The 142566-nt window shown below is 44.3% G+C and overlaps 1 protein-coding gene and 1 long non-coding RNA gene across 8 annotated transcripts, besides 12 other annotated features; one reads left to right on the top strand and one right to left on the bottom strand.

Annotated features, from left to right (window-relative positions):
• Positions 1476 to 1525: an enhancer, noted in NCBI's record as "active region_3200". NCBI's record gives its function as "activates an Ori minimal core promoter by ATAC-STARR-seq in GM12878 lymphoblastoid cells {active_cell/tissue: GM12878}" and the evidence as "EXISTENCE:reporter gene assay evidence [ECO:0000049][PMID:35858748]".
• LOC101929256 (uncharacterized) lies at positions 32465 to 94708 on the bottom strand. Of its 4 annotated transcripts, XR_001747405.2 has the most exons (4): positions 94520 to 94708; positions 44644 to 44759; positions 42715 to 42898; positions 32465 to 32503 (listed from the first exon to the last, which is right to left on the bottom strand). It is a non-coding gene; the product is annotated as an uncharacterized LOC101929256 (long non-coding RNA). The 4 variants fall into 4 exon arrangements; XR_001747404.3 differs by lacking the exon at positions 32465 to 32503 and having other exon boundaries at positions 41660 to 42898; XR_001747407.1 differs by lacking the exons at positions 32465 to 32503; positions 94520 to 94708 and adding an exon at positions 82104 to 82334 and having other exon boundaries at positions 41660 to 42898.
• On the top strand, positions 38052 to 140743 carry JCAD (junctional cadherin 5 associated). 4 transcript variants are annotated; one of them, NM_001350021.2, is made up of 5 exons: positions 38052 to 38179; positions 105675 to 106014; positions 108723 to 108762; positions 123680 to 127443; positions 135629 to 140743. In NM_001350021.2, exons 4-5 carry the CDS (start codon positions 123813 to 123815, stop codon positions 135661 to 135663), a joined length of 3666 nt encoding a protein of 1221 aa, NP_001336950.1. In that variant the 5' UTR covers positions 38052 to 38179; positions 105675 to 106014; positions 108723 to 108762; positions 123680 to 123812; the 3' UTR covers positions 135664 to 140743. The 4 variants fall into 4 exon arrangements, with proteins under 4 accessions (NP_001336950.1, NP_001336951.1, NP_001336930.1 ...); NM_001350022.2 differs by lacking the exon at positions 108723 to 108762 and adding an exon at positions 83725 to 83846; NM_001350001.2 differs by lacking the exon at positions 38052 to 38179 and adding an exon at positions 93960 to 94064.
• Positions 90112 to 90406: a silencer, noted in NCBI's record as "tiled region #14462; HepG2 Repressive non-DNase unmatched - State 22:ReprW". NCBI's record gives its function as "represses a minimal TATA promoter and a strong SV40 promoter by Sharpr-MPRA in HepG2 cells {active_cell/tissue: HepG2}" and the evidence as "EXISTENCE:reporter gene assay evidence [ECO:0000049][PMID:27701403]".
• Positions 93848 to 94017: a silencer, noted in NCBI's record as "silent region_2263". NCBI's record gives its function as "represses an Ori minimal core promoter by ATAC-STARR-seq in GM12878 lymphoblastoid cells {active_cell/tissue: GM12878}" and the evidence as "EXISTENCE:reporter gene assay evidence [ECO:0000049][PMID:35858748]".
• Positions 96302 to 96839: an enhancer, noted in NCBI's record as "NANOG hESC enhancer chr10:30345636-30346173 (GRCh37/hg19 assembly coordinates)". NCBI's record gives its function as "activates a minimal SCP1, AML or CMV promoter by ChIP-STARR-seq in naive H9 embryonic stem cells {active_cell/tissue: H9 hESC(naive)}" and the evidence as "EXISTENCE:reporter gene assay evidence [ECO:0000049][PMID:30033119]".
• Positions 105921 to 106030: an enhancer, noted in NCBI's record as "active region_3199". NCBI's record gives its function as "activates an Ori minimal core promoter by ATAC-STARR-seq in GM12878 lymphoblastoid cells {active_cell/tissue: GM12878}" and the evidence as "EXISTENCE:reporter gene assay evidence [ECO:0000049][PMID:35858748]".
• Positions 106041 to 106100: an enhancer, noted in NCBI's record as "active region_3198". NCBI's record gives its function as "activates an Ori minimal core promoter by ATAC-STARR-seq in GM12878 lymphoblastoid cells {active_cell/tissue: GM12878}" and the evidence as "EXISTENCE:reporter gene assay evidence [ECO:0000049][PMID:35858748]".
• Positions 109363 to 109635: a silencer, noted in NCBI's record as "fragment chr10:30332840-30333112 (GRCh37/hg19 assembly coordinates)". NCBI's record gives its function as "represses an EF-1alpha promoter that drives an FKBP-Casp9 reporter gene in an ReSE screen in K562 erythroleukemia cells {active_cell/tissue: K562}" and the evidence as "EXISTENCE:reporter gene assay evidence [ECO:0000049][PMID:32094911]".
• Positions 118357 to 118953: an enhancer, noted in NCBI's record as "OCT4-NANOG hESC enhancer chr10:30323522-30324118 (GRCh37/hg19 assembly coordinates)". NCBI's record gives its function as "activates a minimal SCP1, AML or CMV promoter by ChIP-STARR-seq in primed H9 embryonic stem cells {active_cell/tissue: H9 hESC(primed)}" and the evidence as "EXISTENCE:reporter gene assay evidence [ECO:0000049][PMID:30033119]".
• Positions 123721 to 124449: an enhancer, noted in NCBI's record as "H3K27ac-H3K4me1 hESC enhancer chr10:30318026-30318754 (GRCh37/hg19 assembly coordinates)". NCBI's record gives its function as "activates a minimal SCP1, AML or CMV promoter by ChIP-STARR-seq in naive H9 embryonic stem cells {active_cell/tissue: H9 hESC(naive)}" and the evidence as "EXISTENCE:reporter gene assay evidence [ECO:0000049][PMID:30033119]".
• Positions 124450 to 125179: an enhancer, noted in NCBI's record as "H3K27ac-H3K4me1 hESC enhancer chr10:30317296-30318025 (GRCh37/hg19 assembly coordinates)". NCBI's record gives its function as "activates a minimal SCP1, AML or CMV promoter by ChIP-STARR-seq in naive H9 embryonic stem cells {active_cell/tissue: H9 hESC(naive)}" and the evidence as "EXISTENCE:reporter gene assay evidence [ECO:0000049][PMID:30033119]".
• Positions 125898 to 125967: an enhancer, noted in NCBI's record as "active region_3197". NCBI's record gives its function as "activates an Ori minimal core promoter by ATAC-STARR-seq in GM12878 lymphoblastoid cells {active_cell/tissue: GM12878}" and the evidence as "EXISTENCE:reporter gene assay evidence [ECO:0000049][PMID:35858748]".
• Positions 126148 to 126207: an enhancer, noted in NCBI's record as "active region_3196". NCBI's record gives its function as "activates an Ori minimal core promoter by ATAC-STARR-seq in GM12878 lymphoblastoid cells {active_cell/tissue: GM12878}" and the evidence as "EXISTENCE:reporter gene assay evidence [ECO:0000049][PMID:35858748]".

The following is a 142566-nucleotide window of genomic DNA, read 5'->3' as shown; positions in this document are numbered from 1 at the left end:
CAGCACAATATACATACACACGCCAACTGCTCAGTCCTGGGTGACAACAGCTGTTACAAGGCCACATTAATAACTCCTCATTTAGCTGTGTTTCTAAGTTTAAAGAGCACCTTCATATCTCATTTTTAAATTAATTCTAAAATTATATATTTTTAGATGTTTCAATGCTTCTGAAATTTATAGATGTCTTACATTCAGTGTTTTATAGTCACTGTTGGCTAGACATCAGCAATTATGTAGCTGTCATTGCCTAAGCTTAAAAAAAAACAACAAAAAAAACCATCATCAAAGTCTGAAGGGCAGGTGGCAGTCACCTGGAAAGGTCATGGAACAATCAGGGAGCACTCTTATCATCCGTAGGGACTGTTATTTGGTGAGGGAGAAAAGAAGCAAAAAGTGAATCAGATGAGTATAGCAATTCCTAAAGTAGAAGTCAAAGAAGTCAAACTCTTCAATAATTACAGGGCCATCTTAAGAACTTAGCACCATTGGCTTTAGCTCTTTCATGGGTTCTTTCAAGAAATGCTGTATCGGCCGGGCACGGTCACGCCTGTAATCCCAGCACTTTGGGAGGCAGAGGCAGGCGGATCATGAGGTCAGGAGATGGAGACCATCCTGGCGAACACGGTGAAACCCCAGCTCTACTAAAAATACAAAAAATTAGCCTAGTGTGATGGCGGGCACCTGTAGTCCCAGCTACTTGGGAGGTTGAGGCGGGAGAATGGCGTGAACCCAGGAGGCAGAGCTTGCAGTGAGCCGAGATCACGCCACTGCACGACAGCCTGAGCGACAGAGCAAGACTCCGTCTCAAAAAAAAAAAAAAAAAAAAAAAAGAAAGAAATGCTGTATCATTAAAACTCTTCATGGCACAGAGGACAGCTTATGTAGAAAAACACAGCTATTGGCGACTCTGTATCAAAAAAGCGATTCAGATTAAGATGGCAGATAGGAGGCAGGACTAGCTTGCAGCTCCCGCTCGGATGGACAGAGCAGCATGTGGAGACTCACATCGTGAACTTTTGCTCCAAGAACTACCACTGGAACATACCAGGAAAGCCAAGAGAATCCAAATACCATTTGAAGGAACTGGATCACCAGTGAAGTCTCCCTGAGACGCCAAAAAACTGTGAGTCTGCTTGCTTTCTCAATGGGGAGGCTCATGGTCTGGGGAAAGTTCTCAGCCCTGGTCACTGGCTGCCTGGAAATAGACTCGGTGCTGTTGCCGGGCGGGGCACAGTAGAAGTGAGACTGACTTTTAGGACTGTTGGCTGTATGGGAGCAGGGTGAGGCCTGTGACTGCTGGCTTTCCCCCGCTTAGCTGGCCACTTGTATGACTCAGCAGAGGCAGCTGTTATCCCCCTGGCAACATAACTCCATTAGACTGGGAACCACACTCCTATCGCCCACAACAGCCACAGCAAGCCACGCTCAAGGAGAGACTGAACTCAGACCTGCCTATCCCTGCCACCACCTGGTGGCCTTTCTCTACCCACCCTGGTAGCCAAAGACAAAGATCATAATCTCTTGGGAGCTCTGTGGTCCTGCCCACCTCCTGAGAAACCTGAATACTTAGCAAGGTGTCCTTAGGGCAAGTTTGCATTCCCCCCATAGGACTGCAGCTGATGTGCTTTTGAAAGCAACACCTCCTGGCTGGAGGGCAACCAACACAAAACCAGCACACTAAACAAAAACATAACAAAGGACGCTCAGAGTCTACTTCACTCCCCTGCTACCTCTACTGGAGCAGGTGCTGGGATCCATAGCTGCAAGACCTGAAGACAGGACTTTTTGCAGACACTCCCCCGTACAAGCCCAGAGCCCTGTAGCTCCACTGGGTGGCTAGACCTAGAAGGGCAAAATCAATCACTAGGGTTCAGCTCTCAGGAAACCCCATTCCTAGGGGAAGGGGGAGAAAACCACATCAAGGGAGCACCTCATGGGACAAAAGAATCTGAACAGCAACCTTTGAATCCCGGATCTTCCCTCTGACTTAGTCTACCCAAATGAGAAGGAACCAGAAAAACAATTCTGGTAAAATGATTAAAAAAAAAAAAGGTTATTTAACGCCCCCAAAAGATCATACCAGCTCACCAGCAATGGATCCAAACCAAGACAAAAATCTCTGAATTGCCAGAAAAGAATTCAGAAGGTCAATGATTAAGCTAATCAAGGAGGCATCAGAGAATGGTGAAGTCCAACTTAAATCAAAAACATGATACAAGATATGAAAGGAAAATTCTTCAGTGAAATAAATAGCATAAATAAAAAACAATCACAACTTCTTGAAATCAAGGATGCACTTAGAGAAATGAAAAAGGCATTGGAAAGTCTCAGCAATAGAACTGAACAAGAAAGATTCTTGAAATTCTTTCCTTCTTCTTGACTTTGGATAACCTGATGACTACGTGCAACTCTGAAGAAAGAACTTAAGAGCTCAAAGACAAGGCTTTTGAATTAACCCAATCCATAACAGACAAAGAAAAAATAATTTAAAAATGAACTAAAGCCTCCAAGAAGTTTGGGACTATGTCAAATGTCCAAACCTAAAAATAATTGGTGTTCCAAGGAAGAAGAGGAATCTAAAAGTTTGGAAAACATATTTGAGGGAATAATGGAGGAAAATTTCCTCAGCCTTGCTAGAGATCTAGACATCTAAATATAAGAAGATTAAAGAACACCTGGGGAATTCATTGCAAAAAGATCATTGCCTAGGCACGTAGCCATCATGTTATCTAAAGTCAAAATGAAGGAAATAATCTTAAGAGCTGTAAGGCAAAAACATCAAGTAGCCTATAAAGGAAAACCTGTCAAATTAACAGGAGATTTCTCAGAAGAAACCCTACAGACTAAAACAGATTGGGGTCTTATTTTTAGCCTCCTTAAACAAAACAATTATCAGCCAAGAAGTTTGTATCCAGCTCAACTAAGCTTCATAAATGAAGGAAAAATACAATCTTTTCCAGACAGACAATTGCTGAGAAATTTGCCACCATCAAGCCAGCACTATAAGAACTGCTAAAAGGAGCTCTAAATCTTGAAACAAATCCTCAAAATACACCAAAATAGAACCTCTTTAAAGCATTAATCTCACATGACTTATATAACAATAACAAAATTTAAAAAATAAGGTATTAAGGCAACAAATAACCCAATGAATATAATAGTACCTCATATCTCAATACTAACATTAAATGTAAATGGCCTAAATGCCCCACTTAAAAGATACCAAATGACAGAATGGATAAGAATTCAGCAACCAAGTTTTTCCTGTCTTCAGGAGACTCACCTAACACACAAGTACTCACATAAACTTAAGGTAGGGGGGTGGAAAAAGATATTCCATGCAAATGGACACTGAAAGTGAGCAGGAGTAGTTATTCTCATATGAGACAAAACAAACTTTAAAGCAACAGCAGTTAAAAAAGACAAAGAGACATTACATAATGATAAAAGGATGAGTCCAACAGGAAAATGTCACAATTCTAAATATATATGCATTTAACACTGGAGCTCCCAAATTCGTTAAACAGTAACTACTAGACCTAAGAAATGAGATAGATGGCAACACAATAATAGTGGGGGACTTTAATACTCCACTGATAGCACTAGACAGGTCATCAAGACAGAAAGTCAACAAAGAAACAATGAACTTAAACTATTCCCTACAAGAAATGGACTTAACAGATATTTATAGAACATCCTACCCAATAACTGCAGAATATACCTTCTATTCATCAGCACATGGAACATTCTCCAAGGTAGACCATATGACAGGCCACAAAACAAGTCTCAGTCAATTTAAGAAAATCTAAATTATGTCGAGTACTCTCTCAGACCATAGTGGAAAAAAGTTGGAAATCAACTCCAAAAGGAACCCTAAAATCTTGCAAATACATGAAAATTAAATAACCTTCTCCTGAATGATATTGGATCAACAATGAAATCAAGATGGAAATTTGAAAATTATTTGAACTGAACAATAATAGGAACACAATCTATCAAAACCTCTGTGATACAGCAAAAGTGATGCTAAGAGGAAAGTTCATAGCATTAAATGCCTACATCAAAAAGTCTGAAAGACCACAAATAGACAATCTAAGGTCACACGCCACAGAACTTGGGAAAGAAGAACAATCCAAAATCAAACCCAGCAGAATAAAAGAAATAACAAAGATCAGAGCAGAACTAAATGAAACTGAAACAAAAAAACAAACAAACAAACAAATACAAAAGATAAGTGGAACAAAAAGCTAGTTCTTTGAAAAGATAAACAAAATTGATAGACCATTAGCAAGATTAACCAAGAAAAGAAGAGAAAATATTCAAACAAGCTCAATTCGAAGAAAAATGGGAGATATTGCAACTCATACTACAGAAATACAAAAGATTTTTCAAGGCCTCTATGAGCACCTTTACGTGCATGAACTAGAAAACCTAGAGGAGATGGATAAATTCTTGGAAATATACAATCCTCCTAGATTAAACCAGGAAGATATAAAATCTCTGAACATACCAGTAACAAGCAGCGAGACTGAAATGGTAATTAAAAAATTGCCAACAAAAAAAGTTCAGGACCAGACAGATTCACAGCTGAATTTTATTAGACATTCAAAGAAGCATTGGTACCAATCCTATTCACACTATTCCACAAGGTAAAAAGGGAATCCTCCCTAAATCGTTATATGAAGCCACTATCACCCTAATACCCAAACCAGCAAAGGACATAACAAAGAAAACCACAGACCAATATCCCTGATGAACATAGATACAAAAATCCTCAACAAAATACTAGCAAACTGAATCCAACAGCATATCAAAAAGATAATCTACCATGATCAAATGGGTTTCATGCCAGGGATGCAGGTATGACCTACATACGTAGGTCAATAAATGTAATATACCACGTAAATGGAATTAAAAACAAAAATCACATGATCATCTCAATAGACACAGAAAAAGCATTTGACAAAATTCAGCATCCCTTTGATTAAAACCCTCAGCAAAATCAGCATACCAGGGACATACCTTAAGGTAATAAAAGCCGTCTACAACAAACCCACAGCCAACATTATACTGAATGGGAAAAAGGTGAAAGCATTCTCGCTGAGAACTGGAACAAGACAAGGATGCCCACTTTCACCACCTCTATTCAACATAGTATTGGAAGTCCTAGACAGAGCAGTCAGACAAGAGAAAGAAATCAAGGGCATCCAAATCAGTAAAGAGGAAGTCAAACTGTCACTGTTTGTTGATGATATGATCGTATACCTAGAAAACCCTAAAGACTCATCCAGAAAGATCCTATAACTGGTAAATGAATTCAGCAAAGTTTCAGGATACAAAATTAATGTACACAAATCAGTAGCTCTGCTATAGACCAACAGCAACTAAGCTGAGAATCAAATTAAGAATTCAACCCTTTTCCTAATAGCTGAAAAAAAAAAAAAAAACTTAGAAATATACCTAACCCCAAGGACCTGAAAGACCTCTACAAGGAAAACTACAAAATACTGCTGAAAGAAATCATAGATGGTACAAACAAATGGAAACATATCCCATGCTCATGGATGGGTAGAATCAATATTGTGAAAATGACCATACTGCCAAAAGCAATCTACAAATTCGATGCAATTCCCATCAAAATACCATCAGCATTCTTCACAGAACTAGAAGAAACAACCCTAAAATTCATATAGAACCAAAAAAAAAAAAAAAAAAAAAAAAAAAAGAGCCTGCATAGCCAAAGCAAGACTAAGCAAAAAGAACAAATCTGGAAGCATCTCATTACCTGACTTCAAAGTGTACTATAAGGCTATAGTCACCAAAACAGCATGGTACTGTTTTAAAAATAGGCACATAGACTGCTGGAACAGAATAGAGAACCCAGAAATAAAGCCAAATATTCATAGCCAACTGGTCATCAACAAAACAAACAAAAACATAAAGTAAAGAAAGGACATCCTATTCAACAAATGGTGCTGGGATAATTGGTAAGCCACATGTAGAAGAATGAAACCGGATCCTCACCTGTCATACAAAAATCAACTCAAGAGGGATCAAAGACTTAAATCTAAGACATGAAACCATAAAGATTCTAGAAGATAATGTCAGAAAAACCCTTCTAAACATTGGCTTAGGCAAGACTTTATGACCAAGAACCCAAAAGCAAATGCAACAAAAACAAAGATAAATAGATGGGACTTAATTAAACTACAAAGCTTCTGCACAGCAAAGAAATAATCAGCAGAGTAAATAGACAACCCACAGAGTGGGAGAAAATCTTTACAATGTATACATCTGACAAAGGACTAATATCCAGAATCTACAACAAACTCAAACAAATTAGCAAGAAAAAAAAGACAATCCCATCAAAAAGTGGGCTAAGGACATGAATTGACAATTCTCAAAAAAAAAGATGTACAAATGGCCAATGAGCATATGGAAATATGCTCAACATCACTAATTATCAGAGAAATGCAAATCAAAACCACAATGCGATACCACCTTACTCCAGCAAGAACAGCCCTAATCAAAAAATCAAAAAGAAAGTAAATGTTGGCGTGAATGCCGTGAAAAGGGAACACTTTTACACTGTTATCGGGAATGTAAGCTAGTACAACCACTATGGAAAGCAGCGTGGAGATTCCCTAAAGAACTAAAAGTAGATCTACCATTTGATCCAGTAATCCCACTATTAGTTATCTACCAAGAGGAAAAGAAGTTATTATATGAAAAAGATACTTGCACACGCATGTTTACAGCAGCAAAATTTGCAACTGCAAAAATATGGAACCAGCCCAAATGCCCATCAATCAGAGTGAATAAAGAAACTGTTCTATGTATCTACCATGGAATACTACTCAGCCATAGAAAGGAGTGAAATAATGGGATTCACAGCAACCTGGATGGAATTGGAGGCTATCCTAAGTGAAGTAACTCAGGAATGGAAAACCAAACATCGTATGCTCTCATTCATATGTGGCAGCTAAGTTATGAGGACGCAAAGGCATAAGAATGATACATTGGACTTTGGGGACTTAGGGGAAAGGGTGGGAGGGGTTGAGGAATAAAAGACTATACACTGGGTACAGTGTACACTGCTTGGGGGATGGGTGCTCCAAAATCTCAGAAATCACCACTAAAGAACTTATTCAAATAACCAACCACCACCTGTTCCCCAAAAACCTATTGAAATTTAAAAAAAAATTTTTTAAGTGATTCAGCAGAGTCACGGTGTGAATCCAAAGTTGTCTGCAATTTTTCTTATGTTTCCCTTTTAGTATGTGCGTAAAAGCAATCTATTATAAAACCTATGTCGAAATAAGACCAAAACATCTTTTTCAATATGCATAAGAGAAAATTCCTGCATAATACAAAAATATTGTCTCATAGCTTGGCAGTGTTTTTTCTTTCTTACTAATGGTGCATCTCATAGACATTGGCTCTCAGATCGTGTGTCCTTTGGTCATTGAGAAGTGGAAGACACTTTGCCCTCTAGTGTGGCTCACTTGTTCTCCTTTTGATGTGACATGGATTCTACTTGGAACAGATGGATCCATTTTTTCTGTTCTGATAGATTTATCTGTGACTGCAGAACATCCCTTACTTCTCTGGGACATTCACAGTGGCCACCGACATTAAGATCTAGGTTAATAAATGCTTGTAAAATCATCATGACTTGTAAGAAGCCAAGCTTGAAGATGGGATAGAAAGAAAACTGCCAAAGTACAACACAACTGCCAATGCTGCCAGTTGAATGGCGAACAGGAGGGATGCCAAGCAATTCACTGCTCGGCCAGCAGCCTTGAGTAGGAAAAGTGTGGACAAGGAAAAGTTGCAATCCAAGCTCATGGAAATCAAGCTTAGTGGGACCACAATTACCCTTCATGGGTTGTATATGGGTGCTCGCAAAAGTTCTTATGCCACATTGCACATGCCAGGATTTGATTGCAACTACATATTCAATGACTACCTTCCTTTTGGGGAAAGACACGTATGTTATTGCTGTGGGTGACAGTATATCCATTTTCCTTCCCAATAGCTACCTAATTTCCTTACTGGGAATTACATTTCTGTTGAGCATTGTCTTGGCCCAAAGGCATCCTGGTTCCTGCCTCCCACTGCCTCTTCCCTCTCCATCTGCCTCAAGCTCTGGTCAGGTTGAGTGGCTCGGTGACCCAAGCTTGGCCACTCAGTTTCTTGCTCTTGGGAACTTTGGATTTGGTGCATGTGAAACAGGGAAGGAGAGGAATTTCAGAGGTTAGACTCCTCACAGTAGTGCCAGGCATCGTCACAATGCTTATTGCAAAGCTGTTGCTCTGTTTCACTTAGCATGACCCTCCTCTGCAGGTCTCCCATGGTTTTTGCTGTGCCAAACCTGTTCTTTCAGCTTCCCAGCAATTCTGAGAGCCCCAGATGATGTCCCCTTAAATCTCTTATTGCTTCAAGTCAGAGCCAGTTTTTGTTACTTGCTACCAAGAACCCTGGTTGATTCAATTGCATTTCATATGGAATTGGTTTTCTTAGTCTGCTAGGGCTAAAATCCCATAGACTGCATGGCTTAAACAACAGAAATATATTTTCTCACAATTCTGGAGACTGGGAAGTCCAAGATCAGGCTCCAGCAGTGTTTCGTTTCTGGTGAGGGCTGTTTCTGACTGACAGACAGCAGCCATCTCACTGTGTGCTCACAGGGCCTCTTCGTGCATGTACAGAGGGAGTGTGTGTGTGTGTGTGTGTGTGTGTGTGTGTGTGAGAGAGAGAGAGAGAGAGATAGAGACAGAGCACCCTGGTGTCTCTTCTAAAAAGGACACTAATGTTGTTGGATTAAGGCCCCACCCTTATGACTACATTTAACCTTAATTACTTCTTCATAGGCTGCATATCCAAATACAGTCACACTGAGGATCAAGGCTTCGGTGTATGAATTTTGGAGAGACACAGTCAGTGTGTTAATAACAGTGGTACCACAAAGGAAAATAGAGGCTGCAGAATTTTCCCCAGAGTGTCCTCTTTTGTGCCATTAGAGAGAAGAGATGAAGGAATGAAATCTTTCTCTGGAGATCTTTAAGAACACAATGATGTTACTTTTGACATAGGGTGGTCCTGACAAAAGGCAGAGTGGCATAATAGATGTGACTGTTGCAAACTTCTCCTCCTCAGGACTTGGTGAACTGTTTGCTGCGAAAGTTCAAGAGGATAATATAGGCTAAGAACACAGAACTCCCCTCCAACCGTCCTCCTTCCTACTCTGTCTCTTTGAGCCACCAAAGGGGAGACATCCAGATTACTTTCATATCTTATTCATTTGTTTGTTTGTTTACTTTAGAGACAGGGTCTCACTATATGGCCTAGGCTGGCCTGGAACTCCTGGGCTCAAGTGATCCTCTCATCGTGGCCTCCTGAGTAGCTGGAGCTACTCATGTGCACCACAGAATCTGGCTTTAATATTTTAATGTTAAATTTTCTTTCATGGCTCCATACTTATTTTAGGCTTGTCAAATCAATATCCCCCCAACAAACCCTGTTAATACATATCAATATTTTTATCTTGGAAACAATTTTGCTAACAGGCAGACATGCCACCTGGAAGAAGGTGATGAGGTATGTATGTGCATTTATTTGGCATTCAAAATGAGTGCTTCCATTGATAAAATTATCTCAGACATTTCTTTACATATTTATTTATTTAGAGACAGGGTCTTGCTCTGTTGCCTAGGCTGGAGTGCAGTGGTGCAATCATGGCTCACTGCAGCCTTGAACTCCTAGTCTCAAGTGATCTCCCACCTCAGCCTCTTGAGTAGTTGGGATCACAGGTGTACACCACTGTGCCTGTCTAATTTTTTAATTTTTTTTAATAGAGACAAGGTCTCACTATGTTGCCCAGGCTGGTCATGAACTCCTGAGCTCAAGTAATCCTCCTGTCTCAGCCTCTCAAAGTCCTGGGATTACAAGCATAAGCCACTGAGTCTGGCTCATTACCCAATTAATAGAAACAGACAAAATTGAAGTGGCAAGCAATGTCACATTTTAGGAGAAATATATGCTAGTCTCTGAAGGTGAGTCTTTCTTGGTGCTCTTGGTTGCCTCTACTAATAACATTCACCAATGCAGGAAGACTCAGAATTGCCCATATGTGCAGGTGGTTTTGGAGGCTTTCCGTGGTACTGCCCTGGCTATTCTCTGTGGTGCAGTGGGGTAGGGATGGGGTACATTTGTTCTGGTTTCCTGAGCCCTGATCCACTGGATTCTCTAAGTAGGCACTATGCTTCCTGTGAGAATTAGACTTCTGAGTCCTCAGTGGAAGAACCCATAATATGAATTACACTGCAAGTAGAGGTAATAAATTTAACTGTCTGAATATATTTTTCATGCAGCTGGCTAGGCTTAGCAGTTCTAGTTAGGATGCTGAATTAGCCCTCGAAGCACCCAGCAGGTGTTCATGTGGTGTCAGCAGTGGGAGTCCAACATACCAGTCTTTAAGTTCCTCCTACTTTTCCTGGGTGTTATAAGAAATGGCTGTCGGGGGATCTGTCTAGTAAATCTTGGTCTAAAATTCGGCAGGAAAAAGGAAGGCAAAGGGGCAGTGCTCACATACCCAGTCATGAAAGTTTCTATCAGCTTTGCACAAGCTAATGTGAGATTAAATGTAAATACTTTCAAAAAGAGATGAAACTATAAAAGAAATGAACTTAATGGTAAGCATCATGGGTTAAGAGAAAAGCTAAGGTATTCAGTCTCTGGGCAGCACCTCTGAGTTCCACACTTAAGGATTTCTTCTGAAATAAAACTTGATACCCGAAGCCTTATTTGCTCACATTTCATTTGGGAAAGGGTTGGCAGCAAGATATAAAAATGAGGTCCTGTCTCCTGTGAAGTAGGAGAGATGGCTGGGAGCTGAAGAACCCATTGGGAAACGAAGAAGATACCTTGCAATAGTACATGGGAAGGTGACAGACAAAACCTCTTGCCCCTTTTCATCTAGAGTAGTGGTTCTCTAACTTGAGTCGGCATCAGAGTTAACTGGGGCCTTGTTAAAACAATCTGGCCAGGCGTGGTGGCTCACGCCTGTAATCCCAACACTTTGGGAGGCTGAGGTGGGCAGATCACTTGAGATCAGGAATTCAAGACCAACCTGGCCAACATGGTGAAACCCTGTCTCTACTAAAAATACAAAAAAAGTAGCCAGGTGTGGTGGCAGGCAGCTGTAATCCCAGCTACTCGGGAGGCTGAGGCAAGAGAATCTCTTGAACCTCGGAGGCAGAGGTTGCAGTGAGCTGAGATCGCACCGCTACACTCCAGCCTAGGCAACAGAGTGAGACTCTGTCTCAAAAAAAAAAAAAACAAAACCCACAATCTGCTGTCCCCCCACTATGAGTTTCTGATCCAGTAGGTCTAGGGTGGAGCGATAGCATTTGCATTTCTAGCAAGTTCCCAGGTAAGGCTGAGGCTGCTGGTTTAATAAACACACTGTGAGAACTGTCAATCCAGAATACTCTATTGGTAAATGCAGTGTGTGAGGTAGAATTCAGAGCCTCATGCCACCTCCCAGGTGCTAACACCGCTGGCTCTCTTAGTGCCTGATTTGCAAACCTATTTAGCTCGTTGCTTGGGTCCAACTTTTATAGACTCTGTTTAAAATATCTGCAGGTAAATCTTGAAAGAAAGGAAGTCAAGTATCTATCTTGACTCTCTAGAATTTATTCCCTGCTTCCATCAGACAATATTTCTGCATATAGGAGATATTAGTGGAAGCTTTCTCTTGGAGACTAAAGAATAAACACATCAGGAGAAAGTCCAGGCATGGATGTCCTTGGCATTAAACATAAAAATTAGGAAATTTGGCTCCAAGAACAGATAGTACAGAACAGCTCCTGTAATTCAGAGCAGTCTTGATAGTGTCAAGGTCCCAGCAGTGTCCATGATTTGAGCCTCAAATCTCTTTTCTTTGGCAGGCTCCTCCAGGCTGCCCCAGCAAGCTGCTAGTGCCATTGTGGCGATGTGGGCCTCACTCTGGTTCTCACTGGTCTAGATAAATTCTTTTTGTTACAAACAGTTCAAGGACTTCTGCTCCTCAGTGAGTCAGGCAAGGTTTTGGGGCTAGTAAGTCAGCGAGTTTTCAACTATTCTGTTCTGAGAACCCCTTTACACTCTTAAACATCATTAGGGACCCTAAAGGGCTTTGTTTATGTGAATTGTACCTATCAACATTTACCATATAAGAAATGACAAGTGAGAAATGTATAAAATATGTATTAATTCATTTAAAGATAACTACAAAACAATACATGTTACCTTTCAAACATTTTAACATATTTTATAATTTAAAAAACCCGTATTTTTCAAAACAAAGAAAATTAGAAGGGTAGTCTTGTTTTATGTGTTTGCAAACCTCTTTAATGTCTAGCATAATAAAAGACTACTGGATTCTCATATCCGCTAAAGTCACGGAAAAGGAAGGAGCATTTTATTAGTCTTTTCAGATAATTATGGATATTTTTCCTGGTTATTACATCAAAACTCAACAAGTGGTAGTTTCTTGGCTGGCACGGTGGCTAACACCTGTAATCCCAGCACTTTTGGAGGAAGAGACGGGCGGTTCACTTGAGGTCAGGAGTTCGAGACCAGCCTGGCCAACATGGCCAAACCCCCATCTCTACAAAAAAAAAAAAAAAAAGTAAATACAAAAAGTAGCCAGACATGGTGGCACGTGCCTGTAATCCCAGCTACTCGGTATTACAGTAGATGGGTAGGGGAATCTTTTGAACGTGGGAGGTGGAGGTTGCGGTGAGCTGAGACCACGCCACTGCACTCCAGCCTGGGTGACAGAGCAAGACTCCATCTCAAAAACAAACAAACAAACAAACAAACAAACAAAAACAAGAGGTAGTTTCTTTAAGGTTTGTTGCAATGTGGAATCCAAGACCATATCAAGGAACTATTCATACTTTTGTTTCATAAAGTCCATGGGTCTTTCTTGCACCTTGAATGAATCTTTTCCCATACTCAATGTTTAAGATGTAATAAAATTTATAATATTTACTGCTCATCTAAGGTGTCCTTTTTTTTTTTTTTCTCTTTAGAGACAGGGTTTCACTCTGTTGCCCAGGCTGGAGTGCAGTGGCACAATCATAGCTCACTGCAGCCTCGAATTCCTGGCTCAAACGATCCTCCCATGTCAGCCTCCCATATGTTGGGATTACAGGTGTGAGCCACCACACTCAACCCTAGGGGGTCCTTAAGTGAGACGTTTTCCCCCTCTGAATGTGTGGTGGCAAAAACATAGTGACTACTAGTAAAGTTTGGTGCCACTGCCTTGGTTTATGCTAAGATGCCAGCAGTTTTACCCATAGTTTCTGTGTGAATGTCAACACAGTGGAAAGGTAAATAATATTTACTATCATTGAAAATAGTTTTGGTGCCATGGAATCCCTGGAAAGGTTTCAGCAACTCTCAAAGTGTCATGGACCACAACCTGAAAACAACTATGTTAGGAGAATGAGGTAAGAATTGCATCCTACAGTTTTTTCTTTTGTTTTTTTCTGAGACAGGATGTCACTTTGTCACCCAGGCCAGAGTGCACTGGCATAATCTCGGCTGACTACAACATTTGCCCCCTGGGTTCAAATGATCTTCCCACCTTATCCCCCTAATAGCTGGGACTACAAGCGAGTGCCACCACACCTGGCTAATTTTTGTATCTTTAGTAGAGACAGGGTTCCACCGTGTTGGCCAGGCTGGTCTTGAACTCCTAACCTCAGGTGATCCACCTGCCTTGGCCTCCCAAAGTGCTGGGATTACAGGTGTGAGCCACTATGCCCAGCCCCATCCTGCATTTTTATCTTGCTGCCTTTTTTATCCTTTTATCTTTCAGTGGGATTGCTAAAGACAATCCCAAGATCACTTTACGACTCTTCTAGGTCTGGCAAGGTGGCTAAGACCGTAATCCCAACATTCTGGGAGGCTGAGGCAGGAGGATTGCTTGAGGCCAGGAGTTTGACACCAGCCTGGGCAATATAGCAAGACCCCATCTCTAAAAAAAAAAAAACCAAAAAAACCCCCCACTCTTTTTGTTTTATTCACAGCATCTAATTACAAGGCAAAACAAATCACTTAAAAGAAAATTGCAAAGTCTTTTAAATATAATAAAAATAGTAATAAGTAACCCAATGAGGAGTTGCTCTCCTGGTAGTCAGATCATGAAAGACAGTGCACTTTAGAATACACAGAAAAATATAGGCTTTACTTGCTGTAAATGTATAGAAACTTTTATGAGAAACTTAAAGGAAGAGAATTCAGTGATGTCCATCAATTGACGTCCATTCTCCAGAAACAACAGCTGCAGTTGTTTCTATTTGGTGGAAGCAGTGGGCAGAGCTGGGAATTCTGGGAACCTGGTGGTGCTGAGGAGCCGAGGTGCAGGGAATGAGCACAGAACTGGGACTTAGGGGAGCATCCTAGAGCAGGGGCGGGTGCCAGGGAAGCTCAGATGGAAGGAGCCCCGGCCGCTCTCCCTCCTGCTTAGCCAACCCCTGTGCCGTCTGTCCCTCCCCAGCCACATGACACACCAACTGAACTGGGTCAGTCACTCCAGAGTCCTGAAAGATCTGAGAGCCCCAGAGCCTTGCTCCCTGGCCTCAGACTTGAATTGAGACCCAGCACTTCCTTGAACTTGGCTTTTTTGACCAGGTTTCCTGGACCGTGTGATATTTTGTTGTGGATATTCCATCAACTTCATAGGGTAGAGTATGTCCAGCAACCAATTCCTGGGGCCAGAGGGATTCCTATGGAGACTTAAGATCCCCAGAGAACATGTTTGTGGTACAGGCATGGCCTGGATGCCTTATTCATTGCAGTCAGGGATCCCAAAACATGCTTTATTAAAAAGTCTCTGCTCAGACAGCGTATTGGCACCATCGGTGCTTTTGATGCTTAGAACTGAGGAAACTTGGCTGGGTGTGATGGCTCACACCTGTAATCCCAGCACTTTGGGAGACCCAGGCAGGAGGATCCCCTGAGGTCAGGAGTTCAAGACCAGCCTGGCCAACATGGTGAAGCACCACCTCTACTAAAAATACAAAAATTAGCCAGGCATGGTGGTGCCCACCTGTAATCCCAGCTACTTGGTGGGGCTGAGGCATGAGAATTGCTTGAACCTGGGAGGCAGAGATTGCAGTGAGCCGAGATCGCACTACTGCACTCCAGCCTGGGTGACAGAGCGAGACTTTGTCTCAAAAAAATATATAAATAAATAAAGAACTAAGGAAACTCAGGCCGTCCAGTGCAGCTGCCCATCATCCCCATCCCAGTAAAAATGGAAGCAGCCGTCGGAGTCTTTTCTTAGGGTTAAACTCAGTGTTTGACACTTGGGGCAGAGACCAAAGCGAGTGGAAGAGAAACTTTTGTAAAAACATCAGAATAAGTTATGATAGAAGCAAGACTCTCTGGTGACTTGTGAAGGAACCCCAGAGACCACCAAACAAAGCTACTTCCCATGCAGTGGGAGGCAGAGATGTTGTTCCATCCCTTCATCTTCAGCCCCCACCCAAGTATCCAGCACATAGTAAGTACTCAGTAAATATCAGGTGAGTAAAGGAATGGATTGCTGGGTCATCGGAAGCAGAGCAAGGGGATCTTGGCTGTGAGGGAGAGGGCACACTCCTCTCTGCATCTCCTGTCCCTGAGTTTGGAGTCTGAGGTGTCTAGACCTGACTGATGATGTTTCCAGGCATTGCCAGACATTGCCAGGCATTGCAGATGGACTTGGCCCCTTCCAGGCAGGGAGCAGGATAAAGAATCAGGCATCCCAGAAAGGAGAGGATGGCATTTTGATGCCAGACTCTCTGATGGCATGTTGAGTTTCTTTGTTTCTTTCTCTTCCATGATTCATAAACATTTAATGTTCCAGTGCTATCAGAATTGTCTTGTGGAAAATAGACAGGAGTTTATCTCCACACTGGGGCCAGAAGTTTAAAGAAGAGTAGATCCTTAGAGGCTGGCCTGAAAAAGCCCTAAAAGGAAGATTTTTCAGGAAGCCAGCTGTCAGGATTACAAGGGCCCAGTTGTCCCTCTTCAGAGGTTATTACTTATTTGATTCACCTTTTTTTTTTTAAGAAGAAAGTCAAAATTTTGTCTGAGTGCAGTGGCTCATGCCTGTAGTCCCAGTGCTTTAGGATATGGGAGGATCACTTGAGCCCAGGAGTTAGAGACCAGCCTGGGCAACATAGCAAGGCCTCCATCTCTACAAAATAAAAATTAAAAAATTATCCAGGTGTGGTGGTCTGTGCCTATAGTCCCAGCTATTTGGGAGGCTGAGGCAGGAGGATTGCTTGACCCCACTAGTTCAAGGCTTCAGTGAGCTATGATTGTACCACTGTACTCCAGTACTCCAGCCTGGGTGACAGAGCAAGACCCTGTTTCTTAAAAAAAAAAAAAAAAAAAAAAAAAATAGCCAGGTGGAGTGGCTCATGCCTATAATGCCAGCACTTTGGGAGGCCGAGGTGGGTGGATCATTTGAGGTCAGGAGTTCAAGACCAGCCTGACCAACATGGTGCAACCCCGTCTCATCTCTACTAAAAATACAAAAAATTAGCCAGGCATGGTGGCAGGCGCCTGTAATCCCAGCTACTAGGGAGGCTGAGACAGGAGAATCACTTGAACCTAGGAGGCAGAGCTTGCAGTGAGCCAAGATCACGCCATTGCACTCCAGCCTGGGCGACAGAGCGAGACTCAAGTCTCAAAAAAAAAAAAAAGAAAAAGATAAAAAGTCAAAGTTTTGCCTTGCCATGTTCTCCTTGACCAACTTGATCGTTACTTCCTGTAGCTTAGCATGAACTGAAGTCCTGCAGGAAGCAGCATCTGTCAAACACGCATTTAACATTGACCCAAGCCTCTACCTGTAACATCTGATTGCAGCACATCAGAGCATTGTCCCTACTGGGTCATCAGCCTCAAGACAGGCTGGAGGAGATGGAGCCACCCATGTGGCAGGAGCCGATGGTCTAGCTGCTTTGAGAACATGTCACATAAGTGTGTGCTGCTGACGTCAATATCACACTAATAACACAGGGTATCAGTTAAGTGCAAAATATTTTCACAGGCAGCTTTCTGAGGGCCACTAGTTTCTATTTATTTATTTGTTTGAGACAGGGTCTCGCTCTGTCACCCAGGCTGGAGTGCAGTGGCGCAATCTTGGCTCACTGCAGCTTCAATCTCCTGGGCCCAAACGCTCCTCCCATTTCAGCTTCCCAGGTAGCTGAGACCACAGGTGCACACCACCACGCCCAGGTATTTATTTTTATTTTTTGTAGAGATGGGGTCTCACTATGTTGCCCAGGCTGGTCTCACACTCCTGGGCTCAAGTGGTCCTCCTGCCTCAGTCTCCCAAAGTGCTGAGATTACAGGCATGTGCCACCACACCCTAACTACCCACTGGTTTTAAGTCAACTTAAAAACCCTTCAGTTGATCCTCCTGTCAACAGATATTTTTCAGTAAGGGGCCTCCACAAGAAGAGAGTAGGTGAGCTCTCCTGGTTACTGACTGCAGCAGCCATGGGGAGTTCCAGGGCTAATTCAGCTCCGTAGGTGGGTTTCTACATTTAGATATCTACAAAGGCAGTCTGTATTTTTATAATTCTCTGATTAATTGGTGGTTGTGGCTGGCATTTGGATTTTTTTTTGGGGGGGGGGTTTGCAACTCTGTATATAATAATGTTTTAAAAGTTTGTGTCAGATTTAATTAGAAACAAATTTCACAGCACATTCATCTGCTTGGTCTCACTCCCCTGGACTCCCACTAGTAATTTTGTCGTAGATCCTTTTCTCAATGGCAGCCAAAATCTCCCAACACAATAGACGTATAGTTTCCAGGCAGAGAACTTGAGCTCTGGAGTTCGATGGACCCACTCAAGCCCTGTTTGAACTCTGTAGCCACGCCTTTGGCCGGCTACTTAATTATGCCGGCCCTCATTTTCTGATCTATAAAATGGGCATGGTACTACCATGGCTCTAAGAGCAGCTGTGAGGACTATTGGGTGGTCATCTATGCAGGGCATCTAGCAAAGTGCCCAGCCCAAAGTAGGGGCTCAACAAATAATAAAAACTACTTTTAAAAATAATTTTAACCGCCGGGCACGGTGGCTCACGCCTGTAATCCCAGCACTTTGGGAGGCCGAGGCTGGTGATCACCTGAGGTCAGGAGTTCGAGACCAGCCTGGCCAACATGGTGAAACCCCGCCTCTACTAAAAATACAAAAATTAGCTGGGCGTGGTGGCACCTGCCTGTAATACCAGCTACTTGGGAGGCTGAGGAAGGAGAATTGCTTGAACCCAGGAAGCAAAGGTTGCAGTGAGCGGAGATTGTGCCACTGTACTCCAGCCTGGGTGACACAGTAAGACTCCGTGTCAAAAAAAACCATAATAATAATATTAACTATTTTATTTAATGGTATATGTGTGTCTGAGGTATGGGATGTATATGTGTCAGTGGTGTGTGCATCTGATATGTGTGTGTGTTTGTGGGAAAAGAAAAAATGATGTGTGTGTGTGCATGCGTGTGTGTGTGTGTGTGCACACATGCATGTGTGAAGTTCTTGGCTTTGTAAAGAAGGGGTCTTTCCTGACTTTCTCACCGTGGGCCTGCATACAGCCATCTGTCCAACCCAGGTTGGCGTCCAGCTAGCCTTGTTTAAGTACTTCAGCCCCTCATACCTGTGCTTCCTGGACCTTAGATCCACATCTCGGGGAGAAGGAAGACCAGCTGCATTCCTTGCTTCAAAGCAAACCAGCACTTCCTGAGCTCCACAATGACAGGCCCACCCTTTTCCTGGCCCGAGTGTTTATTACTCCTTTTTCTGGTGTCCAGGGACTTCGACTGAGCTCTCCCCACCTAACTCTCTCCAGCAGCAGCCTGGGTGGCACCATTATCCCCTGTCCTCACTGCACCCAGGGACCAGTGGGCCCTGCCATTCTTGCCTGCTACCTTGCAGTCTCTAGAGTAAACTTCCCTGGGTCTGTGTGGGATCAACTGAGCCTTTTGTGAATAACTCATTCACAATGTCATTTGCAGTGTGCAGGGCCTTACAGAGCACCTGCTAGAATATTCAGCGTCAAATATTCTCTAGTTGGGTGCTCAGCGTGACAATGCTGCATTGGCAAATGAACTGTCAACACTGGGACAGACGTCTGTAATTAGACAAACTCAGCAGGGAGCTGCCTTTCGTCTCCTGCCCTTGGTGGGTTTGGATCCATGCCTTTTAAATCTCATGTAGCAGATTTAGAATGAGGACTCCAGAACGAAATGCATGTGTCCCATGAATTATAGCCCTACCGCCCCACTAATTCCAAGCCATACATTTTATAATTTTATACTTCTACCTAAGTGTGGCCAGCGTGTGTATATGCCACCAGCTGGAGACACCGTCTGAAGCAAGTTTGGCACCGAATGGAGTTTGGCCTCATCCCACCCAGATGACAACAGAGAGTAATGATTTGATCACTATCAGATACATTAATTTGGCTCCAGGCTGAAATTCTTTTATAGGTACTTATAGTTTGAGGATAGCACTGCTGAGTCTGGAACTAGAAAACCACAGGCACAAAATCATAAGAACCCCTAAACCTAGTGAAAGAACATTCTAGACCAAGACTGCGAGGTAGGAGGGGTGCCTTTCCTCTGTCTCCCTCCTCACCTCTCAGGTCTCAATACCTCGGCCTGTGACTGTCTTAGAAACAAAGAGAGCATGGGAGACGTGCAGCCTGTGTTGATAGCACTATCAAGGACTTATTTTAAAATGGAATATGTTGGGTTGTGCCTATGGAAAAGGCCGTAACAGCATGAACTACAGTTTCCTTGGTTCCTGAGGTTTTGTGACGATCCCTTTGGAGCCGTGGCAGTGTGGGATTCAGGGCACCCTCAGGGGGATGCAGTCACCAAAATGCTGCAAAGAATCTCATTACAGCACATTTTCCCTTTTAATTTGCTCTCCTGGCAGATTGCAAACTGGAACTGCAATGTTGGTTCTTAGGTGTTTCTACCACGTCAGTGTATGTTACTTTGACATGTAACTAAAAATTTTTTTGCTTTGATCTTTCTTTCTCTTTCTTTCCTTCCTTTCCTTCCTTCCTTCCTTTCTCTCTTTCTTTCTTTTTCTTCCTTCTTTCTGTTTTTTCCTTCCTTCCTTCTTTCCTTCTTTCTTTCTCTCTTCTTTCTTTCTTTCTACAGGGTCTTGCTCTTTGCCCAAGCTGGAGTGCCAGCCATAGCATGATCATAACTCACTGAAACTTCTGCTTCCCAGACTCAAGTGATTCTCCTGCCTCAGCCTCCTGAGTAACTGGAATTACAGGTGCCCACCACCATGCCTGGCCAACTTTCGTATTTTTAGTAGAGATGGGGTTTCACCATGTTGGACAGGGTAGTCTCGAACTCCTGACCTCAAGTGATCTGCCCACCTCAGCCTCCCAAAGTGCTGGGATTACAGGCATGAGCCACTGCGCCTGGTGCTCTCATTGTTCAGTTGTGTAAAATTGCCCCAGAATTTGAGGTTTCCCTACACATTCCGTCTCATCAGAGGGTGGGTGCTTGTGGCTCACAAAAGCACCCACTCTTGTCATGCACAGAGGCTATGATTGACAAGGAAACCTGTCCTGAGAGTGAGATGACAGGGTTCCTGTCATCTTTGGGGTCTACCAATGGCAGTGTCTCTCAATCTCAAGCCCTGACCATTGAACATCACTGTGTGGAGGGCGTGACTTATGCCTGGACCTGGAGCAGACAGGGCTGGCCCCAGCCCTCTGTCTGCCTCCACTGGGATGACATGTCTGACCATATTGGGCAGCGATTATTTGCTGGTGCTTTTGCCACATCCACAGCCAGGCTTCAGGTTGCCAGCAAAACCCCCCTGTGACTGTGTACAAGATGTTGTAAGTATGTGTTGTGAGGTTTTTTCACGATGTGATCATGTCATTCGGGCATTCTTAAATGGTTAAAAACGATGTTTGTTTATTTATTTTAATAGAGACAGGGTCTTGCTCTGTTGCCCAGGCTGATTTCAGACTCCTAGACTCAAGCTCCTAGACTCAAGCTATCCACCTACCTCAGCCTCCTGAGTAACTGGGACTACAGGTGAGCACCAGCACACCCAGCTAATTAAAAAAAAAATTGGAGAAACAGGATCTCCTTATGTTAGCCATGCTGGTCTCAAACTCCTAGGATAAAGCGACTCTCCCTCCTCAACCTCTCAAAGTGCTGGAATTACAGGCGTGAGCCACCACACCCAGATGATAACATTAAGAACTTCTGACATTGTGACTTTAGGTTGTGTCCATTTACATCCCTGCCCTTCTTCTAGATTTTCTCTGGATGTCACTTCCCCCGTCAATTCTGTCCACTCATTTTGTTAAATTCTTAGGATCCCGATCCTGGGCCTATTGGGTGGTCACATGAGGTGAATAGACCTCTGAGGCGTCCACCCATGACTGTCCCAGGGCACGTGTGTCTGGCGGCCACGTTCCTTATGACATGTGCGGAAGTTCAGGGGGTGCTGGACCATCCCTGAGTGGAGAGTGGAGACACTGGGCTCTGAGCCTGAAGAGGTTCCTTGCAGTTCATTAAGAGATGGTTGACAGTAGGGCATGAGGATCCGGTTTTACTAGTGGGCTCATGCGTCAGCTAAGTCAGGGGTCCCAGCTGCTCTCTGCTGGTCTCTCACTGGTAGCTTCATTTTCAGTCACGGTGTGTGTGCGGGTCGGGGGGTGGGGGGCAGGGTTTGCCCACCCTTCAGGCAGAGCCTTGGAGTTCAGAGGCCTTCCAACAACAGGGCTAGCGTTGCCCTGTTCAGCAGACAAAGTGGAAGAGGGCAGGAGTGAGACTGGGCCTTGGTTTTTCTAACCCATTTTTCTGAAATGAGAGCCAAAAGAGGCCAGGCGCGGTGGCTCACGCCTGTAATCCCAGCACCTTGGAAGGCCGAGCTGGGCAGATCACAAGGTCAAGAGATCGAGATCATCCTGGCCAACATGTTGAAAGCCTGTTTCTACTAAAAACGCAAGAATTAGCTGGGCGTGGTGGCGCACGCCTATAGTCCCAACTATTCATTCAGGAGGCTGAGGCAAGAGAATCGCTTGAACCTGGGAGACAGAGGTTGCAGTGAGCCAAGATCGTGCCATTGCACTCTAGCCCGGCAACAGAGCGAGCCTCTGTCTTAAAAAAAAAAAAAAAAAAAAAAAAAAAAAAAAAAAAAAGAGCCAAAAGTTGAATTCTCACATGGAGCTAACCTAAGCAGCAACACTTCAGGCAGACAAAGGGGTGCAGAGATGAAAACCCCCAACACCCAAATTTCCCAAGTTGTAAATAGTTTTCTTCTGAATACACTTTATGTCAGAAATAAAATCCTCTGGATTGTAGACGGTCACAAGCACCCTGGAACCAAGTTATTGTGGTCCAACTTAAGAGGAGCCTAGACTAAAACCTGGACATTCACTTCCCAAGATCTCTTTTCCAGAACTGTCCAGAAAGCTATGAAACCTACCATCAATTTTTCCATCAATCTTTGGTTGAGGAAAACTGGCCTAGTAAGTTAAGGAGAAAGTTCTTTTTTCTTTTTTATTTATTTATTTATTTTTGAGACGGAGTCTCGCTCTGTCGCCCAGGCTGGACTGCAGTGGTGCGATCTCGCCTCACTGCAAGCTCCGCCTCCTGGGTTCACGCCATTCTCCTGCCTCAGCCTCCCGAGTAGCTGGGACTACAGGCGCCCGCCACCACGCCTGGCTAATTTTTTTGTATTTTTAGTAGAGACAGCTTTTCACCGTGTTAGCCAGGACGGTATTGATCTCCTGACCTCGTGATCCGCCCGCCTCCGCCTCCCAAAGTGCTGGGATTACAGGCGTGAGCCACCGCGCCCGGCTGAGAAAGCTCTTTTTAATCATTTCTTGTTCTCCCATCCCCACTCCGACCTGAAAATAGCCTTCCCTTTAGTAGATCAAAGACACCTCTTGACAATTACCAAGATGAGGGTATATTATTCTTTTGCTTAACTTGTTTGGTTGTACCCAAAACTGGAAGAGGGCTGTGTTTTCTGCAGCATCTGATTAACAATGAGTACATATATCCAAGGTCCTCTGGGGACTCAGAGTAGCAGAGGTATTGAAACTAAGAAGGGATTTTAGCCTTGAGCTGCCTTAAATCCTTGTCAGAACAGGGCAGTTGGGGAGGAAAATTAATAAAGGATTTGAAACCCGTTCACAACCAGAAGTGGACCCTGAGCCGGGGCCAGGAAGAGAATCTGAGAACCCCAGCCTTACTTAGTGGCCCTACTCCCACCAAGCCGTGCATCCTGGGGCACGCCACAGTTGCGTGTTTACTGCTTGGCTAGAAGCTGAAAAAGATGCTGAAAAATGTTCTGGTCTTAAAAGAATTCCTTCCTTCGATCCCAAGTTTTAAAATTTATGAAGAACAGAATATAGTGATTTGTGACAATGTGGGTGAACCTGGAGGACATTATGCTTAGCGAAATAAGCCAAGCACAGAGAGACAGAAGCTGCATGCTCTTTTTTATTTGTGGAATCTAAAACACTTGAGTTCATAGAAGCAGAGATTAGAATGGTGGTTACCAGGGGCTCAGGGTGTGGATGGGGAGGGGAGGACTGGGAAGATGTGGTCAAAGGATACAAAATTTCTTTCATACAGGAGGAATAAGTTCAAGAGATCTACTGTACAATGTGGTGACTATAGTTCGTCACAGTGTATTGAATACTTGAAAATGGCTAAGAGAATAGATTTAAATGTTTTCAATATAAAAAATAACTGGCTGGGAGCAGTGGCTCACACCTATAATCCCTGCACTTTGGGAGGCCAAGGCAGGTGGATCCCTTGAGGTCAGAAATTCCAGACCAGCCTGGCCAACATGGTGAAACCCTGTCTCTACTAAAAATGCAAAGATTAGCTGGGCATGGTGGCAGGCGCCTGTAGTCCCAGCTACTCCAGAAGCTGAGGCAGGAGAATTACTTGAGCCCAAGAGGTGGAGGTTACAGTGAGCCGAGATTGCGCCACCGCACTCCAGCCTGGGTGACACAGCGAGACTTCGTCTCAAAAAAAAAAAAAAAAAAAGAGAGAAACGATGTATGTTAATTAGCTTGATGCAATCATTTCACAGTGCATGTATGTATCAGAACATCACATTGTGCACCGTCAATATACACAATTTCTATTTGTCAATTAAACCTTAATAAAGCTGAAAAAAATATAGTTCAAATAAAGCACTTCAACTTCTCTTGCACAGTAAGTTAGATATAGGAAAGGAGATTGCCTGTTTAAAGCCAAAATGCAGGTACCAGTTCTCATGGCAAGTTCAGAGACCCACTCTGGGCCCCAAACCTGGTTAAGCCCTCATTGATGTGACTTTGAACAGATGACTTAACCTCTGTGTGCCTCAATTTCCTCACCTGCACTCTGTAGATAGTAACTTGCCTCAGGGGGTTGTCATGAGGATTAAAGGGGTTAATATATAGAATGGCTAGAGTACTAATTGGCTCACAGTAAGCACTAGATAGGGGCTAGCTATGATTGCAGAAATCCCTTTCTTCATCTTATAGGATACCAGAGTTGGAATTGCTAGACCTTTAAGGGTGCAATCCACCCCACCTCTTCGTTTCCCTGCCAGAATTCTATTCCAGACAAAAGTCTGTTTCTCTGCATCTTAAAAGTCTCTAAGAAAAGAGAGTCCACAAATTCCTCAGTTATCTGATCAGTAATAATCCTTCCTTCCACTCAGAACGTTTTCCTTATAAGTAAATTAACCTCTCTTCTGGAAATTAACGCCATTTCCTCTCATGTAAGCCATGCTAAGATAGAGAAGTGCTTTTCTCCTTAAAACAACTCTCCTATATTTAAGTGCTCTATTAAACCCCATTTTCTGGTTTTTCTTCCCCTGGAAAGAATAGGAATCAGTTACCTTTTCTCTGGGGCACATTCGTATTACCTACTTGACATGCCCTTGTTTCTTGCTTTCTTGTATTCTATAACATCACTCTTAAAAACCAAAGCCACAACTGAAATGAGTCAATTCTGACAATTTTTGTTGATGCCCCAGGTGAGGGAGAGATGCCTGCATAATTCTGGCCCATTTCACTGCTGCTTAATTTTGGTGTTATATATACTGTTTTCACGCCCATGGTCAAAGATACCAATAAATGGCTCCCACATCCCAACTACAGGGTGAGTTCTTGACCTTTTCCCATGTTTTACTGTTTTATTCTACTTGTCACTCTCCATTTCTGGATCTTAGGATACATTTGAGTCTGTCTGATATGCTAGAATCACATCTAAATTTGGACTCATTCTTTTTTTTTTTTTTTTTGAGATGGAGTCTCGCTCTGCCGCCCAGGCTGGAGTGCAGTGGCGCGATCTCGGCTCACTGCAACCTCCGCCTCCCAGGTTCAAGCGATTCTCCTGCCTCAGCCTCCAGAGTAGCTGGGACTACAGGCATGCGCCACCACGCCGGGCTAATTTTTGTGTTTTTAGTACAGACGGGGTTTCACCGTGTTGGGCAGGCTGGTCTTGAACTCCTGACCTCATGATCCACCTGCCTCAGCCTCCCAAAGTGGTGGGATTACAGGCGTGAGCCACCGCTCCTGGCTTGGACTCATTCTTAAATCTGAAGGGCAAGACGGTAAGTTTCTTGAGGCAGAACATTTTATTATTTATCTCATACTCCTCATGGTGCCTGGCTCAGAGAAGAGCCTGTGAATACACCATTAGAGACATTTTCTAAGTCACCTCTAACAATTTTCAGTGTTAGGGATTATTAAGACTAGACCAGAATAGGCCCCATAGTAAGAGTCTTTGGTAGGCTTCCCCTCTGCCATCTCTCCAAATGGACATGGCTGTGGAGTGTGTCTGAACGGGAACTCAGGTGGTGCGTGCCCACAGGGAAACATGGTGCTTAGATTTTCAGCCCAAGTATTATTTTATCTTAGAGTTGGAAATTCTCAAGAAGCCTTTGCAAAGCCCCACAAAGGGAAAACTTGATGTGTTCAGGACTCAGATGCCATTCTGATGAGCTCTTTGGAGAGATACGGAGGGGGAAAGTGGAACGTTGTGAAATCAAACCAACAATTACAATGTCTCGGAACATCAACGTGGTTGGAAATTATTGATTCAAGTCACGCTCTCCACCAGGCCACTGTCTGTGAGCAGTGTTCTTTAAAAAGAATTATACAGCCACTTACTAAGTATCTATAAGTCAGATTTATTTCCAGCTACTCCCATATGTGTCCTCTCCGCCCCAAATGGCTGGCCGTCCTCCCTGCTCTTGGCTTAGCCTCATTTCTGTGGCTTTGCTGAAGCTGCTTTCTTGCCAAGTAGGCCGTGCCTGTTCTCCAGTCTAGGGACATCCGACGCAGCATTCAAATCCTTCCTGAGTCCTCCTTTCTCACGTCTTGGTCTCTCCTTGTTCAGAGGTGCAAGTTTGGTCTTCCCAATTACATATCACTGAAGGTGAACCACAGTCTCCCCTTTTCTTCCATCCCTTAATTCCCAGCAAAGTTTAACGAAGAAGAAAGAGCTTCAGATCAGTGTAGTCAAAACCCCACCAGTTTCCAGAATCACCCAATGACATTTTTAAAAAGATCTACTGAGGCCAGACACAGCAGCTCACACCTAGAATCCCAGTGCTTTGGAAAGCCAAGACAGGACGATCGCTTGTGCCCACAGGTTAAAGACCAGCCTGGGCAATATAGCGAGACCCTGCCTCTACAATAAAAAATATGTTTAAAAAAAACTAGCCAGGTGTGGTGGTGCATTCCTATAGTCCCTGCTTCTCAGGAGTCAGAGGTGGGGGGATCGCTTGAGTCCAAGAGTTGAAGGCTGGAATGAGTTATGATTGCACCACTGCATTCTAGCCTGGACAACAGAGCAAGACCATGCTTCTTTTTCTTTTCTTTTTTTTTTGCGGGGGAGGGGGTGTGGTGAGGGGAACTGAGTTTCACTCTTGTTGCCAAGGCTGGAGTGCAACGGTGCCATCTCAGTTCACTGCAACCTCCACCTCCCAGGTTCAAGCAATTCTCCTGCCTCAGCCTCCCAAGTGCTGCGATTACAGGTGCCCACCACCACGCCTGGCTAATTTTTGTATTTTTAGTAGAGATGGGATTTCACCATGTTGGCCAGGCTGGTCTCAAACTCCTGACCTCAGGTGATCCACCTGCCTCAGCCTCCCAAAGTGCTGGGATTACAGATGTGAGCCACCTTGCCCAGCCAAGACCATGTTTCTAAAAAAATTAAAAAATTTAAAAAAGATCTACTGAATCAAAATTTCTAAAGATGAAACCCAGGAATCTGCTTTTTACAAAAGCTTTTCAGGGGTAAGTCTGAGAATAAGTCAAGTTTCAAGAACTACCAACAAGATCTGAGAGGAGTTTGTGTCAAGTCAAAATCTTGGTACCTAGATGGTGGAGCCCAAGAACCCTGGGTGTGGTCCCATGAATCCCAAAAAGCTTTCTTCCCAAGAAGCACTCTGCAAGGTCAAACCATTGGAGCCGTGGGCACATTTTGCTGCTATGATGCTGTATACACTGAAATAGTGGCTTTTTGCTCCCTGGAGATATTTACATTTTTATTTTTATAGCTACTGATTTTTATATCCTGCATCACATCTACTTCCAAACTAAATGCCACTGCTTTTATGAAGAGCACTTACCACTGGTCACCAGTTTTGTATTGAGAAAAGCAGGCTTGACTTGGCAACTCTCATTCTTTATCCCTCCTACTCTGAAAGATGGTGCTTCCTTGGCCAACACAGGGAACAGATTCTATTCTGCTTAGTGCTTAGCCGTGGTTTTGTTCATGACAAGCTCATCAGTTCTCAGAAAGCACAACCCCCGACAACTGTCATTACCACATGCATCCTTCTTTCCCAGGCAGGGTCTATTCAAGGGTGGTGTTGGGCTGGGTGTCCATGCATTTATTCAGCCATTGTCTAGGCTGTGGGCTCCAGGCTTTAGATTTGCTGTGATGCTTGCCTGCAGCCTTCCTAATCTGTGGCTTGAACTGCCCCATCAGCCACTAATCATGGGTCTTGGATACGCTTTAATATGTCCACATGACCATTTTTGTTGTTGTTGTTTGAAGGCACCAAATTTTACTTCCCATGTAATATCTTCTTGTTTTATTTCAAACTACTGGGATGATGTGATATCAATATCAATAAAACAGTTTATTGATAACCTAATACGTCTATGGCAATGTACTGGGGCACTGGGCCTTCAAAGATGAACAAGATAAGGATTTTGCTCTAGAGGGGGCCATATTCTGATGAAAGAGACAGAAAATCATTCAGAAAAAAAGCAATTTACAAGGCCAAACAGCAGACAGCAAGTACAAAAATGAATGGCCCACCACTAGCCCCTGTTTGACTTTGGAGGAAGGCTTGACCATGGAGTACTTGCAAACATCATGGGGAATCCACATAGCTCAGGGCCTGCTATACAGCAGGGGAAAAATAAGTACCTACCAAGTGAATACACAAATGACTAGATGATGCTAAGTTGTGTGAACCCCGAAAATTTGAGACAGGTCTCAGTTAATTTAGAAAGTTTATTTTGCCAAGGTTGAGAATGCGCACCCGTGGCACATCCTCAGGAAATCCTGATGACGCATGCCCAAGGTGGTCAGGGAACAGCTTAGTTTTATACATTTTAGGGAGACATGAGACATCAGTCAATATATGTAAGAAGTACATTGCTTCAGTCTGGAAAGGCGGGACAAACTTGAAGCAAAGGCAGGAAGACTCAAAGTGGAGAGACACCTTCCAGGTCACAGATAGGTGACAGACAAACGGTTGCATTATTTTGAGTTTCTGATTAGTCTTTCCAAAGGAGGCCATCAGATATGCATCCATCTCAGTGAGCAGAGGGATGACTTTTAATAGAATGGGAGGCAGGTTGGCCCTAAACAGTTCCCAGCTTGACTTTTCCCTTTAGCTTACTGATTTGGGGCCCCCAGATTTATTTACCTTTCACAGTTTTAAACTGTGCCCTGAAATATAGTAATGTACACTCAGAAAAGAAACAAACCACATACCACACACAACACACACACAGACACACATATTCTTCACCAAGGAAGCCTGAGTCTATTTTCCCAGAGAATAACATAAGGGAGAAATTTAGAAAAGCACACCCTCTTGTGAAAGTTAATCTTTATGGTATTGGCGGGAGTCACTTATTGAACAGTAACTAAGTTAATAGGACCTACCAGATATTGTTTATACTCAGTATATGGATTAAACACTCGTGGTGTAAATTTATTGATTCACAATATAACAAGGAGACAAGGGAGATGACCCTTCTGTCAGCTGAGCTATGCACAGAAACTACCTGATTTATTTCATAATCAACTAACTTATATCCCATCTCCTCCCAAAAAAGATTTAATGTCAAACTATTTACAACACCCAAGGTAGGAGGCAAGTTATTAAAAAGGTGAGAAATGGGACATCAAAAAAATGACAAGGCTGGGTGCAGTGGCTCATGCCTGTAATCCCAGCACTTTGGGAGGCCAAGGTGGGTGGATCACCCTGCAGTCAGGAGTTCGAGATCAGCCTGGCCAACATGGTGAAACCCCATCTTTACTAAAAATACTAAAAATTACTAAAAATTAGCCAGGTGTGGTGGGATGTGCCTGTAATCCCAGCTACTTGGGAGGCTGAGGCAGGAGAATCGCTTGAACCCAGGAGGCAGAGGTTACAATGAGCCAAGATCACACCACTGTACTCCAGCCTGGGCGACAGAGTGAGAGTCCATCTCAAAAAGAAAAAAAAATGACAAGAAGCTGAATTAATTGAGTCTCCTTGCAACTTTGGCTAAAAAGAAGTCACATGGGGCCGGGTGTGGTGGCTGATGCCTGTAATCCCAGCACTTTGGTAGGCAGAAGTGGGCGGATCACAAGGTCAGGAGATTGAGACCATCCTGGCTAATATGGTGAAACCCCCTCTCTACTAAAAATACAAAAAATTAGCCGGGCGTGGTGGCGGGCGCCTGTAGTCCCAGCTACTCCGGAGGCTGAGGCGGGAGAATGGCGTGAACCCGGGAGGTGGAGCTTGCAGTGAGCTGAGATCGCGCCATTGTACTCCAGCCTGGGCAACAGAGCAAGACTCCATCTCCAAAAAAAAAAAAAAAAAAAAAAAAAAAAAAAAAAGTCACACGGGTTAGTTAGAATGTAAGTTTTGGAAAGAGAAAAGAAGAAAACTTTCTCCTAGTCCTAATTTCAGAAGGAAATTATGTCATCGGGCTATTTCTCTAACCCTAGCCCCTTAATGACTTGCTGCTATCCCTATTTTTATGACTAGTGGGACTCTTACTACCAGCTAGGTAGCTAACTTTCTATGTGGTAGGCGTTGCATGAATTCCTATACACATACTTTAAAAACATTTAATCCTACACCTGTCCTGTGAGGGGTCCTATTGTCTCCTATTATCTTGCAGGCAGCCTTTTTTTTTTTTTTTTTTTTTTTTTGAGATGGAGTCTCGCTCTGTCGCCCAGGCGGGAGTGCAGTGGCGCGATCTCGGCTCACTACAAGCTCCGCCTCCCGGGTTCACGCCATTCTCCTGCATCAGCCTCCCGAGTAGCTGGGAAACTACAGGCGTCCGCCACCACGCCCGGCTAATTTTTTGGATTCTTAGTAGAGACGGGGTTTCACCATGTTGGCCAGGATGGTCTCGATCTCCTGAACTCGTGATCCGCCCGCCTCGGCCTCCCAAAATGCAGGCAGCCCTTTTTACCTGTAGCCTTCCTAAAGCAGCTGATGTTCTCCATGAGCAGGTTTTCTGCAGCCTGGGAATTAACATGTGGAGAGAGAGCTACTGCAAACAACCGGAAGCCTCCCCAGCAGCACATAAGAAAATCCTGCTCCAGAGACAACTTTTATCTAGAGAGAGAGGCAGGAACACACTGCTGTGTTCTGCCAAAGCAACTCAAGGACACTTAGAAGGATGTCTCAAGACTGATCAAGGGGCAGTGCCACTTCTGACCATTGGGGACATTGATTTTGATCAACCACTACCTTAGTTGTTTAGAAGCAAACATGGTGTGGAAGCCAATACGTTAGACTTGAAACCCAAGAAGTTATTTCCAGGCCTAGCTCTGCCATTGCTAGTGGTATAAATTTGAGCAGGTCACTTAACTTCTCTTAGCATCAGTTTTTTCACCTGGTCATTGTGGCAAGAAACAGCTTCACCATCTGCTATGCCGATAACATGGAAACTGTAAAATATTGAAAATGAAAGCTACAATATGTTATTGACATGGTTTGGATTTGTGTCCCCACCCAAATCTCATGTTGAACTGTAATCCCTAATGTTGGTGGAGGAGCCTGGTGGGAGGTGATTGGATCATAGGGGCGGACTTGCCCCCTGCTGTTCTCTTGATAGTGAGTAAGTTCTCACAAGATCTGGTTGTTTAAAAGTGTGTAGCACCTCCCCCATTGCTCTCTTTTCTTCGTGCTCTGCACATGTAAGAAGCGTATCCTTCCCTTTCACCTTCCACCATGATTGTAAATTTCCTGAGGCTTCCCCAGCCATGCTTCCTGTACTGTCTGGGGAACTGTGAACAAATGAAACCTCTTTTCTTTTCTTTTCTTTTTTTTTTTTTAATAAATCACCCAGTCTCTGGTATTTCTTTATAGCAATGCAAGAACGAACTAATACAGTTATTTAGCCCAAATTTTAAAATCCTACATGTTCTTCTTCCTCCATAGGCCCTAAGAATCACTAAAATTTCATATTATCTAGTTTCTGCTATTTTAATTTTCTTCTTCTTAATACTCTTTGCTGCCTCCATGCCCTCTTCCCTGTGCCCTAAATCCTGGTGATTGGCTGCCTCTCAGCCCCGACTCTTTCCTTCTTGTTATCACTTAGTATTACAAGACCCTAGATAAGAAAGGAAAGGAAAAGGATGGGAAGGCATATTAGTCTGCTTTCATGCTGCTGATAAAGATATGCCCAAGACTGAGTCATTTATAAAGAAAGAAAGATTTAATGGACTCACATTTCCACGTTGCTGGGGATGCCTCACAATCATGGAGGAAGTCAAAAGGCACATCTGACATGGTGGCAGGCAAGAGAGAGTGAGAGCCAACCAAAAGGGGAAAGCCCTTATAAAACCATCAGATCTTGTAAGACTTATTCACTACCATGAGAACAGTATGGGGGAAACTGCCCTCATGATTCAATTATCTCCCACCGGGTCCCTCCCACAACACGTAGGAATTACGGGAGCTACAATTCAAGATGAGATTTGGGTGAGGACACAGCCAAACCATATCAGAAGGGAATGGAAGAGTACTTATTGTTGTACAAACATCCTATACAAAAATTAGCCAGGCATGGCAGCACGCACCTCTAGTCCCAGCTACTGGGGAGGCTGAGGCTGGAGAATCACTTGAACCCGGGAGACGGAGGTTGCAATGAGGCGAGATCATGGCATTGCACTCCAGGCTGGCTGACAGAGAGATTCCATCTAAAAAAAAAAAAAAACTTTACAAAAACAAAGGCACTTTCATAAAAACCAATACACCTACCATCACATCACCTTCGCATATCAACTCCTCCTTCTCCTACCCCATTTCCAGTTTATCCATAGACATTTATGCTTCTAAATGGCTGTGATCACAGAGCCGATACATTGTCTGGTTCTGCTAGTTTTATTTATTTAACATTGCTGTAACTATTTCCTCAGTTGCTACATCCCTTCATAATTAACCCTGCTATTGGTTGTAAACTATTCCACGGGGTAAAATGTATTACGATGAAAATCATAATTTTCTTAGTGTTGGACATCGAGGTTTAATTTAATAAATAATGCCACAACAAATACTTTGCATACTTAGTCTTTTTCCCCTCTCATGAATTAGATAGAAAAGTGCGTATAATTTTTTTTCTAAGAGCTGACGAAATTTTCTAAATTCCCTGCAGGCTGAATATTTATCACCCCTTTTTGGTCCCTCTTTTCTTTACCTTGCTTTATTCCTTGTGGGATCTTCTGGTCCTTGAGGCAAGGATTCAGCTAGCTGCTGTTTCTTTTTTTTGAGACGGAGTCTCACTCTGTCACCCAGGCTGGAGTGCAATGGCTCGATCTCAGCTCACTGCAACCTCTGCCTCCTGGGTTCAAGCAGCTCTCCCGCCTTAGCCTCCTGAGTACCTGGGATTACAGGTGCCCACCACTACACCCAGATAATTTTGGTATTTGTAGTAGAGATGGGATTTTGCCATGTTGGCCAGGCTGGTCTCAAATTCCTGACCTCAGGTGATCCACCTGCCTTGTCCTCCTAAAGTGTTGGGATTACAGGCTTGAGCCACCACACCTGGCCTTTTTTTTTTTTTTTTTTTTTTTTTGATCAGCTGCTGTTTCTAATCATGACTTTTTCCATCAACAAATCTCTCTGAAAGCTGTTTCTTGTTCTCCAAAAAGGCCAGAAGAGTTACGTAGATGGCTTGCTAACACTTGCCTCATTGTAGTCAACTCTGTAGAAGTGATCTTGTCCAAAGCAAGAAGGGGAATTCTATCAAATAGCACAAAGCTCTGCCCAGACAGTCTCGTCTCCAGCCGACAGGTGTATGCTGGTTCTTTAACCTGGACCGGAGTGGTATAGAGAACTGTACCAATCAGGGTCCAACCAGGAAAATGGGATCTGCTCTAAACATTAAAATAGAGGAAATTTGGCTGGGTTTGGTGGCTCACACCTGTAATCCCAGAACTTTAGGAGGCTGAGGAGGGTGGATCACCTGAGGTCAGGAGTTTGAGACCAGCCTGGCCAACATGGTGAAACCCCGTCTCTACTAAAAATACAAAACATAGCCGGGCGTGGTGGCAGGTGCCTGTAACCCCAGCTACTTGGGAGCCTGAGGCAGGAGAATTGCTAGAACCCAAAAGGCAGAGGTTACAGTGAGCTGAGATTGTGCCACTGCACTCCAGCCTGGGCTACAGAGTGAGACTTCATCTCAAAAATAAGTAAATAAATAAATAAATAAAATAGAGGAAATTTGGTAAGTGAATTGGTTACACAGATGAAGGAAAAGCAGAGAGGTGCACTGGGGACAGTGAGGCAATGCAGAGATCAGACATAGCAGGAAGCCACTACCTCACCTCCCTTCGAGGCTGAAGGACAGAGCCAGAAACACTTGTCAGAAGCTGAGCCCAGGGGACCTGTCCCAGCAGAGCTCAAGTCCCAAAGGAGAGGACGTAGCCCTGCTGGAGACACTAACTGAGGTTGGGTGGGGAAGAATACCCTGGCTTCTCCCTCCCTCCTGCCTTTTCCCCTGCCACCATGTCTCCCATTGGTGGGACTCAAGTGGAAACCACAACACAGTCTACAATACCCAAGGAGCAGGGCCAGCCCACTGCCGGTCCCCAATGCCATGACACAAGGCAAAGAGGAAGAGAGTGAAGAATAAGCCCAAAGGCAAAGGAGCCAGGCATTAGTACAAAATCACATTGACAAATATTCATTCAAAACTGCATCAAGGCCAGAAAGACAAATCCTGAGAGTTGGTCAAGAAAGCAAAAAGAAACTATACAGTTTTGTTTTCAGTACCTGTATCAACCATACACATTTACATCCTTAGTTGCAAATGATACCACTAGCTTGTTGGAGAAAAAAAAACGTTCATCAAAGGGTATCACTAGGTCACAGAAATTCTGGGAGACCAGAGGCAGGCATGGGAACTGCACAACCAGGAGCACTAAACAAGTGACACACTGAGTCCCCTGTGGCCACAGAGGTGGGGCCAGGCAGACACCAAACAGGACACCAGACTGGCCCTTTCTGAGACCAGCCAGAGAGTTGTGTCCCCCTGCCAGATGGCACTGGCCTCCCATAGCATAGATTCGCTCCCTTTTCTGCCTCCTCCTGGTTCTTACTAGTTGAGTCTCTTGCAGTGCCCCTGCTGTGCGGCCTGTAGCACTTGCCTGCACCCCAGCTGCAAATAAAGCTGGAAAAGAGAGTCCTGGCTTCTACTGTGGGGAAGGGGAACGCAATGGCGGACGTCCAAGTTTACCAAAGGGAAATCGTTCACCAGATGTGAGGTGGCCATATGTGTGATAACTGTGCAATTTTTGTTCACTACAGAATGTTCCCAAGTTTGCCACAAAGTGACCATGAAAATGGATATGAATAAGGGGGGTAATGTCACTCACTGAAATAATGGCACAATGCTAATGACAACACCACTTGCCATGCCCGGGCTGGGTCCTTTCATGCCCTGGGCCTGATGGGGACAAATCTGCATCCCGTGGCCATGTGATCGCTTTGTCTTCTGAGGGTGTCACATCAGAGAACCCAGGCTACTACCAAGCCTTAGAGTTCGTTATTATAGAAGGGAACTCAGGGGACACCCAGCCTCCTTCCCACCAAACACGACCCTCTTCAGAGTCTCCTGACAACTCTAGCTGTTAGAAAGATCCTTTTCCTAACTGCAGTTGATGCGTATTTCTGCAATGAGGCTCTTCTTTCTGAAATTCAAAATTCAATGAGTGACTGCCAAAAGAATGCATAAAAGTCAGCTCCACCCAGGGGCAAGAGTTAGAAGGATAAGTCCAGGTTCATCCCTGAGGAAGACCATTTTAGGAACCTCGTCTTCAGAGACCATCAGGCAACCCTTTTATTCACCACCCTTGAGATTACATTCTGGTGGAGTAAGACTGATTGAGTTATTTTTGTCATAACCGTTAATAGAGTATCCCCTCTATGTCTTTGACTGTTTTAGATTCTAGGGATAAAAAGATGAATAAGACGTGGTGTTTGCTCTCAGCAAGCCCACAGTGTAGTAAGAAAGGCAAAGACAAAAATAGATAATGGGGGTGTAACTAAGGTAAGAACTACAAAAAGAGAATTAGCAAAATATGATAAGAGAGGCTGAAGGAAGAAGCTGAGAAGATCCATAGAGAGCTTGAAAGACAAGGTACCCTTGGGAATGACAAGGAGGAGGCCCTGACAGGGCTCCAAGGCTTCTATATGAGAGACCAGTTGAGAGACAGCCATGTTGAGTTCTTAGAGGTGAGGTCAGGTACACTGTGTCTATCCATCAGTGTGGCTATGCAGGAATGGGAGTACCTGTGTAAAAGACTTTCTCTGATGAGTGAATAAGAAAATTGGAGACTTAAGGCCTGAATATGGGTTGGTGGTGTAAGTAGATGTTCTCTCCATAGTATGATCTTTAGGAATTATTGAAAAAAAAAAACCTGCTTATTCCTTTCTTCCACCCATTTAAAAATAAAAATCATGCAAAACAAAACAAAAAACCCTCTGTAGCAGAAATTTTTCTATGAAGAACCAGTTAACAAATAGTTCGGGCCTTGCTGGGCCTCACAGTCTCTGCCGCATCTATTCCACGCTGCTGCTGTCATGCAGAAGCAGCCAGATACAGTGTGTAAATGAGTGTGTGGTTGTAGACCAATAAAACTTTATTGACAAAAATAGTCAGTGGGCTGCCTTTGGCCCAAGAGCCATGGTTGGCCAACTCTTTTTTTTTTTTTTTTTTTTTGAGACAGTTTCACTCTTGTCGCCCAGGCTGGAGTGCAAAAGTGTGATCTTGGCTCATGGCAACCTCTGCCCTCCAGGTTCAAGCGATTCTCCTGCCTCAGCCTCCCGAGTAGCTGGGATTACAGGCCCCCGCCACCATGCCCAGCTACTTTTTTTGTATTTTTAGTAGAGACGGGGTTTCACCATGTTGGTCAGGCTGGTATCAGACTCCTGACCTCAGGTGATCCCCCCTCCTCAGCCTCCTAAAGTGCTGGGATTACAGGCATGAGCCACCACAACTGGCTGGCCAACTCTTGATCTACAGAATCAAATTTGCAAACCATCGCCTACCACTTTGTTTGCCAGCTCTTTTCTAAGTGCACATTTTGAATTTGTGTGTGTAGGTAGGATGGAAAGAGTCCTCTGTGGGAGGGCATAGGGCGACTCTGGAAGAGAAGTGATGGGCAGAATGAAGAGGTCCCACTGAGCTGTGTGAAGAAAAGGATCTGCTACCAGAGAGAAGGACAGGCCCACTCATTCCTCCTTGAGGAGTGCCTCCTGGCCGCTTGTCCTGCTGTCTAACCGTGGCTCCAAACTGACTGGTTGCATCTTGGCCAACTGCTCCTAGGCAGGGCTGCATTTCGTCCCCGAGGTGACAGTGCACATGATAATTTATATTTTGGTGCAAAAGCACCTCAAGCTCCTTTGAGATAAAAGACTCTATATAAAACTGAGTTATGACCCTGCTTAATAGGAGCACTGTTGCCTTTTTCCAAAAGTGGAGTTAAACCCCTCTGGCATCTGCAAAGGGCTGGCTGTAAAGGATCGTTGGCCCTTTCAGCCGCCCTCATTTTTGCTGTTGATTCTGTGTGCCATAAATCATTCTCTTCCAAGTCCAAAGGCGGCATTTGTATTTGCCAAAATACTAAGGAGGAGGATCTCCAACTGGTTGAAGCTGAGGTTGGATCTTTGCTTTTTAAGTTGTGTGGGAGGTGGGGAGCACGCGTGCGTGCTCACACACACACACACACACACATTAATCCTCCCTTAATAACATTCCAGAATAGCTATTCCCTTACCCTACAACTTCCTATGGATTCTCATGACACTGGTTTTGTTTTTGCACAAAAGATTTGACTTGGTCAGTCACACTCCTTTGTTATTTTGTACTTTTAACCCCCTTTCTCTGTGGAGAAAGGCTACCACGAGAAAGGTAACTTTCTCTTGTCCAAAGCCCAGGACCACATAGGCTCGGTACCAAGCTTCTTTTGGGACAGTATTTGACAGGGCATACCAACACGTCTTTTTTTAGAAAAGACCATAAGTGTCTTATCTTACTCCTTCGGAATTTTCCGCAGTTATTTAATCTCTAGTTTAGGAAAAGTTGGTTTGAGGGTTCTTCAAATCTCCTCGAACCTCTTACATCAGATCTGTGAGCTTGATTCACTTGAGGTGGATGGGGGCTGTGTTTGCCAGCATACCTCATTTCCATCTCTCCTCCCTACTGACTAGAAACCTTGTGGTTAAAATAACACACAGCCTCTATTCAGAGCTCAAACTTAGAGCTGCTATCGGAGGAGGATTTTAGATTTAGGAAATTCTCAGCAGAGCATCCGAGGGGCTTTTGAAAAATTCAATTCTTTAGACGCTCATGAAGAAATCAGGGATTTCCTCAGGTAAATATTTTCTTCCCTTTTCCATTGTTTTGTTGAAAGGATGATTAAGAAAATAGGGCCGGTAATCACTGAAAAACGGCAGCTGCTTTCTAGCTTTGTGCTGGTGAACAGGGCTTGTGACAGTTTCTCTGAAAGGGGAATAAAGTGATAAAACAAGGATCTCCTGGAGAGAGAGCTGCAGAATCAATTCTCTGTTTGTGGAGAAAGCGCTGGGTGTTTGAGAAAGAGAGATGCTTCGTTGGAGTCGCCGCATCGCATTTGGTTGTATATAGATTACAAAGGTAGAAAACAGTCGGTTGGTCTTATTCACTGTCTGGGGCAGTGGCTCTGAGGTTGGTCACGTGACCAGCTCATACAGAAGCGGTTCCCAGCACTATCTTAGCATCATATGTTCTTATTGAATAAAACTAAACTGGTTCTCCTTCCTTGTGGCTGCTCTTCAAGTAATCAGGTGCCACTGTTTTTATCTGTTTATATTTCTATCTATCTATCATCTATTATGTATCTATCATCTATCTATCTATCTATCTATCTATCTATTCGGCTTTAAAATTTTTGTGAAATACAGTTCTATTATCTCATATTTTCATATTTTTTAAACTCATGACTTTCTAAGTGATACATCATTAGAGACTTGTCTTAAATCTAGCGCAAAATGTGTTAACATTTTCTTCAAATACCAGTAACTATGGTCTCCTGAACTAAAAGAACAGTTCATTTACAGAATGAGTCATTTTTCTGAAAAACCTGCCACCACACCTCCTGGTTTTTTTTTTTTTTTTTTTTTTAATTGTGCTGTTTTGTGTTTTTTGGCAAACATCTGTGCCTATGAAAGCTTTCAATATATCTCATTGTGGCTGGACCAGGTATTTTCTAGTTTGCCAATCCATAACTCTCCTGAGACATTATTATTTGTCCTTTGCAGTTGCATTTGAAGAAAATTTCCTACCTACTTGATGATAAAGCCAAATCAATCAATCAGTTGTCAGTCAAACATTTATTCATGTGCATTATATATGCTCTGCATCAAATAGTTACCAGGGTTGGGGGAAGACAGTTTCAAAGAAGATAAATATCACCCTTGGTGTTTATCCTGTATCTCCCACCCACATTTATCAAATAATTACAAAACATTATCAACAGCACAAAATGAAGTGCCAAATTTCAAGCTTCAGATTACGGGTGAGGTTGAAGTGGCCATAGAGCTACCATTCAGGAGAGCCCATTGTGCACGGGGAACTAAGTCAACCACTTTGCGATCATCTTATTTTATTCTCTCAATAGCCCTTATTTTACATATGAAGAAAGAGAAACTTACAGAGGGGGCTAAGTGCCCAGTGTCATAATGCTGACGAGTCGTAGACACAATGCTCAAATCTTTAATGCACCCAACCTTTACGAGGCTGAGGCTGGAGAATCATTTGAGGATAGGAGATCAAGACCATCCTGGGCAACATAGCAAGATCCATCTATTAAAAAAATTATTTTTAAAGGAAAATGCACCTAAGAAGAAGTGGTCCCTGGGCAGGGTGCCAAAGGGTGTTCAAGTATTCAAATGGCCAGGAGGAGCAGTGTGCAGGTGAGGAACAGGTTGGAAGGGTCCAGGGTGTCTGGGAGACAGTGCAACAGTGCATGCCCTGATGAGAGGTAAAAAGGAAGTGCTAGGTGAAGAGAGGTGGAGGGAGGTGGGCCCAGAAGTCGCCCTATGAGGAGGGTGGAGCCAGGTTCTGATGAATGCTGCTCTGAGCCATCTGTCTGTTTTGTGCTTCCTTCTTCTCTGCTGGGAGGCTTTTTTTTTTTTTTTTTTTTTTTTTTTTTGACAGTGTCTCGCTCTGTCGCCCAGGCTGGAGTGCAGTGGCACGATCTTGGCTCATTGCAACCTCCACCTACTGGGTTCAAGCGATTCTCCTCCCTCAGCCTCCCAAGTAGCTGGGATTACAGGCGCCTGCCACCACGCCCGGTTGATTTTTGTATTTTTAGTAGAGACAGGGTTTCACCATTTTGGCCAGGCTGGTCTTGAACTCCTGACCTCAGGTGATCCACTGGCTTTGGCCTCCCAGAGTGCTGGGATTACAGGCATGAGCCACTGCACCCGGCTCTGGGAGGCTTTTTGCGTACCTCACCGAGGTTTCATATCCTCCCGCATCAGGTCTTTGCCCAAATCTCCACTCATTTGTGAGGCTTTCTTTGACCCTCCTATTCAAAGAGAACCCCATGACCACCTTCATTGACTCTCCTTAAAAATTGTGACAAAATACATATAATATATAATTTACCATTTTAACCATTTGTAAAGTGTACAGTGCAGTGATATTTCATACTGTACATTCACGATGTCATGCAACCATTGCCACTGTCTAGATCTAGAGCATTTCATCACCCAGAAAGGAAACCCTCTGCCCATTAAGCAGTCACGCCCCATTATCCTCTTTCCCAAGCTCCAGGGAACCCCTGAGCTGCATTTCATCTCTATGGATTTTTTTTTTTTTTTTTTTGAGATGGAGTCTCGCTCTTTTGCCCAGGCTGGAGTTCAGTGGTACAATCTTGGCTCACTGCAACCTCTGCCTCCCGGGTTCAAGCAATTCTCCTGTCTCAGCTTCCTGAGTAGCTGGGATTACAGGCATGTGCCACCACGCCTGGCTAATTTTTTTATTTTTAATAGAGATGGGGTTTCATCATGTTGGCCAGGCTGGTCTCGATCTCCTGACTTCAGGTGATCCACCCATGTCGGCTTCCAAAAGTGCTAGGATTACAGGCATGAGCCACCGTGCCCAGTCTGGATATTTCATATAAATGAAATCATACATTATGTGACTTTTTGTGTCTGGCTTATTTCACTTAGCATTGTAATTTTTTTCGTTTGTTTAAATTTAATTTTTCTAAAGAGACAGGGTCTCACTGTGTTGCTGAAGCTGGAGTGCAGTGGCACAATCATAGCTCCCTGCAGGCAGCTTTGAACTCCTAGGCTCAATCGATCTTCCTGTCTCAGTCTCCTGAGTAGCTTGGATGACAGGTGCATGCTGTTGTACCCAGCTAATTTTTTTTTTAAATTTTTTGTAGAGACAGGGTCTCATTTTGTTGCCCAGGCTGGTCTTGAACTCCTGGCTTCAAGTGATCCTCCTACATCAGCCTCCCAAAGTGCTGGGATTATAGGTGTGAGCCACTGCTCCCAGCCCAGCATCATATTCTTAATGTTTGTCCATGAGGTAGCCTGCATCGGTCCTCCATTCTGTTCTACGGCTGAATGATAGTCCATTGTGTGTATATATCACATTTTGTTTATGCTTTATCAGTTCATGGTGATTTGAGTTGTTTCCACCTTTCAGTCATTGTGAATAGTGCTGCCATGAGCATGGGTGGACAAGTTTTCACTTAAACCCATATTTTCAGCTCTTTGGGGGCATCTACCTGGGAGTGGAATTGCTGGATCATATGGTGAGTCTATGTTTAACTTTTTGAGGAACTGCCAAACTATTTTCCACAGCAGCTGCACTATTTCACATTCCCACCAGCACTGTAGGAAGGTTCCAATTTCTCCACATTCTTGCCAAAAGTTATTTTCCGGTTATTTTTATGATCGCCATCCTACTGGGTGTGAAGTGTGAGCTCACTGTGGATTTGAATCACATTTCCCTCATGACTAATGACACGGAGCCTCTTTTTATTTGTTTGTTGGCCATTTGTCCAGTCATTCACTTTGTATTTCCTTTATCTGGCTTTATTTTTCTTTATACATAGCTTTATGATTTATCATGTCATGTCACATCACATTTTTACTTATTTAAATGAATAAATAAAATGTAACGTATCTCCTCCTAGGACTATGAAAGCCTCATGAAGACAGAGATTCTGTCTACTATTGCATCTCAGTACTTAGGACTGTGTTCATCACTGTGGGAACTCAATATGTATTTGCAGAATAATTGAAGAGCAAATTATGGTTATTCCCCAGCCCTGGGCCTAAGGTCTCTCCAATCTTCAGATGGGTCAATGGTGGGACAGGATTGCTTGAGGCCAGGAGTTAGAGACCAGTCTGGGCAACATAGCAAGACCCCATCTCTAAAAAAAATTTTTTTGAAGAAAATGCACCCAAGAAGAAGTAACCCCTGGGCTGGGTCCCGAAGGGCTGTCAGGCACTCAAATGGCCAGGAGGAACAGTGTACAGGTGAGGAACAGGGTGGAAGGTCCAGAGTGAGTGGAGAGCCACAGCTGGTCCAAACATCAGCAGGCCCATACATCAGGGGTCCATACATCAACCAGTCCATATATCAGGTCGGGGGTAGAGGCATACATCAGCATGTTCACCCATTAGCTGGTCTATACATCAGGGGTCTATACATCAGCTGCCCCATACATCAGTTAGTCCATACCTAAGTGGGTGCATACATTAGCTGGTCCATACATCAGGGGGTCCATACATCAACCAGTCCATATATCAGGTTGGGAGAGAGGCATACATCAGGATGTTCACACATCAGCTGGTCTATACATTGGGGTCTATACATCAGCTGGCCCATATATCTGTTAGTGCATACCTGAGTGGGTGCATACATCAGCTGGTCCATACATCAGTGGGTCCATACATCAACTGGTCCATATATTGGTGGGTCACTCATCAGGAGGTTCACACATCAGTGGTCTATATACCAGGGGTCCATACATCAGCTGCTCCATATATCAGGGGTCCATACATCACCTGGCCCATACATCAGCTGGTTCCTATATCAGAGGAGGCATACATCAGGAGGTTCACACATCAGCTGGTCCATACATCAGTGCGTCCATATGTCAACTGGCCTATACATCAGCGGGTCCATACATCAGCTGTCCTATACATCAGGGAGTCCATACATCAGCTAGTCCATATATCGGGGAGGGCATACATCAGGAGGTTCACACATCAGCTGGTCCATACATCAGGGGTCCATACACCAACAGGTCCATACATTAGCCGGTCCATACACCAGCTGGTCCACACATCAGCTGGTCTATACATCAGCTGGCTCATATATCAGGGAGTCCATACATCATCTGGTCCATGCATCAGTGAGCCAATACATCAATGAGTCCATACATCAGCTGGTCTATACATCAGCTGGCCCATACCTCAGGGGTCCATACATCAGGAGGTTCACACATCAGCTGGACCATACATCAATGGTCCATACATCAGCAGGTCCATACATCAGCGGGTCCATACATCAGCTGCACACATCAGCTGGTCTATACATCAGCGGGGAGTCTATACATCATCTGGTCGATACATAAGTGAGTCCATACATCCATGGGTTTATACATCAATTGGTCCATATATTGGGGGGTCATATATCAGGAGCTTCACACATCAGTGGTCCATACATACATCAGGGGTCCATATATCAGCTGGCCCATATATCAGGGGGTCCATACATGAGCTGGTCCATACACAGGGGGGTCTACATATCAGCTGGTCCATATATCAACTGGTCCATACATCTGCTGGTCTCTAGATCAGCTAGTTCATAAACCAGGGGGTCCACACATCAGCTGGTCCATACATCAGGTGGTTCATACATCAGCAGGTCCATACATCAAGGGGCCCATATATCAAGAAGTCCATATATCAGGGAGTCCATACATCGGGGGCCTATACCATATTATTTATCCTCCCCACATCCCGCCGATGCTGCCATGGCAAATCATAGTATCCTTCCACCATCCACCCAACCCTTGGATTGTGGGGATGGAGGCTGGAGCAGCAAAACAATTATTTGGATAATCAAGGTTTGAGATAGTGAGAACCAGAACTCAGAAGCCACAAGGAGAGCAGAGTGACAGGGACAGACAGGAGAGAGACACGGAAGGAAAAAAAAGCAACAAGATTGGGTGACTGGCTGGTTGAAACAACAGGGGCTTGAGCTGAAGACAGGGCCACAGGCATCCATCAAAGATAACTTCAAGTTTTGAACTTGGAAGTCTGGGGAAATGGTGGCACCATTAACTAGATAGGGACATTAGGAGTAGGAAAAAGGGAAGGCTTGCTTTCTATTTGAGAAGAAAACAAGAGAGTGAAAGGTCCTTAATGAACCAAGCCTAGACATGCATTTCAGAGAGTCTGTGATGATGCCCCTGGTACAGGCAGCCTCAAGAATCTACTGTGGCTTCTTTGTCCCATCAAGGCCAATTCCGCTCCGCCAATCGTAGTCTCCCTGCTTGGTTGAGAAGTGGACAGAATGGCCTCAATGCACACAGACAGATTATCAAGATAACCAAGCATGGGGGCTGGGGAGGGGCAGCCTGAGGACGAGGGAAGATGCTGGGTGCCAGGGCGTGCAGCGGAGAGCAGCTCTGTGGCCCTCTGTCTCCAACTCAGGCTCCCGTTGTTTCAACCAGCAAGTTGGGCCAAGGACTCCAAGCTCCACCTCCTACAGATTCAGGACAGAGAAAAGTCTACTCTTTAAATGTTCACTGTGCAACATACTTACAAAAACTTGCCAAAAGCATGTGAGAGCTACTTTTTCCTTTTTTTTTTTTTTAATCTTGAGCACGTAGAAGGGGCCCTTATATTTCACAGGGATTTTCTCTTCCATGGGTGTGTAGGCTGAAATGTAAGTTTACGAAGAAGGCATTTGTTAGCTAGGCTGGAGAATTCTGACTTAAAGAAGAAGCATGTAGTGGCTGAAATCTCCTCCCACGGACTTAGTGAAAACTCTAGTGAGGGGATGATCACTGCCATCATTTCTTTCTGGCTTTGGATACTGCCAGGCTGCTCATGTGTGACAACTAAATGTTGGGATATCTTCAATGAATGAACAATGAACAATGAACGATGGGATATCTTCTCCTTATAAGCCCCTCACTCTGAGTGTGTACTGTGGTTCTGTTCCTGCAATCTTTCTGATAAAATTCTCGTCGCCCCATTGCAAAGCAGTGTTCCCAAACTCAAGGCTATGTGGATGCCTATCCCTCTGCAATTCTGAGCTTGAATAAAGAGAAAGCCTTGGAGAGCCAAGTTCACTTTCCTGACACCATGACAACCACCCCTGATAACGCCATCACTCTTTTTTTTTTTTTTAATATGGAGTTTCGCTCTTGTCACCCAGGTTGGAGCATAATGGCATGATCTCAGCTCACTGCAACCTCCACCTCCCAGGTTCAAGTGATTCTCCTGCCTCAGCTTCCCAAGTAGCTGGGATTACAGGTGTGCACCACCACGCCCGGCTAATTTTGTATTTTTAGTAGAGACGGGGTTTCACCATGTTGGCCAGGCGGGTCTCAAACTCATGACCTCAAGTGATCCACCTGCCTGGGCCTCCCAAAGTGCCGGGATTACAGGAGTGAGCCACCGCACCCGGCCACCATCATTCTTAAGATAGGGCTCCTGACATATTTCTGGAACATAACCTACTGACTAAGGTATCCTAGACAGAAAAGGGGCATTCCAGGATAGGGGTGCATATTTTATTAGACACTATGGCCATTTTTTTTTAAGTTTTAAGGTAGCTGTTCTTTAGGCAATTGAAAAGGAAGTAAGTTTCATCTTAATTCTGAAATGATGGGGCTTCAGGATTGACTTCCTTGGATAATGTGTTTTCCGATTTCATTCAATCATGCATTAATTTAGATACCTCATCATGTTACTTGAAAGGGGTCCCAATCCAGACCCCAAGAGAGGGTTCTTGGACCTCATGCAAGGAAGACTTCAGGGCGAGTCCATAGAGTAAAGTGAAAGCAAGTTTATTAAAGAAGTAAAGAAACAAAAGAATGGCTACTTCATAGGCAGAGCAGTGGCGACGGCTGCTCAACTGATTGTACTTATCGTTACCTCTTGATTATTTGCTAAACAAAGGGTGGATTATTCATGAGTTTTCCAGGAAAGGGGTGGGCAATTTCCAGAACTGAAGTGTCCTCCCCTTTTTAGATCATATAGGGTAACTTCTGGATATTGCCATTGCATCTGAAAACTGTCATGGCACTGGTGGGAGTGTCTTCTAGCATGCCAATGCAGTATAATTAGCATATAATGAGCAGCAAGGATGACGAGAGATCCCTTTCATCGCCATCTTGGTTTTGGCGGGTTCTGGCTAGCTTCTTTACCTCATGCTGTTTTATCAGCAAGGTCTTTGTGACCTGTATCATGTGACCTCCTATCTCATCCTGTGACTTACAGTGCCTAACCTACTGGAAATGCAGCCGAGTAGGTCCCAGCCTTATTTTACCTAGCCCCTATTCAAGATGGAGTCGCTCTGGTTTAAACATCTCTGACAATCAAATGAGTATTTGTGTAAGCCCACTGAAAACTCATCAACAGTCCCATGGGGAGGGATGTGCAAGGCTCTGTCCCAATTCTCCAGTGTTAATAAAGAATCAGGACTGCCATGGGACAGTAAGTGACAACAGAAGAGAAATGCACAGAAAGCAGTGCTGTGAGGACAGGCATGCAGGGCTGCCTGCACCCAGCCGTGGTCTCCCTACATTTGAGCTGGCAGCCTTCTTCTTGGCATGCCCAGCCAGGAGGATAATAATTGAGAAATCAAATGGGGAAATGGGCACTTTGCAAGGCATTTAAGCTCAAAGAACTACAACGGGCCAGGCATGGTGGCTCACTCCTGTAATCCCAGCACTTTAGGAGGCTGAGGTGGGCAGATCACCTGAGGTCAGGAGTTCAAGACCAGCCTGGCCAACATGGTGAAACTCTGTCTCTACTAAAAATACAAAAATTAGCTGGGCATAGTAGCATGCACCTGTAACCCCAGCTACTCAGGAGGCTGAGGCAGCAGAATCGCTTGAACCCAGGAGGCAGAGGTTGCGGTAAGCCGAGATAGTGCCACTGCACTCCAGCCTGGGTGACAAAGCACTACAACGTTCATCCAAACTAATCTTCTGTGCTACTCTAGGCTTCACAGTGACAAAGTTCTACAGGGACACATCTGCCTTTTTGCGTTGTACTTTTTTTTTTTTTAAGAGACAAGGTATTGCTCTGTTGCCCAGTGCAGTGGTGCCATCATAACTCACTGCAGTCTCCAACTCCTGGGCTCAAGCAATCCTCCTGTCTTAGCCTCCCAAGTAGCAGGGACTACAGGCACACACCATCATGCCCAGTTAATTTTTTATATTTTTTATTTTTTGTAGAGATGGGGTCTTGCTGTGTTGCCCAGACTGATCTTGAACTCCCGGCATCAAGTGATCCTCCCATCTCAGCATCCCAAAGTGCTGGGATTACAGGTGTGAGCCAATGCCCCCAGCCTGCATCTCTTTAAAATAATAAATGATGTCTAAAGCATAATCTATAACCGTGGTTCTATGGCTCTGGAATTGTGAAGGAACAAATATTGGTTGGGGTCTTAGTACTTGAAGATATTTTATCCTGAAGGGAGTGCTGTGTTCCTTCCTAGACGTGATCACTAGGAAATAAATGCTTGGAAGAGTTAGCAGAGTTACATTAATGCTGGGTCTTAACCAATTCAGAATATAGGATGCAAAATCACCATTTTAGATCTTTACACATAAATTGTAAAATCAGCTTTTGATGTTTTACACTTATCAAAAGCAGTCGTGTCAATTAATGTCAATGCTAATTTATCATAGCAGATGATAAAAAATAACACATTGGCAGTAGGCTTTGACAAGCATTATGTGAATTATTTTACAATAGCCTTATTTTTCTGATTCTTAATTTTCTGAAACTAATATGAAAATTATGTTGCATTATTTCAGTACATGCAAACAAAAACTGAGGATTTGGACTAGAAAATAGGCAGAAAGGGTTGGGTTTGTGGTTCACACCTGTAATTCCAGCACTTTGGGAGGCCGAGGCAGATGAATCATCTGAGGTCAGGAGTTCGAGACCAGGCTGGCCAACATGGTGAAACCGTGTCTCTACTAAAAATACAAAAATTAGCTGGGTGTGGTGGCACGTGTCTGTAATCCCAGCTACTCGGGAGGCTGAGGCAGGAGGATCACTTGAACCCAGGAAGCAGAGGTTGCAGTGAGCAAGAGAGCAATACTCCATCTCAAAAAAAAAAAAAAGAAAGAAAGAAAAGAAAACAGACAGAGAGAAAGGAGCCCCTTAGGGATTGAATGTCACAGTTGCAAGGCTGGTGACAGCACAGTCAATCTCTGCCTTTGTCTTCTTTTCATCTTTTTAGATATCTGCCATTATAGGGATGTTGAAAAATTATTTTCACCTCTCTCATGCATACCTGTCTCAAAGAAATCATTGCCAACTGGATTTAGTAATACAGGGCAGGACAGCAGCTCAGTGAAGAGGGTGCATTTAGGAATAAAAGTGACCTAGATGTTCCTACAACCTGCCTCTTTCTAGCAAGTAACTCAAGCTTTCAAACTCATTTCCTGATCTGTAAAGTAAAAATAATAAAAGCTCCTAGCCTGCAGGAATGTTGTGACAATTAAGTGAGCTAATGTATGCAAAGCTCTTAGCACATTCAATCAATGCTAACTATTATTATCACAGGTAACATGTGAATAACAGAATTGAGCTACCATTTTTCAGCCAACCCCCAACCCTCCGCTCTTCTCTCTTCTCTAAGTTTAATTGTAAAACACAGTTCATTTAAAAAACAAACAAACAAACAAACAAACAAAAACAAAAAACTTTTGACAAGCATATGTTTTTAATTTTCAAATAATTTCAACTTTTTTTATTTTAGATTCAGGGGCTACATATGCACAGGTTTGTTACATGGGTGTATTGTGGGATGCTGAGGTTTGGGGTGTGGATGGTCCCATCACCCAAGTAGTGAGCATAGTACCCAACAGGTAGCTGTTCAACCCTTGCCCTCCTCCCTGGACGCTCTAGTGGTCCCCAGTGTGTCTATTGTTCCTATGTTTATGTCCACGAGCACTCAATGTTTAGCTCCCACTTATAAGTGAAAACATATTTGGTTTTCTGTTCTTGCATTAGTTTGTTTAGGACAATGACCTTCCGCTGCATCCATGTGGTTGCAAAGGATGTGATTTCATTCTTTCTTATGGCTGCATAGTGTTCCATGGTGTATATGTACCACATTTTCTTTATCAATCCACTGTTGATGGGCACCTAGGTTGATTCCATGTATAAACCACAGCTCTAATAAAGTTACTCTTCTGCTCAAAAACCTGCTACTGAATCAAATCCAAACTCCCTTAACACAGCATGTAAAGCCCCTTGTGAAATTGCTTCACTCTCCCTCCCACCTGCAACCCTCTCAGGACTTACGCTCCACGACCTCTGAAATCATTTTCCTTTTCCTGAATGAGCCACATGCCCCCAGGCCTCTGTAAGTTAACTTCTCAGTTTCCTCTTTCTAGGAACTTTTTCCTCCCTCTCTGCCTTCAGGCTAGTTCCAACCAGAACTATTCAAACTAGAGTTCAATTCTTTTGGTGTATCCCCATGATACTTTCTTTGTGCCTTTGCCATAGCACTTACCACTCTCCCATTGAACTGCATTTCCTGTGTTATATGGCAAAATTAAAATAATACAAAAAATTAGCCAAGCGTGATGGTGCATGCCTGTAATCCCAGCTACTCGGGAGGCTGAGGTAGGAGAATCGCTTGAACCCAGGAGGCGGAGGTTGCAGTGAGCCAAGATTGCGTCATTGCACTCCAGCTTGGGCAACAACACAAAACTCTGTCCAAAAAAAAAAAAAAAAAGAAAAATTGACTCACTAACTGTTTATTATCAGTAGGTTATTATAGTAGCAATAGAGAAAGGGCTTATTTGGGATCAAAAGAACTGGCTGTGAGTGTGTGTGGGTGTGTGTGTGTGTGTGTATTTATACATAAATATACAGGCATTTCCTCATTTACTTTAATATTTGAACAGGTATTTTCTTATCTATTTTAACATCAATTTTAACATTTAACATTTATTTTAACATTTGACATACAACGTTTGAAGTTCCTTCCAACTCTTAAGTGTATGAATCTGAATTATTTGCCTTTATCTCCTTACATACATCTTTAAATATTATGGCAAAAGAACAACCAGGATTGCCGGATCATATGATAATTCTACTTTTAATTTTTGAGGAACAACCGTACTGTTTTTTGGTAGTCCTATTTTTGGGTATATATCTCAAAGAATTGAAGTCAAGATCTTGAAGTGATAGCTTTACTCCCATGTTCACTGAAGCACTATTCACAATAGCTAAGATACAGAAACAACCTAAATGTCCCTCAGGAGATGAATGGGCAAGGAAAATGTGGTCTATGCACACAGTGGAATATTACCCAGCATTAAAAAAGGCGAAAATCTTGCCATATGCAACAATATGAACTGGGAGGATGTTATGCTAAGAGAAATCAGTCATATGGTTTGGCTGTGTCCCCACCCAAACCTCATCTTCAATTGTAGGTCCCATAGTTCCCATGTGTCATGGGAGGGACCTGGTAAGAGGTAATTGAATCATGGGGGTGGGTCTTTTCCATGCTGCTGTCAAGATAGTGAATAAGTCTCATGAGGTCTGATGGTTTCATAAAGGGGAGTTCCCCTGCACATGCCCTCTTGCCTGCTGCCATGTAAGACGTGACTTTGCTCTTCATTTGCCTTCTGCCACGATTATGAGGCCTCCCCAGCCATGTGGAACTGTGAGTCCATTAAATCTCTTTCCTTTATAAATTATCCAGTCTTGGGTATGTGTTTATTAGCAGTGTGAGAACAAACTAATACAATAAGCCAGGCACCGAAGGGCAAATACTGTATGATTCTGCTTATATAAGGAATCTAAAATAGTCAAACTCATAGAAGCAGAGAGTAGCATGGTGGTTGGCAGGGTTTGGGGTAGAAAGCGGAAGGTGTTGTTTAACAGGTATAAATGTTCAGTTTTGCAAGATGAGTAAGTTCTAGAGATCTGCTGTGCAACATTATGCCTATAAGTTAATATTGTAATGTGCACTTAAAAATGTAAGAGGGTAGACTGGGTGCAGTGGCTCACGCCTGTAATCCCAGCACTTTGGGAGGCTGAGGCAGATGAATCATCTGAGGTCAGGAGTTTGAGACCAGGCCGGCCAGCATGGTGAACCCTCTCTCTACTAAAAATACAAAAATTAGCCGGACATGGTGGTAAGCACCCACTGTGATCCCAGCTAATTGGGAGGCTGAGGCAGGAGAATTGCTTGAACCCAGGAGGTGGAGGTTGCAGTAAGCCAAGATCATACCACTGCACTCCAGCCTGGGCGACAGAGCAAGAGTTTGTCTCAAAAAAAGAAAAAACATTAAGAAGGTATGTTAAGATCTTACGTAAAGTGTTCTTACCACAATAAAATAATAATAAAAATCATAACCAGGATTCTGTCGTCTAGAGCCACAGAAAATTGACTAGGTGGGAGATGAGTTGTGGAGTGGTCTGAAGGGTAGAGTACTAGCTTACCCTCTGGCCCTCACTGACATTTCCCAGGCAAAGACCACACTGGCATCTGCTCATTACTTCAGTCCCACCCCTGAGGTCAGAAGGTTGAAGCTTTCCTGTTCTTCATTGCAACACTGTACATGTATGTTAGAACCTTGCCCACAGTAGACACCATGCAAATGTCTCTAAGTGAATGAGTGGATAATCTCCCCTTTCACTGAAACACAGCAAAGTGAAGATAAGATTTCTTAAGATGTTTATGACAGGATTTTATGCTTAAAAGACTATGAACCAAAAATAAAATTCCAAGCCCCCCAACCACCTGAATGGACCCCTCCTCTCAGCCACAGGCATTCTAAAGTTAGCCTGAGCCGGGCGTGGTGGCTCAGGCCTGTAATCCCAGCACTTTGGGAGGCCAAGGCAGGTGGATCACTTGAGGTCATGAGTTCAAGACCAGCCTGGCCAACATAGTGAGACCCTGTCTCTAACAAAAAATTAATAATAATAAAATAAATAAATAAGTTAGCCTGAAAAACTAGTTTCATGCCATGATAGGAAAGGAGGGTCAGACATGCCTCATGACACCCTCCTCCCTTTTGGAATTACTAATAAAACAGACTCTTTTTTTGAGACTGAGTCTCGCTCTGTCACCCAGGCTGGAGTGCAGTGGTGTGATCCCAGCTCACTGCAACCTCCACCTCCCAGTTTCAAGAAATTCTCCTGCTTCAGCCTCCCGAGTAGCTGGGATTACAGGAATGGGCCACCACGCCCAGCTATATTTTTTGTATTTTTAGTAGAGACAGGGTTTTGCCATATTGGCCAGGCTGGTCTCAAACTCCTGACCTTGTGATCCACCTGCCTTGGCCTCCCAAAGTGCTGGATTACAGGCATGAGCCATCGCACCCAACCAGAACAGACTCTTTAAATCTGATAAGAAACATTTATAATCTATTCTCTCTGAAGCTTGCTACCTGAAGGCTTCCTCTGCATGATAAAACCTTGATCTCCATAACTCGTTATCTTAACCCAGACATTCCTTTTTATTGATAATAACTCTTTCAACCAATTGCCAGTTAGAAAATCTTTGAATCTGCCTGACTTGGAAGTCCCACTTCCAGTTATCCCACTTCTCTGGCTGAACCAATGAACATCTTACAAGTATTGACTGATGTCTCATGTCTCCCTAATATGTATAAAACCAAGCTGCACCCTGACTACCTTGGGCACATGTTCTCAGGATCTCCTGAGGGCTGTGTCAGGGGCCATTGGTCACTCATATTAGTCCTAATTACCCTCTCTAAATCCAATCAAGTCATTATGCCTCAGGCTTTGTTTAAGAATAAAGTAGAATAGGCCAGGGTCGGGTGGCTCACACCTGTAATCCCAGCACTTTGGGAGGCCGAGGTGGGCAGATCACCTGAGGTTCGGAGTTCGAGACCAGCGTGGCCAACTTGGTGAAACCCCATCGGTACTACAAATACCAAAAAATTAGCTGGGTGTGGTGGTGGGTGCCTGTAATACCAGCTACTTGGGAGGCTGAGGCAGGAGAATTGCTTGAACCCAGGAGGCGGAGGTTGCAGTGAACCGAGATCGCGTCACTGCACTCCAGCCTGGGCGACAGAGTGAGATCTGTCTCAAACAACAACAACTACAACAAAAACCCTCAAACAAAACAAGAACAACAAAAAGAATAATTCAGAATAAATAAATCTCTTCAAATATTTTAGAGTTCGACTCTTTGTTAACAAAACAGAGTCATAATTTCCACCAAGAATATCAACCCTTCTCTATGTTATAAATAAAGTTTCAGTGCCGTAAAAGAAATAGCACTTGAATGTAAAATTTTATTTTTAATTCTCAGCAAGGCAAGCTACTTCTATAGAAGGGTGCGCCTTTACAGATGGAGCAATGGTGAGCAGCACACTTGGACAAGGGAGGGGAAGGGGTTCTTATCCCTGACACACATGGCCCCTGCTGCTGTGTCCTTCCCCTGTTGGCCAGGGTTAGACCGCACAGGCTAAACTAATTCCGATTGGCTAATTTAAAGAGAGTGACTGGGTGAGTGGTTTGGTGGGAGAAATGGTTATGCAGGATGGAGAATGAGTCAGGGCAGAGCAGGTAGCAGGTAATCGGAATGAGTTAGAGTGGAGCCGGTAATCGCAATGAGTCAGGGTGGAGCAAGTGATTGAAATGAGTCAGGGTGGAGGAGGTAATCGAAAAAGGTTACTTTACGAGGAAGTTAAGTTTACAAGTAGAAGACAAAGAATTGAACATATACTGACATATTGATTCTTTGAAAAGAAATTTAGAACTCATATCTAACATCTGTTTTAGTATAAATTCAGATTTTTTCATTGTATATGGCATTTGGCATAAAGATTATTTGTAGATCCTGTCATTATTTAAAATTATATTATATATATTCATATGTTTATTATACCCCTTCCTGTTAAATATAATCTCCATGAGGACAGGGATTTTTTTTTCATCTTATTATTCATGCTGTTTCCCTAGCACAGTGCCTGGAACATAATAAGTGCTTCACAAACACTTACTAAAGAGGAGAGTTATTTATATCAAGAAATTGGTACTAAATAAAGTCTATTAGAAAGAGAAAATTATTTAACTAGATAAGAAACTCATTCTAAAGAAAACAAAGTCTGAGGCATAATGACTTGATTGGATTTAGGGAGGGTAATTAGGACTAATGGGAGTTTTACCCCTGATTCTTTAGGAATGAGACAGAAAATGAGAAGTTAGGAATAAATCCCCTGAAGGCTTTGGAAATAATTAACTGAGATCTTTCTTTTGCAATGATGTCTTATGTTTCAAAGATGAGGTGTAAGATGAGTTGGGATTATGTTTACGTTTCATTTTCCCCACTTTTAAATAATTTTCTTTAAAAGAGAATAAGAAATAGATTCACAGTTTAGAGAAAGTCTATGGAAAAAATAATAGAAAAATCCTGGGTGAAGGATAAACTACGAATTTCAAAAGATAATGCAGCTATCTAAGTAATAGACACCTAAGTAATTGGTAGCAAGTAAATAAGGAGCTCAGAGGCTATCAGATAAACCAAGTGAAGGAAACTGAAAAAACCAAGGCGAGTACATTGCCAAGAAAAGAACCACAGATGTGATTCAGCTTGCAACATGAGCTCCAAAGGTTTAAAAAAAATCAGGAAGTTTTTGGGGGACGATGTAGTAAGTGGAGCAAACAAAGGAGAAGTGGGTGGAATTTTAAGGTTGAAGATTTCATGATAATAAGTTATTGGACAGTAAGAACTTTGGAATGGCACTCAAAGAGAATATGAGTCATCCTAAAGCTTAAAGAGATTTTTTAGGAAGATGTGAAAGTGTTAGGGATTGGAGGACACTTGTCATGTCGAAAATCTTAGAAATAAACTGGAGTTCATTCATTCTTTCATTTTGCATTTATTGAGCACAATCCAGGAACTGAGGACACAAAAGCAAATGAATCAGGCCAAACACCATCCCAGCTTTCTTGGAGTTTACAGATGAATAAATCAGTTCATCTCACTGATGCACGAGTATATTCAAGTAGGTATTTGCTGGGAAGAAATGCAGGGCGAAGAGTGACTAACAAAGAAACCAGGCCTAGATGTGGTGGGGATGGGTTGGGGATTCAGGGGGCCTTCCAAGGAACACACTTGAGCTGAGATCTGAGGGTGCCTAGGAGCCAGCTGGGGGAGAAACAGGGGTAGCATGGAAGAAACCTTCTAGATAGAAGTCCTGTGGAGGAAGGATCACGGCACCTTCAGGAAGCAGAAGGACGATCAGCCTAGCTAGAGAACAAAGAGTCAGGAGAAGTCATATAAACTGAGGCAGGAGCTGTGGGCAAAGCTACTTTAGGCAGACCCGAGGGTCGCAGGAGTTATTTCTCCCAAGAACAAAAGGACATCACAAGGTGCTATTAGGGAGGGACTGAGACGTGACCAGCAGCTGGACTCTCCAGATAACCAAAACTCACCCATTTGGCAGCAATACCGTCCATATTTTACCACCTTTGATGGCCAGAAGTCTGGATTAGGGTTGCTCATTTTCCCTCTATCCCTTCCTGGAGCCTCTGTGGTTGAACTCTTGACGTTTCCTTGATGACTTTGAGGTATAAAGGCTGCTTATCCTTGGGCTCAGGAATCCCAGGCTGTTTTTCTCCTTTGAGTCTTGTTTCCTTTTCAAACTTTTTCATTTCTGGAGGGTGCTGCCATTGTACCCGTGTCTCTTTTCTTTCCTTTATTTATTTATTTATTTTTTGAGACGGAGTTTCCATCTGTCGCCCAGGCTGGAGTGCAGTGGGGCAATCTCGGCTCACTGCAAACCTGCGACTTCCGCCTCCTGGGTTCAAGCAATTCTCCTGTCTTAGTCTCTCGAGTAGCTGGGACTACAGGCCCACTACAGTGCACCACTACGCCTGGCTAATTTTGTATTTTTAGTAGATGCAGGGTTTCACCATGTTGGTCAGGCTAGTCTTGAACTCCTGACTCAGGTATCTGCCTACCTCAACCTCTCAAAGTGCTGGGATTATAGGCATGAGCCACTGCACCAGGCCCTGCGTCTCTTTTCTAATTGGATGCATCTGATATGCTGTAGGATGAAAAATAGAAAACTCAATGAATTGGCTTCCTTTGAGCTTTAGAGTGTGGGCTTTATGGTGCCTTGGGGGCCTTTGACATTTCCTCCTTTGTCCCACTAATACCCCAGGCTGCAGGGGGCTTAGAGTAAGCACCAGCTGGTATCTGTGCTGCTCAATACGGTGGCCACTAGCCACATGTGGCTATTTAATTTTAATTATTTAAAATTAAATAAAGTTAAAATTCAGCCCTTAGTTATGCTAGCTGCACGTGGCCAGTGCCCACCATATTAGACAGTGCAGATTTGGTTTGAGCATTTCTATTGCTGTAGGAAGTGCCATGGGCAGTACAGTCTTAGAGTACTGTGGATAGGATGGTCTACATTATTGTCATTGATGCTGTTGAGCATCATTTGACAGCAACTCCAGGCATGCTCCAAATACAGAACTGGATGTGGCCTTTCTTATTCTGCTAAGCTTACAAAAATACATCCTGTAACTTATTCCTTTCAGAATTGTTATAATTACTGTAATGCTATTGAAGAAATGCTCAGAGATCTATTTCCAGCAGAGAAATGGACTCGAAGCTAATTAAAATTCTACATTTGCTCACTGGAAAATTTGAGCTCTTGCTGGATTCACCTTCCCACACTGTCTCCAAATAGAATACAAGTCACACACGTGTCGTGCAGCCTTAATCTATTTGAGACATTCCATGACGCCACCTGAGCCTTCATCAATTTATACTTCAACCTCAGGAGAAGGGGTACATTCAGGGACCTGAGATGTTGGCACAAACAGATGCTCATTAAAAAAAAAAAAAAAATCCCAGCTCATTGAACTGATGAGCTAGTTATCCTATGTTCTGAACTCAGAATAGCAAATAAGAAGATACAGATCGAAGATACTTCAGCTGAATGTTATATAAAAGTCATGTCAAGGTGTGATGAATAATGCATTAGTGATTCCTTGATTTTCATTATGTGCCAGCTTGAGAATGTGATTCCTGCCTAGAGATTTCCATAATAATAACAATAGTAATAGCATTTTTGCATTACCACTGATCCCTGTAGCAACTCTGCAAGGTAGGTAGCATTTTCCACATCTTACAGACGAGGAAACTGAGGCTCAGGGCAGTGGGGTTGGTGGTGCAGCAGGAGTTGAGCTCCAGGCTGATTTGGTGGGGCCGCCCATCATCAGTGTTGGTCTGCAATACACATGCCTCTGTCCCCAGCACCTGGGGCGGTGGGGCAGGTGAGTCAGGAAGACAGAGAGGCAGGGTTACAGAGAAGACCTCAATGGCCCAGGCTGATGGCATCTTTCCTGGCAGCTTCTCCACACACTGGCCCCTCTGATGGCTGTGTGGATCCTGTGGACTGAACCTTGACTTTTACTGACAATAAAACAAAAAAAGCAAAATACTGCATTTTTTCCCTAGCTTGTGGTCAGTGGACTTAACATGCCACAAGCTTCAAAGAGAAGTTCCGCCTTACTGAAAAACAAATGAGCAAATAGAAACACACAAAGAACCCCTGCAAAAAGTCTCTGGGATGAATAGGAACAGCCTGTCACTTACTAATGTGGTCATTTTTTATATTACCACTGCTCCAGGAGTGAAGTACTGTCTATGGCAAGGCTGGGCTTATAGAAGGCTCTAAGGCTTCCCCTCTGGGGAACTCAGCTGCTAACCTCATCAATATCTCCTGAGCATCTCTCATGAGCCAGGCACTCACGATTCTAAGATGAGCGAGACACAGCCCTTGACCATGAGGAGCTTGTGATCAGGACTGGGAGTTCCACAGGTGAGCAAATAATTAAAACATAGCAGGATAAATGTTCCAATACTCAGATACATGAAGTGCAAATGAGAAAAGAACAAAATGCACAATTCCAGCCCCAAATTCAAAGTCAGAGCAGGTCGAACGGGGAGGCAAGCTCAGCAATGGGATAAGATGAAAAGTGGGCTGTAGGTTGTTGGGTGGAGCTGAGAAAATACCTCCAAGGCACCTGGGACACTGGTGCCCATTGTTGAGGCCACAGGGCCATTGCAAGGCTGGCCCAGGAATTAATTTAGAACAATAGGTTAAAAAGCCATGACTCATTCCCCCAGGGGTAGAATCAATTTTAATGATCAGTAAATATCTATCAACAAAACTGAAAGAGAAGTGAAGAAATGGGTCAGGGTTCAGAAAATAACGTTAAGAGACGAGAGCCATGAACTTGTCCATCATGGGCAAAATTGGGAACTGCAAGTTCTATGCAGGAAAGAAAAATAGAGGCATGAACCAGGGAAGGACCCAGAGTTCTAGGGCACAGAGAATAAACATAAAGTTCGTCCAAGGGCCAGAGGGATGCTAAGGAAAAGGATGAGGTGACCAAAGGGACTCAGAACTACACCCTAGCTGGAGGTGCACCGGCCAAGATCCACCCCGGGCTGAAATCTGAATCACTGGGTCCAACAACCTACTCAGACAATTAATAAAACTAATTTCTGGTGAGAACTAGATGTCCTCCTTTGCACTCCCAAATGGGGGACTTGGTGTGCTTGTTTCAGAGAGAGTGTAGGAGGAGGAAAAGAAGGGAAATGACTCCACATCTCAGCGAGATCAGGGAGACAGATATTCGGGAGGAGGTGGGAGAATGAAAATGACTGGGAACAGGTGGGCTAAATCGGTGAGGTGTGTGGGGAAGAAGCTAAGTTAGGAGTGGGCGGCTGGTTTTTCCAAAGGCAAAGATGGTGTCTTAGTTGGGAGCAGGAAGAGAACTGATTTCTTTCCATAAGGCTGCCATGCAGTCTCCTCCAGACTGCATAAGGGAAAATGCAGGTAGAAGTAGCACTCGTCTGCTTTCAACAAAAGATGAATATTGCATGCACTGTGGCAGCAGCCCCACGGCACCTGGGAGGCTTTGTTCCTTTGTATCTCCCATATTTCATAACAGCCCTCTGTAAGCAGTTTTTTGTTGTTTTGTTTTTGTTGTGGTTTTTGTTTTTGTTTTGAGATGGAGTCTGTCTCTGTCACCCAGGCTGGAGTGCAATGGCATGATCTTGGCTCACCACAACCTCCCGCCTCCCGGGATCGTGGGATTTTCCTGCCTCAGCCTCCGAGTAGCTGGAACTACAGGCACCCACCACTATGCCTGGCTAATTTTTGTATTTTTTTTTTTTTAGTAGAGACAGGGTTTTACCATTTTGGCCAGGTTGGTCTCGAACTCCTGACCTCAAGTGATCTGCCTGTCTTGGCCTCCCAAAGTGCTGGAATTATAGGCATGAACCACTGTGCCCAGTCTGCTGTTGATGAACTTTCATCTTGACTTAACAAAGCAATGACAATGCAGGGAGGCAAGTTCCTAATGATTTCCCTTTATCAACCCCCAAAGAGAATCACACTCTTTTCCTTCCTGCGGCATCAACCATCTCATAGTTAAGTCCTCATGAGCCGAGCAAAGTGTTATGTAACAAAGACAGAATCCCATGAAGGCCCCAACCTCTTTAGAACAAGATATGCAAGCTTTCAGGAGAGGACCCAATTAGTGTGGGCAATAGTCAGTCATCCAATATTCTATACAAGCAAGAAGTTTGGCGTTTAATTTGGAGACTCTTGCAAAAGGACTTGGATCTGCAAATACTTACTGAATCTCTGAGCTAGACTCTATCCCCGGGATTCCCGTGACTCTCTTGCAAAAGGACTTGGATCTGCAAATACTTGCTGAATCTCTGAGCTAGACTCTATCCCCGGGATTCCCGTGGCTTTAGTGGTGCCAACCAGAGTTAAGTCCTGAGGATCAGAGTGTGGCTCTGATAATAAAAAAGAGCCACATGCGGGGGGCTAGAGCTCAGGACATATTTGGCAGGATCTCAGGAACAGAAGGCACCAAGCAATCCTATAAGAGACTCATCATTAATGCAGCGAGCCAGCAAGCCTCTTTCTCAGTTTGTTCTGCAGTCCTGCAGGGGGCCAGCTGTGAGTCTTATGTCTGTCTCGTACCTCTCCACAGGCAGCTTATGTGCACTGAAATGCCAGTTTCAAATTATCCAAACTGATGTGGGTGCCCAGATGTGAACACTATCTTGTAAGCAACACGAATATGTGGACACCAAAAGTTATCATAGAATGAGTATGCCATTGGGATTTCCATGGAAAAACCAGGAGATTGCGGGTTTTATCAACATTTAAACCACACCCAGTGTGAATCAATTCCCTTGCTTATGGCTAAAGGTAGATTCCTTCCCTGGCATGGTCTCAGTATCTACCTCAAGAACACAGCTCTTTCCCATCTCAAAGTTAGAAAACACATTGGTAGACTCAATATCTAGAACCTTAGTGTATCTGCAAATTTTGAATTCCTTCCATAGTCTATTCTATTCTTTTTTTCCAATTGTTTATTGTGGTAAATCCATTATTTTAAAATTTATCCCAAAGCTCTATTTTCTGGCTAAAACCCATGGCCTACTTAGAGCATTCTGCCGTCTTTTCACTTTCAGAATAAGCATAATTTATTTAGGGATCTTTTACTGCCACAGAATATTCTATTTTTCCATAACACCCCTCCAGAGGTACCAAGCAGAAAAACAGTGAATCCTGAGTTGGAGATGCTAAGCAGTAAGCGAGGTTCCTTCACTAGCTAAATGATTCACTCTCACCCTCAAACATTGCTCTTGTACCATTCTAGTCCATGCTCCGGTGGAAGTACAAATTATTACATGTCACAGGTTTGGGGGGTTGTTCAAAGATAGTCAAAGCTGGGAACGTTAAAGCTCCCAATGCCAAGCATCCAACGTGCTGGCTGGGTGCTGTTATTCATCCTGCCCACAGGAAGGAGAAAGCTTCTTTGTGGAAGACTCTAAGCGACTCATCGTGTGGGCTGCCTGACATAAAACGCTGGGCTTGTGCTCCGTGGTGAGATTCTCTCTTGCCCGCTGTTTCCCAGGTTTGGTAAACTAAAAACAACGCATTGGCCTGCTAGCTTCTGTTCGGAGGGCTTGGGAACTAGATGGGAGAGTGGGAGTGGTTGTGATGGTTTTGACAACTATAGAATTTCCCAGCTACTTTGCTTTGTCTACCAGCATAAGCCAGGAGGAGCTGGAGTTACACACCAACATGAGAATATTTGTCCTCAGTCCTTCCTGCCACTTATCACCTTCCCTGGGTCCCGGTGCACAGCGACTCACTGGACAAACTCCTCCCCTTCCTCTGCTTTCTCGGCCATTCTCCTTTCTCCTTCCAGAGGATCCCTAGTGTCGTAGAAAATCTACTCTTTGTTTTTAGACCTAAAGTAGATAAACTTTAAAGAACTTCTTGCAAAGAGTTAAAATGTTTTTTATATATATATATATATATATATATATAAAGTAACTTTATATATATATATATATATATATATTTTTTTTTTTTTTTTTTTTTTTTTTTTTTTGTGGTGGGGGATGGAGTCTCGCTCTGTTGCCCAGGCTGGAGTGCAATGGCATGATCTTGGCTCACTGCAACCTCTGCCTCCTGGATTTAAGAGATTCTCTTGCCTCAGCCTCCCAGGTAGCTGGGATTACAGGCGCGTGCCACCAGGCCCAGCTAATTTTTGTATTTTTATTTAGTAGAGACAGGGTTTTGCCATTTTGGCCAGGCTGCTCTTGAACTCCTGACATCAGGTGATCCACCCGCCTTGGCCTCCCAAAGTGCTAGGATTACAGGAGTGAGCCACCGCACCTGGCCTAAAAAAAAAAAAAAAAAAAAAAAAAATTTAAAAACTTAGTCCAAAGTAGAAAAAAATTACAAACCATGTAAATGAAGAATTTCAACTGTTTTTAGTATTTTGCCTGTCTTATTTAAAACAATTCTCTAGCATCAAATTATTATGTCCATAGATAATTACATATGTAGCCCTAAATAGCCAAGGACTTTAATCATAAAATTATTTAAAATATAGTTATTGAGGTTAAGGTGGGAGGATTGCTTAAGCCCAGGAGTTCAAGACCAGTCTGGCCAACATAGTAAGACTTTGTTAAAAACTAAAAATAAAAAACAAAGAATAGTTATTGCTATTATGAGGAAATTCAAGTCGTTGATAAAGTTATGTTTTCACATCTTCCCACCTTCCTACCTCCTACGCCCCTCCAAGAAAAATCTGACGCCAGTTTGCATGTGTTGTTATAACCTATCTTTATCCTCTCAGCCTTGTTTTTGACAAGAGCTTCCTTTAAAGACAAATTTAGGAAGAGATTCCATTATGTTATTAGAATCTCGTCCAGAATCACATCTATTTTCAAAAAATTTTTTCTTAGCTCTGTTTAGTGATCTCTTAATGATGCCAAACAACTGTCAGAAATCATATTGCAAAGCCTCTCATAAACGTACCAGTCGGTTGTCTTTAAGTTACCATGTTGTTACTCCTCCAGAGTTTTGATGATTTTATTTGGCCATGAAGATGACGACCAGCGTGTGCACCTGTGGTCTGAGTAAGTCAGTGGGCCTGGAAGATTAATGAGCTTGGCCCAGGCTGGCTTGGGAGGCCCAGCCATGAACCCTGTTGTTTTCCAAGGCTTTGCCTGCATCCGGCTGGCATTTCTAATCCTGCCGTGGGGTTTGGCTCCGGTTCCCTCCCTTGCCCCCCATCTTATTTATCAATAGCATGTGAATTAGAGCAGAAGCTAACGGACAGACAATGAGCTGGAAGCGACCAATCCTTCCACCTTGGGAGGACAGCTGTGTCCCAGAGGCCTGGAGGCACCACGTTCCCTACAGTGATTTGGTTTTCAGTTTTTAGGGTCCTGCGCGTCATGGTCTGATAGGACTTTTGACTGAATATGGGAAGGGATTTAGGAGTAGACAAGAATAAGAAGTCGAATGTTCACATTTTTCCCTTTCCCCTCCCCTCCCCTCCCCTCCCCTCTCCTCTCCTTTCCTTTCCTTTCCTGAGACAGAGTCTCACTCTGTCACTAAGGCTGGAGTGCAGTGGCAAAATCTCGGCTCATTGCAACCTCTGGCTCTGGGTTGAAGTGATTCTCCTGCCTCAGCCTTCCAAGTAGCTGGGATCACAGGCACCCGCCACCACGCCTGGCTAATTTTTGCATTTTTAGTAGAGACAGGGTTTCACCATGTTGGTCAGGCTGGCCTCAAACTCCTGACCTCAAGTGATCCACCCGCCTCAGCCTCCCAAAGTGTTGGGATTACAGGCGTGAGCCTCCGCAACTGGCCTGTGCAAATATTTTCTTCTCAAAAATTCTGGAAGCAATCTGCAAGTAACCAAATAGTGCTCATGATCGTTTGGGAGCTTGATGTCCTCTTAGGGTATTTTTTGTGTCATTAGCTTCAGAAACACAGGAATATAAAGAACACCATTTATCATATTGCTGAGCCCAGCAGCTGTTTGGGTAATAACCTCTAAACTAAAGATGATGGCACTTGACTACATAAGCACCCATCAGGTTGAGAAGGAAAATGACCACATATTCTCTAGCTGTTGGTGAAGTTAACCAGGGAATGTATGGACACACACATTCTTTTTGACCATTTTCACCAATGTAATTGGGAACAAAACAAATCAGTCATTTTGAATTTATTTTGAAACAATCATGATTTCATGTATTGTGAATCACTTTTGTACAGCAGAGCTGATGTGTATGTGTGTGTGTGTGTACTTTAAAAACCTTAAAATACAGAAAAGCCTTGCTGTTCATTAGACATCTGGCATCTGCTGCTCTATTCCAAGTGATTAACTCATCTGCAATGACTTCTTACCCCTTTGAATAAATCAGACACTGTCACTGGCTGCAAGAATGGTGATGGTAACCCTGTATTCTATGAAGCAATTATCTAATGAACTCTAGATATTTTTATGTATTTCAGAAGGGACTTTTGAAAAGGTCTTCCAACATTTCCATCCCTGACAGCCATTAGTAGCAAACACACACACACACACACACACACACACACACACACACGGAAGAAGCATCCACATTTCACACTCTCTATCCCTGATGTTCTGCTGGGATTTGACAGACGGAAACACAGCAGTAGTTTGCAAGTGACTGCCAAATGGGGCAGCCAGACTGAGCAGGGCGAGAAGAGGTGTTATTCAATTGCTGGAAGACAGATGCTCTTCTCCGAGCCTCTGCCTTCTCTCCAGTAGCCATTCGCTGACACCACTGTGGTGCCACGTTGCACTCGCCAGGTAGAAGGAACTGGAGCCAGAAGCCCACCCTCACCACCTAGGGAAGAAAGCTCTCAGCTTCTTCATTTTGCAGAGGACGAAATCTTGATGCATAGTGGGAAATTGAATTTACCAAGGACATGGTACAGCCTCCACCCCCAGCACAGTGCTCAATCCATCATACTTACAATGATTTATTGCCACCATAGAACCTAAGAGGGATTTAGGATCTGTAAGCCCTTCTGTCATCAATGGTTTCTAAAATTTGCACTAAAGAGGGAAAATAAAGCTCCATTTTGGTTAATGTGCATTATTTATTTATTTTTTGAGATGGCATCTCGCTCTGTCGCCCAGGCTGGACTGCAGTGCTGCTATCTTGGCTCACCTCACTGCAACCTCCAACTCCTGGGTTCAAGAGATTCTCCTGCCTCAGCCTCCCAAGTAGCTGGGATTACAGACATGCGCCACCACCACCCCTGGCTAATTTTTGTATTTTTTTAGTAGAGATGGGGTTTCACAATGTTGGCCAGGCTGGTCTTGAACTCCTGACCTCAGGTGATCCACACCCTTCAGTCACCCAAAGTGCTGGAATTACAGGTGTGAGCCACCGTGCCCAGCCAATGAGCATTATTTTTGGACTCTGCCTCTCTCCTTGGGATAGAGATAAATTATCTGTCCGTTGTTTTCTTTTCTTCCCATGGACTTTATCCAGTTCCTGCCTTTGGGTTATTGTATTTCGGAATCTTATTATTTTTAAAAGAGAAAGAAACTGAAATTGAATCAGGGCCTTTATCTTGCTATCTCCCAAACTACTTGATTTAAAACCTGAACACTAAGCTGACCGATCTCTCTGCTTGCTCTAAGTAAACAAAAGAATCAGGAGGCCTGCAGTGAGAACTCCTACAGCTTTGGCTGAGACCATCAGGCTCTGGGAACAGGGGTGTGTTCTGGAACTCCTAGGGTGACTGTTTTAGCTCCAACTTCCCATGGGGAAAATGATTGCCCTGTTTTCCATTCTAATGCTAATGACCTATCTTTGGGAGTTCGAAGCTGGATCAACAGTCAGACTGACTTCCTATTTCTAATTTTCACACTCAGCCTACTTTGCTTTTTCACCAGACCCACTCTCCACCTTCACTAATTTTAGGTAAAAATTTATAGAAGTCAGCTGGGCATGGTGGCTCACGCCTGTAATCCCAGCACTTTGGGAGGCCAAGGCAGGTGGATCATGAGGTCAAGAGATCAAGACCATTCTAGCCAACACAGTGAAACCCTGTCTCTACTAAAAATACAAAGATTAGCTGGGTGTGGTGGTGCATGCCTGTAGTCCCAGCTACTCTGGAGGCTGAGGCAGGAGAATGGCTTCAACCCGGGAGGCAGAGGTTACAGTGAGCTGAGATCATGCCACTGCACGCCAGCCTGGCGACAGAGTGAGACTCTGGCAAACAAACAAACAAACAAAGGTTACAGAAGTCCAATAAGGTTTCAGATACCATGCTAGACCTTTTCCAATAGGAATGAAAAAGTAATACCCACTTCCCCGCCCTGCTTTTTCTCTTCCCACATTCAAAATCAGTTGAGTTGGGCAATTGTATTACTGAAAAAATGGAGAATTTTTTCTGGAGAATGATGCTTCAGTCTACTGGCCAAGTGGGCTTGTTAATACCATGTCCCTAAATGAGATATACTTTCCCTGCCATGGACAGTGTTACTGCTAAACAACTACAGGCCACCCTCCTTGAGAACTGGCCAAGAGTGTGCACTAACTGGTACATTCTAAGAGATGGAGGAGTAAAGTGCTAGACTGTGTTCAGCTCCTTCTCCCAGACTTTTTTATTTTTTATTTTTACTTTTATTTTTATTTTTGAGACGGAGTCTCTCTCCGTCACCCAGGCCGGAGTGCAATGGCATGATCTCGGCTCACTGTAACCTCCACCTCCCAGGTTCAAGCGATTTTCCCTTCTCAGCCTCCTGAGTAGGTGGGATTACAGGCACCCACCACCATGCCCAGCTAATTTTTGTATTTTTGTAGAGACAGAGTTTCACCATGTTGGCCAGGCTAGTCTTGAGCTGACCTTAGGTGATCCGCCCGCCTCGGCCTCCCAAAGTCCTGGGATTACAGGCGTGAGCTACCGTGCCTGGCCTCCTCCCAGACTTGACAATCGGTTGCCACTTAGCCTCTTTGCCTGGGGTAGAGTTTATAAAAAAGTGGAGAGGAGTCTGGAGCAAGACTCTATCTCACTAGCAGGAATAAGGGTTCCCCTACCACACTACGTGCTTAATTGGGAAGGGCCAAGACTCCCCTCACCCCAAGTCTCTGGACCCTGAGTCTAGGGTTCGGTTTACTATATTTATCCCACTGTAACAGGTGACAGCAGGAGCTCTTTAGCAATAAATAAAAATCTACCAACACTAAGAAATCTGCTCTTCACTTTTAAAAAAGAGAAAAATAACTGTAACCCTTTTAGAAAACTATCTCTGACTTCTCAGTCTGATCTAACTTCTTTATTTATAAAAGGTATAGGAGCATTTTCAAATCACATGCATCAGATTGGAAAGAGTTTGAATCTACAGTTTGAAAAGGCTTGGTGGACAGCCCCACCATTGCTTCATCCAGCATATGTGCTCTGGGAAGTATTGCAGTTAAAAAAGCAGGGATGACTTTTGTTTGTTGGAACAAAGCATTGAACAACTTTTTTCATTAGTAGGATTGGATTTCCACCCAGGGTGGGTGGCAATTAATGATCAGGATTTGTGACATGGTTTTCAGCCTGCTGAATTCACTGCTGAAGATGCAAAGCTGAAGAAACTGATGCATTCAAACACGGAACTTTCCACCTTCTGTCAACTGACATCATCCTGTAGGCAGCTGCAAACCAAAAGAAGTAAGCTCTCAACTGGATTGTCTAATGCAGCTCATTTAAAACTCAGTAGTAGCTTCTATCTTCTGCCCTGTCAGTGAATGCTCCCTTTGGGATAATGCCCTACATCTCTGACATGCTGGTTACACAAATTTGTCCACTAAGGGTGTGGAGGGGAAAAGTTCAATGCACAAAAGAGGCAGACAATAAGTAGACTTTGCTTCTAGATTTTTTTTAAGATAGTTAATCAATAGTGTACTTTGTACATGTTCCTTTTTTTAGGAAAATCCTGTCTTTAAAAAAATAATTTTTTAATGTAATTGTTTTAAATTTAATTTTAAAAATTAAAATTAATTTTAATTTTTGGTGATAGTTTAATGCTGACAAAAGTCTAAATTTCCCATTTTCCAATGAGTTAACAGACATATACAGAGTTTTATACATTTTGCCTGCAACTCACCCAATTTGTCACGTAATTTTGAATTTTAACATTTCAAAAGAGTTCATTAAACAAATAGACTTTCTGGGGAAGGACTGGATTGGTGTTTGAAATTGGCTAAACAAACACTCGGGGATGTCATACATTCCTGCTATGCAGATGTGTAGGACATCATGTAGTTCATGGATTGGACATTACCTTAAACCCATGGGCACTATTAAATAGAATAGGTAACTAAGTCATGACGGATGCTAGAAATCAGGACTCTGCTCAGTTGCAAAGTGGCTGGAGGGCCACTTTTTTAGGCTCAACCTATCACTCCCCATCTCCACTGCCCACCCCTACACATGATTCCCAACATATGTCGTTGGTCTTGAAACCAATTCTCGCTTTTTTGGCTCTTAACTCACATTGCCCCTCTCTGGGAAGCTCTTCCTTCATCCCATCACGTAAGGGCATCTCATCCTTGTCAAAGAGCTTTTCATGATCACACTGCTTCCTTAATCTCTGTCTTCTCAAAGCCACTGCAAAACCTTTGCCTGTATTACAATCCAGCATATCTTCTCTCTAGCTCAATGACAAATTTATTGGAAGCAGAAACCATGTCTTTTATTTATTACAGAATTTTTGAGCTAGAAGGAATCTCATGGTAAGAACGAACTTACCATAGGATGAATAAAAGATAAATGTAGAAATACTAGATAAATGTAAAGACCAATTCAAGGTCACAAAATCATTTTACGTAAGCCTGCTTTTCCCCTGATGTCCCAATTTGAAGCTTGCTGATACCAGTTGTATAAATCACACCAAAAGACAATCAGGTTACTCCTTTGAAATAGGGAAAAATACAACACCAAACCTGAGTTCATAAAGAAACCAAAAGATTAAAACAAGAAAGGTTATATAACTGGAAGAAAAGAAACTGATGAATATCAGGATACCTACTGCTCTCATATCAGGATTGTTTCTTTATTTTATTAATGTGATGGCAAATCAGTTTGAAAACTGTGACTATATAAACAAGATGAACTTAGATCGAGTGACTACGATTATTTCCAGAGTGCAAATAATTGCTATCCGTATTCATCAGTGTGTTACAGAGAAGCAGAACCAACAGGATGTGTGTGGGTAGATGGATAGATAGATGGATGGATGGATGGATGGATAGATACACAGATAGATAGATAGATAGATAGATAGATAGATAGATAGATAGATAGATACAGATTTGATTATAAGAAATTGGCTCATGCCATTATGGAGGCTGACAAGTTGCAAGATCTTCAGCGTGAGTTGAGAATCCTAAGACCCAGGAGAGCTGATGGTACACATTCCAATCTGATGGCCAGCAGGGTTGAGACCTGGAAGAGCCAGTGTTTCACTTTGAGTCTGAAGGTGGAAAAAAGCCAGCTTCCCAGTTCAAAGGCAGTCAGGCAAGAGGAATTCTCCCTTACTTAGGACAAGGTCAGTCTTTTTGTTCTATTGAGTCCTTCAACTGATTGACTGAGGCCCCTACCCACTTTAGGGAGGGTGATTTGCTGTACTCAAGTCTACCAATTTAAATGTTCAGCTCATTCAAAAAACAGCCTCACAGAAACGCACAGAAGGTTTGACCAAATACCTGGGCCACCCCTTGATTTAGTAAGCTGACACATAAAATTAATCATCACACTATATTTTATATCAAGTCAAATTTATCTTTCTCACTTCTTGAATAATAGTGAAGTTTTCAGATTCTATAAAATTGCTTTGCCTATTTGCATATTTTCCTTTCTTCCTTTCTTCCTTCCTTCCCTTTCTTTCCTTCTCTCCCTCCCTCCCTCTTCCTTCCTCCTTCCTCCTTCTTTCCTTTTCTTTTTTCTTTTCTCTTCCTTTTTCTTTCTCTTTCTTTTTCTTTCTCTTTCTCCCTTTCTTTCTCTCACTCTTTCTTTCTTTCTTTCTTTTTCTTTCTATTTCTCCCTTTCTCTCTCTCTCTCTTTCTTTCTTTTTTTCATTCACTCTGTCACCCAGGCTGGAGTGCAGCACCAAGATCATACTTCACTGCAGCCTCGAATTCCTGGGCTCAAGCTATCCTCCCACCTCAACCTCCTCAGCTGGGACTAGAGGTGTGTACCACTATGCCCAGCTCTTTGTATGTTTTTGTAAAGATGGCGTCTCACTATGTTGCCCAGGCTGATCTGCAACTCATGGGCTCAAGTGATCTTTTTGCCTTGGCCTCTCAAACTTTTGGGATTACAAGCATGAGTATCGCGCCCAGCCACCTTTTCTTTCTTATGGCTTAAACACCTATGTTTCTGACTCATGCCTGACTTACGCTAGTGCTGATGGACAGAAGTTTCATTTCATTTCCATGTAAAACTATGAATTGCATTATTTAAACACAGATTTGCTTATAGGCATTTTAGCTTAACTTTAGCGGTCTCTAGACCCTGTATTCTGTGGTATACAAAGAACTCTTTTGTCTCTATTGAGTAGAACAGAACATCTGCAAATATATTTGTTTGCCCTGAGAACTGTTTGTGGCCATGCAATATGTTGTTTAAAGATCTTTTATCAAAACATTTTACTTAGTAGATCCACATGAACATACACATACAGAAAATCTGACATGAGTGACTATTTATAGAACCATTCCTTTAGAAAAGGACTGCTGAGCATTTGATGGAGGTGGTAGAAAGGATAAAGGGGAGGAGACTTGACTCCAGCTTCTGCTCTGACTCTAAATAGTTGTCTGACCTTGGACAAATCATTGTGTCATCTCTAGTGATTTCTCTGGTCCTAGAAATCTCTACTTCTATAAAATTAGAGATTATTTTTTCCTTCTTCTCATGGTTAAAAAAAAATAAGAGATTACACAAATGGGGATAGGAAAACTATGCGTATTTGGAAAACTCTGGAAATTTGCACCATTTAATTCCAAATCAATTGTATCATCTTTTTTTTGTTTCTGTTTTTCTGTTTGTTTGCTTTTTGAGATGGAATCTTGCTCTGTTGCCAGGCTGGAGTGCAGTGGTGCAATCTTGGCTCAATGCAACCTCTGCCTCCTGGGTTCAAGTGATTCTCCTGCCTTGGCCTCCCAAGTAGCTGGGACTACAGGTGCATGCCACCACACCCAGCTAATTTTTTGTTTTTTTTTTTTTTTTTTTTTTTTTTGAGACAGAGTTTCACTCTTGTTGCCCAGGCTAAAGTACAATGGTGTGATCTTGGCTCACCGCAACCTCCACATCCCAGGTTCAAGCAATTCTCCTGCCTCAGCTTCCGAAGTAGCTGGGATTACAGGCACGCACCACCATACCCGGCCAATTTTGTGTTTTTAGTACAGATGGGGTTTCTCCATGTTGGTCAGGCTGGTCTCAAACTGCTGACCTCAGGTGATCCACCTGCCTCAGCCTCCCAAAGTGCTGGGATTACAGGCATGAGCCACCACACCTGGCCTAATTTTTTTATGTTTAGTAGAGATGGGTTTCACCATGTTGGCCAGGATGGTCTTGATCTCTTGATCTAGTGATCCACCCACCTCGGCCTCTCAAAGTGCTGGGATTATAGGTGTGAGCAACTGCGCCCGGCCCATATCATCTTTTAAAATATACTTTCAATTAGGTTTTGTGTTGTTTGCTTAGAGAATAATATGAATTTTTATTTTATTTTTTGCAGTTTGTGAGTTGTCATAGTTTTCCCATGTCAAATTTTTTACAAAATAATCCATAACCTAAGGTATTAGATTAAGTGAGAGCTTTTCTTAGTACTACCTGAGAACTAACTCTATTTTTCATCCTACGGGAAGCTGGATTTGACAGCTAATGGATCTGTTTTGTTCTAAAACTACCATCTGTTCCAAGGCCCTTTTTAAGGTTTTAATCATCACCATTATGTGTGAGATATAAATATATATTCATAATAATTCATTTCAAAGAAAAAGGTAAAAGCACAATTACACTTAGACGTAAACGATATATTTAAACAAGTGTAGCTCAGTTTAAATATCAGCAAATGAGGAAATTTAATGTACCCACTGACCCTCTAGCTATAAACACATTTGATATCTCCAAACACTAAAAGAGGTTCTTAGTGCAACAGAATTATAGGCCATACTGGAGGTTATAATACTACACACAGCTTCCAAACAAGTGTCTACTAATTTCAGGAGCTGCTATGCAGCAGACGTGAGTGATCCCTTTAGGGGCAGCTCTCAGGGACACAGTTTTCTTTTCTAGGCAGCGGCATGTCGGTACTGCTGCTGGTACGTGCTAGCATTCAAATCTTGGGCTCAGGAGGCCAGGTGCGGTGGCTCAAACCTGTAATCCCAGCACTTTGGGAAGCTGAGGTGAGTGGATCACTTAAGGCCAAGAGTTCGAGACCAGCCTGGCAAACATGGCGAAACCCCGTCTCTACTAAAAATACAAAAATTAGCCAGGCATGGTGGCGTGTGCCTGTAGACCCAGCTACTCAGGAGGCTGAGGTATGAGAATCGCTTGAACCAGGGAGGCGGAGATTGCAGTGAGCATAGATCACGCCACTGCACTCCAGCCTGGGTGACAGAGCAAGACTATCTCAAAAATAAAATAAAAAACAAACATTGGGCTCAGATTCAGCTCTACGCCTTCACTTACCCAACTTGTTTGTTCAACCCTTCCTCCAATTCTGTCATTCAATTAAGTCTTCCAAGATAAATTGACCAAGATAGTTCAAACTGGGTTTCTGCCCTTTGTAACCAAAGAAATTCCAGACTGATATATAACATATCAAAATATAGCTTTGTTCTACTCCTTTATCTTTCATGCTCCAGCCAATCTGTTAAACTAATCCATGGTACAAATTCACTAGGTGTCAATAATGTCTTATCCCTTCCAGGTAACACAGATGCCTTTTAAGCTTAACCTCAGGAGGCATTTGCCTTCATCTGGGAAACCCCAGGTGGTCGGTAGTAAGGAGATTTGGGGCAGAGAAAAGATATGTTCCATTGTTCTTTAGTGATTTTGGTATAAGTACACCTGGTGCGAGTCTAAAACAGAGTTGCTTTGGTGAGAAGAGAGAATCTGTTTTCCTCTATCCCTAAACTGAGAACAAGTCATGAAAGAGGCTTCGGGGGCCATCTGGGTAGCAGACATCATGGACAGGAAGATGCTGTTTGACCATAAGAGGGCAGTTCTTGGAAAGCATGCAGGATGTGCAGGCCCGTGGTTTAATGCTGGGGGATAGCTCCCGGACTTCAGTTGAACAGGGGCACAGGAGTGGGTAATAAGGGGATCATTCCAGAGGGGGAAATGGCCAGTAGAAAGGCTGATGGGCCAGGGGGCCTGACTCAGTGGCCTGCAGAGTGGTGAGATTGGGGGCTGTCCTAATGACTGGGGGTGAGTTAATGAATCATGAGATTGGGAACTTAAATGTAGGAAGCATGTGATACAGGCATCTGAATTTGACAGTGGCTTGAACATAGGTTTGTCAATGGAGAAATGTCATGATCGAAATGGGATTTATGTCAGATTGCTCTCTAGGCTGTGTAGGAAATCTAAGTCTGTAGAGTAAGGCCAACAGAAGAGCCCCAGACATAAGACTATTGCCAAAATTGCAGGAATATATTGGAAAGGATGGGTCAAGAGGATACAAATACAGGACTCAGCAATGACTCACTATTGGGGAAAGAGAGAGAAGGGTGGGATAGAAGTTGACTCAAAGTCATGAGCCTCAGGAACTGAGAGGAGAGTTCTCTGTGTTGCTGTTTGAAGATGGGAAGGAGGGAACAGGGAGTAAGAGAACCCAACACTAAATATTTAAGAAAAAAGATTCAAGTGGTGCTTTGAAACTTGGTAGTTCTTCTAAGATAAGAATTCCAAAAGGGAAAAGGAACTTTTAATTTTTTTTTTCCTCACTCACTGACTATTCAACAAAACCACTGGACAGGAAGAGAATTGAGTCTCCCTGGCCTTCTTCTAGGAAATATCTAAACTACTCAACTCAGGTAGCTCAGTAAGGAAATTATCTTATAGGAGTTTTTTTTCTGCCAAGAGACTTATATAGATATTCTTTATCATTCTTGCTCTTTCTGTGGGAAGAGGGGTTGTTTGAAAAATTAAGTAAATGATGAATAATGATGATTAGGAACAATTGTAAAAGCAAGTGAGGCCTGACCTAAATTATTTTTATAACATATTCTCATGATCTGCAGAAACCATTCTAAGTTTTAGGCAAGGGAGAAAAATGTGAAGTCCAACTGTCTGGTTTTTGTAAGTGCAGAGTTGGGTATGAATGTATCAGACCCATGAATTATAGTTGTGATACACAGTCTCTGACCCCAAGAAATTCTTTTTCCCACTGCTCTCTAGTCTTTCAGTAGGAGTGGCCACGTTGTGTGTCATGTGAGCAAGCCCCCTCAGCTGATTGGAGCCTGGTGAATCAGCTGACCCAAGGGCAGCCAATCCATGACCAGGAACCAGGAAGAGGTTTACAAAGATTCTCTGCCTAGACAGGGGCAATGGTGATTGAGTAGACCTATCAGATTATTTCTTTTGGAAGTTTTTCTCCTTAAAACTCAAAAGAGTCCATCTGAAAAATAACATCTGCATCACTTCAAGGTTCACTTCTACCTTTTTGCTCTCTGTTGCCAGTTCACCAGAAGCCCCTGTGATGATTACTATTCTTTTTTTTTTTTTTTTTTTTTGAGATGGAGTCTTGCTCTATCGCCCAGGCTAGAGTGCAGTGGCACATTCTGGGCTCACTGCAAGCTCCGCTTCCCGGATTCACGCCATTCTCTTGCCTCAGCCTCCCGAGTAGCTGGGACTACAGGCGCCGGCCACCACGCCCGGCTAATTTTTGTATTTTTAGTAGGGACGGGGTTTCACCGTGGTCTCATCTCCTGACCTCGTGATCTGCCCGCCTCGGCCTCCCAAGATGATTACTATTCTTGACTTACTAACAAGTTCAGCCAGATTTCTAGGCTGGCATTACCAGCAGAGGTGGGTTTCCCTGCTGTTGACTGGAATAGTCTCACTAAAGTCTGAGCACTCGAGCCTAGAGCCAGATTTATGGGACACTTACCTACCTACCTTCACTACTGTTATTCCCTCCATGCCCACAAATGAAGCTCCCAGCTTCAAGGGCACACAAAGAAGACCAGTGTGGCACATGACCTTCTTTTACTGGCGTGTACTTGAGAACGCCAGCCACAACATTTCTCTCCTGAATGTTGCCAGCATCAGTCCCAGAACCAGGGTCACCATCCTCGTAACTGTCATCAGAGAGATGCCTGCTGCAGCTCAGATACATCTACTTCTAAAAAGGAACATACGATTGTCCTGTGACTTTTTGTGTAGTAGTGTAAAGGGGACCTGTTGCCATTAGCTGATCATTAAAGGAGCGACTCGTTCAAGATGCAGCTCTTTCTATCACAGGTATAATTTCATGGTCTTGCTATCAGATCAGAGCAATCATCGTTGTCCTCAAAAGCAGTGAGCCCCACAATGGCCGCTTTTGTCCAGCCATTCAGCCATTAGAGCAGCTACTTCAACTACCTTCACAGGCTTGATGGGTGAATTGCCTGCTTTGCACTAAATGGCAGTTCTCTGATGCTGTTGTATTAAAAAAAAAGAAAGGAAGAAAGAAAAAGAAAGAAACCCTTCATCCTGCCCCAGAGAGAGTGCAAAGTGCCTTTCTTGATTCAGCTGTTTGCCTTCCTTCAATTCCAATCAGTCTGTGCTGTGTGGTATGACAGTGACAAGGTGAAATCCCTGCTGAGCAGCTCTGAAATCTGTGAAGAAATAGGCTTCATACACACATTGTTTGGTTGAACAAGAGAAACTACTGGAATTTCAGAGGAAAAGCCATACCTATCTTTAGTGACTAAATTAGAAAAAGTATGGAATGCAAATAAAAACTACAATGAGATACCACTTCATACCCATTAGGATGGCTGTGTAAAAAACAAAACAACCACAAATATTGGCAGGGATATGGAGAAATTGGAACCCTCCCTTCATTGCTGGTGGGAATGTGAAATGGTACAGTCCTTATGGAAAACAGTTTGCCAGTTCCTCAAAAAGTTAAACGTAGAATTGGCATATGATCCAGCCATTCTACTTCTAGGTATATAGCCCAAAGAACTGAAAATAGTGACTCAAACAGATACTTATGCACCAGTGTTCATAGCAGCATTATTCACAACGGCCAAAGGTGGAGAAAACTCTTGTCCATCAATAGATAAATGGATAAATGTCATATATGTACCATTGAAGATTATTCAGCCTTACGAAGGAGTGAAATTCTGTGTGTTGCAACATGAATGAACCTTGAAAACACGCTGGGTGAAATAAGCCAGACATAAAATGAGAAATATTATATGATACCACTTGTCTGAGGTATCCAGAAGAGGTATATTTGTAAATGGAAGACAGAGTAGAGGTTATCAGGGGCTGAAGGGAATGGGGAGTTATTGCTTAATGAATACAGTTTCTGTTTGGGATGATACAAAGTTTCTGGAAATGAATAGTCATGATGGTTGTAAAACACCATCAATGTACTTAATGCCACTGAAACGTATACTTTAAATGGTTAAACAAAAGTACAGAAAGGTCAGGCATGGTGGTAGGTGCTTGTAGTCCCAGCTACTTGGGAGGCTGAGGCAGGAGAATCACTTGAACCCAGGAGGCAGAGGCTGCAGTGAGCTGAGATTGTACCACTGCACTCCAGCTTGGGCAACAGCACGAGACTCCATCTCAAAAAACAAACAACAAAAAAGGATAGAAAGGCCAATTCTATTTGATTCTATTTGCTCAATTCCTTGCCAAGAGCTTAGGCATCTCTGTTCCCAATACCATCTTCTGGCCAGGGATTTGTAAATATATTACCTTGTGCCCAAGAAGACTAGACACTCAGACTCTGTGAAGCTGGTTTCACTGATGCTGTGGCTCTAGGAGGCAGGTTTCAGTGGCCCGCCCAGGCTGCCTTGCAGAGGCATTAATATACTCTGCAATTCCGAATGTCTTCATACGTTTTTCCAAGTTCAATCAAATATGTGTCCATTTTTCTGCCTTCCCTTCTGGGCAGGTCAGTTCTGCTGGGGAATGTGCCTTCTCCACTCCCCGAGAATCCTTTTAAAATGAGCAAAACGTGGGCCTGAGCGATTCGGCCCTCCTAGCTGGTTCGCACAAGCTTAGAGTATGTCTTTTGTTTCTTTCTACCCTTGACAAGCGTGATGGCTTTGCTTTCATGCTGACTTTCATTCCTATGATGTTGAAGGTAACAGGCTGTCTGCTGGTCCCATCACAGCTGAGTTTTATTTTAAACTTTAATGGATAGCAATGCTATATACCCACATGTGTCCTTATATATTGTTCTAGCTGCACATAGATAATCCTTCCTAATTTCACTCACAATTATAAAAGGGGTAGCCAAACAGCCCTGGGACACCGCCCCTTTCTGAAAAGGGAAGGCTTGTTTCTATATCTAGCTGAGTGTGACCCACAGTCTTGGGGAATTAAGATACTGAAAATCTTGAGGGATAATCCTAGTTCAAAGAAACATAAAATAAGAGAAAAAAAGACAATGAAAATCAGTTTCACCTGTGGTTTCTACACTCAGCAAACACCTGTACATTGTAACTATTTTGATCAGATAAAAACTTTGATGTTCTGAAATAACTGTCAGATTTCTGTACGGGTACTAAATGCTCAAAAAGTCCCTGTTGGCTGGGCACGGTGGCTCACACCTGTAATCCCAGCACTTTGGGAGGCCGAGGCAGGTGGATCACCTGAGGTCAGGAGTTTGAGACCAGCCTGGCCAACATGATGAAACCATGCCTCTACTAAAAATACAAAAAAATTTAGCCGGGTGTGGTAGCAGGCACCTGTAATCCCAGCTACTCGGGAGGCTGAGGCAGGAGAATCGCTTGAACCCAGGAGGTGGAGGTTGCAGTGAGCCCAGATCATGCCATTGCACTCCAGCTGGGGTGACAGAATGAGACTCTGTCTCAAAAAAAAAAAAGTCCCTGTTTGAACCATATTTACAAATTGGAAGTAAAACCACATATGCCTCAGGAAGCATCAGGCTAACACCATTTGTCATTTTGGTGTAGATGATTCAGAACAAATGACAATGCTTGGAAATAGTGCTATAATACAGTGAGGATACAGCCGTGTCAAGCAAACGGAGTAGACCCAAATGCATGGGAGCTCCTTTGCTTTTTGCCCTAATTCTTCCTCCCTTTCATGGATATTAGGAAAACAAGAGCAACCCGCCCTCATTTCAAATGCATTTTTCCCCTTCCTGCTCACATCACATTTTTCTAGTGTGCTGCTCCAGAATCTGCCAGCATGGATTCTGACAGGTTGGCGTCTGCTGGTGTTTGATGTTTGGCATTTCTGATGTGACACTGGCTTCATTTTATGCAAGAATTTGTATTCCGCGTAGCTTCCCAGGGTGGGTTAAGAAAGGGTAGGGCTTTGGATTGAAATCTAACAGTGGGAGGAAACCTTGGGTACACTAGCTTTTTAGCTGACTGTTAGTCCATTTATTAAATAGCAGTTATCCTGTATCATTGGTACCAATGTGAATATTAAATCAATTGGGCCATTCCACAGAGTTGGACTAAAGCTACATGAAATGTCACCAGACCTACGGGTTTAATGAGAAGAGCATGTTGTTCCTAAAAAACCCAACTAAACGCATGTTGGAAGCAATATGTAAGCTTATATGGGATCAGCTTCCTCATAATATCAGAGGGGAACTAGGATTGTATTGGATCCTCCATTCCTAAAGCTCATTTATTCCCTTCAGAGAGTAGGACAACTCCAACCTGTTTCATTCAGATTCCAAGGCCTTTTCCTTCATAGAAGAATAAGACATTTCCTAGAATTCTATGTATATTTCTAGATTGTGCAATCAGAATTTAAACAAAATAATTAAACCCTTCAAAAACAAGTCTGGCCTGGTATGGTGGCTCATGCCTGTAATCCCAACACTTTGGGAGGCTGAGACAGGGGATCACTTGAGACCAGGGTTGAAGATCAGCCTGGGCAACATAGTGAGACCCTGCCTATACAAAAATTAAAAAATTAGCCACACATGGCAGCATGTGCCCATAGTCCTAGCAACTCTGGAGGCTGAGGCAAGAGGATCGCTTGAGCCCAGGAGGTTGAGGCTGCAGTGAGCTAAGATGGTGCCATGGCAGTCCAGCCTGGGTGAGAGAGGGAGATCTTGTCTCTTATTAAAAAAAAAACAAAACAGTAGTATAATATGGGGGATGGAAAGGAGGTATTCCTTCCTATATCAGAAAGCAGTTGCATATGGCATGGTGGCCATGCCACAGGAAACACAGGCCTCATGGTCTCCTTTACCACTACCCACCTCTGAGGAGTGTAACCACGTCTTCCAGACCCTTTTTGAATTCTCCTTTCATCTATAGCCCTACCACACTGAAAGCACTCAATCTCTGAATTCTCCTCCCATGAGGGGATCGCTGGCAGCTGGAGGTGGGCACAGGTGCAGGTCCTGTTGTCTCTGCCTGGAAGTCGTCATTGTGTGTTTAGGTGGGTGCAGGGTACATCAGCAGCAACCCTCATGACCCCCGATCTGTGAGGGGGATATTATCAGCTTGGGAACATATGGAAGCCAGGCCCAGATAGCCAGGTTGGCTGAGGATTTGGCTCAAGGTACACAGAGAGTACTTGAAACCACTGAATCTTTCAGTGAGTTTATAATATGGTCCCATTCCTCTCTGCTTGGCCAGTTGCCTGCTTGGCATCCTCCAATTAAACTTGGAAGAAGTGGTGAAAGGAAGTGAAGTAATGTCTTAGCCACAGGTACAATGTGTGTCAATATCCAATGGAGGAGATGTAAATGTATCCTGTATGCCTCAAAGAATACTCCGAATTTACTGTCAGAGGGATATTTTGTCCATAGCATTTTTGCCAAGATTTCCAACACCAAGACTACTCTTCTACACTGTAAAAGCCAGCTTTTACTGCCCTCTTCACACACAGGTGTCACACACACGTACATATGCACGCAGGCACACTCACAGCCATATGCTCAGATTAAGCTCACATTTCCCATTACATAAGAATCTTCTCATTAAAGTGTTATCTCGCAGTCTTGTGCTATCTGGGTTCCCTGGCAGAATGGAAGTAGCTCTAAATATCCTGCCTTTTAGGAAATCTTGACTAAACACTTTGTGTGTTTCAATAGTTTTAAGAAGTCTAAATGCTTTGTTTCAACCTGAAAAGGCACATACGATTTGCAGTACTATTCAGGAAGGAAGGGAGGGAGAGAGGGAGGGAGGGAAGGAAGGAAGGAAAGAAGGAAAGAAGGAAGGAAGGAAGGAAGGAAGGAAGCAAGGAAGGAAGGAAGGAAGGAAGGAAGGAAGGACAATCTTGCTATCCTGTCCATTGTAAATGCTAAATGGAATGGTCTTTCTAAAATTTCTTAATCACCTTCCATCTCTGTAATATTTTTCCCACAAAAAGTAAATGAATATAGAAATAGTATCCTTCCATGTTCTCAGCAAATGAGCTCATTAGTTGTATTTAGTCCCCAGAAATGGAAGCCACCTCCCGTTTGTAGAGTGCCATGATGTTCGAGGTGCTTTGCATTTCTCTCATTCATTCTCACACAAACTTCATGGAGTGTGCAGCGTAAGAACAGCTAATGCTCATAGAATGTTGGCTCTGTACTAAATGGTTTCACCAAATATCTAATTCTCATAACCAGACTGTGGATCATTATCATATGACATTTTAGAAGGAACTGAGGCTCAGAGACATGACGTCATTTGCCTGAAGACACACAATGAATGGCAGCATTGAGATCCAACCCAAATCTGTCTGACCCCAAAGCCTACGTACTTCTTCCTCTTCTGGGTTATGTTACCTCCTGATAAACAGGGAAATTGGGAAGCACTTTACTGTGAATACCTTCAGCTCCCCAAATGGGGCCATCAATCACTTTGTAGTTCATGAGATCTACAGGGCGAGTGACCAGGTGTTCCTAAGAGAGCCTGTCCCTGTAAAGTGAATGTTAGGACTGGTCATGCCCCATGGCTCTCAAACTTTGGTGCACATTAGAATCAAAGAAATTGTGGCTGGGTGCGGTGGTTCACACCTGTAATCCCAGCACTTCAGGAGACCGAGGTGGCACAGGAGTTTGAAATCAGCCTGGCCAACATAGTGAAACCTTGTCTCTACTAAAAATACAAAAACTAGCTAGGCGTGGTGGCAGGCACCTGTAATCACATCTACTCGGAGGCTGAGGCAGGAGAATCTCTTGAACCCAGGAGGCGAAGGTTGCAGTGAGCTTAGATTGCACCACTGCACTCCAGCCTGGTCGGCAGAGTGAGACTCTGTCTCAAAAAAAAAAAAGAAATTGTTTAAGATTTCTGGGCCCTACCTCTAGCTTCCTAACCAATAATAGCCAACCACTACTTCTTTTTCTTTTCAAATGATCCATAAATTTACTGATTTATAATTTCATAGATTCAGACTATGACATTTCCAGTCTTAATAGTTTATTTTGTGAGTAACCGTTGTCATCAGATGTCTTGCTATTAAGAACTTGCAATCTGGTGTGATGAATGAGATCTTTATGGATATACAAATGCTGCAGGAAGGCATAGACTTATATTCAGATAGAGGAGATGTAGTGCCTAATATAGCATAGAACATAAGATAAATCATGTAATCTGGAAAATGGGGATGTTACATAAATACACATTACTGAGGAGCAGAGAGAGTTAATTATGAACTAAAGGAGTTTCATGGCCTCTAATTTTTTTCTTTCATTTCTTAGCTTCAGATGGCTTCTAATTTACATGCCTCTAATTTATATCCCTCTCCCCTCCCTCTCTCCTTCCCTCCCTCCTCCCTTCTTCCCTTCCCTTCCCTGCCCTGCCCTGCCCTTCCTTCTTTCCTTCCTTCCAGAATAGTATTGCAAATAGCATGTGCCTTTTCAGGTTTTTTAAAAAAGCATTTAGACTTAAAACTATTGAAATACCATAAAGTGTTCCATCAAGATTTCCTGAGGTTAATATTATAATCTCAGGTGAACAGAGTATCGAGTGAGTGGAGCTTATAATATTAACCTCTGTTCACTTGCCTTTATGAGGAAGAGGAGCATATTTTGTTTTCCCAAAGCAATAATGTATTAGTGTCAGAATTCCTTTTTATTTTGTTCATATAAATGTAGTTAGTGTTTCAAATCTGCATGTAAAAACTTGTCTTTTAACTTTTATTTATTTAGTTTTGAGACAGAGCCTCACTCTGTCTCCCAGGCTGGAGTTCAGTGGTGCGATCTTGGCTCCTTGCAACCTCCGCCCCCCAGGTTCAAGCAATTCTCCTGCCTCAGCCTCCAGAGTAGCTGGGCTAATTTTTGTATTTTTAGTAGAGACAGGATTTCACCATGTTGTCCAGGCTGGTCGTGAACTCCTGACCTTAGCTTATCTGCCCGCCTCGGCCTCCCAAAGTGCTGGGATTACAGCCGTGAGCCACTGCACCCGGCCTTAACTTTTAAATATATTTTCTTAAACACAGTTATTAAGCCCTTAACATTGTACATCACGTGGCTTGAAATCAGATTTACCATCCTGCAATGGCTCCAACATTAGAAGATTTTTGTCCTCACAGTCCTCAGTCTGTCACCATTTCCAGAGGTTTCCCACATGCTAGTGCCTCTTTGATACTACACTTCCCTGGGAAGGAGAGCTAGGGAAAGTAAAAACAACAATAATGATGATATTAGGACAATTTGTCATGTGAGGTCACAGCAAAGAATTAGAAGAACTAGGAAATGTTTTTCTACATTTTTATTAATACTTTAGGCTGGGGCGTGGTGGCTTATGCCTGTAATCCCAGCACTTTGGGAGGCCGAGGCAGATGGATCACTTGAGGCCAGGAGTTCAAGACTAGCCTGGCCAATATGGTGAAACCCCATCTCTACTAAAAACACAAAAATTAGCCAGACGTGGTGGCGCATGTCTGTAATCCCAGCTACTTGGGAGGCTGAGCAGGATAATTGCTTGAACTCGGGAGGGGGAGGTTGCAGTGATCCAAGATCACACCACTGCACTTCAACCTGAGCGATAAAGCGAGACTCCGTCTCAAAACAAACAAACAAACAACAACAACAACAACAAAAACACTGTATTAATACTTTAACATATAAAATCCACCATAACTCCATATTTAGATGTGCCTACTGATAAACAGGCCCCTGGAAAATAAATAGGTAGCCCCTGACCCCAAATAAGGTAGTACTGCTTTTAAAAAGGTATTGGTTTTGTTTCTGAATAGCGTTTGTTCCAAGATGTATAAAACTGTGGCTCCGGCATATGCTGTAGCTGGAGGGAAAAAAGTTGGGGTGGATTTAATGCTACATCTGTGACCAGTTAGTTACAGTAACCTCCAGGTATTTGGTGGTTTCAACAAAAGTTCTAATACACATTCCAGGCATCCAGAACTATATGGAAGACTGTAAAAAGATGCGGACAAATAATTCATACACCCACTAATTTGCGAAAACTAAAAAGTGCACGTAGTTCCCTGCTGACTTGAAAATGGTGCTCAATTCATTCTTTTACAAGGAAGTTGCCGTGGGTACCCACGCAAGGATAGAGCCTCGAGGGATGGTATGTGCAGACGACACAGGACATCCTGCTGGATCTTATCAGCGCTGACTGGGAAAAATGCACTAAATTATCAGTTCAGGGAGGGAGGGGGTCAGAGAAAGGAAACATTGCAACAGTTACCAGGGCCTCAGAGACACTGACCAATTGTTCCAGCTAGATAAGACACTGGCTTTGGATTTTCACAGTTATTTTTCAACTGTGGCTGATAAGCTGACTTTCATTTGATTTATTTTCTTTTCTCGGACTTATATTTCATGTTTATGGGTGGCCTTCCTCCAAACCACTAATTATCCTCTGTAGTCGCTCTTATTTGCACGATTTGATTGATTTGCTGTAGAAGTTTTGATTTTTGTGGGATTAAACAAAACACACAAATAGCATGCCATCTGCTTGATATACATGTCATTCAGGTCCATAAGAGGCTAACCAATGAGTTCTGGGGTGGTTAGCTGGGTTTAAGTTAGAACACAGAAAAAGCAAACATAAAACTCCCAACAGATTTAAAACAAATTGACAAAGAATTCAAGAAAGCCTAGATATTTTCTAACGTTTTCTGGCCATTTTGTTTTTCTTCAGACAGGGTCTCCCTCTGTTGCCCAGGCTGGAGTGCATTGGTGCAATCACAGTTCACTGCAACCTTGACTTCCCGGGCTCAAGCGATCCTCCTGCCTTGGCCTCTTGAGGAGCTGGGACTACAGGTGCGTGCCACCACGCTTGCAGGCACATCTAAATATGGGGTTGTGGTGGATTTTATATATTAAAGAATTAATACAGTGTTTTTTTTTGGGGGGGGGGGTTGTTGTTGTTTATTTGAGACGGAGTCTCGCTCTGTCGCCCAGGCTGGAGTGCAGTGGTGTGATCTCAGCTCACTGCAACCTCTGCCTCCCAGGTTGAGGCCATTCTCCTGCTTCAAAATTAGCAGTGGCTAATTTTTTTTTTTTTTTTTTTTTTGTAAATTTTCTGTAGAGATGGGGGTCTTGCTATGTTGCCCAGACTGGTCTTGAACTTCTGGGCTCAAGCAATCCTCCTGCCTCATCCTCCCAAAATGTTGGGATTACAGGTATGAGCCACTGTGCCTGGCCATTCTGGTCATTTTGCCTCACTCCTTTGGTCAGCCCCAGTCCTCAGCTAATGCTTTGGCCCCCACTCCTATGGTGAAGATTCCCCACTCTGGATTTCCACAATGTGAGCCGAAGCGACCATTTCCACTTCAGAGGTATTCAAAAATTCTATTCAACAGACATGTTTCATCTACCTGTCCAAAGGTATGGTGCCAGGCTGTGGTCAACGGAAAAACTGATTTGTGCCTGGGTCATAATTTATAAAGGTGACTAAGTGACATCTGAGAGGCCAATGCTATTGAAAGCAAAGATTAAAGTTACTCACAGTTGCCCTATAAACAAGAGGCACCTCAGGCCATGCAAAGCCTGGGGTAAGCACCAGTGCTGATCAGGAGGCAGAAAGGAGTGAGAAGGCCTTGGCCACAGCCATTACTGGGATTTTCACAGGAAAGGCAAGGAGAGACAAGGGAAAGAGCCTAGGATTGGCCAGTTGGAATAATTCCAGTGGCTTTGGGACACAGTTATCCCTAGTTGTCTGGGACCTAGCCCTGGGTTGATTCAGGGCTGGGAAAATATTGGCTTGCTGTGAAAGAGTCAGATAAGGAGGTGGTTGAGAGAGCAGGCTCTGGATCACAGGGGAGGTGTGAGTAACCTTGGCTGTTAGTTTGGCCCTGTGATTAATGAAGGCCAAATAAACAAACTAAGTCCAAACTAAGAAAACACAGTTAGGGCAGGGATGAACAGTGTCTTCTACCAGGTATTCGGAATCCAGTAGCTGAACCAAGTATCATGTAAGCAAATCCAAGATATGCCCTGATAAATGCAGTACTGCACCAGCAGCTTCCATGTGTGATGGGAGTTTGAGGGAGGCAGGTGACTAATGAAATGGAAAGTTTTCTTTCACAGGAGATTTACATCCTCTTTTTTTTTTTTTTTTTTTTTTTTTGAGACAGAGTTTTGCTCTTTCACCCAGGCTGGAGTGAAGTGGCACAATCTTGGCTCACTGCAACCTCCACTTCCTGGGTTCAAGAGATTCTCCTGCCTCAGCCTCCCAAGTAGCTGGGATTATAGGTACCTGCCACCATGCCCGGCTAATTTTTTTGTATTTTTAGTAGACATGGGGTTTTGCCATGTTGGCCAGGCTGGTCTCGAACTCCTGACCTCAGGTGATCCACCTGCCTCGGCCCCCCGAAGTGCTACGATCACAGGCCTGAGCCACCGCACCCGGCCGTACATCCTTTTACACTTAACTAGAAGACCACTGTCATGCACTGCATAATACTTCAGCCAACCATGGACCACATCTATGATGGTGGTCTCATAAGATTATAATACTGTATTTTTACTGTACTTTTTCTATGTTTAGGTACACAAATAACACTGTGTTACAATTGCCTGCAGGATTGAGTAGAGTCACTTGCTGCATGGTTTGCGGCCTAGGAGTAATAGGCTATAGCACGTAGCCTAGGTATGCAGTAGGCTACACCACCTTGGTTTGTGTACATGCACTCTAGGATGTTTGCACAACAATGAAATCACCTAACAACACAATTCTCAGAACGTATTCTCATCATTAAGTGATGCATGACTGTACTTCAAAACCATACAACCCCGCTAGTAAGTGCTACCCTTTTGTACATCGAAGGACATAAGTCAAGGCCTAGCCCAGTGCCTGGCACATAAGAAACATTAAAACAAAGATAGTTCTTGGCCAGTTGCAGTGGCTTACGCCTGTAATCCCAGCACTTTGGGAGGCCAAAGTGGGCAGATAACCTGAGGTCAGGAGTTCGAGACCAGCCTGGCCAAAATGGTGAAGCCCTGTCTCTACTAAAAATACAAAAAATTAGCTGGGCATGGTGGCACATGCCTGTAGTCCCAGCTACTAGGGAGGCTGAGGCAGGAGGATCGCTTGATCCTGGGAGGCGGAGGTTGCAGTGAGCCGAGATCGTGCCACTGCACTCTGCACTCCAGCCTGGGCAACAGAGCAAGTCCCTGTCTCAAAAAAAAAACAGAAAAAAGGTAGTTCTCATCTCTCCCTTCCACCTTGTATTGCTAGGCATCACTGACTTAATAAAAGCCTGATACACCATTCTCTCCCCAAATGGAGGCATTCTTTTTACAATTAATGTAGTTCACAGTTATTTGCATAGTTCTTTTTTTTTTTTTTGAGACAGGGTCTTGCTGTGTTGCCCAGGTTGGAGTGCAGTAGCATGATCATGGCTCACTGTAGCTTTGAACTCTTAGGCTTAAGCAATCCTCCCACCTCAGCCTCCTGAGTAACTGGAACCATAGGCATGTACTACTATACCTGGCCATTTATTTTTATTTTTTAGTTTTTTGGAAACAGGGTCTCACTCTGTTGCCCAGGCTGGAGTGCAGTGATGCCATCTTGGCTCACTGCAACCTGTGCCCCCTGGGTTCAAGTGATTCTTGTACCTCAACCTCCTGAGTAGCTGGGACTACAAGCACATATTTTTTAGTAGAGAAGGGATTTCACCATGTTGGCCAGGCTGGTCTTGAACTCCTGACCTCAAGTGATCTGCCTGCCTCAGTCACTTGAGGCAGGTGTGAGCCACGGAGCCCAGCCTATTTCCCATTTTAAAAACAAAAAGTCATATGGGGTTAAAAAATGCTTGAGTTAATTTTGATTTATTCTTGATTAGCTGGTATGGAATGGTGGGAGAGGCAGCCCAAGGGGTGCCCACGTCTGGACCACTCTGGTGCTGGCCACACCCCTGTCTGCTTGAAGCCACATTGGCATCCCCCCGGTACCAGCGGGATCCCTGACAGCCACTGCCATTCCCTGGAGGGCACCACCGCTCAAGAGGCCTCCTTATGAATTTGGCAAAGAATTTTATAAACTGCAGGCAGGGGGAAGCTTGGAATGTCTTTCTACCACTAGTAAACAGCAGCTCTTTGCTACGGTGAGTGTAACAGAGTTGTTTTCCATTAATATGTGGCTTTACGTGAGAACAAGCTGACACGAGGAGAGCAAACAATTAGAAATGATTTTTCTCATGCAGTAACTATGCAGATTCAATCTCCTCACAGTGGAGGTATAGGATTGAAAAATTGTTTGTCACTCTCTTCTTGGTCCCCAGCATTGTAGGTTTTGTTTCAGTTAGCGTCAAATCTTCTAAGCCAACAGTAAACATCTAATGCACTTGATTAGTGAAGGATGTTGCTATGTGACTCTCCATCATCATACAATGACGTTCACGGCTACTGTCTTTGCACTGTATACTACGTGTCAATCAATCCATTCCTCTCTTGACACAGATCATTTCTATTTATTGTGCTCCATCCCTGCTTCTCACACTTTACTGTATGTGAGAATCATCTGGGCATTTCCTTAAAGTACACATTCCAGGATCTCAAAGGTAGAACTTAGAAATTCTGATTGCATCGGTTTGATGAGGCCCAGGAATTTGGCCTTTAGTCAACTCTCCCTCCCCCAGTTGATCCTGGTGTAGGTGGTCCATGGAGCAGACTTTGAGAAACAGATTTCTAGTTCTTGGTTAAAAATAATTATGCAGGGCTGGGCATGGTGGCTCATGCCTCTAATCCCACCACTTTGGGAGGCCAAGGTGGGAACTTTGCTTGAGCCCAGGAGTTCAAGACCAGACTGGGCAACACAGGGAGAGCCCGTCTCCGCAGAAGATACAAAAATTAGCTGGGCATGGTTGTGTGTGTCTATAGTCCAGTTACTTAGGAGGCTGAGGGAGGAAGATGGCTTGAGCCCAGGAGGTCAAGGCTGCAGTGAGCTGTGATCACACCACTGCCCTCCAGCCTCAATGACAGAGTGAGAGTTCATGTCAAAAAAAAAAAATTATGCGATATAGTCTGTGAATTAATATAAAGCATAGCAATAACTAAAAACAAGTGTTATTAGCACTTGTTGACATAAAATCCTTTCTAGATTTTTTTCAATTTGGCAGCTTTTTATTTATTTATTTAATACATATTAGATGTAGATATTTTCAGGATCCATGTAATAATTTGATAAATTCATATAATCAAACCAGGGTAATAGGGACATCCATCACCTTAAATATTTATCTTTTCTTTATGCTAGGGACATTCAAAGTATTCTCTTCCAGCTATTTTGAAATGAACAATTGGTTAATGTTAACTATAGACACCGTACTGATATATCAAATGCCGGGTCTTATTTCTTCTAAGTGTATATTGTATGTATTAATCAGCTTCTTTTTATCCAAACCCACCCTTCCTGGCCTCTGGTACCCACCAATATACTCTCTATCCTCACAAGATCCTTGCCAGTTTCTGTGTAACCACTATTGCCTGACTTTCTAAAACAAGCCAACAAGAGAGACCTCAAGGTTTTATCGAGAATGTGGGGTTTTGGCCGGGCACGGTGGCTCACGCCTGTAATCCCAGCACCTTGGGAGGCCAAGGCGGGTGGATCACGAGGTCAGGAGTTCGAGACCAGCCTGACCAACATGGTGAAACCCCGTCTTTACTAAAAATACAAAAATTAACCAGGCGTGGTGGCACGTGCCTGTAATCCCAGCTACTCAGGAGGCTGAGGCAGGAGAACTGCTTGAACCTGGGAGGTGGAGGTTGCAGTGAGCTGAAATTACACCACTGCACTCTAGCCTGGGTGATAGAGCGAGACTCCATCTCAAAAGAAAAAAAAAAAAGAGAGAACGTGGGGTTTTTTTGGTCAATGGGTACAAAGTTTCATTTAGGAGGAATAAGTTCTGGTGTTCTATCTCACAGAAGGGTAACTGCAGCTAACAAGTGTATTGTATATTTCAAAATTGCTAGAAGAGAGGATTTTGAATGTTCTCAACCCAAAGAAATGGTAAATGTATAAGGTGATGGCGTATTAGTCCTTCCATTGCTTATAACAGAATACCCGCAGGTGGGTCATTTATAGAGAAAAGAAATTTACTTTTTACAGTTATAGAAATTTATTTCTTGTAGCTGAGAAGTCCAAGGTCAAGCGGCTGCATCAGGTAAGAGCTTTCTTGCAGGTGGGGACTCTGCAGAGTCAACCTAAGGTGGTATAGGGCATCACATGGTGAGGGGCTGAGCATGCTCACATGCTAGCTCATGTCTCTCTTCTTCTTATAAAGCCACCAGTTCCCCGCCATGATAACCCATTAATCCATTAACCCATTAATCTATTAATCCATGAATAGATTAATCCATTCATGAGGGCAGAACCTTCAGGATCCAATGATCTCTTAAAGATCCCATCTCTTGGGCTGGGCGCAATGGTTTTCACCTGTAATCCCACCACTTTGGGAGGCTAAGGCAGGCAGATCGCAAGGTCAGGAGTTCGAGACCAGCCTGGCCAACATGGTGAAAACCCAACTCTACTAAAAATGCAAAAATTTTCTGGGTGCGATGGCACTTGCCTATAATCCCAGCTATTCAGGAAGCTGAGGCAGGAGAATTGCATGAACCCTGACGCGGAGGTTGCAGTAAGCCGAGATCACGACACTGCACTCCAGGCTGGGCAACAGAGCAAGACTCCATCTTGAAAAAAAAAAAGATCCCATCTCTCAACACTGCCACATTGGGGATTAAGTTTCAACATGAGTTTTGGAGGAAACAAATATTCAAACTATAGCAGATGGATATGCTAAACACCCTGATTTAACTATTACAGAATGTATACAAGCATCAAAACATCACACTGTACCCCATAAATATGTACAATTATTATGTGTCAGTGAAGACAACAAATTTTTTTTTTAAAAGAGCGTTAATCTTTTAAAAAATGAGAACTGGTAGTGTCTTTACAGACTAAGAAAAACAAAATCAATATCTAAATCAGCTAAAGGAAACCTTATAGTCTACAGAGAAGGGCCCTAAAGCAGGGAGGGAGGAGGGTTGCTCTAGGTCCTTGAACAGGCAGTAAGTTAGAGAAACAAGATCTTGGCTTTTATTTTTTTTCTTTCTTTAAGCAGGCGGTTAAACATTATTTTTCTGGTTACTGCACATCTGCCCAATGACTCAATAATCCAAGTTCCTTCCTGAGTCTGTGAAATCCCTTCTCCAGGACTCAAGAAAGGCGGGGACATTGGGCATCCAGGGCTGGATCCTGGCACATGCTCCCAGGGCTGTGCCAGACTTCTAACAGCTTCATGTTAAATGCTGTTTTCAATCATAGTTTATATTTTACATCACATAAGCGAGTTTTTTTTTTTTTCCTGTGTTTAAATCTCCCAAGATCAAGTAAGTGGAAGCAAGAGACCCAAATTGCAGGAAAATGGGAGTGGGTAGGGATAAGGGAATTAGGAGGTTAGGCTTGTTTCTCTCACGTCTTGCCCACCATCCCTTGTCCATGTACTGGTGACCGGTGTGGAAACTGGCCCAGTGGATTTTCCTCATTACCTTTTATCTTTATTATCTTCCTACATTTATGATTAATCACCTGCTCATACTCATGCATCTTTTCAACCTTACTCTCTGATATGGTTTGGCTCTGTGTCCCACCCAAATCTCACCTTGGGTTGTAATAGTCCTTACGTGTTGTGGGAGGGACCCAGTGGGAGGTAATTGAATCATGGACGCGGGTTTTTCCCATGCCGTTCTTGTGATAGTGAATAAGTCTCATGAGATCTGGTGGTTTGATAAAGAGTAGTTCTCCTGCACATGCCCTCTTGCCTGCTGCCACGTAAGGCGCGCCTTTGCTTCTCCTTTGCCTTCCACCGTGATTGTGATGCCTCCCCAGCCATGTGCAGCTGTGAGTCCATTAAACCTCTTTCCTTAATAAATTACCCAGTCTTGGGTATGTCTTTATTAGCAGCATGGGAATAGAATAATACACCCTCTTTCCTCTTTGTTAATTCTATTCCCAGATCTTTAGAAAAGCTTTCCACCTTTCTGCTTGCCCCTCTCCCCACATCCACAGCCTCACCACCATCTTCTCTCTCCATCTTTTCATTCTGCTTCTTTGTTTGAAATGGCCTTAGTCATGCCAGGAAAACATTAGAGCAGGGCTAGGGATACATCAGTACTGAGGAAAGACGGAAGCCAAACATTTTGAAATGAGGATGTTAGGATAAAGAGCCAGGGTCAAGAAACTACAAGCATCTTGAAATTGTGAAGTCATCTTCTCTAGAATCTCCAGTATTTCAATCCCATTACATTCCCCTAATTGAATCTGCCTTTGCCAGCCTTTCTGCTAAAATACAATTTCTTATTAAACTTGATTTGGTTTGGTTTAGCTTAGCTCCTAGCATTGAATCAGTGTTGTTTTCTGATTTACTGCAACCCTACTCTGTTGTTTTGCAACTCTACAGCCCTTAGGTACATTATAAAACTTCCATGGGGTTGACCTAGAAACCCAACAATATGACATTGTTCTGTGGGGAAACACATCCTAATCTCAATTCACTGACTGATAAATGTTCTAGCAGGAATACTTGGCTCCCTAGGTGTCTGCACCATGCTGGGCACATAGAGGTGCTCCACCCCAGGACAAAGTTATTTCATTGAGTTGGCAAATTGAGGAGAAACAGGAATTCTATAAGTCATTGAAGAAATCCATCATCGAATGATGCTTTTTTGACAAGAAGTAATATCACTGCTGTTAATAACTGTGACTCCCCAGAAAAAAAAAAAAAAGTCTGCATTTCCTTTTCTATCTTTTAAATTTTGTCGAATCCTATTTTCCCAGCCTTTGTGTCTCTCCCTAGCCACAATCCACTTGTCCTTCAAAGTCTTCCCTGGTGGTTCCAAGTCAAACAGCAGTAGCTGTACAAGTGTTAATGGTAGTAGCTACTATTTTCTTTTCTTTCTTTTTTTTTTTTTTCTTGAGACAGAGTCTCACTCTATTGCCCAGGCTGGAGTGCAGTGGCATGATCCTGGCTCACTGCAACCTCCACCTCCCGGGTTCATGTGATTCTCCTGCCTCAGCATCCCGAGTACCTGGGATTACAGGCACCTGCCACCACGCCCGGCTAATTCTGTATTTTTAGTAGAGATGGGGTTTCACCATCTTACCCAGGCTGGTCTCGAACTCCAGACCTCCGGTGATCCGCCTGCCTTGTCCTCCCAAAGTGCTGGGATTACAGGCATGAGTCACCATGCCCGGCCACCATTTTCTTGACTATTACATGTACCTGAACTAAGTGATAAGAAGGCATCATCTCATTGAATTCTCATGACTCTCCTATGAGATGCAAACCATCATTACCCCCACTTTGTTAGAGAGGAAAGTGAGGCTAACAGAAGTAAAGTACCACATCTAGAAAGTGGCAGAGAAGCCAAGCCCGGGACCTGAGCTACCTGGTTCTCGAGCCCCTAATCATGCTGCCTGCTCCTATCGCCACCATCTGGTTTCCTCCCACGCACTCCTGATAATGCACAATACAACATTCAATTACATTGTTCGTTCTTTTCCAGCAATAGTGTGTTTAGCTTTTATGCTGTGTTAGATTATACGTTGCTACTAACCATGAGGAACATATGATTCAAGAGAACAAAGAAACGACCTTGCTCTGGTGGTTCAGAGCGAGGGTCTTGGGCTAGATTCTGCAGCTTGCCATCTGTGCCCGTCCCTGAGCCCACTCCTCATCTGTAAAGTGGTGCCCATATCATCAAACTGTGATGAGGATTAAAAGAAATAATACATAGGAAGGGCTCAGATGTGGTAATAGAGCAAAAAAAGTTAGTTATTGGTGTTTCGACAGCAAATACAGTCCTAAAATCATGATGTGGCTAAGTAGTTTTCTGAAAACTAATTTGGCAAGGTCACCAGTCTGCTGTGCCATCCATGTTTTGTCTGGGTGGACTTAACTAACATTCCCTGTCTCTCCCCAATGCATCAGCAATATTTCACATTTTTTGTCTTCTGTCTGCCTTCCAAAATTATGAAAACGTTCGCCCTGAGCAGACCCAGGCAGCAGTCTAATCTTTCTGCCCCTTCCCGCTGTAAGAGAAATATGGAGTGGGTTTGGGGTTACCCAAATGACCCCAAATGTTCATTCTGGTCTGAACTCTCCCACTGACCTCCTCCTATCTCTCCTCCTACCCCTGCCCTGTAGGCAAATCCTGCTCCTGTCATCAGTTTCCTCCTCTGCCACAGGAGAGTATGGGCCAGCTGATCTGAAGGTGGCTTCCAGACTCCTTCAGACTTTTTTTTGAAAGAAGTAAATCCCAAGCTGTTGTCACCATCACTGTTTTCTGCTCTTCATAATATCGATGTGTTATGTGGGTGCGTTTGTGTGTGTGTGTGTGTGTGTGTATAGCCATACTGTGTTCCCATGTATGTATGTATATGTGTCAGTGTGTTTGGCTGCATCTGTGCGTGACTGTATATGGGTGTGTTTGTGTGCACCTGCGTGTGACTGTATTTGAGTGTGTGTGCACTTGTCTGTGACTGTGTGTGCACCTGTGTGTCCTGTATATGTGTTTGTGTGCGCCTGTTTCCTGTGAGTGTGTTTGTGTGCATCTGTGTGTGGGTGTATATGAGTGTGTTTGCATACATCTTTGTGTGTTTGTGTGATATGAATATGTTTGCTTTCTGTGTATCTGTGAGAGTGTGTGTGTCTTTGGACATTTCCACAGGGTTGACGTGGCCCAAACCCAAGTGACAAGAAAAGAGGGAATGGTGGTCAGCTCACTTGTGCCTTCTGCGCGACCCACGCAGGCGGACCCCAAAAGCCTAGGAAGCTCGTGGCCTGGATACCGCCCTCAGCGCAGAGGAGGCAGCCCCGGGCGGTGGGCGGGGCGGGCCCGGGCGGTGGGCGGGGCGGACGGCGGTTCTCCGGGCATGCTCGGCCTCGGCGGCTGCAGGCGGGGCGGGTCGCGCTGGTCCCCGGCCGGCCGGAGCGGCGGCGGTGGCGGCGCGAGGCGGCATGAGGGAGCCGCTCGGTAAGTCCCGGCGTCTAACCCTCCTGGCTCCCACCGTCCATTAGGGCCGCTCCCACGGCGCTTCGCGGGCCTCACCCGCAGCCTCCCGCACTCCCCCCAACTTCTCCAGCTGGGACGTCGCTCCGGTTCCAGCCACCCTGGCGGTGGGGGATGTCTGCACCCCCAGTCGCAGCCCCGCCTGGGCCCCCCGCGCGGTGCCTAGCCCGGCAGCCTCGGGGTGGAGGGCGCCTGCCAGCCCGGGAGGGGCGTCCCCTCCCCTCAGGTGCCCCGCTCGGAGCGCGGGGGTCCCGGGGCGGGCACCGCGGGCCGCGGCTGGCGTTAGCGCTCGCGTCGCCCCTCGGCGCGCGGAGGGCCTGGGGGGCCGGGGTCACTCACTCCCCTCTCGAAGTCGCCCTCCCCAGCCTGTGTCCACCAACCCCTCCCGCGCCCTCGCGCCCAGATCTCGCGGACCTCACCCCAGAGCTGACAGCCGCCGCGCTGGGTCCCCGAGGTCCCAGTTCCCACGCTGCCCCGGCCGTCTGGACTGCCCGGGACGGTGGGGGGCTCCCGCCGCGGCCCCGCTCCCGCTCCGGTCTCTGCGCGGTCTGCGCTGGGGATTAGGGCGCTAATCGCAGCTGCCTCCCAGCGAGTGCCCGGGGCCGCCCGGCTCCTGGCTGCGCGTGGGATGGGAGAAGGGCAGGAGCCCCGCCTAGGAGTGCTGTAAATCCCGTTAATTATCTCATTTATGGGATCTGGAACCCGCCCTCCTAGGGTCTCTGCGCTCAGATCTCCGCGGGCACCCTCTACTTCCCCCGTCTCCAGTCGGGGTCCGTTCACCCCCAAAATGCCAGGGTTTGCCTCGATGCCCTGGCCACAGTGGGGCCCAGCACTAGCTGCTAAAAAGCGCCCCTCTCGCTTCCGTCAAGAAGCAGAGCGCCTGGGATTCTTCTGGGCATTTGTAAAGAAGCTGTGATTTCACTACTGAAGAAGAAAATAAAAACGAGAACTTTAGGCCAGCGCTACCTGGGCATGCCCTGGTGTTTGGTCATCCACGCGCTTAAGGAGTAGAGAGGCCTTGGGGGAATTAGCTTGGGCACATCACCTCCCCACACCTACACCCACTCTCCCACCCCCGCACGCACTCCACCCGCCTCCCGTGTCCTCATTCCCTCCCCAAATCTAGTAGCTTGGTCTTAGTCTTGGGGAGAGGGGTGGGGCGGTGCAGACCACACAACTCCCAGGGTTTCCTGTCCTGACAGTTTAATGTGATGTTTCTCCCACAACTTGTTTTCCTTCTCCGGTCTTTTGTCTTTTCAGATTTACAAGGAATAGATAACCCAGAGATTGAGGGCTAGGGTTGCAAAATACAGGGATTTGGGGGAAGGGGCCTGATGGGTAGGATTCGGGCAGCCAGAAATGCTCTGGCAAAAAAAGGCAGTCTGCATGGTGTGAACTGAGGGTCATGGGCTGTACAGGTAAAACTTTGGGAATGTCAGTTCATTTTAGAATTTTAAGACCACCCGGCAAAGCAAGAATGCATACAGGCTTTTTTGGAAATCATATGCAGATTCTATTTCATTGGACTTGTGTTGGTTTTCGTGTGACATTGGGAGTTTGTTAAAGTGGTTTGGTTTTCCATAACGTCTGTGGATTGGGACTTAATTATTTACCTTGACATTAGGTGTCTAATTCTTAGTCACCAGCTTAACAAGCTTCCTGAAGTCTCTAAGTGTCACTGTGGGCATGCAGCATGTAAGAAACTGTTACTCCGCCTGGAGTGGGCGAGCAAATATTTGTTGAACAGAGGCCTTTAATCTGCTGGGCCTTCCTCCTGTAAAACTTCACCCTTTGCTGCAGAGACTGGAAGGTCAGGCCCTTGGCAGGCCCAGGAGAATTAGGGGATTTGGGTGGGTGGAGAAAGCCTGTTTCGGGGAAAAAAGAAGTTTGGCCTGAGTGTCCACATGCTCTGGATGACTTGACAAAGTCATCAGGGTTATCAAATAGCTCATCGAGTGGTCACAGATTCCAGAAGCCTGTGGTCTATTGTTCGGCAGCTATAAAATGTAGCAGGGTTGGAGGTACACAAGGAAAATAAATAAGGACCAATTTTTTCACTTAAAAAAAGTAAATATGAAAAGATTCTTGTAGTCTAATTTTTAACATGCAATTTAAAAATAAATCCTAGAAATGTTATCAGTACAGAAAGCCCAGAAGTCTGTGGCTCCCCCAAGTTCTCACTGGCCAGTTTGGGAGGACAGTAAACACCAGTCATCCTTAGGAGTCCTTAGTTTTTCTTTTAATGAGCTTGGCGAAACTCCATGCTAATTAATCTGGAGAGCGTTTAGAACACAGAGCGTTGGAGTGAAACAATTGTTCTATTGTGTTTTTTATTTTGATAAGCAAAGACTATCTCTCTGAAGTCCTCTGGGCCTATTGCTGAACCCATTACTGCAGTTTACTTGGGTTTTTAACAGATGTTGTTTTTCCTCCTTTGGATGAGAAGGGTTATCTCTCTCATTAAAACCTTGCTCTTGTGCTTTGTTTCAAGGGCCTGCTGATGGAAGGAATGTTGAGGTCCACTGACTTGCAAACGCCAGCAGCCCAGGGAGGGGAGGTGTTGGGCTTTGATATATGCTTTAAACACTAAATGGTGTTTAGAAAAATACAGGAACCCCTCCCCCAGATACTAAAACCTCAATTATCTTGATTTGAATTGAAGATGTCTTGTTAAAAATTTGGATTATCTATAACCAAATATCTTTCCCAACAACTTTCTATAGATATGCTTGGGAATAGCCTGGTTAAATCAATAGGCTGGCAGATTTGTTATCAGATCGTGAAGTATCCTTATAGTTTTGGGCTTATTGGTTGTCTTTATAGTTTACCTGTAAAGATTGTTTTTTCTGTATGTAAATGAAAGAATTTAGATACTATTAGGAAGAAGCACCAAGATACATTCCAAAGAAGGAAAGAAAAAAAAAAAAGCAAGCAACTTGTCTGTGTAGGAAGAATAGTTAGAGAAACAGAAACCAGATTGTTGCTACTGGTTATCTCTTGGCACAGTGGGGTTACTAGGAACTTTTCCTTTTTACTTAAGCACTGAGTTTTGCAGTGTTTACTTTTGAAATCACTTTACATGACTTTTGTACTTAGGAAATAAATAGAAATGTAAAGATCATATGAAATAATTTAAGTCAAACACTTTGATAAAGACTTGGCTTTTTTTTATTCTGAAGATATTTAAAAACAAAACCAAAAGAAGGGTAAGTTTAATGGAATATTTAAGGTATCTTTACATGTGGAGCTTGACATACATGATGATAAGGGAATAAAACTCTAACCTATGATGATGTTTTACAGCTATTTTTGCAAATAGCCAAAAATTCCAAAAGATTTAAAAATCTTATCCAGTTTGAGTCCTTTCTTAATGACTTCTAATCTTTCAGAAATGTTAATGAGGTACTTAAGGTCTCATAAAAATATTGCTAGCCAAAGCAATAATTGTGTGACACAGAATTTAGAGGTGAAAGAGAAGACAGGAGAAAGAGTGTGTGTAAGTGCATGTGTGTGTGTTCACATTAGTTGTGGAAAGAAAAAAAAGAGGAGTCAGAAGGGATAATACTTAGGAAAAAAATTCAGTGCATAATGTTGGGGACTTTTTTCTTTTTCTTTCTCTTTTTTTGAACAAATGCCTTAATACCAATCCACCCCAGCAAGATTAATGTTCCAAGGTCCTTTTGATCTTAGACACAAGTTTTCCAACTCATTTGTTTTTTGTCACCTTAAAGAAACCTAAGGATGTCCTCCTAAAATGATTACTTCACAGATTAAGTATGATTTTTTACATCTTGTGAGATTTTAACAACTTGACTGCCTTGGCAGAGTTGGTCATCACACGTGTGGTATGGTAACAGCAGTCTGTGAGAACTTGGTGTCCCAGGACTTCAACTGGGACTGTTGCGTTATTTAATAATTAAGACTGGAAAGGGAAATAGCAATTCTATTGTTCATAGTAAAATACACAATTCTACCCTTAGGAAAAAATCTGTGGAAAGCATTAAAAACCTACGTGTCAGTTAGCAACATACTCCATTCTGGTTTGTTTTATGTCTTGGTGATTTACCTCTTGTTTAAAGAAAGTACTTTGTTATATATTAATCATAGCATTAGACCTAAATGTTGTCAGTTGAAGAGATATTTACACTGAACTGCCAACAATTTGAGGGACCAATTACATCTTAAGCATGGAATGTCAGTGAATACAACTGAAAAGTTTTAGGTCTTTTAGAGGAGTAACAATGTCTAATTAAGACCTTTTTAGAATGCTGGTTGTAACCTTGTATTAGATTTCTTCAGCAGCACATGTGATTTTGGCTTCCTGAAAACAGGTTAAGAGTCTCTCTGGCAGATAAGGCACATGTACCATATACTAGAGCCTTATGTGATTTACTACTCATTTATTCTTTTCTTCAATGTTTCTTTTATTGTCATTGAGGCTTCCAAATACCTAACCTATTTTTAAAGATGCATTTTCGGCCGGGCGCGGTGGCTCACGCCTGTAATCCCAGCACTTTGGGAGGCCGAGGCGGGCGGATCACGAGGTCAGGAGATCGAGACCATCCTGGCTAACACGGTGAAACCCTGTCTCTACTAAAAATACAAAAAATTAGCCGGGCGAGGTGGCGGGCGCCTGTAGTCCCAGCTACTCCGGAGGCTGAGGCAGGAGAATGGCGTGAACCCCAGGGGGCGGAGCCTGCAGTGAGCCGAGATTGCGCCACTGCACTCCAGCCTGGGCGACAGCGAGACTCCGTCTCAAAAAAAAAAAAAGATGCATTTTCCTCATCTAACCTAAGCAGCATTTCATTTATGAAAGTTTTTTTCTGATGATGAAATAGTTATATATAACTTAATTAAGTTATGTAATATGTTAATATATTAAGTTATGAATAATGATGATTGGTGATGAAACAATATTGTTATATTAAATTATATAATAAGAATGTGGATATTATATATGTTGTTATATATACTTAAGTTAATATTAAGTATATAAAGTTAAGTATAGTAAGTATATGAAATTGCCAATATTTGACTATTTTTGACCTGCAAAATGACAATTTCATATGATTGGACCTAATACATTTCATGACAGAATATCATAAGATTCAGTAAAGTATAAATAAGGAAATTTTTCAAAAACTCAGAGTCCATCACCTCTGCTGACATTTTGGTATGTTTCCTTTCAGTGTTTTTTCCCCTTTCAAGTACATATGTATATAAACAAATTTGGTATGACATTGAATCTAGGGTTCTGTATCCTGTCTTTATTATTTAGCGTGGTATCACGAGCATTTCCCTGTGCTGTTGTATACCTGAAAACATAATTTTATGTATGTGTATACATATTATAGTCCACTATATGGATGCACCAGAATTTTTTTTTGAGATGGAGCCTCATTGTCGCTCAGGGTGAGGTGCAATGGCACGATCTCGGCTCACTGCAACCTTTGCCTCCCAAGTTCAAGCCATTCTCCCACCTCAGCCTCCTGAGTAGCTGGGACTACAGGCGCATGCCACTACACCTAATTTTTCTTGGATTTTTAGTAGAAACGGGGTTTAACTGCGTTGGTCAGACTGGTCTTGAACTCCTGACCTCGGGTGGTCTGCCCACCTCAGCCTCGCAAAGTGCTGGGATTACAAGTGTGAGCCACTGCACCTGGCCCAGAATTTTTTTTTTTTTTACTAAATTAGACATTTAGTCTAATTTTGTTATTATCATAATTAAAACTGGGATAACTATCCTTATACAAAACAGTGTGTATCTCTGATTATTTCATTAGGACAGATCCTAAGAAGTGAGATTATTCCATAGGGTTTCAGATGTTTAAAGATTTTGTTACATATTAATAATTCTTTTCTTTTCTTTTCTTTTCTTTTTTTTTTGAGACAGAGTATCCGCTCTGTCACCCAGGCTGGAGTGTAGTGGCACAATCTCCGCTCACTGCAGTTTCCACCTCAGGTTCAAAGGATCCTCCCACCTCAGCCTACTAGGTAGCTAGGACTACAGGTGAGCGCCACCACGCCTGGCTAATTTTTGTATTTTTAGTAAAGGTGGGGTTTCACCATATTGGCCAGGCTGGTCTCTAACTCCTGACCTCAAGTGATATGCCTGCCTCAGCCTCCCAAAATGCTGGGATCAAAGGTGTGAGCCAGTGAACCTGGCTAATCACTTTTAAGAAGGGAAATACTCATTTTCATTTACATATAGCCTGCACCCCCCACCCCCCACCATTTATACACACACAAACAGGAGAACCCTTATAGCTCCTCATGCCCTTACCAACAACAAGCATTGCTTTTTAAAAGCTTTAATCATCTCATAAGTGAATAATGGCATTTTGGTTTAATTTGCATTTCTTTGATTACAGGTGAGGGTGACCATGCTTTTCATCTTTTTAATAGTATATTTGTCTCTCTTTTTAAAGTTAATTTTTAGTTTGTGTTCTAGGCCAATTTTAAAAAGGAAAAAAGTTCTGGTTGATTTAATGAGTTCCTTAATGTTTTGTTTCCTTTCACTGTCTTGAGCATTATAACTGTAAATATGAGAATTAAAATGCTTATTTTTATAAATGGAAAGGAAGGAGAAGATGGTACCTGTTAAATGGCATTCATTTGCCAGTCCTAACCTTTAGTGATGAGAAGATCCGTAATTGAAATAATACCACCTAGACCATAGCATCGCAAGGGAGGGTGCTGACGGGGTCTTATTTGTCTTTATATTCTTCAGCCCAGTGCCTGGCACTTCCAATGTAAAACAAGTGCCCTGATGAATTTACGTTGGCGTAAGCGTGCAGCACCCGCACTCTGGGATGGAGAATTGCTGGATGTTTCGCTCCTGGCCTGCCTTCCCTAGCCCACTCCTTTCCTCAGTGGGTGGCCATTTATCCCTACTCTCTTGGGTGGCCTCTGCATGGGTGCTAATAAGGCCAAGGTCAGAGGTTCTGTCTTCAGATGACCTATTTAGCCCTGTTCTGTGTCGTGGCCACAAGCTGTACTCTTTTTCCTGGGGCAGCTGACTTCGATGCCTGCTGCTCATCACAGGCGAGAATAGGCTAGAGAAAGGGGCCTGCTTCCTAGAGCTAGAAGGACTCTAAAGAACCTCTAGTTCAGCCTTCTCATTTTACTCCTTCAGGAGAAGACTGAGACCCAAAGGGTTCTCTCCTTTCCTCCTGTGCAGTGACTCAGGCTTGATTCACCTCACAGATAAATACCGTGCACCATGGAGAAACAGACACTCATCCCAACAGCGAAGCGGGAGGTAACCCAGCCCCATGCCCAATGTCAGTGGATCGTTAACAGCAACTTCCTAATTCTATAATCCCTTCCATTTGAATAGACACCATAGAGCTAATATTTAAAGAACTTTGAAAAGGTGCCATGCAATAAGATCACTGCAAGTGGTCTTATTCAGGTTCTTTGGAAGGACAAATCATTAATCTTTGATGAGAATCCATTTGATGATTTGGGGAAAAGAGAATTTTGTGAGACTAGGTTGGTTAAATCAAAATAAAATGAGCTGTCATCTTCTCAAACCAACAATTATTTTCAGTTTCTATATTTCTATTAATGGAATGATCATTATCCTCGTCACTGAGGCTAAAATCCATTGTACTTCTTCTCCTGAAAATTACTCTTATTATTCCTTTTTTTTCTTATCCCCTCTGCCAGCCCCCTGTGCATGTTACAATAGAAAGGACTTGTAACTACAGGTCCCCCATCTGTTCTCGCTCTATCCACTTTAGTCCCCTGCTTTTCTGCCAGATTTCCCTTGCCCAAACCCATTTGTAGTTTGCTGTTGTCTATTCAAATTAAGTCCAAATTCTATTAATGTTGCAGATAAGAATGGCTATTTCTATATAGGACTTTTTTTTTCTTTAAGAATTTATTTTTTTAAAGTTACTCATCTCCCACTTATTATAGATGTCGTTTGTATACATTTCAGTTTCATACAGCAGGCTTTATGATAGCCCCATGTTATTTATGAAAAGCTCAAAACTCCAAATGATGAAAGAGGTCTGTTAAGGTCACAAGGCAATTGCATGGTGTATTCAAGAACGAATCATATTACTGAGCATTTAAACATTAACACCAGCGTTGCCATCAAGACATTATAGCCAAGTGAGGCATCAACTCTTGTGTGTGTGTGTGTGTGTGTGTGCGTGCGTGTGTGCGTGCGTGTGTGCGTGTGGTGTGTGAGAAGAGTCATCTAGAAGAGCCATTCTGCTCCTAGAGAATAAAGGAGAATTTTTTTCCTTTTAAATATATGGTTTTTAATTTTAATGCCACCATGCCTTCTCTCTTAGCTTATTTATGTGTATGGATTATTTGGTAAAGTAGGAAACTTTTTTGATGTTAAGGAAGAAAATATAGATGAGTGAACCTAAATTAGTAGCCTGAACTTTGAAGCTAGACAGACCCAGTTCAAACCATGGATCTAACACAAGCTGTGTAACCTTGGACTGTCAGCCTCAGTTTTCTTGTGAAAATGGAAACATTCCTGTCTACGTCGAGAAGTTTGCTGGAAGCATAGAATGAATGAAAGTGTGCCAGTACAGAATCTAGCACATTACAGATGGTCATGAATAGTTGATGTTATTAGATTTCATGTGTGCTGCAATCCTGGGTTTATAGTTCAGGTTTTTCCTTGGAGTTGGTAGAGGAAGAGTTTATTGGGCTGGTGGGGAGGGAAGAATCAGTTAACTACGATTGAAAGATATTCTTGCTAAATATAATTACCATGCAAACACATAACCATATTGGACCAACCTATCCAGCCCCAGGAAGAAAATGGCCCACATCTGTGTTTTGTGAGGGTTATGTCTTCTCTGCCATTCTGACAAATGGACTGTAGCACAACCAGCTGTGTGCTGCACATGCCTGTTCCTTAGTGTATTCGGTGGCCATTTGGAGTACAGTGCAATTTGCTTTTATTTTAAAGAGCCCGGCATAGTAAGAGAGAGAAACTGAGTGTTGTGAGACCTAATGCTAACTTTAACTGTGATGCTGACCCTGTGTGTGATGTTGAACCAGTGAGCCTGGGGACTTTGTTCTAGTCTGCCAGGATTCTGTTACTAAGCCATTAATTTCTTTTCTTTCTTTCTTTTTTTTTTTTTTTTTTTTTTTTTTTTGAGACAGGGTCTTGCTGTGTCACTCAGGCTGGAGTGCAGTGGCATGATTTTGGCTCATGGCCACCTCCGCCTCCAGGGTTCAAGCGATTGTCCTCCTTCAGGCTCTTGAGTAACTGGGATTACTGGTGTTTGCCATCATGCCTGGCTAATTTTTGTATTTTTAGTAGAGACAGGCTCTCACCATGTTGGCCAAGCTTGTCTCAAACTCCTGGCCCCAAGTGATTCACCCACCTAGCCTCCTAAAGTGCTGGGATTATAGGTGCGAGCCACTGTGCCTGGCCCCATTTCTTTACCCTTGGGATAATTCTACTCATAATCTATTTTAAATGCCAGTTCCCCTTCTCATACACAAACACATGCTCTTTGCCTAATGAACTCCTAACCATTCTTCAAAACCTAGCTCAAACACTTCTGTCTCTCATTTGTGCATTTTCTCAACAAGTATTTATTGAGTTCATACTGTGTGCAAGTTGCTGGGGATAAAGCATCAAACAAACCAAAGACCCTGCCCTAAAGCCTGACTCTGTGTTCCTAAAGCCCTTTGCTTGTGATGGGATCTCATTCCTCTGTAATCCCTCCCATGGTGGAACTTACTCTGTTGAATTAAAGAACAAACCCTTGCTTCTCTGGTCCTTCTTTGTCTGTTGAAGCAAATGACCCAAGTTGTACAACTCCTTGAAAGACATGCAGTAGGAGTGTCAGGAGTGGCAGAGTTGCTATGGAGATTTTTCTATTAGTACAGTAGCTGCCAGAGCTTGTCAGCTTCCATAAAATGTAGGGACATAATGGAAAATTATCAACTTCCAAAGTTTGATACTCTCCATGCTGACAGGCGAGACTTTCCCTACTGTAATCTAGCAGGTGATGAAGAGTGAGGACAGGCAAGCAGAATTGTGCGACAGACCCGAGTAAGAGCTCCCAGTGACAGGAAGCACATGCCGCAGGCATCTTCCTTTCACCTGCACACGGGCCAGCAGGCGTTTCCTGGCCATTGTTCGCCATGGCTGCAGCGGCTCTATTTCCGTCCACCAGTGAAGTGGGGTTGGAGCTGGCTGAGCTTTTTGATGGGGCTGGCTTTTGTGGCTTTTGTGTGTCTCTCACCCAGGCCAGCATTACCATCAGCCCCCGTAGAAGCAGTGGTGGGTGTATCCGTCTGACCAATCCGTCTTACGCCTTATCATCAAAGGGAAGACTTAGGAAGAAAGATGTTCTCATGTAGGAATAAACAGGGCGGCTCTCCCTCTTTTGCTCGTAGGTAGGTTTCTGCCCATTTTCATTCTTCTTTGTGGGTACTCTTGTTTTGTGCAGTTTACACTGGAGGAAGTTGCTGCTGTTGATTCAGGTACTATAGCAGGATTTGGGTGTGGACATCCTTGGCTGAGAGATGCAAAAACTTTTCCCCAAGATCTACTGGGAAGAAATTTGATTCATAAAAGTTTCATAAGGAGGCCGGGTGTGGTGGCTCATGGCTGTAATCCCAGCACTTTGGAAGGCAGAGGCGGGTGGATTACCTGAGTTTAGGAGTTCGAGACCAGCCTGGCCAACATGGTGAAACCCTGTCTCTGCAAAAAAATACAAAAAATTAGCCAGGCGTGGTGGCATATGCCTGTATTCCCAGCAACTCGAGAGGCTGAGGCAGGAGAATCGCTTGAACCCAGGAGGTGGAGGTTGCAGGCAGTCGAGATCATGCCACTGCACTCCAGCCTGGGCAACAAGAGTGAAACTCTATCTCAAAAAAAAAAAGACTTTCATAAGGAAAAGAGAACTCTGGGCTTGTGTAGTGAATTGGGTGTGTATGATTGATCAGTGTGTTGTTTTCTCGTCATGAACCCAAAGAGTTAAAATCTATTTTTGGTTGCTAGTTAACTGCCCCGGGGTGGCTGCCCTGGCAGTTGCTGTTTCGATGGCTTCCGCTGAATTGTATCATGACTGTGTTGATTAAAGATCTCACTCTCTCCTAGAGCAGAAGGTATGTCTACAAGATGAAAGCAGGGGCGTGTCCTAAGATTAAGCTGGATATTGGTGGTTTCTCTTTTTAGAAACATGAAGCAGTCATTGCAGCTCCCAGGTCTGTATTTTTTTTGTCCGCACTCCTTCCGCCTGCTGTTTGTAGGTGAGTGGGACAAGGGGAAGGTGGACAGTGTTAATCATGTCACTGCTTAAGCACCGTGCCACATGCTCTTCTACCAGAGGCAGCCATCGAAGGGTGAGGTCCTCAGGGTTCCACCACATCATTTAGAGTCAGAGCCACACCCACTTTCTAGGTGAATAGAATGGAGAGTAATTTCAGGCAGAGCCATCCCTGTGTCCCCTCTTTCTGTGCAGGTTCTGTGCTGTGTCCATCGCCATGGTCTGGTTTGGTGGGGGGACCACGGGAGGAGGAGGTGTCAGACTGACCTCTAGGGAGACCTAGTCACAAATAGAGCTCTCTGTTGTCCTGCAGTGCTGGGTCCTGCCACCACCATGGTTCCAGTGGTTGAGCTTTGCTGAAGCCCAGGCATCATGTACAGTGTAGAAGACCTCCTGATCTCTCATGGATACAAGCTGTCAAGAGACCCCCCAGCATCACGCGAGGATAACCCCAAGGGGCGCCAGGCAGCGAGGACTGGGACACGAGCAGGCCAGGGCCTGCAGAACGGGCATGAGGATGGCCCTGCGGCCCTCGCACATCGTAAGACGTCCGCGGGGAAAGGACATGTGAGTGACTCCGAAAGCCGCCGCAGCACACCGAGAGGCCACGGGGAGCCCCAGAGCACTTCTGCTTCCAGAACCTCGGAGGCGGGGTAAGTTTCACTGTGAACCCACCGTTTTCTTTTGACTCAGGAGTTTGGCGGTGGGTGATGTGTAGGTAAACTCTTTCAAATCTATATTTGGCCAGGGCCAAGGAGGGAGAAATGGTATTAGACACAAGAACACTTTTTTTGCTTTTTGTTTTGTTTTGTTTTTGAGACGGAGTCTTGCTCTGTCGTCCAGGCTGGAGTACAATTGTGCAATCTCGGCTCACTGCAACCGTCTCCAGGGTTCAAGCAATTCTCCTGCCTCAGCCTTCTGAGTAGCTGGGATTACAGGCATGTGCCACCACACCTGGCTAATTTTTGTATTTTTAGTAGAGACGGGGTTTCACCATGTTAGTCAGGCTGGTCTCGAACTCCTGACCTCGTGATCTGCCCGCCTAGGCCTCCCAAAGTGCTGGGATTAGTGAGCCACTGCACCCGGCCACCTTTTTTAGAGACAAGGTCTCACTCTGTTGCCCAGGCTGGAGTGCAGTGGTGCAGTCATAACTCACTGCAGCCTTGACCTCCTGGGCTCAAGTGATTCTCCCACCTCAGCCTCTCGAATAGCTGGGCCAGGTGCACACAACCACACCTGGCTAATTTTTATTTTTTGTAAAGACAGAGTCTCACTGTGTTGCCCAGGCTGATCTCTAACTCCTGGCCTCATGCAGTCCTCCCACCTCAGCCTCCCAGAGCACTGGGATTAGAGTCATGAGCCACCACACCCAGCCCAAGATCACTTGTTTCCACTGTGATATTCAGGGTGTTCCAGCAGCACTTAGCACAGGGCTTGGCCATAATGGGCCTTCAATAAATAGCAGTGAGTAAACACATTCTGTCATGCTAAATGCCATGTGTTAGGACTCTGCTTCTTGGTTCCCTTGTAATCTCTTCATCTTGCCTCAGATAGGAGTCATTTTAGAACTTTGTAAAAGCTATTTCACAACCACGCACCCATTCACAGTATATTTGGCTTTCTTATTAACACAATTCAATATTTTGCAGGTTACAGAGAGTGAAAAGGGCTCTGTATTCCCCTCCGTTTGTAAAACAAAACGTTTCTTCTGGTATATTCATATCATTCCATTGGCTTCTGACCTATCTTTTCCTTGCACGCACACTGGCCCTAATGTGGGCATCCCATCTGAATACAGCTGCATCTGTGGGTGTTTCCTTACAACAAAAAGAGAGGGCGGTTTAGCTAGGGGAACAGGATGGTAAAAAAGGAGAGAATTTCGGCAGCTTGCCACAGAGCCAGGCTGGGAGAGGAGCCCTGAAACCCTCTCCCAGGCGGTTTCCACCTGGAGGAAACCTTTGTCATCCCTTCCTAACACTGTGTTTGCCTTTAGTGCTGCACTGGGACCAGGCACAGATTGGGGAGGAAGAGCTCTGAGTCTACAGAGCGTGTTATGTAACTGCATGTCAGCAGTTAGATATGGACAAAGGACACAGACGGAATCAGGGACCTTTCTTTAAGAAAAACAAACAAACACACAAAACAGGCAAGTCTGATGGGAATGAACTCGCCTTCCATGGTTCGAGGTCACCCTTGCAGACAAAGGACCTTCCTTGTTGGTTGACAGTTTTCAGGCAAAAATGGGAAGGATTTTGTTTTTAGTCAGAGCACTTAACACATTATTGGAGAAAAGCAAAGGTGAGAGCCCTCGTTTCTGCCCAGCGTAGTAAAAGCAGGTTTAAGTTGCCAAGTCAGATGCTTCTCCAGCGAGGAGCAAGAGGAGTTAGCACTGATGGAGCCAGGCTCAGGGGGGAAAATCACAATGAAGAAGGGGCTGGAAGCTGTTTCTCTTTCACCTTGTGCTTCAGAACTCACACTTCTGTCGACTACTGTCAAGGCCTTCACTTTCTTGGCTGCCATTTTCCAGCATGGAGCTGGAAAAGGGGTCTTATGGGTGAGTTGTCTGAGGGTTCAGATAACCTTAGTGACTACCACACAAACGGGTGCTTGTTTTTGTTTTGTTTTTTCATTTAGTTTTCTGCTGAGTATATTTGTACCTTCCAACTTGGATATCAAGGTACTGAGATTGTACCTTGTCTCCTATTTCTTTTGTTTCTTGTACAGAGTCTTACAGTACAGGGCATATATGGTTATTTAATACATGCTCATGTGCTCAATTTATTCTTTCCCCAATTGTAGCAACTGTTGAAAAGCAGAACGGTCAGTTTCTAATGAAGTAAAGACAGGGCTATGGAATCCCTGCAGATGGACCATGTAGGTTACGTGGGGTCTCCCTCAAATTTGAGGGGCTGGATCAGAGTTGAGTCTCACGGTGGGAGGCAGGAGAATCCCCTTTAGAATTCTGTGTGGGCAGTGTGGCCGCCAACCTCATCCACAACTCGCTCAGGACTTTCTAGCCCCTTGTGTGGTAACAGGTTCCTGAGGACTACGGCATAATCAGATCTGCAAGCTGCCTTTGTTTCCATCCTGAGTGAAGGGCTCAGATAAGTGGCTTTGTGTAGCCCTGGGATGTTTTCATACAGATGACAGAGTTCTCGACAGATCTGGCCTCTTGTCCATGTTGTTGAGATTGGCCGATTCACTTAGATGGTGTAGAGTGGCTTTTGGATTGAAGGTTGGCTCCTAGGGTAGAAATAGCAAATGCATACATGTTTGCAGACATCCCTGCCAGTGCCCCAAGCTTCAGAGACTGGCTGCAAGGTTCCCTGGGTTGAAATGAAAGACTTTTTTTTTTTTTTAGGTGCCCAATAGAGAACTGAAAATTGGAGGGAAACAGAAAGGTAGGCATGAAGGAGAATTGTTTTTCCCCATCAGAAACAAAGTGCTTTGGGAAAAAGTAAATAGGTGTCAATAGTTAACAGCTTAAATTTAAAAAAAAAAAAAAAAGCCAATACTGCTATGGCTTATGTGAATTCTGAATCTGATGAATAAATGGTGCTGTCAGATCCCAGTCTTTGGTTACTCAAAAGCACAGCTGTGGTCTTGCTGCCTCCTCCATCCCACACAGTGACCTCTGCTGGGCTGGCCTCCCGGTCTAGGGGGTACCTGGGGCCCGGGATAGCCCTGTCCAACTTGAAGCCATCAGCGTGATTGGGAAGGGTCACGAGAGTTCCTCTTCTGCAGTTTCTTGGTTGAGGGCTGCCTTAAAGTGTGTCCCCACACTTTGAGCCAGTCCTCAACACCCCACTCATGTCCTGGGAAAGATGGAGATCAAGGTCATTTGGAAGGCCACAGGGGCTGAATGAAAATTTGTTTTATTCTGACAGAATAGTGGAGACCTAGGCATGTTGGCAATATTATTATCTTAGAACTGAAGAACATTGCATTCATCCAATGTGTGCTGCTGTAACAGGCTGGGTAATTTATGATGAATGGAAATTTATCAGTTCACAGTTCTAGAGGCTGGGAAATCCAGGGTCAAGGTGGTGGTATCTCATGAGGGCCTTCTTGCTGTGTCATCTCATGGTGGAAGGTGAGAGAGTGAGATCAAACAAGAGAGGGCTGAACTCATCCTTTTATAAGGGCACCAATCCCACCTAGGAGGGTGGAACCCTCATTACCTCATCACCTCTTAAAGGTCCCACCTCTTAATACTGTTACAATGGCAATTAAATTTCAACAGGAGTTTTAGACAGAATAAACATTTAAACCATAGCCAACACAAAGCCCAGAGGATGTCACTGGCCATCAATGGCTGCTCAGTGCAGCAATGGAGGGAGCCCAGCTTGAGCCACAACTTCCCCACCCCCCGGGCTGCCAGATGCCTTGGGGCTGCCACCCTGCAGCAGCACTGGGCCTGGCTGAGCTCTCCCCAGGTGAGGCCTGTTTTCGTTTGAAAGGAGCACTTGATTCTGTGAGCTCCTGGGGTTACCATCGCTGGATGGTCTTTTCTCAGTCCCTTGTCCTCCACCCTCCCCCTGGCATGCATGGACGTGTGACAGCTCTCAGAGCCCAGCTGTGTCCCTTTCCTGTCTGGGAGAGGCCTATAAAGACTGCATCCTGACCTGTCTACACGAGATAATGCACATAACACTGCTCTTCTGTGGATGTTGTAAAGGGAGCATACATGGAAGGCAGGATTATCCATCATCTGGGGCTTAGCTGGAATATCAGCATTGTCTGGTGAGAATGGTCAGGACTGTTCCTTACCCTGTAATGATTAGTATCAGTTTAGAACAGAGTTTCTGATTTAAAGACCAGCTCTATCTAGTAAAATTTTTTTACTTTTTTTTTTCTTTTTCCCTTTCTTACTCGAGGGACTTCTAGTAAAACTTTAAAAAAAACAAAACACAAACATGAAGCTTTGATGAGATTTTTGAGCATACAGGACACTTGTTTCCTAATGTGCTGAGGGGGCTGTTGCTTTGAGCTTTCACTATTAGCAGATCAAGTAGTACTGAGCATCTAGGACAGGAGAAGAATGACAATTCTGTTGGGGAGAAAGACAAAGGAGCATGTGAACTTGCTAAAAATCTCTTAGGTGCAAGTAGTGGAGAAGGACCAAGAGTTGGTTCTCCTTCATACATAGTTTATCTAAATTGATGAGTAGACAGTAATTGTTTTTTGAAGCTACATGTTAACGTGTTGGGCCATCATTCGTATGACTGGTAACTTTACCAGCGTTTAAAGCACAGCAGATGGACTGTGAAGCCTGACTGTGGGACCCCTGGCTCAGGGGCCCTCCTTGCCCCCAGGCTGAAGACTTCCTAGCAGTAAAGTTTCCCTCCTTCATAGATCCTTTGGGAGGCAGGAAGTGGAACCTACCTGAAAGGAAAGGGAGGGGTCGTTGTAAGGATTCATGGAGAGATTCACGGACCATTCATAGGAAATGGAGAAAAACTGGCTGGCCTCATTAGAAATGGAATGAGAAGGTGTCCCCCTGGATTGTGGGTTATTCCCCTGGGGACTCATTCATCTCTGTCCCCCATTGCCACCCATCTCTGCCTCCCATTGCCACCCATCTGTGCGTCTCCGGGTACTTGTTTTGCTCCTCTTCCCTTCCCTGACAGCTTCTGCTTCCCCGTACCTCTGGCTGGCAGAGACTTAGACTCCGCCCTTGCTCCCCTTGATGGCTTAGCTTCAGAACCCACTGCTGTCAACTGCCCGCATCTCTTAGTTGAAACTTTTGAAAAAATTGAGTTTCAGACAGCCGGTGGATGCTTGAGTACTGGGTTAGGGTGTCTCCCCGCTCCGATCAGAGGGGAGGGGCTGGACAAGGGAGAGGTAGGTTGGATGGGGAGGAGGGAATGACCAGGCATGGGTGCCTGAGCTTTCCCCACTGCAGGTGCTGCGGGTGAGGACAGTTTCCAGGCCACAGGGACTCCCTGTGTACCCCAAAACATGTTCTCTTCACAGACAATTTGACAAATAACACTAAAGACTTGGCATTTTCCCCTTTTTAAGTCGTTGACTCCATAGAGAGCTCATCTAGATGCTAGCCCGCTCCTAAATGGTCTCAGTTAACAGACTGTAGTGATGAAACTGGCTGTGGGCTTTGCATGAAAGGCACTGACGTGGTCCAGGAAAAGACTCACAGGCCATGTCCAAAGCTTGCCTGCTGAAACACACACACACACAAACACACACACACAGTAAGAGGAAGTAGGCAAAGAGGAAAAACTGTGTTATCTGCACATGGAGGAAACTGCATGCTTAAAATACAAGTAGCCAAAACTAAATAATACTTAACGACCATTAAAATATGTAAAAGGCTGTTATCAGGCACTCAGGGTTTCCTTAATGTGTTTCCTTTGAAATATTATAATCAGAGGAAGCTGTAAAATACACTTAACATAGCAGAGGTTTGAAGCTGAAAGTTATACCATAATTGGCTCTTCTCTGCATAGCCCCAGGAATTCTGGTAAGATTTTTTTGTTAGTTACCCATGAGAATAACTTGTAATTATCTCCTGTCATCAGCGGCAGTTGTAACTAATGAGAGACTTAGCAACCTAGGGAGAGTCTCTGATGTGGTGGTCTGGGGCCCTCATCTTGGGAGGTTTCTATTTGATCAGTAAACATCCATTCTAGATAGTGCTACTGGATATGGTAAACAGTTCATTTTCAGGGTCTTTTAAAGCTTCTCTTAAATCATATCCTGCTTATAAGGGTTTTCCAAAAACAGAGAATGCTTCAAGTTTAACATCTGTTTCTATGTTCCTCTTTCTTTTACAAACTTATGAATCCTCAAACACGATTTGCCTTTTCACTGCTTGTTTCCATACTAAGCATTAGCTGTTGGTATTTTGACCTTGTTACGAGGCAAAGCCTCTCTTTCTTGAGGGCTGGCATGCTCATGAACACCAGGAAGACACAGGCCGCCTCTTCCCTCACTGTCTTCTGTATGCCCTTCTCCTTGGTCTCGTTCGTAAGTGTGGAAACTTCCAGAAGCGCCTGGAAGCTGGTCCTGTCTCCTGCATGTGCCCCATGTAGCTTTTACCAGCACCAGTTTCCCCACTAAAAAGCAGGTTGTGTCCTTTGAACATGAGGCTTCTGGAGGTGCAGTGGTGTGGAGGTGCAGGCTTCTGGAGTGACAAGGAAGATCCAGCGGCAGCACTGCCGAGGGCCTCATGCATCTTGCTGGTTATGCCATCCCCAAGAGGAGAGTTGTTCGTGTGGAATTCTGCCTTCAGCTAGAGAACTGGATGAGTCTGAGAGCTAAGAAATGCCCCACAGAGAGACACCAAGGGTAGGAATGTGAGACGGGGGTCCAAAAGAGACCCGAGTGGGTCTTCTGGTCCAGCCGCTTTGCCTCAAAGATGGCTGTGCCTCTGCGTTCTCGACAAAGGACAGGTTGTGGACTGGGGGTGTCACTGGTGGGCCGCTGTGCAGCTATGGGGCCTGGGGCCTTTAGGCGGCCTCCCTAGGGTGTCATCACCAGAGACCCAGCTGCAGGGTCCTTCAGGCTCTCAGAAACCCATGACTAGTGACCACCTTTTCTGCTCCTCACAGCCCTCATCTTGGCTTCTGAAGAACCGTGGGTCGGAGGCACCGCGAATACTCCATAAATATTTGTTGAATAAATGAATAAGTAAATGAAAGCAAGAGTGGTGCTAGAAAAAGGCAAATGAGAACGAGGCTGGTCTTTCTCCATGTCTATCATGGCACTCTGTGGTTCACACTGGTGAAAGCAGTTTAACATGGTAAAAATCTGACATGCCCTTATTAAAGAGAAAATATGAAAATACTGAAATAATCTGCCTTACCTATTAGATACGCATGAGAGAGAATGGATTAGAGCTTCTCTTCCTGCCTTGTTTTAATAAATGAAATACTGGTTTGTTCTGCATCCGTATTGTGGAAATGGGTGTAGCTTCTTCATCAGAGACCAGCCATCCCCAGGAGGAGCAGCGTCTTGTGATGACAGTCAGCTACGTCACTCTTTCCTGGCATTGTGAAGGCCTGTTGATTACAGCTTAGACAAAGACAATGCCGATCTGAAATAATCATCACCTTCAGACAGACACTCGGTTCTTCACCCTTTCCTGTGTGCCACCCGCACCCCCTTCCCCAGGCGATCAAGCAAACAGAGCTTCAAGATAACCTACTCCATTGAGAATGTATTTTAATTGAGTTAATACCAAATGAAACAAGGGCTTCTTATGTGTCAGGCACTGTGCTAAACACTCTGAATGTATCATCTCATTTCATTCCTCCCAGGATACAAAAAGGAAGGCGTAGTCCGTCCCTGCAGTACAGATGAGGCATCAGAGGCAGGGGCAGTTAAGGACGCTGCCGACAGCGTTCCACTGGACAGCCGTGGTGTTGGCCTTTAAACCCACGCCGCCCCTCCAGTGCCCAGGGCAGCTGCTCACCACTCTCCTGGCAACGTTCCAACACTGCTCCCTGTTGGTGTGATGAGAAGCCAGAAACCACCCCTCTGCACGTGCCCCGAGCCTGGACTGTTCCGTTGACCCTGGGCAGCCGTCTTTGGGTGTCAACTGCAGGTTCATCCGGCTCCCCAAGGACTGGCCACAGACATTGTTTTCTCAGCCTATTTTTCTCCATCTATACCTTTTCTTCCTCAAGTTAGGGAATCCACAAGAAAGTGATGAATAACACTTTGAAGGTATTATCTCATTTCATCCCTCCCAGAAAACTCAAAAGGAAGGATTCTGTCCCTGCAGTACAGATGAGGCATCAGAAGCCGAGGCCGGTCCAGCTGCCCACCCATCAGGTGGGAAGGGCCTCACGTTGTGGGAGGGAACAGTGTCTGCCCTGCGTGCAGTCACCAGGACTTCTCCTAGTCACTCGGGTGGGGAACCATTTCTCTAGTGCTTCCTGTCCCTGCCTGTGACAACACCCTCAGGGGTGGCTTCCTGTAGGACCTGGGATGCTCCCAGGATGATCATTGATGTGGAGGGACAGGGTCCTCTATCAGTGGGATCCTAGCATGGGAGGGGCGTCAGCATCTGGCCCTCTAGGGAGTCTGCCTCCAAGTAAGGGCCACCCAGTGTGGCTTCTTGCCTTTACATTCATTAGAAGGCATCAGTGCGTCCTTGCCATGTTAATCAGTAAAAGGAGTGGGCTCATTTAAATAGCTGGCGTGAGTCGGGGGTTAGGGGTTTATGACCCAGCTTTCTTCCCTTAGAAGTGCAGTTGCAGGAAGGATGTTGTTCAGAGATACCCTGACTCCCAGTGAGAGGTTCTAGCACCTTCATCGGGGACACATTAGTACACGCAGCTGGCGGCTGCCCCAGGAGCCCTCACAAGCTCCACCTACCTTTTCTCCAGGTTATTGTTTTCCTTCTCCTTCCACATGGACCTATACCCTTCTTCCTTCATTTGTATCCCTTTGCTCCATCCTGCTTCTCTCTTCTCTCTTCTCTCTTTCTCTTTCTCTTTTCTTTTCTTTCTTTCTTTTTTTTTTTTTTTTTATTTTGAGACAGGGTCTCTCTCTGTCACCCAGGCGAGTGCAGTGGCACCATCTCAGCTCACTGCAGCCTTGACCTCCCAGGCTCAAGCAATCCTCCCGCTCATCTCGAGTAGCTAGGACCACAGGCACTCACCACCACATCTAGCTAATTTTTCTTTTTAAATTTTTTGTGGAGACTAGGTCTCCTTATGTTTCCCAGGCTGGTCTCTAACTCCTGGGCTCAAGCGATCCTCCTACCTCAGCGTCTCAAAGTGCTGGGATTACAGGCATGAACCTCCGTGCCGGCTCTCTCTTTGTCTTCGCTACCTGTAGGTTGGTCAGTGGTCCACATCAATGAGGCGCCCCCTTGCATGAGTAGTCTCCCAGCCCCTGATTTTGTTACGTGCATTAAACACTACTAGAATTACCATGACAGTTTCCAAGCTGGCGCCATCCTTCACATCAGCACCAGTTGTGAATTTACTAATTTATGAAAAGGAAGCAACAACCCCAAAACCCAGTCCCAGGGGTGGGGCCGGTGGACCGTGGCCTCCGACTTAACTTGTGTGTATAAAAGTTCTTTACTAGACCTTGCAAAATCAAAAGTCTACTGAAGCCCTAACCCAAAGATGATTCAGAAACCTGCTGGCAACCACAAAAGAGCAATTTGTGTCCATTTCTAGCCGTCAGAGTTTAAAAAATATTATGGTCTTGTGGCTGGCCAGGTTGGCACTGTAGTGGCAATGGCTTCCAACTTTTTTTTTTTTTTTTTTTTTAATTTTTCCATTCTGAGTTCATCTTTGTGGAAGCCAGACCCAAGCGCAGGAGTTCAAAGCCCATGCTGTGGAGGAACTGCGACTTCAGGGGCTTCCATCCAGGTCGATATCAGTGGGTGCCTTTCCAACATGCCTCCTACTTAATTTCCTCTGTGCACGTTGATAACTCAAGTGCCTTTGAATTGCTTTCCTGTGCCCCTTCTTCAAATGTCCAAATTTAGCATCACTTCTGAGTCCTCAAATTTATTATGCTTCCTCTTCCAGACCCATTATTTGTGTATTTTTTTTTAATAACAAAACTGTAACCTCCAGAAATAGTCCGCCAGGTACTTTATGTTTTAACTGAATCTGCACTGCCTGTCATCTAGAGTCATTCATTGTGACATCATAAAAAGCAGGCCTGACAATGCATTAGCAGTCTGACTGGGCATTTGTGGATTTTCTAGTTACCATTCTGCCAGCGCAACCTACAATTCTTGTTCAAATTGAACTTTGCTGAAGAGTAATATTCATCCATTATGTTTTCAGAGCAGTTTTCTCTTTTCTGACTGACCTTTAATTTTATGCTAACCTCTATACTTCAGTCTTCATCTTCTCCGGACCCCAGATTTCCCCTTTCCAAAATTAGCCCATTCGTTACCCTGTATCAGAGGGATATTTGCACGGGGTGGTATACTGAATAGACCAAATCATGCTGAAAAAAGAAATTGCAGGCTTCCAGGCCCAGAGAGCTTTCAGAGCAAATTCTGGAGCGGAACATGGCTGAGGCCATCACAGAAGCATGTTAGGCACCTGACAGCGGGGTTGGTGAATGTGAGTCGCTCTAAAGAGATGCCCAAAGCCCCTTCTGCCAACCAGAGGAGAACGCTGCTCCTGGCTCTTTCAGTGAGACCTACAGCCTTGGCGGTCAGTTTCTGTATCTGGATACCAATGCCTAGATACAGACGCCTCCGGAAGGGGAGGGGCTTTTGAAGGAACAGGCTAGGCCAGTGTGTCATGACCATCCACTGGTCTAGAACATGACACTAGGGTTGGAAAGCAATGGAAAGCAGCAGGCATCTGCTAGACTGCAGATCTGGGAACCAGGAAGGGATCGCTGGATAAAGGCATGGCTTTAATGGGGCCTCCCCAGCCCCACCCCAATGACCACAGCGAAGCATGGCTGACTGGACTTTGAGGGCCCCCACGGGAGGACCAGGCTCAGGATTTTGTTCATGGAGGAGGGAAGGGTAACTGTTTGTCTCACTTCCCACAGAACCCCCAGTTCATTAGGCAGGCAGCAAGCCTCTGGCTGATTTCTTAAGTTAATCCACACATCTATCCCGTGCTCCTGGGTATCAGGCCCAGTGCCAGGCTGCAGCTGCCTGGGTGATAACAAGTCAGTGTGGCTCATGAGGACCTTGGAGGCCACTGAGAAGATGGGGAATGTGAGCCAGTGGTTACAGGCATTCCAAATGTTGCATTTTTTTTGTTTTTTTTTTTTTGAGACGGAGTCCTGCTCTGTACTGCCCAGGCTGGAGTGCAGTGGTGCAATCTCAGCTCACTGCAACCTCCACCTCCTGGGTTCAAGCCATTCTCCTGCCTCGGTTTCCCAAGTAGCTGGGATTACAGGCACCCACTACCACGCCTGGCTAATTTTTTGTATTTTTAGTACAGACGGGGTTTCATTCACCGTGTTGGTCAGGCTGGTCTTGAACTACTGACTTCAGGTGATCCGTCCGCCTCAGCCTCCCAAAGTGCTGGGATTATAGGCGTGAGCCACTGTGCCCAGCCCAAATGTTGCTATTCTAAGGAGAATCACTTTTTAAAAGAAGGGTATCATTTTCCATTGTGGTTGAGAAGGAGTCATGTGAATGAACAGAACTGTCTCCTAATTTTTCTCATAATTAGCTGCTGCATATGCAGTGAATAGACTTGCTCATTTTCTGTTAAACATATTGTTTTTCACATGCTCATATTTCAGATGTTTCCCAAGCAGTTGCTAGTAGTTGTTTCGCTGGCCTCATCTCTCCTGAGATGAGAGATGGGGCTGTTGGCAAGTGTAACTTCTGTTTCATCTCCGTCCCGTTCACCCGGGAATTCTGTGTAAAGACCCTGCTTGTCCCATTGAACTCATGGACACAATTTGTCTGGGCGATCACATTCCACTTTGCTTTCCTTATCTTTTTCCCACCCTGTGTTAATGTGTTCAGCATGTTTTCCTAGAAGTGCCATTGTTAATGTCTTTTAAAATGTAAGATAATTAGTTTCATTTTTCTAAAAAGAAAAATTTGATCTCATTTCCTTAAACATATCAGAAAATATATTTTTGGCTTTGAAACCCTATGCAGCAGTACACATTTTAGCTGGTAATGGGCGTCCTATAGCGAAGCTACTAGAAGAGCCATTCTTGCTAACTTGTCTGAAGGAGAAATCTACCAGAGCGACCCCCATGGGGAGTCCGCTTGCACCTGTCAGAGCCCAGCCCTTGCTAGGTACAAAATAGATGTTTATTAATTAAATGGTTTATAGTTTTCTATGTCATGTGGACTGCGTTGCAAAGTAGATAATTTAAAATTTCCCGGATGACCTGTATTTTTATTAAATTGGAATTTTGGCACCTTGTGCAAACAGAAGGAAGTTTAACCCAAAATTCTTAGTTATTTTGGTTTGTTATATATGGCAGTTTTGACAAAGTTAAAGTGATAGTGTAACATTTTTGGGTGGAGAAGAAAACCAACCACGCTCCCTCTGTAGGAAGTGACAGGCTGTTTGTATTCTTGTCCTATTTCTGTCATTTTTTATCTGTCTTCTGATTATGCTCGTGGCGTGTACTTGCACAAGTAGCACCTTAGGATTTTAGCCCCTTCTCTAAGCACACTGTGAAACCCGAATATCAATTGAGAAAAACGCGTCAAAGCCACACGGTACGGTTTCCTCCCTAAAGTCATGCAATCCAGGAAAGCGTTCACAGGACTGTCAGGAATGAGAACGGTGCTTCATAAAAGCCTACTCACCATCAGCCTAAGAGCAGAGGTAAGAGGGTAGATTGTTTCTGATGCAAAGCACCAACCGCATACTTCCTAATGATTTCTTTTAGCCTTTCACAGTGGGGTGTAACAATTGTAATGCCTTATTACATGGTAGTTTTTAAGTCTTGCCCTTGGATTTTCTATAGAGTCTGGGAGCCTATAGACAGTAGGTGCTGAAGACTTTTCAGTGGTTCATGTTCTACAGCATTTCTCAGGCTACTGATGGGCGGTCACACAGGAGTCCCCAGGGGAGGACTCTGTGGCTTCTGGAGCTGCAAGCCTGGCTCAGCTAAAGTGGGGAGGGAGGGAGGAAAGGGGCTATGCAGAGGGGCCAGTGACGATGGCTTTCAAAATGACTAATCTGTGTCGAACCTGACCAGGAAGCAGTCTTCTCAGCATTCAAAACCCAAATGCTCAAAACATAATTTCAATGACAACAAAAGCAACACAGAAATTGTGACCTCCTACCGTGCCCGGTGTTAAGACAGTACAGGTCTTATACCATGTACAGGTCGTTAACACAGAAGCATTGAGGCTGCTCAGTGGCAAATGTCTTACCTCAGATTGATTTTGGATATTTTCTGGTTTTCCAGCCCATAACTAAGCTTTGCTGTAAATGACTGCCTAACAAGTTAACAGGGGGTAGAAGTAGATACAGAATTATTGTTATTATCATTATTATTATTATTATTATTATTATTGAGATGGAGTCTTGCTCTGTCGCCCAGGCTGGAGTGCAGTGGCATGGTCTCAGCTCACTGCAACCTCCTCCTCCCGGGTTCAAGCGATTCTCCCACCTCAGCCTCCCGGGTAGCTAGGATTACAGATGCCCGCCACCACACCCGGCCGATTTTTATATTTTTAGTAGAGACAGGGTTTCACTGTGTTGGCCAGGCTGGTCTCATACTTCTGACCTCAGGTGATCCACCCACCTCAGCCTCCAAAGCGCTAGGATAACAGGCATGAGCCACTGCACCCGGCCTTGGATACAGAGTTTGAGGGGCTATCCTTACCTTTTAAGGCAAAGAGGTAATTCCAAAATAAGAATAGTAGCAATAAAAATAGAAGTTTTTACCAGGGCTCCTGCCCACAGCCTTCTGCCTCTGTGATTGGAAGGGCTCTCCTGCAGCCCAGGCCCCAGCAGGGACTCTTCCAGGCTTCACGCACTGTTGCTGCATAGAACTGGTGGCCTTGCACCTCCCAGTTTCATGTTGTGTTCACTCTGCTGTGCCACCAGCTGAAAAGCAGACTGTGTTGCTGGAATCATTCGAAACCACAAAATGTATAATAACACCTAAGCACATGGGGAAAAAGAAATCGACCTCACTAGTAATCAAAGAAATGCAAATTAAAGTAGTGAGAAGTTATGGGGAAAAATAGTTGTAATAACTAGGGATGAAAAGGTTCAGCAAGACCGGCTCTCCTCTGCACGACAGGAGGGACTATAAATTGGATAGTTTATCTAAGGTCAGTTTGACAACATGCATCACACAACACCCCATGATCTACTCACTTCTTTTCTAAGGACTTACTCTAAATGATCTGAGACCTACATCACGTGTTTGTGAACAATAGTGTTTTTCAAAGTGTTTTAGAATAGAATCCACATCAATGTCCAACACTGGTAAAGGGTTAAGTAAATCCTGTGTGTGTGAGGGAATACAATTCATCCATGAACATTAAGCACCTGAGGGCGTTTTCATTACACTGGAAGAAGTAAAATGCAGGGTTAATTGAGCGTTTTAGGTTCACATTTCTTGGCTTAGAGCTCTTTCACAAATCCTTGCAGGCTGTGTAACTTGGGGAAATCATTTAACCTACCTGTGCCTCAGTTTTCTTATCTGTAAAAGCGGGAAGTAGTGGTAATTATAACGTTGAAATGAAATAATTCACTTGGCATGCTTAGCACCATGCATGGTACAGCATGGGTGCCCAGTAGATGTTAGTATTAAGCAAGTTACTTAACACCTGTGCCTCAGTTTCCTCCTCTGTAGAGTGGTATTGACAGTAGCTTCTACCTCAGAAGGATGTTGGTGAAGCTTAAATGAGTTAGTTTGCAGAAAGCACATGGCTTGGACCTAGCACACAGCAACCACCGTGTAAGCAGCTGCTGCTGTTTGTGCTACAAGTGTCAGGAAATGTTCACATAATACCAGATATCTAGTAGAATACCCAGGCTGTTCAAAAATTCACATCCTCACACACACACACAGGTGAGAAGATATGTATCAAAGTAACCATCTCTGAGTAGAAAGAGTATAAGCAATTTTTGTTTTTTGTACTTTTTTATATTCTTCCAACATTCATTTTCAACAATGAATCCATTACTGTAATAATTTAAAAAGCAAACAGCTATCCTAGACTTGAAACATTTTTCAAGTCAGCCCGGCCCATGGTTAATCAAAACTGTTGAGTCCCCTGAACTTCCTTCCAGTTAATGGTTTTTCCCTATTACATGGCCCTAGTCTCTGATCATTCATGGGTAGTAGCTTAATATTTCTGCACATTATGTTCTTCAGATACTTTCCTTTGGTTGCATTAGAACTGTGATTCTGAACTCTCCCCGCATGCTAGAGTCATTTGGGAGATTTTGAAATATACTGGCTCCTCATTAGACCAATTAAATCCAAATATTTGGAGATGGGCCCTGAGCTTTGGTATTTTTTAAAGGCTCACAAGGAAATCCTAATGTGTGGCCCAGTAGTGAACAACACCCTGCATTTGATACTACCATTTCCTGCCTTGCAGAGAGTTTCACCCCATGAACAGGGCTCCCCTCTTCCTCTAGACAATCTCAATGTAAGCCCTAGCAGTGTTTCCCAAAATTGAGGATAAGAATCCTCTGAAATGCTTGTTAAAAATACAGATGGAGCCGGGCGCGGTGGCTCACGCCTGTAATCCCAGCACTTTGGGAGGCCGAGGCGGGCGGATCACGAGGTCAGGAGATCGAGACCATCCCGGCTAAAACAGTGAAACCCCGTCTCTACTAAAAATACAAAAAATTAGCCGGGCGTAGTGGCGGGCGCCTGTAGTCCCAGCTACTTGGGAGGCTGAGGCAGGAGAATGGCGTGAACACGGGAGGCGGAGCTTGCAGTGAGCCGAGATCCCACCACTGCACTCCAGCCTGGGCGACAGAGCAAGACTCCGTCTCAAAAAAAAAAAAAAAAAAAAAATACAGATGGGGCTGGGCGCAGTGGCTCACTCCTCTAATCCCAGCACTTTGGGAGGCCGAGGTGGGCGGAAGACTTGAGGTCAGGAGTTGGAGACCAGCCTGGCCAGCATAGTGAAACCTCGTCTCTACTAAAAATACAAAAATTAGCCGGGTGTGGTGGCAGGTGCCTGTAATCCCAGCTACTCGGGAGGCTGAGGCACAAGAATTGCTTGCACCCAGGAGGCGGAGGTGGCAATGAGCCGAGATTGTGCCACTGCACTCCAGCCTGGGCGAAAGCGAGACTCAGTCTCAAAAAAAAAAAAAAAAAAAAAAATACAGATGGGCCAGGCATGGTGCTTCATGTCTGTAATCCCAACACATGAGGAGGCGGAGGTGGGAGGATTTCTTGAGGCCAGGAGATCAAGGCCAGACTGGACAACACAGCAAAACCCCATCTCTACAAAAACATCTTAAAAATTAGCAAGACATGATGGAGTGCCTGTAGTCAGTCCCAGCTACTTGGGAGGCTGAAGTGGAAGGATTGCTTGAGCCCAGGAGTTTGAGGCTGCAGTGAGCCATGATTACACCACTGCACCTAGCCTGGGTGATAGAGTGAGACCCTGTCTCAAAAATAAATATATAAATAAAAATATAAATACAAATGCCTGGGCCCTAACCCAGACCTACCAAGTCTGAACTTTCAGTGGGAGAGACTTGGTAATGTGTATATTTTACAAGCCCACTGGGTGATGCTTACCATCAGAGAGATGAGGGGACTCTGCTAGAGACATCTTTCTCAATCTTGGCTGCACACTGGGAATCTCCGGGGACACTTGGAGAGTCTCGGATGCCTGATTGCCTCGCCCTCCATTTACCACCCACACGTCTTAAGATTGTAATGTAATGTGTCTAGGATACTGCCTGGCATCTGGATTTTTGAAGTCTTCCTGGATTCTAATGTGCAGTCAGGGTGAACAACCACCAGCAATGATGATTCTCAAAGTAAGGCCCTGGGACCAGCAGCATCAGCATCATCTGGGAACTTGCAGATTATAGAGCCCCTCTCCAGACCCGCCAGATGAGAAGCTGGGGATGGGACCCAGCAATCTCTCTCTTAGCAATTCCAGGACTCAGTGATTCTGATTCTCACTAAAGTTTCAGAACCCTTGCTTAAAAACAGTGTTTTTAAAAGCAGGTTCCCAGATTCCCTCCCAGAGATTGCACAGGAGGTCTGGACTGAGCCGGCAATATGCTGCAAGTGGTCCAAGACCACACCTTGAGAAATACTACTGAACAGTTAACCCTTGTTCCCTTGGGCATTTTTTTTTCCTTATGAGGCAGGGTCTCACCGCTGCCCGGGCCGGAGTGCAGTGGCGCAATCACAGCTCACTGCAGCCTCGAACTCCTGGGCTCAAGCAATTCTTCTACCTCATCCTCTGGAGTTGCTGAGACAGGTGGGCACTACCATGCCTGGCTGATTTTTAAATTTTGTGTAGAGACAGAGTCTTACTATGTTGCACAGGCTGGTCTCAAACTCCTGGCCTCAAGAGATTCTCCCAGCTTGGCCTCCCAACGTGTTGGGATTACAGGCATGAGCCACGGTGCCCGGCCTTCCACCAGACATTTTAATGTTTATAAGGACCTTGACATCGCTGGAGTACACCCAACATCCCTGTATTCTTGTGGGCTGCCCACTGCTGCCCCTTCTTGGCCCTTGATGCCAAAACACGTGGCTGTCTTCCAACCATAATTAATGGGATATGTTTTCTTTCAAGCTGGCAAGTACTGTGGCTGGGAACCAAGTTTTCAAAGTTGCTGACCTGAGTTTGACTTCGAATGCCAGTCACAGAAGCAGATGAAGACATGTTTCTTCTGTGCCTAACGTCTGTGACTCTTTGTTTTGTAGGTTTTGTAATCAACCCCCCTCAGCATGGTCCTCTCATCCCCCGACTGGTAACGACCAAGCCTACCGGAGAAGAGGACGGCAAGAAGCCAGGAGCCAGAAGCCGAGGGAGCACGAAAACCTGGAGGCCAGAGGAATGGCCCAAGCCCACAGCCTGCCTGTCCACGTGAGGGAGGGTCCATGGGAAGTTGGAGGAAGGTCAGAGCATGTGATGAAGAAGCCAGTTTGGGAAGAAGAATTGCGAATGTCAGGTCCTGCCAAGTGGCAGAACGTCAGCCTGGAAAGCTGGAACCAGCCAAGGAAATTAGGGAGGCAGATGTCTGATGGAGATGGGGAGAGACTGTTTCAAGACCTGTACCCATTCATTCAAGGAGAACATGTGTTGAATTCTCAAAACAAAGGGAAGTCTCGCTCACTGCCTAGAGTTCTTTCCCCCGAGAGCCTGAGTTGCACGGAAATTCCCATTCCATTAAATGAAAGACATTCACCTAAAATGCCACCGTATCCTCCCACTTGCGCACCAAATTTGGACTCCACGAGGAATTCTGAGAAGAGTGGCTGCTCAGCCCCATTTCCCCGGCCTAAGTTTGGGAGGCCCCTCAAGCCCCCATCTTACAGCTCGCACCAGCAGTCTAGGGGAGGAGCGGACAGCAGTGACTCTCAGGACAGCCAGCAGATGGACGCCTATGTCCCCAGGCATGAGCTCTGCCTGTCAGACCCTGGATTGGAACCTCCAGTGTACGTGCCTCCGCCCTCATACAGATCGCCCCCGCAGAACATCCCAAACCCCTACTTGGAAGACACGGTGCCCATAAATGTGTGTGGCGGTCACAGTCAACAGCAGTCTCCGACCGAGAAGGCTGGGGCCAGCGGTCAGCCTCCTTCAGGCCCCCCTGGAACTGGGAATGAGTATGGTGTGAGCCCCCGCTTGCCTCAGGGGCTCCCCGCACATCCCCGACCTGTCACTGCCTATGACGGCTTCGTTCAGTACATTCCCTTTGATGATCCACGGTTACGACATTTTAAACTAGCTCAGCCCCAGGGTTTCTGTGAAGACATAAAGCTTGACGATAAATCATATAACTCCAGTCCTGTCACTGCTCAAGAGCCGGCTCATGGAGGAATGCAGCCTGATGGTGCCATTTGGAATCCACAGAGCTTAATACCCCCGTCGGGGGATGAGAGAGGCCTGGTCTTGGCCGATTCCAGCCCCCGGTGGCTGTGGGGCCAGCCCCCCGGGGATGGGGAAAACAGTGGCCTCCCCAACCAGAGAGACCGCTGTGTGGCAAGGGGACAGTGGCCTGATGTGAGAGGCAGCCAGCACGGGCACACTGGAAGACAAGTTTCCTCCCCTTACTCACAGGGCGAGAGCACCTGCGAAACTCAAACCAAGCTCAAAAAGTTCCAAACTGGGACTCGGACCAAGAAAAGTTCAAAGAAAAAAATGAACGAGACTATATTTTGCTTGGTTTCTATCCCAGTGAAATCAGAATCACATCTGCCAGATAGAGATATGGACAACAATGACTTAAAGCCCAGTGCTGATCAAAAGAATGGGTCTGATAAGAGCCCGGCTCTGCAAGAACAGAGTCTGCTGAGCATGTCTTCCACCGACCTGGAGCTGCAGGCCCTCACAGGAAGCATGGGTGGGAGAACGGAGTTCCAAAAACAAGATCTAGGGGAACCAGAAGAAGACAGACAAACAAATGACCTCAGTTTCATCCACCTTACAAAGCACAGAGAACTCAAGCATTCTGGCTCTTGGCCAGGGCACCGGTACAGAGATCAGCAAACACAAACCAGTTTCTCCGAGGAGCCCCAAAGTTCGCAGCTGCTCCCTGGTGCAAAGCTGGGAGGGCCGAGTCGTGCAGCATTGAGTCCAAAATGTTCAGACCCTGCTGCCTCCGAAGCTCAGACGCACACAGCATTCCCTACCGGTGATCACAAACAGAGGCCAAGTGCCCGTAACCTGAAAGGTCACAGGTCCCTCAGCCCATCCAGCAACAGTGCGTTCTCAAGGACTTCCTTGTCCGTGGACCAGGCACCGACGCCAAAAGCAGGCCGAAGTCAGCCCTGCGTGGATGTCCACGGGCTTGGAGCCCACCCTGGGCCTAAGCGGGAGGTGGTGAAGGGGGAGCCCACGGGCCCTTGCAACAGTAAACAACTCTTTGGGCAGTTTCTCCTGAAACCGGTCAGCCGTCGTCCCTGGGATTTGATCAGTCAGTTAGAAAGTTTTAACAAGGAGCTCCAGGAAGAGGAAGAAAGCAGCAGTAGCAGCAGCAGCAGCAGCAGCAGCAGTGAGGAGAGTGAGGCGGAGCCGCAGCAGGAGAACCGTGCTCACTGCAGACAGGAGGATGTGGGCTTCCGCGGAAACAGCCCGGAAATGAGGGTTGAGCCACAGCCGAGGATGTGGGTGCCGGAGAGCCCTGTGTGTAGGTCGGGAAGAGGTGAGAGTAAGTCTGAGAGCTGGAGTGAGGAGCTGCAGCCTGGCCACCCACGTGCCTGGCCTCCATCCCCGGGCCGCTTTCGCGTGGAAGAAGGTGGCGGTGCACCTTTCTGCTCAGCAGATGGAAGCACGAGTGCAGAGAAGAGACACCTGGAGGTTAGCAACGGAATGGACGAGCTGGCAGGTAGCCCATTTCCTGTGACGAGAATGTCTTCAAGATCAAGTGACGCAAAACCACTGCCCGCGTCCTATCCAGCTGAACCTAGGGAGCCCCAGGAAAGTCCGAAAATCACCAGTGCTTTCAGCTCTGTGAAACCAAGTGAAGCGGTCCCTCGGAAGTTTGACAGTGGTGGAGAGAGGGGGGCAGGGCTCCCACTGTCCCTGTCTAACAAGAACCGAGGGCTCTCAGCTCCAGACTTACGGTCTGTGGGGCTCACCCCTGGGCAAGAACAGGGTGCCAGTGAGCTAGAGGGGTCTTTGGGTGAAGCAAGCACAATAGAAATCCCCCCAGGTGAGTCCTTGCAAGCCAGGGCTGCAAGGATCCTGGGCATTGAGGTGGCGGTGGAGTCCCTCCTGCCGGGCATCCGGAGAGCGGGACAGAACCAGCCTGCTGAGCCCGATGCAAGTGCCTGCACCCCAGAGTCCCCCCAGGAAGAGTTGCTATCTCGCCCAGCACCGGCAGATGTCCCCAGGGTGTCCACTGATGCCTTTTATGGCAGGAGGAAGTGCGGCTGGACCAAGAGCCCTCTCTTTGTAGGGGACAGGGACAGTGCCAGGCGGGCTCCTCAGGCTTTTGAGCACTCAGATGTGGACGGGGTTGTCACCAGCACAGACCCTGTCCCTGAGCCTGAGCCCAGCCCCTTGGAGTCCAAGTTCTTCGAACAAAAGGATGTGGAAACAAAACCACCCTTCAGGTCCACTTTATTCCATTTTGTAGAAAGAACCCCAAGTGTGGCAGGCTCTGAAAAGAGACTTAGAAGCCCTTCCAAAGTGATTGAAAGTTTACAAGAGAAACTGGCCTCCCCGCCTAGGAGAGCAGACCCTGACCGCCTGATGAGAATGAAAGAGGTGAGCTCAGTGTCACGGATGAGAGTCCTGAGCTTCAGGAATGCCGACTCCCAGGAGGACGCCGAGGAATTGAAGGCCACCACAAGGGGCCAGGCCGGGCTCCCGGGAGGCCTTGTGTCTCCTGGCAGTGGGGACCGTGCCCAGAGATTGGGCCACTCACTCTCTGTGTCCAAGGACAGCATCTCCAGGGAAGAGAAGGAGCATCCGGCAGCACAAAAGGAGAAGAGCATGGATCAAGACTTCTGGTGCCCAGGTGAGGAATCAGGCAGACAGGCAGGTGCTCAGTATACATTTGGAGTTTTTAGTCAGTACAAAATACCAGGTTGGTGGATAATGTAAATCTGCATATTCAGAAAAGATCAAGTTGACCCTGGGAATTGTTTTATCAAAAGATTCCTCATTTTCGAAGAATTATCCAGAAGCCATCTTTAAAATTCAAGATCTTGCAGTATATTTTATTTTTTTGAGATAGTATCTCACTCTGTCGCCTGGCTGGAGTGCAGTTGTGCAATCTCTGCTCACTGCAACCTCCGCTGCTTCCTGGGCTCAAGTGATCCTCCCACCTCAGCCTCCCGAGTAGCTGGGGCCACAGGCATGCACCACCATTTCCAGCTAATTTTTTAATTTTTTTATAGAGACGAGATCCCACTATGTTACTCAGGCTGGTCTCGAACTCCTGAGCTCAGGTGATCAGTAGAAGAGTTGAGATAAATGTCAAAAGATCCACATCATAAGCCATGGACTGGAAGGGACCTTCTGTCATTTAGTCTAAGCCTTTTCTCCCTCCCCTCCCCTCCCCTCCCCTCCCCTCCCCTCCCCTTCCCATTTTTTTCTTTTTGAGACAGAGTCTCACTCTGTTCCCCAGGCTGGAGTACAGTGGCACGATCTCGGCTCACTGCAACCTCCGCCTCCTGGGTGCAAGCGATTCTCCTACCTCAGACTCCTGAGTAGCTGGGACTACAGGCGTGTGTCACCAGGCCCAGTTTATTTTTGTATTTTTAGTAGAGATGGGGTTTCGCCATATTGGCCAAGCTGGTCTTGAACTCCTGACCTCAGGTGATCCACCCACCTTGGCCTCCCAAAGTGCCAGGATTACAGGCGTGAACCACTGAGCCCGGCCCAGTCCAAGCCTTTTACAGTAAGGGGAAAAGAAAAACTTGGTCCTTACGAGTTGAGTTAGAGGAATGCCCTCTCCTGAGCTGGGCCCTTCCCTCTTCCTACCCAGTCTCCAGCAGGTGGTTCTGCTCCTCCCACCCCTTTCTATTTTCTGTTTTGAAACCCAAGAATTTTGAAGCAGATAGAAAAGAGCTGTTGTTTCAGTTGGAAGTAGTCAGAGATTTCTATTGAACAAAAAAATGTAGGGCCGGGTGCTGTGGCTCAAGCCTGTAATCCCAACACTTTGGGAGGCCGAGGCGGGTGGATCACGAGGTCAGGAGATCGAGACCATCCTGGCTAACCCGGTGAAACTCCGTCTCTACTGAAAATACAAAAAATTAGCTGGGCGTGGCGGCGGGCGCCTGTAGTCTCAGCTACTCAAGAGGCTGAGGCAGGAGAATGGCGTGAACCTGGGAGGCGGAGCTTGTGGTGAGCCGAGATTGTGCCTCTGCACTCCAGCCTGGGCGACAGAGCAAGACTCCGTCTCAAAAAAAAAAAAAAAAAAAAAAAAATGTACATGGGCACTCTCAAGTTTCCCCCAAATACAGTGGGATTCTTAGGGGTGTTAGCCAGTGTTGCTTCTCTGCTCCTTATGCAAAACACATGATTGAAATAATCCTTCGTCGGGGCCCCGTTGGATCCTCTAGTTGGACAAGCTGGGCCTTTGCAGTGGTAGAGAATACTGAGAATGTGAAGGCTTTGCCATTATGGTAGGAAAAGGGTTACCTGCCCATTTTTTGAGCTTTCTGGATTTATTGTAGCCTTCAGCATAATTCCTCTGCAGTCCCCCTTCCTCCTCAAAAAATATGCCCACTAGACTTTAAGGTTAGTTAAAACTTGTCATAGACTTCTAAAGCAAGTTTTCTTCATCTATAAAATCAGGATGATTTTCTCAGTCCTACATCTTCCTGAAAATTGTAAGGAGTTTAAAATAAGACAAATAAATCCTGTTATAATACAGTACCAGTTGGTAAATATTTCTGTGTCTCAGTTCATGGAAACCTATTTCAGGAAGGTTTTTTGTTTTGTTTTGTTTGAGACAGAGTCTCACTCTGTGGCCCAGGCTGGAGTGCAGTGGCATGATCATAGCTCCCTGTAGCCTTGAACTCCTAGGCTCAAGCGATTGTCCTGCCTCAGCCTCCCAAGTAGCTGGGACTACAGGCATGCATCATCACACTCAGCTATTTTTTTAGTTATTTGTAGAGATGAGGTCTTGCCTACACTGCTCAGGTTGGTCTTGAATTCTTGGCCTCAAGCAATCCTCCTGCCTCAATTATGGTGCCCAGTCTAGGGAGTATTTGATAACACAAAATTTCCAGTTCAGAAAAGCACTCCTTCAATTTTTAACTTGACTATTTAGTGTGAGAAGGTCCAGTAGGTATCTAAAAACACCCAGGTAATGCAAATTTTAATTTTAGCCAGTTATTAACAACACCTCCCTCATGACGTTTTTGGGTTTTTTTTTTAACCACTGCTACTAACAAGCAGAAAATTTAATTATTTTTTTCTCCTCTCCATCTGATGCATTTGCTAATATACAATAAAATGGCCAAAAATCTGCAGGCAGAGAGCCACTCATGTTGACAGCTTCCTCGGGCATTTTCAAGTACAGTCATGCGTCGCTTAATGGGGCTGCACTCTGAGAAATGCATCATTAGCAGTTTTGTCATTGTGTGAACACCATAGAGAGTGCACTTCTACAAACCTAGATGGTAGAATCTACTACACACCTAGTCTTCATGGTAGAGCCTATTGGTCCCAGGCTGCAAACCTGTACAGCCTGTTACTGTATGGAATACTGCAGGCAATTGTAACGCAATGGAAAGCATTTGTGTATCTAAACATATCTAAAGAAAAGGTACAGGCCGTGCGTGGTGGCTCATGCCTGTAGTCCCAGCACTTTGGGAGGCTGAGGTGGGTGGATCACTTGAGGTCAGGAGTTCAAGACTGGTGTGGCCAACGTGGTGAAAACCTGTCTCTACTAAAAATACAAAAATTAGCTGGGTGTAATGGCAGGCACCTGTAATCCCAATTACTTGGGAGGCTGAGGCAGGAGAATTGCTTAAACCCGGGAGCCAGAGGTTACAGTGAGCTGAGATCGCGCCATTGCACTCCAGCCTCAGCAACAAGAGTGAAACTCCATCTCCAAAAAAACAAAAAGAAAAGGCACAGTAAAAATATGGCATAAAATATTAAAAAAAAAGAAAGGACCACTTTTGTAGGGCACTTACCATGAATGGAGCTTGCAGGACTGGAAGTTGCTCTGGGCAAGTCAGTGAGTGAGTGGTGACCGAATGTGAAGGCCTAGAAAATTCCTCTACACTACTGTAGACTTTATAAACCCTGTACACTTAGGCTACACCACATTTGTTTAAAAATTGATTGCACTATGACATGACGTCACTAGATGACAGTAATGTTTCAGCTTCATTATTATCTTATGGGACCACTGTCATCTATGTGGCCCGTCATTGACCAAGATGTTGTTCTGTGGCGCATGACCATAATCGGAGGGGAGAGCACCATTAGGGACGATATCTTACATTTGTTTTGCTCAGGTGGCCCCCTGTGGGCCTTTCATGTGATGGTCACCAGGCCTCAATATTCAAAACCACTCGTCTTGAGAGCAACTGAGGTCATATGATGGAGGTAGTAATACTTTTGACGTATGTCCACTTTTCCGCTCACTGTTGCTTCACAAGTTAGAGTAAAGCCTTGTTGTTAAGTCACTGAGAAGCGCTTGGACTTTGCTTTCCTTTTGATGTATTTAATCATTTTAAACATAAGAATCCTCATCTCTTCCCCACTGCACTGCTGCCCCCATGACCCCAGCATGCTAGAACTGCTTCATTGCTCCTAAATTTGTAGCCCATTTAAATTCAAGCATCTGTTCTGGCACTGTAACACAAGGCCATGCCATGTCTATCCGCACCACCCCACCCTACACACACACCCTTGTGCCGTGCCTGTCATATCATCAAGTGTCTTGAGATTAAAGTTGGTCGTTTCAGCTCACATGTCTTTAGTGGTCTTTCATGCCTCTGGTTAAGAAATCAACAGCCCAAAACGAGTTCGGGTCACAGACTCCCATCTTTGCTGGATGACTGATGCTCCAATTCGGAAGTGTCATCCCAGGCATTGATCGTACACAGAACCTCCTGGTTCCATCATCCTCTGTTGCAAACTCTGTTAATATGAGTCCAGGGGAAGAATGAGAAGAGATATCTGTGTGAGGCCCAAAATGAGGGAAATCGGGGAAGGCTTCATGATACCAGATCATGCCATGAGAAGGCTAGATGTTAGCACATCTCTGAGGGCGTTAATGTGTGAAATACCCACCAGGGCAGTCCTCAGTGAGTTGTCCTCAGCTGAAATGGAGCCCACAGGAAACAGGATTCTAAATTCTCCGGGTAACCACCCTACCCTCTAGACCTGTGCTGTCCAATATTGTAGCCGCTCATCACATACAGCTACTGGGCACTTGAAATATGGCTCATGCAAATTGAGATGTGCTGTAAGTGTAAGATACACACCAGATTCCAAAGACTTAGTACAAAAAAAGAATCTAAAATGTCTCAATAATTTTTATATTGGTTACATATTGAAATGATATTTTGAATATATTTGGTGAAATACAGTATTAAAATTAATTTCACCTGTTTATTTTTATGTGTTTCAACATAGCTACTAGAACATTTAAAATAATGATGGTTGGGCATGGCGGCTCATGATTGTAATCCCAGTACTTTCGGAGGCAGAGGTGGGAGGATCATCTGAGCCCAAAACCAGCCTGGGCAACATAGCGAGACCCCCATCTCTACAAAAACTGAAAAACAAAATTAGGCTTGGTAGTGCATGTCTGTAGTCCCAACTACTTGGGAGGCTGAGGGAGGAGGATCACTTCAGTCCAGGAGTTTGAGGCTGCAGTGAGCTGTGATTGTGCCACTGCACTCTAGCTTGGGTGACAGAGTGAGACCCTGTCTCTAAAAAATAATGTTTTGTGGCCCACATTATAATTTTACTGGACCTGGATAGTCCATGAGCTGAAGAAAGAGCCAGGGGACTGTGGGCAGCAGGTGTGTCCTGTGGAGGTGTCTCTAGTGTGCCTGGCACAAAAGACCACTAAAAAGGTGTGAGCTGAAATGACCATCTGTAATCTAAAGACACTTGATGGTAGGTACAACACAGCACAGATAGTAAGGGTCTCGAAGGGTGTGTGTGTTGGGTGGGGTGGTACAGACAGACATGGCATGGCCTGTTCCATGCCTAGTGTTATGTAATGTGAGGCTTAGCCTGGAAGAAACTAAGCATCTTAATAACAGGTGCTCCCACTAGCCGAAGTGTGACTTCCACACGTTCTCATAATTTCATGACCGCACACCTTATTCTCAATGGAGAAAAAGACACCTTTGCTCACAGGAGGACCCTCTCAGAATGTGAACACTCTGAGGCTGATTGAGCACAGAAATGAAGCACCCAGCTATTAATGTCTTATATTGTTTCATGGATGTTGTTAAGCATCAACAGTCAGAAAGAATTTATGTGAACTCCCCTTCCTTTTAGCCAGATTATTCCTGCGTGCAGCTGATGACGTTTGAGCAAACTTCTTTTCCTAAATGCAGAGACTGTCCCATCTGGGTAGTAATGTAGGGCTTTAAGTACTCTGAATGCTGTCTCAGTCATCACAGTCGTGATACCTGTTGTATCATACATCTGTCTCAGCCAGGTTGAAAAGGAGTGAGGAGGATGTGTAAGACATTTTGCTGCTGGAAAAATTGGAATGTCTATGGCCTTTTTAATGCACAGTTGTCCAGATGGATTTCAGAAAAGATTGTTTTTCACTTTTCTTTTTCTTTTTTTTTTTTTTTTTTTTTGAGACCGAGTCTCACTCTGTTGCCCAAGCTGGAGTGCAGTGGTGCGATCTCAGCTCACTGCCACCTCCACCTTCCAGGTTCAAATGATTCTCGTGCCTCAGCCTCCCGAGTAGCTAGAACTACAGGCATGTACCACCACACCTGGCTAATTTTTGTATTTTTAGTAGAGATGGGGTTTCGCCATGTCGGCCAGGCTGGTCTCCAACTCGACCTCAGGTTATTCACCTGTCTCGGCCTCCTAAAGTGTTGGGATGACAGGCATGAGCCACCTCGCCCGGCCAAAAGATTGTTTTTCTAACTTTTCAGATACTTCCAGATTTCCTTTTTTTTTTTTTTTAAGTGAATCACCTTTTTTGACCATGCCGAGACTTGCTGTTTTTTTTCCTTTTTCTTTTTTTCCCAGCTTTATTGAAGCATGATTGACAAAAATTGCATATATTTAAGGTATAGAACATGGTGTTTTGATTCATCTATAGATTGTGAAATGAGTACCCCAGTCAAGGCAGTTAACATAGTCATCTTCTCTCATAGTTACCAGTTTTTTTGAGTGTGTGCTGAGAACATTTGAGATGTACTCTATCAGCAAATTCCAAGTGTACATGATGGCATTAGTAACTAAAGTCACCATCCTATGCACTCAGTCTCCAGTACTTACTCATCTTATAGCTTAGGGTTTGTACCCTTTGGCCAGTATTTCCCCTTTTCCTTCACCCCAGCCCCTGGCAACCACCCTTCTACTCTCTGTTACTGTGATTTCAACTTTTTTTTTTTTTTTAAATGATTCCACATATAGGTGAGATCATGCAGTATTTGTGTTTCTGTGTCTGGCTTTTTTGACTACCATAATGTCCTGAAGTTTAATCCATGTTGTTGTAAAATGGCAGGATTTGCTTATCTTTTAGGGCCGAATAATATCCCATTGTGTGTGTATATACAATTTCTTTTTTTCTTTTTTTTTTTTTTTTTTTTGAGACAGAGTTTCGCTCTTGTTGCCCAGGCTGGAGTGCAATGGCGCCATCTCGGCTCACAGCAACCTCCGCCTCCTGGATTCAAGCGATTCTCTTGCCTCAGCCTCCCGAGTAGCTGGGATTACAGGCACGTACCACCATGCCTGGTTAATTTTTTGTGTTTTTAGTATAGATGGGGTTTTTGCATGTTGGTCAGGCTGGTCTTGAACTCCCAACCTCAGGTGATCCACCTGCCTCGGCCTCCCAAAGTGCTGGGATTACAGCCGTGAGCCACTGTGCCCGGCTATATAATTTCTTTATCCATACATCCAGTCATGAAAACCTTGATGATTAGGTAGTTTCCTATCTTGGCCATTGTAAATAATGCTGCAGTGAACTTGGCTATTGTAAATAATGCTGCAGTGCAGATATCTCTTCCATACTGATGTCCTTTCCTTTGGATACATACCCAGTCATGGGATTGCTGGATCATATGGTAGTTCTATTTTTAATTTTTTTGAGGAACTTCCATAATGTTTCCATAATGGCTGTACTCCTTCCAGATTGCTTAGACATTTTCTCTTTAAAAAATAAGAAGCCTTTGAGCTGCTATGGCAGGAAAATCTTACCACAGGAGGCGCACGTGTGAGCCTTAGGTTTGTCTGGATTCCAGACAGACATCTGTGAATTGGAGGTTGTGGGACTTGGCAGCACCCAGCAGCAGCAGTAGTGGCAGTTTAGGATGATTGCTCTTTTGTATGGTGTCCCGTTTTAGAAATCCAGGTCATCTGGGCACAGATTGGGATTTTTCCATTGACGGCAGTAGAATGGATCAGTGCGTGAGGGGCCAGACTCGTACATACCTGTGTTAGAAGGCTCTAGAAGCCTTGCGCTGACAGGTGAGCATCCAGCCCTGGGGCTGCCTAGTGGTCAGTGGTGATGAGAGACAGAAAGCCTCTCTCTGCCAGCCAAGCAGTCAGGATTTGAGGATCCTCACGCCTTCAAGGGACAGCGTTTGATCACAAAGATGCGTATTCTAAAGCAAGCTTTCTTTTGAGCTGTAATTTACCAAAAAAAAAAAAAGAAGAAGAAGAAGAAGAAGAAGAAAGAAAGATAAGACATCTACCTTAATATCAGCCAAACACATCACTGCCAGTTTGGAAACATTGCGTTTAAAGTGAAGTATATTCCACGGTGAACAGGAAGGAGCCGCCGAAGTATTCAGCAGTTCATATTTTCCCATCTGTGTTTGGGTAATGACTATGCACAATTCTTTGAAAACAGCCTTTTTGACAAATAGTTTTTTACTCCTTAGTGAAAACATGATTGTTAAAATGTCTAAAAATTAACCTTTATACACTTGTAGATTTTGTTCCCTAGACAAATTCGTGGTCTAAGGATTAAACAGAAAATAGAGCAGTTGAATATAACACTAATTTTCTTTTCTTTTCTTATTTTACAGATTCCTATGACCCTAGCAGAGTGGAGAGGGTGTGATGAAATGCCGGTGGAGCTTGCATTCCGTTGCGAATTGAGTATTCTCAAGTAGCTGGTAGATTTAGTCTATCAGCCCCACTTCCCCATGTAGAAGCTGGAAGCTGCTGAGTTTTTAGCATCCTGATAACATTCTTTACCACTGCCACTAGGAAACTTGCCATCCTCTCAGAATTGCTTTGTGGCGATAAAGCAATCGTCCGTTGAAACCATCTGTTTTTATAGCATGAAGATTTAATGCCTATAATTAGGAAGGAGTTTTCACAGAAACCCTCCCTCATGACAGATTTGACTAAGCTGGTAAATAGTTTGGTGTTGCTCTCATTCTGGGTGAAGATTTCAATGTGGAAGATCTAGCAAATGCTTTGGAAAGGCCTGTGAATGGTGTGCTCCCCTCTGTGTCTCCATGGCCTGCAGTCCATGCTCTTGTGAAGGAGTTTGGGACACTGGCTGTTGCCCGGTGTTTCAGCACTTTCAGTTTAGGGGAAATGTGAATCAATAGGTATGATCCATTTCTAATCAATTTGGCCTTCTGCTGCTGGAAGTAACTTTACTTATAAGTAACTTGCCATCAGAGAATAAAAGCAATATCTTTTAAGTTCCTGAAAAATTAAAACTTGTACTGTAATATACTAAGAGTATTATTTATCTGGCAGTGAAATATTTTGATCATTTGCAAACACGCCATTGTCTGCTTTGCACTCAGTATTATCTATTTTTATTTTCTGTATGGGTATTTAGAAATTCTTTATATGAAAAATAATTGCTGGTTTAAAATAGACCATTTTAACAAAGTGACTATATTTCTTTTTACGAAAATGCTATTTTTCTATGATGTAAACAATTGTTAGGCGGCAGATTTTTAAGGAAGTATTATTTTATTTAAGAGTCTGTATCCCTTTGTGTGAGAGGAACCCAAAGAGGGTTCACTTTTGCTTTAAAGCTCTGTCCCTTACCCACTGACAACTCTGCTACTTTTATTTTATCTTAGAAAATGTCAATATAGACATATCACAGGGTTAATAAAAGAAACTTTTCACAAAGATTTTTGTACAAGTGTAGCTATCAGGTTATATTTGAAAATAACCCTCTGAAAACCAGCCAACATTGTCATGACAATTTTTGCTGCCGTATCAACTAGAATTACCAAAAAACATAGTTTTATCTTTGTATGTGTGTGGGGATCTACCCTGAGACCATGCTTTTCTTCCCACCCTGCCACCCCACCCCTTTAAAGAAATACGTATTTTTATCTAGAATGATCTTGAATTAGTCTCTGCATATTTTTAGAAAGTGCTTGGGGACATTATATATATGCCATTACAAAAGCATTATGAGGCCTATGTATTCTACTGTGTTTAATACTGCATTAACCTGCACAAAGTTTATGCATTTTTTCATGCATTTTTTTCCTTCTTTCTAAGTAAGGTATTCCTGACAACTAACATTCCCTAAATCATTTCCCCTCCCTCCCTCCCTCCCTCCCTTCCTTTCTTCCTTCCTTCTGTCCTCCCTCCCTTGCTACCTCTTGCCCTCCTTCCTTCACCCTGTCCTCCTTTTCCCTTTTATTTTTTCCCCTTCTCTTTCATTTTATTTTCTTTTAGAGAAACCACCTTATCTATTTTTAGACATTTCGAATTCCTAAAATGTGAACCGTTGGGTGATCTGTCCTTTGGCCCTAAAACGGCTGGCCGGGCTGTCCCGGCCTGTTCTCATCTGTACCGTATGATTTTATTTCATAATAACTTTATGTATTTGGACTGTAACAAACAAAACAGAACCTAAGTCGCCCCGAAAAATCTTTCCAAGCCTTTTCAAAACACTTATCTGCAGTCCAGAATTCAGCTCTTATGAAAAGTGAGAGTGCACTCCAGTTTTCACAGCAGCAATAAGTGCGGGAAACAAAAAGATCCTCTTCCCAGGAAAAGTTGAGTGGGGAAGAGTTCAGACACTGTTGTAGCTGGTGAATCATTGAAGTCACCTGGTAGTACCAAATAAGGGCTGAGGCGCCTGGAGGTCTTTGTGGGGTCTTCCCTCTTTAAATGCAAACGTAAGAAGGTATATGTGTATATACATTTATATACGTGCACATGTATACTCGTACATGTATGCACACATACCCATACATGTATATGAACTCCGTTCTGATTTCCTCTGAAATTTTGTTGATACCATCTAAATACCTCTTTGAATCAAAATAACTTAATTTTAGCTCATTCCTCAAGAGAAAGAGAAGGATCCCCAAGGAAGAAAAACTGTTGTACCTTCTGTGATTCTCAAACCAAAATGTGATGCGCTTCTGTTTTGTTATCTTAAATTGTTGTATCATATCTTTCTGAAACCATTCTGAATTAAGTTGAAATTTTCAACATTTATACTTTAACTGTTCTAAATTTAAGCCTACATGTAAATCTTTTTTGGGGGGAAGGTAACTTGAAAAGTTTAACTTGAAAATTTGACCTTTAAACTTTCATATTCTAAGGTAAATAATAGCCTATAACCAACAACAGCTTTCCCAGAGGTCTTGAATTTAACACTAATTGTTTAGTTATTGTTTCTATTTCTCATACATACATAACTTCGTTTTTTGTGGCTGGAAGAAAAAGTTTCTATATTTTGTATTTGTCTTTGTTCTTCTCATGCACACAATTTACTGTTGGTGTTTAATAATTTGGAGCTCATAAAATTAAAAGTTGTAATTTTGACCATTTGGGCTAAAAATTATATGAGGGATTACATATGCAATGGATTAGTATTTCTTGATTTGCAAAAGAAGGGAAAATGATGGTAATTTAGCTCAAATTGCCTTTCTTTGAAGAAAATTTCTGAATGACTGAAAACCAAATATCTATATTATCACTTTCAACCTCATGTTTCTGCAAAGTACAGAAAAACTCCTCACTGACAGTGCACCCAGCCCCTGACTGGGTTTTCAGGATTATGTCCATGTGCATAACTGCTTGGATTTCTTCTTTTAAAGTCCCTAAAACATGAATCTGTTCTTTGAGATCCTGGTTTCCTTAGCAGAGTTGTAGGTTGCGGGTTTCATTCACGTGGAAATTCTAAGTAGAACTTTTGCTGCCCCATTTTACTGTTGGTGAAGGGCCGTTGTTAATGGAAGTTTACGTTTTAAAACTCAGATGACTCAGAAACCAGACTGTGATCATTTTTTGCAGCAGCAAAATGACTTATTCTGACAGCATCTCGGTTTGGGGCTTCTGAAGAAAAAGGATGAAGCTGATCTGTTGAAACAACTACTTTCCCAACTCGGAGGCAAAAGGGGCTGATAGAAGATAACATTCACCTACCATTTCATCTTGTGACCCCCAGAGATCACGTTTGCGTGTTCTGGCTGAGTTTTTTATTATTGTTTGTTTTAAATGATTAAATAATACACAATTAAATGTCAGGATAGCATCTCTTGCAAAGTGACCAGTGCAGCAGAATTGTCTTTCTATCCATATTTGAGCTTAGAGAAACATTTCCCATGTCCTAAGTTCTTAGAAGCAATTACTTTAGCGTTGGGGAGCATTGTTCTACCAGACCCATTTATGCAGGGGAGATGAAGCTTAAAAGACGGGATGTGGGGTGGGAGTGTGTTTCTTAAGCCGAAGCTGTTGCAGGCTGGGGGATTTTTGCATTTTCTTTTTGTTTTGTTTTTGACTGCAGATTCTGTACATCTGTCTGTGGGAGGAGAGTTGCTACTCAGGACAGGATTTAAGAGACACATTCCAGTGACCTTTAAGAATCTGCATGGCGGGAGGTCCTTCTCCAGGAGTGTGGGTTGGTCCACTCTGGGACCCACCACACTAAGAAGGGGGAGATGATAAAATAACATTAAAGGAAGAATGGCCTCCAGCCTGCAGGTTTTGTTGGAAAGAAATAAAAAGGGAGTCATTAAGACCATAAATTCAGATTGAGGCCTCTTGAAAAGGTTGATGTGGGCTAGCAACCTGCCTGTCGAAACAGTCCTTGGTTCATCAGCAGTGTGGGAAGGCAGCCAAGGCTCCTGCAGATTCCTGGCATCGACCTTGGAAAGCCTCTGCGATACTTGTGTGTACGAATACAGCAGAGGACAGGGAGGTCCTTGTTCTGTGGTCTCTGTTTAGTGACTGAAACTTAAACCCAAAGGCAAGCCCAGATTGTCTGGCCGTTCATCCCCATGCTTTGATAGGGGTTAGGAGGAACCCTTTCCGTATGAAAGACAGGCCCTACTAGGGCTTACAACCAAGCCAAAGGACCATCTCTTCTTTCTTCCACCTCCCTTCACCCCTGCCCCGCAGCAGAGCCGAGATGTGAGACATTCATTGTCACGGAGCAAGGAGACAAAGGCAAGTTCAAGTTGAGAAGCATATGGCAGCAAACAGAAATGAAAACCATATGTCCCAGCAAGGGGAAAAGCAGTCATTTCCAGATTATAAAAATCAATGAAGTACTCTCCACCTAGGTCAGCTGAAATTCGAGCCCTCACAGTCAGGCCTGTCAGAGAAGTTAAGCAGAAACATCTCGGGGGGACTTCTAAAATTTAGTGAAGACAAGGCCTTGCAACTCCAAAGAAACTTTTTTTCCCCCCCTTGAAACAGGGTCTTGCTCTGTTGCCCAGCCTGGAGTGCAGTGGTGCAGTCACGGCTCACTGCAGCCTCAAGCTCCTGGGCTCAAGCACTATCCCCACCTCAACCTCCTTAGTAGCTGGGACTACAGGTGCACACCACCATGCCCAGCTAACCACAGAAACTTTCATCTCTTCATTTTTTCTTTGGGCACCATTAATACCTAAGACAGGTAGAAAGGGTCCCAGAAAGACACCATTGGTAATGGCCGATTGCCGGCTGCAGTCATCGCCCCCAGATCAGGCTGGTACAGGATGCCTTAAGGTGATGAGAGGTGAGGGTGCATGAAGAATAATGAGCACAGGGAAGAGAGAAGCAGGACAAAGTAGCAGATAAAATGCCGGCAAAGCACAGATGAATGTCTTCAAGAAGCTCTTGTATTTCTCTGCACAGTGTAAATATCCTTGCTATTTCAGGATGGCGGCTGGCCTGCTCAGTAACATACATGTTCCAAATAAAGATTTTGCATGAAAGTACCTATGTCCGTTGTCTTTTACTGTGGGTGCAAGAGCTGCCCTAGAGGCTGGTTCCTGAAGGGCGGGCAGCAGGCTGCACGGGGAGCAGCTCAGATGGTGTGGGTAATGCAGGGACAGGTAGCCCACAGGGTTCCAGCACCTTTGGTCTCCACTGGGATTTCCCGGGAGTTAAAGCTCCTGTTTACATCTCCCCCAAGGCTTACTGACATTGTGGAAAGAGGCCTAGAGTTAATTTGGGAACTGGGTGTGAATATTGACTCTATCAATAACCATGTGACTTTGTACACATCACATCCCTGGCTTCTGTGTCCTCCCCAGCCTCTCCTACCAAAGGAACATAAGAATCCAATATATAGAGAACCTCCAGCACATTGTGGGTGTTGACTGCATGGAGAATGAAGCTAGAGCAGTGCCTTCTGGGGAAAATACTTGCCTGGAAGTGTTGTAGGTTTTACCATCCAGGCCTCTGTCTTGTAGGGCTATTCTGGAAGCAGAGGGAGACTCAGTGCAACATCATACTCTCCAATCGTTTCTATTGTCAGACCAATAAACCTCTAAGCTGTTGTTTCTGAGTTTTTAAAAACACGGTCCTTCTTTCCAGTGTAGGCTTCCTCTCTCTCCTGTAAGCTTTTGTAAGCTGTTTTCCTCATTTCTTCCTTGGCTCCACATGTGCAGAGCCCCAAAGCTTGAGTATCCCGGGGCCCTCTAAGTAGTATGAAATTTCAGATCACACTAAGATGTGTGTTTTAAAGTAAGGACTATCCCCTAGTTGGTTGATAAGTTAATCCACATATTAAAATATAACTGAAAAAAATCCCTTGACCACATTAATGCTAGAAGATGAAACACACAACCCAGGAATTGGGGGACTCATCCTGGGCCTGGCTCTGCCATTAACTAGCTGTGACATTGACCCCCTTTCCCTGGAACACTTCATCCTGTAAGTGGAGAGGGAGATTGAGCTCAGTTAGCTGGTTTCTTCCAACTCTAAGCTTATATAACTATTTTCTGGCAAACCTGAACGTCCATAGGGTCTTTTGTCCTGCCAGAAGGGTTCAAGAGTAAAACAATTGGAAAACTACGTCTGTACGTGACTGCGGACTGGGTCATGGCCAGGGTGGGAGTCCTGCCATTATTTCTCTCACCAGGGTGGTCCACTTCCCCCATTCCAGTAACTTATCGTGCATCTCCCCATCACCGTCGCTATGGCCCAGCCAAGGGACTGACAATATTGAATTCTCCTGACATATTTTTCTTACGTTAGGGCAGGGCACTAGGATGTTTATAAACTGGGCAGTCAGCCCAAGGCATTAATCTGCAGTCACCCACATAGACTGCTTTTCTCACTATTTGGCTGCTGGGGTCCTTTTAAATACACTTAGTTTTGGAGATATTTGTGTCTCACCAGCTAAATCGCCTTTCTGCTTCTACCCCACACAGCAGTGTTTCCCCAAGTGGTCAGCTTGCAATTGACTGGCTGGAAAAGCTGCCAGTCCTACAGTCCTACGTTGCTCAGGGTTTTGGGGACCAAAACTCCATGGGAAACTGAGTGCTAGCCCATATGCCTCTGGTTTGGTTTCTGCTGGAAAGCCCAGCTTTTCTTGGAGTTAGATGAGATTTATTCTGGAGACCCTGGTCAATGTTTCTTCCCTTGACTTCCCCACTCTGTCCTGTACATTAACCGTGATTGTTTGTTGTAATTTTTTTTAATTTTAGAGATGGGGTTTCGCCATGTTTCCCAGGCTGGTCTCAAACTCCTGGGCTCAGGGGATCTGCCTGCCTCAGCCTCCCAAAGTGCCGAAATTACAGATATGAGCCAC

This window comes from Homo sapiens, chromosome 10 (genome assembly GCF_000001405.40).
Source record: "Homo sapiens chromosome 10, GRCh38.p14 Primary Assembly".
NCBI classification, from domain to species: domain Eukaryota; kingdom Metazoa; phylum Chordata; class Mammalia; order Primates; family Hominidae; genus Homo; species Homo sapiens.
This window is presented reverse-complemented; position numbering and strand designations above follow the sequence as displayed.

What these genes read in the sequence shown, in the direction of transcription:
- JCAD (NM_001350022.2), top strand. Translation starts at nt 105,734, where the DNA reads ATGTACAGTGTAGAAGACCTCCTGATCTCTCATGGATACAAGCTGTCA. An exon ending in TCCAGAACCTCGGAGGCGGG is followed by an intron (nt 106,015 to 123,679) that starts GTAAGTTTCACT and finishes TTTGTTTTGTAG; the next exon opens with GTTTTGTAATCAACCCCCCT. An exon ending in TCAAGACTTCTGGTGCCCAG is followed by an intron (nt 127,444 to 135,628) that starts GTGAGGAATCAG and finishes CTTATTTTACAG; the next exon opens with ATTCCTATGACCCTAGCAGA.